This window comes from Petromyzon marinus, unplaced genomic scaffold (assembly GCF_048934315.1).
Source record: "Petromyzon marinus isolate PM22_M1 ecotype Great Lakes invasive population unplaced genomic scaffold, UKy_Petmar_22M1.pri1.0 PM_G_Scaffold_27, whole genome shotgun sequence".
Classification (NCBI taxonomy): domain Eukaryota; kingdom Metazoa; phylum Chordata; class Hyperoartia; order Petromyzontiformes; family Petromyzontidae; genus Petromyzon; species Petromyzon marinus.
Window position 1 is genome coordinate 1,137,382 of NW_027422839.1, and position 144,179 is coordinate 1,281,560.

The 144,179-nt window shown below is 50.2% G+C and overlaps 4 protein-coding genes and 1 pseudogene across 12 annotated transcripts; 3 read left to right on the top strand and 2 right to left on the bottom strand.

The window, feature by feature from the left end:
* Nucleotides 1–12,052: 12,052 nt before the first annotated feature.
* Nucleotides 12,053–26,993, bottom strand: LOC142913922 (heterogeneous nuclear ribonucleoprotein L-like). 3 transcript variants are annotated; one of them, XM_076061026.1, is made up of 12 exons: nucleotides 26,820–26,993; nucleotides 22,420–22,635; nucleotides 21,953–22,038; nucleotides 21,725–21,821; nucleotides 20,222–20,291; nucleotides 16,949–17,035; nucleotides 16,205–16,461; nucleotides 15,728–15,849; nucleotides 14,848–15,049; nucleotides 14,183–14,240; nucleotides 13,257–13,352; nucleotides 12,053–12,798 (listed from the first exon to the last, which is right to left on the bottom strand). In XM_076061026.1, the coding sequence occupies exons 1-12, from the start codon at nucleotides 26,940–26,942 to the stop codon at nucleotides 12,743–12,745; spliced, it is 1,470 nt and encodes a 489-aa protein (XP_075917141.1). In that variant the 5' UTR covers nucleotides 26,943–26,993; the 3' UTR covers nucleotides 12,053–12,742. The 3 variants fall into 3 exon arrangements, with proteins under 3 accessions (XP_075917141.1, XP_075917143.1, XP_075917144.1); XM_076061028.1 differs by having other exon boundaries at nucleotides 26,850–26,991; XM_076061029.1 differs by lacking the exons at nucleotides 12,053–12,798; nucleotides 15,728–15,849 and having other exon boundaries at nucleotides 13,265–13,352; nucleotides 26,820–26,991.
* Nucleotides 26,994–48,283: 21,290 nt separating this feature from the next.
* LOC142913923 (putative RNA-binding protein 46 pseudogene) lies at nucleotides 48,284–56,953 on the bottom strand (annotated as a pseudogene).
* A 2,092-nt stretch (nucleotides 56,954–59,045) lies between these two features.
* Nucleotides 59,046–74,760, top strand: LOC142913924 (MAD2L1-binding protein-like). 7 transcript variants are annotated; one of them, XM_076061034.1, is made up of 4 exons: nucleotides 62,675–62,722; nucleotides 66,540–66,672; nucleotides 68,086–68,373; nucleotides 72,328–74,760. In XM_076061034.1, the coding sequence occupies exons 3-4, from the start codon at nucleotides 68,221–68,223 to the stop codon at nucleotides 72,841–72,843; spliced, it is 669 nt and encodes a 222-aa protein (XP_075917149.1). In that variant the 5' UTR covers nucleotides 62,675–62,722; nucleotides 66,540–66,672; nucleotides 68,086–68,220; the 3' UTR covers nucleotides 72,844–74,760. The 7 variants fall into 7 exon arrangements, with proteins under 7 accessions (XP_075917150.1, XP_075917151.1, XP_075917145.1 ...); XM_076061032.1 differs by lacking the exon at nucleotides 66,540–66,672 and adding an exon at nucleotides 64,109–64,197 and having other exon boundaries at nucleotides 62,680–62,722; XM_076061033.1 differs by lacking the exon at nucleotides 66,540–66,672 and adding an exon at nucleotides 64,104–64,201 and having other exon boundaries at nucleotides 62,682–62,722.
* An 18,888-nt stretch (nucleotides 74,761–93,648) lies between these two features.
* On the top strand, nucleotides 93,649–127,118 carry LOC142905342 (activin receptor type-2B-like). The gene is made up of 11 exons (XM_076061100.1): nucleotides 93,649–93,926; nucleotides 100,342–100,738; nucleotides 100,953–101,053; nucleotides 109,482–109,639; nucleotides 113,153–113,287; nucleotides 114,254–114,400; nucleotides 120,050–120,183; nucleotides 120,420–120,531; nucleotides 120,655–120,793; nucleotides 123,506–123,636; nucleotides 125,486–127,118. Exons 1-11 carry the CDS (start codon nucleotides 93,836–93,838, stop codon nucleotides 126,068–126,070), a joined length of 2,130 nt encoding a protein of 709 aa, XP_075917215.1. The 5' UTR covers nucleotides 93,649–93,835; the 3' UTR covers nucleotides 126,071–127,118.
* Nucleotides 127,119–130,966: 3,848 nt separating this feature from the next.
* Nucleotides 130,967–136,532, top strand: LOC142913978 (protein jagged-2-like). The gene is made up of 5 exons (XM_076061101.1): nucleotides 130,967–131,074; nucleotides 131,496–131,615; nucleotides 133,051–133,105; nucleotides 133,750–134,013; nucleotides 136,468–136,532. Exons 1-5 carry the CDS (start codon nucleotides 130,967–130,969, stop codon nucleotides 136,530–136,532), a joined length of 612 nt encoding a protein of 203 aa, XP_075917216.1.
* The last annotated feature ends 7,647 nt before the right edge of the window (nucleotides 136,533–144,179 follow it).

The following is a 144,179-nucleotide window of genomic DNA, read 5'->3' on the forward strand; positions in this document are numbered from 1 at the left end:
CAGTCACTCACCTAGCCACACACACAGTCACTCACCTAGCCACCCACACACTCAGTCACTCACTCACCTAGCCACACACACAGTCACTCACTCACCTAGCCACCCACAGTCACTCACTCACCTAGCCACCCACACACTCAGTCACTCATTCACTCACTCACCTAGCCACCCACACACTCAGTCACTCACTCACCTAGCCACCCACACACACAGTCACTCACCTAGCCACACACTCACTCACCTAGCCACCCACACACTCACTCATTCACTCACTCACCTAGCTACCCACACAGTCACTCACTCACCTAGCCACCCACACAGTCACCTAGCCACGCACACAGTCACTCACTCACCTAGCCACCCACACACTCACTCACTCACCTAGCCACCCACACAGTCACTCACCTAGCCACCCACACACTCAGTCACCCACTCACCTAGCCACCCACACACTCAGTCACTCACTCACCTAGCCACCCACACAGACACAGTCACTCACCTAGCCACCCACACACTCAGTCACTCACTCACCTAGCCACCCACACACTCAGTCACTCACTCACCTAGCCACCCACACAGACACAGACACTCACCTAGCCACCCACACAGACACTCAAGTCACTCATTCACTCACTCACCTAGCCACCCACACATTCAGTCACTCACTCACCTAGCCATCCACACAGACACACACTCACCTACGCACCCACACAGACACTGTCACTCATTCACTTACCTAGCCACCCACACAGTCACTCACTCACCTAGCCACCCACAGTCACTCATTCACTCACCTAGCCACCCACACACTCAGTCACTCACCTAGCCACCCACACACTCAGTCACTCATTCATCTAGCCACCCACACACTCATTCACACACTCACCTACCCACCCACACACTCAGTCACTCATTCACTCAGTCACTCACTTAGCCACCCACAAAGACACTCATTCACTCAGTCACTCACCTAGCCACCTACAGACACAGTCACTTATTCACTCAGTGACTCACCTAGCCACCCACACAGTCACTCACCTAGCCACCCACACACTCACTCACCTAGCCACGCACACACTCACTCATTCACTCAGTCACTCACTTAGCCACCCACACAGACACTTAGTCACTCATTCAGTCACTCACCTAGCCACCCACAGTCACTCACCTAGCCACCCACACAGTCACTCATTCACGCACTCACCTAGCCACCCACACAGTCACTCATTCACTCAGTCACTCACCTAGCCACCCACACACTCAGTCACGCATTCACTCAGTCACTCATCTAGACACTCACACAGTCACTCATTCACTCAGTCACTCACCTAGCCACCCACACACTCAGTCACTCATTCACTCAGTCACTCACCTAGCCACCCACACACTCAGTCACTCATTCACTCAGTCACTCACCTAGCCACCCACACAGTCACTCATTCACTCAGTCCCTCACCTAGCCACCCACACACTCAGTCACTCACTCACCTAGCCACACACACAGTCACTCATCTAGCCACCCACACACTCAGTCACTCACCTAGCCACCCACACAGTCACTCATTCACTCAGTCACTCACCTAGCCACCCACACACTCAGTCACCTAGCCACCCACACAGTCACTCTTTCACTCAGTCACTCACCTAGCCAACCATACAGACACTTAGTCATTCAGTCACTCATCTAGCCACCCAGACACTCACCTAGCCACCCACACACTCATTCACGCAGTCACTCACCTAGCCACCCACATAGACAGTCACTCATTCACTCACCTAGCCACACAGTCACTCACCTAGCCACCCACACACTCAGTCACTCACCTAGCCACACACACAGTCACTCACCTAGCCACCCACACACTCAGTCACTCACTCACCTAGCCACACACACAGTCACTCATCTAGCCACCCACACACTCAGTCACTCACCTAGCCACCCACACAGTCACTCATTCACTCAGTCACTCACCTAGCCACCCACACACTCAGTCACCTAGCCACCCACACAGTCACTCTTTCACTCAGTCACTCACCTAGCCAACCATACAGACACTTAGTCATTCAGTCACTCATCTAGCCACCCAGACACTCACCTAGCCACCCACACACTCATTCACGCAGTCACTCACCTAGCCACCCACATAGACAGTCACTCATTCACTCACCTAGCCACACAGTCACTCACCTAGCCACCCACACACTCAGTCACTCACCTAGCCACACACACAGTCACTCACCTAGCCACCCACACACTCAGTCACTCACTCACCTAGCCACACACACAGTCACTCATCTAGCCACCCACACACTCAGTCACTCATCTAGCCACCCAGAAACTCACCTAGCCACCCACACACTCATTCACGCAGTCACTCACCTAGCCACCCACATAGACAGTCACTCATTCACTCACCTAGCCACCTACAGACACAGTCACTTATTCACTCAGTGACTCACCTAGCCACCCACACAGTCACTCACCTAGCCACCCACACACTCACTCACCTAGCCACCCACACACTCACTCATTCACTCAGTCACTCACTTAGCCACCCACACAGACACTTAGTCACTCATTCAGTCACTCACCTAGCCACCCACAGTCACTCACCTAGCCACCCACACAGTCACTCATTCACTCAGTCACTCACCTAGCCACCCACACAGTCACTCATTCACTCACTCACCTAGCCACCCACACACTCAGTCACTCAGTCACTCACCTAGCCACCCACACAGTCACTCATTCACTCACCTAGCCACCCACACACTCAGTCACCTAGCCACCCACACACTCAGTCACTCATTCACTCAGTCACTCACCTAGCTAACCATACAGACACTTAGTCATTCAGTCACTCATCTAGCCACCCAGACACTCACCTAGCCACCCACACAGTCACTCATTCACGCAGTCACTCACCTAGCCACCCACATAGACAGTCACTCATTCACTCACCTAGCCACACAGTCACTCACCTAGCCACCCACACACTCAGTCACTCACCTAGCCACACACACAGTCACTCACCTAGCCACCCACACACTCAGTCACTCACTCACCTAGCCACACACACAGTCACTCACTCACCTAGCCACCCACAGTCACTCACTCACCTAGCCACCCACACACTCAGTCACTCATTCACTCACTCACCTAGCCACCCACACACTCAGTCACTCACTCACCTAGCCACCCACACACACAGTCACTCACCTAGCCACACACTCACTCACCTAGCCACCCACACACTCACTCATTCACTCACTCACCTAGCTACCCACACAGTCACTCACTCACCTAGCCACCCACACAGTCACCTAGCCACGCACACAGTCACTCACTCACCTAGCCACCCACACACTCACTCACTCACCTAGCCACCCACACAGTCACTCACCTAGCCACCCACACACTCAGTCACTCACTCACCTAGCCACCCACACACTCAGTCACTCACTCACCTAGCCACCCACACAGACACAGTCACTCACCTAGCCACCCACACAGACACTCAAGTCACTCATTCACTCACTCACCTAGCCACCCACACATTCAGTCACTCACTCACCTAGCCACCCACACAGATGTAGAGGTGTTAACTACGCGCTGTTGCGTAACCTGCGTTGCCACCAGGGCGGTGCAGCATTACCCCTGGGTACAACGGTTGGGGTCAGTCGAGGTGAAACGGATCGTGGCCAGGGTTTGGTGCGAACCAATCAGACGGTTCCACGTGGGAATGTATGATTGGTTCTACCTGGCCACGAAGGGGTATAAGACGGGTGACCCAACGGACCTGGAGGAGTTCGCTCCCTGCACGAAGACAGAAGACTGGGCTGAAGCCTAGCTAGGACCCTGGACCAGCCTTTCAGCCCTTCTAAGGGCTAAGGCTCGGCATACCCAGTGGTCAGGACCCACCGGGCCAGCGGTGGGTCAGATAGCCTCCCCTAGGTCCTAGCCGGAGGACTAGGATAGCGGTAGACGTGTGAGTCCCGCCAAGTCCGGAGGTTGTACCTCCTTAGGTATCAAGGAGGTTAGCGGTAGACGTGTGAGTCCCGCCAAGTCCGGAGGCTGTACCTCCCTAGGGTATCGGGTGAGGGGACCGAATATCCCTCTGTGTGTGTTAAGCGATGTATAAGGAAATAATACAATAAACAGAGTGTGCCTCCTAAAGAAGTCTGCTCGTCCTTACAACACTACAACTGGAGTCAGAAGTGGTTGGAAATGGAAACCAGAAGTTCAGCCCACGCGCGGAGCCAGAACGAAGATGACGCTGTCTCACCTCCAAGCACCGCCAGCTCCGCTGAAAACGCTGCCGCGTTGACGGCCGCCCAGCCACCGGTTGAGCAGCCGGTTGCTCCCCCTGCCATGGGGGACGGACTCAGGGCAGCACACGGCCGTCTCGCTCAACTCCTACACGCCGCGGCCTCAATTCTCGAAGAGATCAACTTGGAGGTTGCGGGCAGGCCGAGTCAACCGCCGGCAGACGTTCCCGCCACCGGCCAGGGCAGACATTTTGATTTTCCCGCCGGGGAACCACGTGATTCCGCCGGAAGCGGAAGCCAGGGGCATCCTGGGAACGCGGGGGGCCCATCACAACCCGCAACGTCATCAGCACGCGACGCTGCGAATTCAACTTTCTCAGCGGACGCCGCGTCATCACTGTACCGACACGGTACAGTAGGCTCTATCGGCCGGGAAATCGCCGATCTCCGGCTCGAGACGGTACAAGCTGAGGGGGAGACGACGTCCGCCCTCCAACAACGCCTGCCCATCTTCCGAGAATTCACATCTGAAGGGGGCGACTGGGCGGCATTCCAGCGTCGCTTCCTGAGCCACCAAGAGATGGTGGGCTGGTCGGACGCACAGGCGCTCCGAGCACTACCGGCCACTTTGGATGACGACGCTCTCGCCTCGCTCCTCACCATCCCCAGGCAACAAAGGGCGACTCTTCAATCGGCCCTCCGACGGATGTCCGACGTGTACGGGCCTCCATCCGACGTCCGCAGCCGATTTTACGACAGGCGACGCCGCCCTAAAGAGTCTCCGTTGGCATTCTGGACCGCTCTACTGGCGATGGCAAGAGCGGGTTACCCTCGCATGGACGACGAGGCCATCGATGCCATCGTTCTCCAGAAGATGCTGGAGCTGGCGCGCGAGCTGCGCATCGTCATCCAAGCGGTGGACGACGACAGTATGTGCTCGCTACGAGCCGCTCGGTGCATCCACGCACATCTGCTGCTCCACACGGAATCGACCATCGCCGCCTCGGCTTCGACGTCGGAGCCTTCCAGCAGGGATGCCGAGTTCTCCCCCGACCGGGCCTTCATGGCGACCAGGTCAACGGGCCGGCGATCGTCCGACCACGCTGGTCGCCGCAATGACCAGCAGCGGGGACGGCCTGCTCCACGCGGCGACGTGACGTGCTTCAACTGTGGCCGACGAGGCCACATCTCCTCTGACTGCCGTGTGCCTCGACGACGCCCCTCCGCATCCCGGGGCCAGGACTACAGGACGTCCACGGCATCGCGGCAAAACCAGGCAAGTCGCGACGCCTCTCACGCTCGGCCCTCATTCACACCATACACACTGCAGCGCACCATAAGAAGGGCTCGCGATTCGGCGTGTGATGGGGGGTATTCTGGCGTTTGTTCGCGGCCACTCGGACCTGGGCAGTGGTCTGAGTTGGCCCATAGGGTAGTCGCGGCGACGGCAGGTTCATCCGTGGTTGTCGGATCAATCGAGGGTGTGGAATTTCGCGTGTTGGTCGATACTGGTGCGTCGGCTACGATCATTTCGGATCTGATTTACAATATACTGCCCGTACGATGCCGCCCCTTGGAACGGGTTTCTATCCCGTGTTTCGCCGCTAATGGCAGTTCACTTGGCATTATTGGGCAAATTCGGGCGCAAATTTCGATTGGAGACATTAAATTGGCAGGGTCTATTTTGGTCTCTTCTTCCCTCGCCGTGCCGTGTTTGTTAGGCACTGATTTTCTCGCGAAAATGCCTATTAAGATCCTTGTAGATCAAGGCTGCATCGAACTCCCGTCGGGTCGACGGATGGCGTTCTTGCCCACACCCTCACATCCGCGCATGGCTAGTGCCTCGGTGCAGGCGTTTGTTGCGAGCACAGTTCGCATTCCACCAGGGACACAAATGCTCGTGCCCTTGCAACTTAAAAAACCGCTAGCCCCGGAGGCCTCGGCACATGGCATTTTGCTGGGGCCTTCAAACGCAGCTGCTAAGGGGTTAGATTTGGTGGCTGCACAGACCCTCGTAGCAGCCGACAGGGAGCCGTTCTTGCAGGTTTTGAATGTCGGATTGTCCACAACCGTCATTCCGCAAGGAACTGTGCTCGCTCACGCGACCCCGGTGCCGTTGGGGACCGGAGTCGCGGGACACGTGCGTGACACGCCGCAGGTCCCACCTCCTTCCGAATCGGATGAGAGATGGTTGGACGCGCTCTGCACAGACACGGGTGATCTGTCTCATTCGCAGCGAATTAAATTGCGCGCTCTTCTGCGAGAATTTTCCGATGTCTTTAGTAAATCTAAATTTGATATTGGCTGCACCAAGCTGCTGCGTCACCACATTGATACTGGTGACGCTGCCCCGATTCGACAAAACCCGTTTCGGCTTAGCCCGGTGGAGAAACAGCATGTTAAATCGGCTGTGGATGACATGCTGAAGGCCGATATAATTTCTCCCTCCACTAGTCCCTGGGGTGCTCCAATAGTGCTGGTCAAAAAGCACGATGGCAGTCTCCGTTTTTGCGTTGATTTTCGGCGCCTAAATAAAATCTCGGTAGCGGACGCCTACCCTCTCCCTCGTATGGACGAGTCATTGGATGCCCTGGCAGGGGCGCACTATTTCTCCACCTTGGACCTTCTGTCGGGGTTTTGGCAACTCCCCCTCGACGAATCGTCAAAACCTAAGACTGCTTTTCGGACACCACAGGGCCTTTTCGAGTTTAATAGATTGCCCATGGGTCTCCACTCGGCCCCAGCGACGTTCCAGAGGCTCATGGAGCTGGTCCTCGCTGGGCTCCAGTGGGACTCATGTCTCATTTATCTTGACGACGTCATCGTCTTTAGCCGCACGTTCGGCGAACACATCGAACGGTTGCGTGCTGTCTTCTTGAAAATGCGGGCCGCTAACTTGAAATTCAAGCCGCAGAAGTGTCACCTTCTGCGTGAGTCTGTGCGCTATCTGGGCCACATAGTTAGCCGCTCGGGCATTTCTACCGACCCTGAAAAAACCAAATGTGTTCAACATTGGCCGACCCCTACATCTGCGGGCGATGTTCGTAGTTTTATTGGTTTTGCGTCGTACTACCGCCGGTTTGTTGCTGGCTTCGCGACGATTGCCAAGCCGCTCCACGCCCTTACGTCAAAAGGGGTGGCGTTTCATTGGGGGGACGCAGAACAGGCTGCGTTCGACTCCTTGCGGAACGCGCTCGTGACGGCACCGTCCCTTGCGTACCCCGATTTTTCCGTGCCATTCGTGTTGGACACCGACGCTAGCAATACGGGGATTGGGGGTGTTCTGTCACAAAAAGTTGATGGCATTGAAAGGGTTGTTGCCTATGGTAGCAGAGTCTTGTCTCTTGCTGAACAAAGATACTGTGTGACCAGACGTGAGCTGCTGGCCATTGTTTTTTTTATTCAGCAATACAGGCCGTACCTGTATGGTCAGCATTTTACCGTGCGATCTGATCATTCGGCTTTACAGTACGCTCTGCGGGTTGACCAACCGTCCGGGCAGCTTTCTCGGTGGCTCGAAGTCCTTCAGGACTACGATTTCAATGTCACTTACTGTAGGGGTGCACAACACACGAATGCCGATGCGTTGTCTCGCCTTCCACCGGCTCAAAAATGTGCGTGTTTTTTGGGCTCGGGCCGTTGTAAGCCGCCACTGCCTGCGCAGGTCGCGCCTCTCACAACGGTGTCAGCCGCACTTCCCGCCGCCTCAGCGCCGATGTTGGATCATGCAGATCCAATGGCCAGTGACGATTTGCTGGGGCTAACTTTGGCCGAATGGGGTCGGCACCAGGGCGAGGACATGTCATTATTGAGGTTGCGTCGCCACGCGAATAATGCGGTTCCAAGACAGGGCAAATTTAATTCATTTGTCATGAAGCGTGGCTTGTTGATGCATTGGGATGCTGACTCGTGTCAACATAAAATCGTCGTGCCATCCGCCTTGCGATGCAAGGCCGTATGGGCGGCGCATGAGCGTTTATTGCACCTGGGTGTTCATAAGACCATTGGGTTGTTGCGGTTGCAATTTTTCTGGCCGGGCATGCTGCGCGACGTCACTGACATTTTGCTGGGATGCACCCATTGTGCGCAACGTAAACCGCCGGCTAAACCGGCATGTCCACCCCTGCAACCCATTTCGGTCTCTCGTATAAATGAGTTGGTGGCTCTCGATATTTTGGGCCCTTTTCCTACTACGCCACGGGGTAATAAGTACCTTCTGGTTGGGGTAGAGTATTTTACACGGTGGCCTATGGCCTGGGCCCTCCCCAACCAGTCGGCGGCGGCCGTTGTGGACGCCTTTGTTCAAGGCTACGTCCTGGACAAGGGCGCACCAGAACGGTTGCTGACCGATCAGGGAAGAAATTTTTCAGGAGCCTTGCTGACTGATGTGTGCCGCCTGTTGGGCACTAAGAAAGTGCGCACTTCGCCCTACCATCCCCAGACCGACGGCATGGTGGAGCGCCTTCATAGAACTCTCACCGCTATGTTATGCCATCAGGTCGATGAATCCCACCTCGATTGGGACTTGCAGGTTCCGGGGGTCCTCGCCGCATACCGTATGGCACCTCACGCGGCGACGGGATTTTCCCCGTTCTTTCTAATGTACGGCAGGGATGCCTTTCCTCCCGCCGACGTTCGGCTGGAAATCGAACAGCCACCGCAAAAGTCAAAGCTCGTTGACCACTTGCGATTCAACCTCCGTAAGTTGGCCGAGGCACGGGAGGCCGCCATTGAAAATTCGGCTTCCCGCCAAAGGGCGAATTTGCGACTGCGGGACCCTCGGTCGTACACGCATCGGTGGGCACCGGGAGACAGGGCATGGCTCCACTGCCCCCAGGTGCCGGTGTCCACGTCGGCCAAACTCCTCAGACCATGGCGAGGCCCGGTTGAGGTAGTGGAAGTCCTGCGTCCCCAATGTGTTAAAATTAGCTGGGGACGGCGTCGCTGGTGCGTTCACCCCTCTCGGTTAAAACCCTTCGTCACGCCACGCGTCCCTCCACAACACACACGACATGGGGGCCGAGTGTGCGACGCGTCCGACGAGCCAGATGTTGCCCCGTTGGTGCCTAACCCGCAGCGCAGGCGTGTCATTCCTCCTGCAGATGACGCGGGAGTGACGGCTCCATGCAGGCCACGTTCGGCCTCAATGGACCGTGGAGCAGCAGGTGTCCCCGTGGAGATGCATAAAGGCCCACCGGATGCTCTGGCTCATCCTCCTCCTTCCCTTGTGCCGCCGACAAAGCCTGCCATCCCCTACGATGGTCCCGCGAAACGCACGCGCGCGAAATCTCGCCGGTTGTTATAATGTTTTTTTGGCATGTCTAGTGCCTTGTACATACGTTATGTTGTTAAGGGGGGTATTTATAGGGGTTTAATTGTTCTTGTTGTTCGTGAGGCACACTCACAATTCTTCTACCATTGGTAATTTCGGAGTTTCCCATTGTTGCAGCCGGGACGGCTGGAGCTTCCGAAGGAGGGGGTGATGTAGAGGTGTTAACTACGCGCTGTTGCGTAACCTGCGTTGCCACCAGGGCGGTGCAGCATTACCCCTGGGTACAACGGTTGGGGTCAGTCGAGGTGAAACGGATCGTGGCCAGGGTTTGGTGCGAACCAATCAGACGGTTCCACGTGGGAATGTATGATTGGTTCTACCTGGCCACGAAGGGGTATAAGACGGGTGACCCAACGGACCTGGAGGAGTTCGCTCCCTGCACGAAGACAGAAGACTGGGCTGAAGCCTAGCTAGGACCCTGGACCAGCCTTTCAGCCCTTCTAAGGGCTAAGGCTCGGCATACCCAGTGGTCAGGACCCACCGGGCCAGCGGTGGGTCAGATAGCCTCCCCTAGGTCCTAGCCGGAGGACTAGGATAGCGGTAGACGTGTGAGTCCCGCCAAGTCCGGAGGTTGTACCTCCTTAGGTATCAAGGAGGTTAGCGGTAGACGTGTGAGTCCCGCCAAGTCCGGAGGCTGTACCTCCCTAGGGTATCGGGTGAGGGGACCGAATATCCCTCTGTGTGTGTTAAGCGATGTATAAGGAAATAATACAATAAACAGAGTGTGCCTCCTAAAGAAGTCTGCTCGTCCTTACAACACTACACAGACACACACTCACCTACGCACCCACACAGACACTGTCACTCATTCACTCACCTAGCCACCCACACAGTCACTCACTCACCTAGCCACCCACAGTCACTCATTCACTCACCTAGCCACCCACACACTCAGTCACTCACCTAGCCACCCACACACTCAGTCACTCATTCATCTAGCCACCCACACACTCATTCACACACTCACCTACCCACCCACACACTCAGTCACTCATTCACTCAGTCACTCACTTAGCCACCCACAAAGACACTCATTCACTCAGTCACTCACCTAGCCACCTACAGACACAGTCACTTATTCACTCAGTGACTCACCTAGCCACCCACACAGTCACTCACCTAGCCACCCACACACTCACTCACCTAGCCACCCACACACTCACTCATTCACTCAGTCACTCACTTGGCCACCCACACAGACACTTAGTCACTCATTCAGTCACTCACCTAGCCACCCACAGTCACTCACCTAGCCACCCACACAGTCACTCATTCACGCACTCACCTAGCCACCCACACAGTCACTCATTCACTCAGTCACTCACCTAGCCACCCACACACTCAGTCACTCATTCACTCAGTCACTCATCTAGACACTCACACAGTCACTCATTCACTCAGTCACTCACCTAGCCACCCACACACTCAGTCACTCATTCACTCAGTCACTCACCTAGCCACCCACACAGTCACTCTTTCACTCAGTCACTCACCTAGCCAACCATACAGACACTTAGTCATTCAGTCACTCATCTAGCCACCCAGACACTCACCTAGCCACCCACACACTCATTCACGCAGTCACTCACCTAGCCACCCACATAGACAGTCACTAATTCACTCACCTAGCCACCTACAGACACAGTCACTTATTCACTCAGTGACTCACCTAGCCACCCACACAGTCACTCACCTAGCCACCCACACACTCACTCACCTAGCCACCCACACACTCACTCATTCACTCACTTAGCCACCCACACAGACACTTAGTCACTCATTCAGTCACTCACCTAGCCACCCACAGTCACTCACCTAGCCACCCACACAGTCACTCACTCACCTAGCCACCCACACAGTCACTCATTCACTCACTCACCTAGCCACCCACACACTCAGTCACTCACCTAGCCACCCACACAGTCACTCATTCACTCACCTAGCCACCCACACACTCAGTCACCTAGCCACCCACACACTCAGTCACTCATTCGCTCACCTAGCCAACCATACAGACACTTAGTCATTCAGTCACTCATCTAGCCACCCAGACACTCACCTAGCCACCCACACAGTCACTCATTCACGCAGTCACTCACCTAGCCACCCACATAGACAGTCACTTATTCACTCACCTAGCCACACAGTCACTCACCTAGCCACCCACACACTCAGTCACTCACCTAGCCACACACACAGTCACTCACCTAGCCACCCACACACTCAGTCACTCACCTAGCCACCCACACACTCAGTCACTCCCTAGCCACACACACAGTCACTCACCTAGCCACCCACACACTCAGTCACTCACCTAGCCACACACACAGTCACTCACCTAGCCACCCACACACTCAGTCACTCATTCACTCAGTCACTCACCTACCCTATGCCCAACTTCCTTCATGTCTCCACGCTCATGTTCAATCGATTCCAGTTCGATGTCAAACATGCATCTCTCCATGCTTTTATTTTCAAACACGGTTCTATTTTCTCTTGGGGTTTATATTTGCAAGCGTATTAACCTGCTAAATACACGCACTGTACAGAATGCCAACCCATGTTTTTCAATGGGATTTTCAATGAGTCGGGGTATATTTTTACCAGCCCCCCCCCAAAAGGGTCTCTTTGGCATTTATTTCAGAGCTCTCCGTTATGAAATTAAATGGGCAATATTAGTGCCATGGGCTACAGCAAGAAAGGAGCATCACTCGTGGTGGGAGCAAAAACTTTGGCTATGAGCAAGTTGAGAACCCCCCCAAATTGTAAATTAATTGGAGCCGCTAAAGTTACGGCACCCGAGGACTGCCAAGTGAAATCTGGTTTGGGGCTCATGGACAAAATAGCAATGCACACGGCAGACAAACTCGGCAGGTTAAGGAGACTAATCATAATTATTTTAATTTCAACATTCTTCATTTCCACTGCGACCTTTAAAATCTTTCGGTGCAGTCAATATAGAAATCTAAATTAATCCTCCAAAAAATGACAACTAAAATGTAAACGCGTCAAATTGCACTTTCGACCTATACCTACGGTTAACTTTCAACAAGAGTGATGGGACATTCACAAATAATACACAAAGTGACAATGATGTTGACACCGACGTTCAATACGGCATGAAACATGTTGAGTTGTCTTCTATGAAGGCTGGGCAGTGGAGAAGCACAGTTTGAGGGTGTAGAAGTATGGAACATCTGAGAAAATAAAAACAGGGGAGCCACATGACGTCTTCACTGGAGCACACAAAAACTTAAAACAATGAAGCGATTCTTAGGAGGGTCTTTGTTGATGTTAACAAACTCGTTCAGGGAGCTAAGATAACGTTGAGTTGTGATAAGTGAAAGTGCTTGGCTATGTCAACTTTCAATTCCATTCTGTATATGCAAACAACAACAACGAAATCCAAATCGCCCATAAATAACAACCTGTTAATATATAATACAACAATCTACAACTGCTTTCGCTTCCTGCAATTTCACCCAAGGCTGCTAGGCAGCCAGTGTACACAGATGGTGCTATGGTAATAACAAGCGCCCCCCCCAAATCTGAACATTAGGTGCTCAACAGAGCGTACGACCAAAGATTTGCCGATAATGCAGCACCGCTTCAATGTCATCGCACCAACACAAATGGCCAACACCCCACAACTTACTTGCGTTCTTCAGGGGGTGATGGTTAATGCACGCCAGAGCCTCCATGGCATCGTTCTTGGTCTCCCACTCCATCAGGCCGGACACGCTCCTATCGGCTGGACACGTGGACGGACCGTCGCTCATAGAGTAATTTGGGTCGTGTAAAACGCAACACCCTTCGCCATTTTGATTTAAAGCTTTCGTGACTGCAGGGATTCATATTCTTGGTTCTTTCGGTAAAGTCACCACCACGTAGAAGGGAAACAATAAAATAATAAAAATATAAAACAATAAAATTCTCACGACGTTTCGACTGCAACACAAGCAATCATCATCAGGTGTGAAAACCACAGCAAGAACATTTTAAAAAAGTGGCGGTTATTTTTAACGTTAGCACCACGGAGAGCGATTTGGCAGTTGTTCAGATGGACGAGTCCATCTATGTTCTGAAAAGAGGAGGGGGGAGACGAAAATAATGGATGCGGTCTGAAAGCCACCGTAAGCGTGAACAATCAATTAAGACCCGAAATGGTTTATCAAATCCTTCCAATGGTTGCTAAGCCAGAATCCATCTTCTCGGTTGAAATTGTCTGTGTTTGTATATATTTATTATTTTGTTGTTTCCCTTCTACGTGACTTTACCTAAAGAAGCCGTGTTTAAAGGGTGGTGTCAGTCGTCGGTGAATTTCTGCAGCAGGAAGGCTTCAGTCCGATGCCTTGGCTACGCTAACACGCTTCAGTCAGCTTGGGCGCGAGTGAATAGCAAGGACTGCTCTCGGGAGAGAATTTCTCACAGGGTTTCTTGAGCATGGCCTCATAGCACACGTTGCAGATCATCTGGTGTCGTGCTGTAAATCAAGCGACGATTGCATGGAGAATACAGTACACGATTTATTCTGTGCCATGACACGTAAGATAAATAATAAACATACTTTGCGGGACTTACTTTTTCCAGAAAACACTTTGAAAGAGCGGGGCCTCGCAATCGACATTTCGTCGCACAGCTGCGGGGACAGAACGGGCGGCGTTCACGTTATAGTTGGTAACAGTTAACGTGCACCGGTAAAGCATTCGGGAGATGTCATTTTAATTGCAGGCACAAATCCCGTTGTCCATTTTTTAATTTACATTCGCCAGCTTTGGAGCAGTCTTTCAAAGTGCTCAGATTATTGTGAACACCAAGCATAGACTCAGGGGGAATGCAACCATTTGCAGAAACAATGTCCAAAGACTGAAATGTAAACCTTTCGAATACGAATATGAATCGTAATGTATTAAACAGGACAAATTAACGCGAGGTGTTGTCTAGTCTGTAACAAAAAAGTCCCTTTGGAACATCGACTGCATTATTTATACATCTTATGTTTTAAGCGCTGAAAGGAAACTACATTACACCATTTTACATTTGTCCCGTCACAGGAAACGTGTCATTGGCCACCACAAACTCCACAACATCAATAGGCTCATCTTAAAAACCCACGATTGTTTCATGTGCAAAATTTGGACTTGAATATTTATAAAAGCTTCACCTGGGAAAACTTTTAAAGAAACCGAACGCGCTCCCCTTCTGCGCTGCTGGCAGCAGGCTGAAGGGGCGGCGGGGGCACGAACCTGCGCGAACATCTCGGCCGTGATGTCCGTGGGCGCGTTGAAGAAGTGCAGCACCGCGGTGGGACGCTGGTTGCGGTTCTTCGCCGCCTTCTCGCTGTCGGCGTAGCGGTGGTTGTGAGAACCTGCGTAGTCCCTGTAGCTGTCGGTGCCGTCCGGCAGCTCGAACGCCTGGCCCGGCACAATCGACCGCTGCCTCGACACGCTGCCGAGACGAGGGCGGAAGGGAGGGAATAGCGCGAAGAAACTGTTTTTAGTTTTTATTTTATCACGTTCCAAATTTCACGTGCTCTTTGGTTCGATTCGGTAAAGTCACGTGGGTAAAAAATAAAATAACAAAAAATCACGACGTTTCGGCCACAACACAAGTGGCCTTCATCAGGTGAAGGGACCGGACTGTCCAGAGGACAGCGTTGGAGTGAAGACAGCAAGCCCAGGTCGCGTCCTTTAAGCTTGTGATCGCGGCATCTTTTGAGGAAGGTCAGCGTCTCGATGAGCTTTGACTTCTTGTCCCGTTGTCTGTTGAAAGCTCTAACAGATAGGTGAAAGCCCTCCCCGTAGAGCTTCAAATCTAGAATCCAAATTTCACGTTCGCTATTTCAATAAAGGCCCTCCCCGTAAAGCTTCAAATCTAGAATCTAAATTTCATGTTCGCCACTTCAATAAAGGCTCTGGACAGCAAGTCACCGGGGTCCTCGTGAGCTGTGACGAGTGTTTCGTTCACGGTATTCATCAGCTCTCTTTTTCACCGTCCTAAAATTTAGTCACTTGCACTAAATATTTACTAAAGTTGTCTTCTCTAAATGGAAAGCAGTATCCAATTACATTAACAGGATATGACGAGTTACATTTACCAATTTAACACGGGAACAAAAAGGCTCACCAGAGGTTGATTTTATTTCCAAAGATCTGAGACATATTGAGGTGAAAAACCACCCTGTGCACGGCGTACTGATCTCCCATCTCGACCATGGCGGCTCCCGGCTTGCTCTTCAGGAACTTAACCTACAAAAATAACAACCCGTAAGACGGTTCAGCATCGCGCAATCTTGCACGAAAATATCTACAAGTTTCGTTGTAACGCATTGTTGAAATGTGAAGTGTTGGCCGAGGGGCCATTAGAAAACATGCACAAAGAACACTTCGCATTGGGTACATTTTTGTAAAGAAAATGACCAAATGTGTATGTTGTCAATCGGTGAACAAATTTGGTCGTGTGAATCTCCCACTTTATATAACACGATCAGCGCACGACGTGCACCACACGCGTGCGTACGCATTGCACCGCGGTTGAACCTTTGGAAGAAAAAAAACAGGGACTCATTTCAAAGCAGGTGCGCGCAACACCCAGCGAAGGCACCTTCTCCACGTCGCCGAAGAGGCAGAGGATGTTAAACACGCGGTCGCAGTTGAAGCGTTCGGCGTCCAAGTCGTACACAATGAGGACCTTGTTGTCGGCCTGCTGGTTCATCATGGCTTGCACGTGCTGGCCCTGGGTACCACCCTGGGGCCCAACCTGGTTGCCCATGCCTACTCCCATGCCCATTCCTCCCCCACCGCCCATGCCGTCGCGGCCAGATCCGTAGTCGACGCCCGGTGGTGGTGGCTGCTGGTGGCCTGTGACGCAAACACACAAGAGGGGGTAACGCATAGTGAACTAGCTGAAACTCTCTAAACTTCTCTGAAAAACAGATTTATGACAACCATCATCTTACACACGTGTGCCCTTTCCTATAAGGTCAGGTAACCCAGGAATCACCACTCTACTCCTTGGAGACACTGGAAAACATTGGTCCAGAAGACTCAGTTGCCTAGGGAATAGACTAAACTAGTTTTTATTTTAGGTTGAGGGCCACCAAGCTAGAGCTCTTATTCAGCATAGCTTGTTTTAAATACCCAATACATCTGATAGCTATTGGAAATATCGTCTCTTAAAACACAAAGCAACTCATACGTTGCAATTGTTAATCGCAAAAAAAGGTTTTTAGGATGCACCTTAACACTAATTCCAAATAAGAAATGTTCTCAACAGGCAGCAGGTTCTTTCAATCTGACAGCAAGCTGAAGGAAACCGAAATTATAGCATTCGCAACAAGGGGATTACCTCCACAGTCGCCACCACCGCAAGCGTGTGCTTTGGGATGGTCGCCAAGGAGAGACGTTTGCTTCGCTGGCATCATTGCATTGTCCTCTGAAAACAAAAAAAAAAACGATCACCAAATTCACCCACGGGAAACATAAGCGCTCATTGCTGCACAAAATAAGGACAATCCAAAAAATGCATTCTGCACCCAGAACATTCACATGACCAACACATTAAGAAATTCCGGGCACACTCCACACGGGGGTGCGCTGCGTCTGTCGATAAAAACAATTGGCGGTATTTTTAAAATGCAGATTTCACATGGCGCAACATAAATAACGAGCACCATACAAAATACAGCGCGTAAAGAAACGCTCATCGCAAGAAGAAGAAAAAACAAAATTTATTGGAGGTGTACAGATGCACGCGACAAATTGTTCCGAGGTGCGGCGTCAGCGAGTGTCCGTGGTTGCCGCCTGCGATGCCCGCTCGTTTCTTACCCAGTCTACGCTTCGACGGGAACACAAAGTTGCCCAGAGTCGGGCGGCGGCTGACGACCCATCGCGAGGAGGATGCAACAGAAAGGCCGGCGCCTTCTTTCCTGCGCCAACAGCAGTCACGCTCGGCACAAATGGACCCCCCCGCGTTGTCCATGCCACCGCACCTCTCGCTCTCCGGCGACCCTTTTTGGTTTGGGGCTTAAAATTGGGACGCTTGAAGTGGGCGACGGGGCCTTACGAACCTTTAAAATGAAAAAGATCGCCGCTTATAAACCGATGCGAAATGCGTTGTCTGGCATCAGCAATGTCAAAAGCCTCGTTTGCAAACAAAACTTTAGCAAGGCAGTCTAAACGTACGAGCGTGGAGGTAAATTCTCACCAACGGAGCGATTTTAAGCCCCAAACGCATCGGCACGCGTTCCGTTTGGCTTATTTCCAAGTCCCGTTCGCGGTGAATGCGGGCTTTCGTCGCTCCCGGCTTCTTCGCGGCGGTTCTGGTGCTTTGCCGGTCTGTCAGCGCCGTGTCCCCCGGTGCCTGCGGCTGGACGTGGGTTATCCGATGGCCTCTGCCAAGCGGCACGTGGCGGTTGCGGTGCAGCGGACGCGGCGTGCTGCGCTGCAGGCGTGGGGGGCGCGGGTCGGCCGTGCGTGTCACAGCGGCGGCGGCGTGTTGGTTGCTTGGTCCCCGGTGCCTCCCAAGTGCCGACGAGGATGTCGCCAATGTCGCCGTTCGTGTCGTCGCCGTTCACGTCGGTGGCTGTTGGCTGCCGGGCGCTTTATTGCTCGTGTGTTGCTTGCAAATTGCCTCCGTGTGCTTCTGTGTGCGGCAATGCTCGCAGATGCTCCTTGTAGCGTTGATGTTGGGAGTGAGGAAAATACTCTTCGAAGCGTTTACGGAAATTTGGTGATAAAATCAAACCGCACCGTGTCCCTAAAGCTCCCTTGATAAAGTGGCGAGACTTACCTCTTCGGAAACTAATATCTGTGCGTACACACAATGTATTCGGGACAAAGATACCATTTTCCTGTTCAGGTTCAATCGTACCAAATTAAAAGGGTTACTTTATAATAAGTGATATTTTCAATCGTAAATATCGGCTTTTCTGACATCCTCTAAGCTTCTCCGCTTAGTATCCAGACACCACATAATGCAGTCAAGGTTTCTCAACCCTACAAAATATAAAAACGCAACGTGCAATGTCCACCTCAAATATGCCAGTGAAAGTTGCCACCTACTTCTGATCCAACAGACACACACCCTGGTAAATCTAAATATAAAAGTAAAACCTTGGATTGCGAGTAACTTGGTCTGCAAGTGTTTTGCAAGACGAGCTAAAATTGTAAATAAATATTAACTTGATAAACGAGCGAGGTCTTGCAATACGAGCAGTGTACGTGTAGACACACTTTGTACTGCCGTGAGTCACGTGATCACACAACTGATAGACGAGTGCTTTGATGTACGAGCGCTTTGGATTACAAACACGTTCCCGGAACGAATTATGCTCGCAATGCAAGGTTTTACACTGTAGTGTAAAAATGCCCAGCCTTGATACACCCCGAACAACCGAGTACCCGCCTATGGGCCACATGCACTTGACGTTGGGAAAATCTTCAAAGCTGATCAAAATCTAAAACGCCACCAACTTAATGGCAATGTCTATCGCATCTCCAGTACCAGGGCAACAGCTTTAATGGTAACAAAAAAATTAATCCAATGGATTATTGAACACTCCAGCAGCCACATGCCTCCTTGTGAATCCTGTTCTTCACAACATTCACTTAAACTGCCACATTGTTGTGAAGGGTTAACTAGAAAAACAAAGTACACGGGCAGGAGTTTAAAACCAATCTGCCCAGAGTAAACTACGCAAGCTTAGCATGGGCTAAAAAAACACAAAGATTATTTAGTTATATGTTGCGCTAGCTGTTACTACCCGGCCGCCTTTGTCTCCCCACTGGCGATGTTCACACACCACAGCAGTTACTCGTTTGAGGCTGAGTCGACCTAGGGGAGGCCCAGGACCGGTTAAAATAATCGTCACCGGTGGTGGCGGTGAGCGGGAATCGAACTTGGGTCGCCGGGTTCGTAGCGCAGCGTAGCGCTAACCGCTACACTACGGGTCACGTGACAGATTTGACGTCACAGCTCACTTGCCGTGCAAAAAATAAATGCATTATCGAGCTCCCCCCCCCCCAAAAAACAAAAGTGTATTTGTGTAATGTTTGCACGGTGTACAGTCTGGAAAGTACCCACATGGCAAATTTCCAGTTTGTTGCATGTCGGGAAGTACGCTAAACATTTTGAACAGACACACATATTCACAACTTTGCCTTTTATATATGGAGAAGATAGGTATAAACGAAAATAACCTTGACCAGCTCTACACAATTGCAGTGATTGCATGATTGATACAAAAGAGGGGAATGGCGTTTCAAATAACTTCCTGTGACAACGACCAAGTTCTGTAGATTGTAAACAGTACACCAATGTGCTTCAAGACAACCAAGTGTCTGCAGGTGTGACATTTTTCTGCAACCAAAATCTCAAGTGCAGAAGCTGCATTATCCTCTTGAGAACACTCCAAACTTCCCCCTCTACTTGGCCACTGATCTTCAAGTATAACACGGCAAAGCCGGCCACGTACAGAAATAGTCAATGCCTGTTTCATCACGCCGTGCACACCCCCCACCCCTTGCGTTAAAAACGTCACCCCCCCCCCCACACACCGAGGGCTCACCACCACCAGCTGTCGAGAGAGTGCGGCTCTGATATGCTCGATATTGGTCTTACCTTGCTTGAGGCCAGGGTTGGTGAAGTCCCAGGTCTCAGAGTCATTTTTAAACACATTCAGACGCATCGCCTGTAAAGAGGACACAGCAGGGGGAAAAGATAAACATTATTCGTGGCCAGCATATAGGGCATAGATGCTGGGAAAAAAATTATATAACTTTAGAACCTTCTTTGGTTCTTTCGGTAAAGTCTCCACGTAGAATGATAAAAAAATAAAATAAAACAATGAAATTCTCACGACGTTTCGGCCACAACACAAGTGGCCTTCTTCAGGTGAAAGGAACAAACCTGTCGTCCCGACCTTGTGTTGTGGCCGAAACGTCGTGATAATTTTATTGTTTTATTTTATTATTTTATTCTCATTCTACGTGGTGACTTTACCGAAAGAACCAAAGAAGATTAATCCTTGCAGTCACGAAAGCTTTAAATCGAAACTTTAGAACCATTTAAAATTTACAAGCATAATTATTAAGCGGTCATTACCCCCGAGACAATTACGGCATGCAACTTGCGGTGAAGCCGAGGTACTTAACGCAACCCTTAACCTCCTGGGAGATGAATGAATAAGAGCTGCCACACGTAGGAAGTCAACGGGAAGCTAAACTTTCGCGCCGTACGTAGCAAAAGCGTGCTTATCGGAGTTGTGGGAAAACAGTGGCCTTCTGCCACCGGTTTTTTGTTTAAGATCAAGTGTTGATTATCCCTCTTCGTTAGAACAAGCTCCCTTCGTGTTTGCAGATAAAATCGCTATCCCTCGGTGACCTATTTAAATTCCAAACTTGTTTAATCGCACATAAGTTTGGCATGCTCTGCCTAACTCGGTATTATTTATTCGCGGTGTTCCTCGTGTACTGTAAAGCGTTAGCCTTGATCGTATACCTCAAAAATGTTGAAGTGCCATAACCCCGTTATGAAAATGATGCATTCGTTATTACTGTTCAGTAATTTTATTTCCTGCTAACAATGTAACATCTCCCCTCAGGTACTCTGCAGGTCTCGCAAAGCAGCCTATGGCTGAATGCTAATCACCCGTCACCAAATAAAATTGAATTAAAAACCAACTCTACCCTTCCCACTGGATGCGAATTTTCCACTAACTGGCTCAGGGCACTGGCTCAGATGAGAACCACGCTCACACGGTAATATCAATTGGGAAAAGTTTGACTTTAGACAACGGCAAGGATGCCCGTCATGCACAATGGGTTGTTGTAGGTTGTGGGGCTGTGTGGTGGGCAGCTGTAAAATCCATTGGGTGCATTGTATTTCTATGCTGCCACAATATATGCTACACTCCTTTACCCCGCACACAAGTCAAATAACCCCCACAACAGGCATCGAGTGCGGAAGCCCTCATCTAGCAATGAATTGCCGTGTGTATTCAGCATTATTTGCTCACCAAAGTGGTCAATTCAGAATATTAAATGAAATCTTTGGTCTGCGGGTGAAAAAACCCAGGTTGTGGTGAACACACTTGTGAATGTACAAAGTATCGGTTGTACTTGCCCTCGCATACTCCACTATAAGAGTACAGCAGCCCGAATAGATGTCCGCTCCATTCAGAGATGAGTTCGCTCTCTCGGCGCTCTCAACCGAAACAAACGTGGCCAAAAATTAAGGAAAACACGACCATTTCATTTTAAAAACAATACATTTAGCATCTCCAAAATAACACGTAAAATTACGTGAATGGCGGACATATCGTTACGGTTATGCATCTCGTTGAAAGGATATTCCACAAAGGCCTGCAGGCCATTCTTCCTGAAGATCACAATGCGTTGCAGAGGCCCAAATGGTTTGCAAATGTTGTAAAGCACATCCTGCAGGACCACATGGAGCACACAAACGCAGCGAGGTGATTTTGCACGCATTACCAAGTAAATTTGAAAAGCTTTTTTTCCAGTGAATTTTTAAGATCGAGCCATACAGGACATCAACGCTTTCCAAAATCAACATTAGGTCTATATATTGTTTTTTATTCAATGCCATTGGTAGACTTCAAAGCACAAACAAAAAACACGACTTCAATTGCCTCAAATGAACCAAAGGATCAATGTAATTTCCTTAGCAAAGCCATTCACTGTAATCCAAAACGGACATAATTTCACTCGTATAAATGAAACACGCGCGTGTGTGCATGGCACACCCGACAAACTATTCACACATTAATGTCCAGCTGCTGTAAGTGTAACAATGCCCACCGTGGTGATGGGGTAGATGGGGTTGAGAATGGTGAAGAGCAGGATGTGGTTGCTGTTGCCGTTGTCCCCCGGGACGCCAGGGCGCCAAAGCTTCTGGCTGGTAGAGAAGTTAAAGTAGGCCGGCTGCCCGCACACGTAGACGGAGCCCTTGGACGAGTAGTCGACGCAGCTGCGGGAGCTCTCCGGGTCTTCAAACTCCACCAGCGCCTGCCGCGTCTTGGGTATCATCACCACGTACAAACGAGTGCCGTTATTCAAAGATGTGGCCGACTTTAAAACGCGTGCCTGTTGTTGTTAATTTTAACCACGAGGTTGGTCTGCTCCAAGTCACCTCATTTGATCTCAAGAAATGTTTCAATGCATGCAACGGAGTGGAGACTGGTTGGATGCAGGTTAGATGCCACGTCCCATTTCAGTTTGGCAGTGTAGTACGTTGGAATTGAATGTACTGTAAGAATATAATTATATTTAAAATACATCTTGAGGGTAATGTAGTCTTCTTCTGTCGATGTATCACCTGACAAACGAAGCCTCTTCAAACGTACATAAACAAGGTACGTGTGTGCACCATTTCAATACGAGATATTAATTTTTAACACGGTTACTAATCACAGTTGAACGTGTGCTGCTTTTGTCAGACGGCACAACAAAAGCAGCAGTGGCACTTTAATTCGGAGGGAATTCGTGACTTGGGGAAATTGAAGAACAAACGGTTTTTGTTTCCATTTAAAGCTTTCGTGACTGCAAGGATTCATCTTCTTTGGTTCTTTCGGTATAGTCGCGTAGAATGAGAATAAAATAATAAATTAATTTAAAAACACAATAAAATTCTCATGACGTTTCGGCCACAACACAAGTCGCCTTCATCAGGTGAAGGGACGAGACTGTCCCATTTCAGTTTGGCAGTCTCGTCCCTTCACCTGATGAAGGCCACTTGTGTTGTGGCCCGAAACGTCGTGAGAATTTTATCGTGTTATTTTAATTTGTATTAATTTATTATTTTATTCTCATTCTACGCGGTGGTGACTTTACCGAAAGAACCCCAAAGAAGATGAAGTGGTTTTTGGTTGGTCACTTCAGGCTGGCAAGGCCCCGAGTAAGCCACGCACGGCGTCGCCGATCACGCCGTGACGTGGGCAACGCCGCACCCTCTCGTCCGCCGCATAACGGGGCCACGACTTTTTATTTACGGAAGTGGTTCTTGAGCTTTAACCTGCAGCCTTGCCACCCACCCTTTGGTTCTCAATATATATATTTTTAAAACGTACAATATTTATTAATTTAGAGGTTTGATGGAACAAAGTAGCGGTGCGTACGTGCCCGTGCTCAATGTGTTTCGATGGATTTACCTTGTTAAAAAATAATCTGGCACGTCTTGCACCCCCAGAAAGGGCATCTCCCACCCCGTGCTTAAGAACCATCGAGTATTTTCGTGTTATGCAATTTCTTGAGTTATTGAACCGAAAACCGGTAATACTCGAATTTCCAAGGTCTACGTTCACTCCACGTCCGCAAACACCACCACCACAACAATAATAACAATAATAATAACACCAATAACAATAATAACAACTATAATAACAACAATAATCTTTGCTTTTTTTCGGTAAAGTCACGTATAAATAAGAAATAATAAAATTACATAATAGCGCACGACGTTTCGGTTGCAACACAAGCAGCCATCATCAGGTACAGAAGAGCTAAATTTAAGAGAGAGGGGAAACACATAACCCCAGATGTATATACAGACACCCAAGTAGGGGGGAACTAACACCGACACAATAGGGGACACAGAGAGAGAAGCATACCAAACAGACAAGAGTTTAGCAGAATTTGGAAACCAAATAAAGCAACACAGACGGTCGGTCAAAACACAATTAACGCAAAGCCTGGTTGATTACGTTATTTCAAAGATTGCTAAATTGCAAGTTAAGTATGAAATTTAAGATACAGACGGCACACACACATAGACATTCAAGTAGAGCGGACCAGCACAGGTACAAGCACACAGTGAAGTCGCCTTAAATAGGCAGAGAAGGCAAGGCTGAGAGGCAATGGGACATATTAGCATGAGAAGGCAAGGCTGAGAGACAATGGGACATTTTAGCATGAGGTATGCATAGAGCAAAGTGGAGCACGGCAGCAAACATTCGGAAGCACCAAGACCGACACACAGGCAGAGACAGCACAGAGAAACAAATCCAAGCACAGACACAAAGGCAGATACACAAGCAGAGACAACACACAGACAACACAAGACAACACAAAGACAGACACAAAGATACAGACCTTATACCTCCCCGTAGAGGCGGTTTAAACTTGGTTCAAAGCTTTCGTGACTGCAGGAATTAATCTTTGGTGTTTTCGGTAAACAACAATAATAATAATACAGCTTCCTTCCCCATGCGGGCAACGGTCACCACCGACTGGTCACCTGACTAGGCCAAAGTACCGCACGGCCTCCACGAGGTCCGACTCGAGGGCTGTGTCTGAGAGTCCCCGCACGTGAACCACAGCCGACGGTGGGGGCTTGTGTGGGTCCTCAAACGTGTCCTGTGCACGTCGGCAAGGAAGCAAACTCAACACGACTATTGTGCAAAGCTGTTGTTTCCTCCTATACCGAGAAGACAGTTTTCAGTTTCATTTATTTGGTATAGCCCTGTGAGCCATTTGGCTCTTGAATCGGGTGCAACCGCAACAAACAAAAACATGAACAGGAAAAACATCTTAAAGTGACTTTGTGTGACTGTGCAAACAAAAAATCCAGGAAAAAACAGCAAAATAATCCTTGAAATAGCACCGTACACCAACGCTGTGTGCAAAAATCCCAGTGGGATGCAAGTCAAACAACAACAACCACAAGACAACTAAGATTAAAGCCATCAGTCTAACTCCGTACTACAACAAAACAATCATGGCCAAACCATAAAACTTTTTCAAAATCACCAAAATAAAGCCACGGCTAACATCGCCGGCAAGTGATATCGGAGCAGATGCAGACACTTGCATTAAAGGGCTTTTTAAATCTGCATCCGTTTGGCAAAAAATGGCCATAGCTCAGTGCCATCATTTCAGTAATCGCTAAGAACGTTCGCGAGTTTAACTTTCAATCTAAACGGCCCTCGAGTTACAAACTCTGGAACTCGCATCCCCCACCGCCAGGTGCGCTTTTGTAGACGCTGTAAAGTTTTATTCCGCAAAGTTTTTAATCACATTGGGGAGGGTCGAAGAGCTTCCCCACGACGCTATCGCGTGGGACATTTAACATATCGGTATTTTAACTTAATTAGTATTTTAACTTTTGATTTAAAGCTTTCGTGACTGCAGGGATTAATATTCTTGGTTCTTCCGGTAAAGTCACCACGTAGAAGGGAAACAATAAAATAATAAAAATATAAAACAATACAATTCTCACGACGTTTTGACTGCAACACAAGAAGCAATCATCATCAGGTGTGAAAACCACAGCAAGAAAATTTGAACAAAAGTGGCATTTTTTTTAACGTCAGCACCACGGAGAGCGATTTGAGAGTTTGTTCAGATGGACCAGTCCATCTATGTTCTGAAAAGAGGAGGGGGGAGACGAAAATAATGGATGCGGTCTGAAAGCCACCGTAAGCGTGAACAATTAAGACCCGAAATGGTTTATCAAATCCTTCCAATGATTGTTAAGCCAGAATCTATCTTCTCGGTTGAAATTGTCTCTGTGCTTGTATATGTGGATAGCCTCATGAACGAATTTCTCCTGGTAGGCAATGTTTTTATTCGTGGTCCGCCAGGAAGTGTCTGTGTTGTTGGCCTGACTGGATGTGCTTCACATAATGTTGTTTCAGGTTTGTTGAATTCTCGTCTCTCATCTTTTGCTGTATTTACCTCCGTGATTTGTTCTTGACACCTGATGAAGATCGCTTGCGTTGTGATCGAAACGTCGTGATTGTTTTTTGTTTTAATAATTTTATTGTATTTCTACATACGTGACTTTACCGAAAAAAACAATGAGTAATGTTTTTATTGTTTCATATTTTTTTATTATTTTAGTTCAGTGCAAAGAGAATACCCACCCTTAGAAGAGAAAACGCCGTATAAAAAAATTACACTGGAAATAGCCCAAAGTGTTAACGAACACGAAATCCACGTTTACCAAAACGCGTTTTACTGAACGTAAGCAGAGCCTAGCGATGCTGTGGTCCGCGTGGTCCATCCCCAACACCAACAACGAGAAGCTCTTCGCAACGGCACTGGAATCTGCGAGTTACAAAGCTAAACAATCACGTTAAATAATATAAACACGGCTGGTGGTGGTGGTGGCACGTCGCCTGAGTGAAGCCTCTGGCCCAGGCCTCACAACGAGGCTCTGGGCGAGGAGGAGTAAAAGAAACATCTTCTCGTTATAAAAACACCTCGTCAAGTCGCTCGTCACTGACGCTCACCATCGCGCCCGCCTGGACGCGGTCGTTGCCTTCGCCATTGACTCCCAGGCGCTTGGCCGCGTGCCGGGCGGCGGAGGCGGCGGTGGTCAACATCGTCGTGATGGCGTGGAGCGCCGGAGGGAATCGATTCGCGATCCTGTCGCAAAAAAATCGACGCCTGCGCGGATCGCCGAGCGTCAGCGGCAGCAGCGGGCGGCGGCGGCGGGGCGATTCCAACGCGTGACATCGATTCTCGGATCGATGTGTCCTCTGGCGATGTTCGCGCGGCTTGGTGTGACCCCACAGCCACTCGTCACGTGACGCCTCTCTCGGCCGACTGGGGCCGGCGACGGAGATCTGAAGCAGTCGTGGGCCTCCCCCTAGGTCGGACTCGGACTACATAATTAAATTTGATTAATTTTTTATAATATTAAATAAATAATAATAAATGATAAAAATAATCAAATTAGATTATTGTAAAATCATAATAAATAAATAAAACGAAATTTTTCATAATCAAATTTGATTGCTTTTAAATAAGAATAAGTACATAAAAAACAAATTTGATTATTTTTAAAATAAGATTAAATAAATAAAAATGTATAAATTAAAATAATAAAATTTGATTATTTTAAAATAATAAATAAATATACATTATAAGTTAAAATAACAATTGGATTATTTTAAAATAATAATGAATAAATAATAAAATAATTGACCAATTTCTATTACTTTTACATAATAAATCAAGGCAGGAATATTTAATTAATAATTTAGCCTTTCTTTATAACAAAATTTTAATATTTTAAAATAATAAAAAATAAAACTTACAAATAATCACATTTGAGTATTTTAAATAATAAATATATAAAATTTCCTTTCAAATTTTACTAATCAAATTTGATTATTTTTAAATAAAAATAAATAAATATAAATATTCAAATCTGATTATTATAGAAATTAAAAAAGAGGGATGGCATTGTCATCCTCTCAGCCGACAAGGTCAATGCCACTGTCATCATGGATAAAATACAATATAACAACAAAATTCAAGAATTACTCATCAATGGTAGCTATACAAAAATAAAAAGAGATCCCACCAACAGCCTCGTCATACAAACCAACAAAATCATTTCTGATTCAACCGCATTAATTGATCAAACCAAACAGTTCTCGTTGAAACCTTCTACTGCCAGGCCACCAAGATTATGCGGCTTACCAAAAATACATAAAGTAGATTCACCCCTTCGTCCCATCGTCTCTACTACAGTGAGGGAAAAAAAAATTTGATCCCCTGCTGATTTTGTACGTTTGCCCACTGACAAAGAAATGATAAGTCTATTATTTTAATGGTAGGTTTATTTGAACAGTGAGAGACAGAATAACAACAACAAAATCCAGAAAAAACGCATGTCAAAAATGTTATAAATTGATTTGCATTTTAACGAGGGAAATCAATATTTGACCCCTCTGCAAAACATGACTTAGTACTTGGTGGAAAAACCCTTGTTGGCAATCACAGAGGTCAGACGTTTCTTGTAGTTGGCCACCAGGTTTGCACACATCTCAGGAGGGATTTTGTCCCACTCCTCTTTGCAGATCTTCTCCAAGTCGTTAAGGTTTCGAGGCTGACGTTTGGCAACTCGAACCTTCAGCTCCCTCCACAGATTTTTGATGGGATTAAGGTCTGAAGACTGGCTAGGCCACTCCAGGACCTTAATGTGCTTCTTCTTGAGCCACTCCTTTGTTGCCTTGGCCGTGTGTTTTGGGTCATTGTCATGCTAGAATACCCATCCACGACCCATTTTCAATGCCCTGACTGAGGGAAGGAGGTTCTCGCCCAATATTTGACGGTACATGGCCCCGTCCATCGTCCCTTTGATACGGTGAAGTTGTCCTGTCCCCTTAGCAGAAAAACACCCCCAAAGCATAATGTTTCCACCTCCATGTTTGACGGTGGGGATGGTGTTCTTGGGGTCATAGGCAGCATTCCTCCTCCTCCAAACACGGCGAGTTGAGTTGATGCCAAAGAGCTCCATTTTGGTCTCATCTGACCACAACACTTTCACCCAGTTGTCCTCTGAATCATTCAGATGTTCATTGGCAAACTTCAGACGAGCATGTATATGTGCTTTCTTGAGCAGGGGAACCTTGCGGGCGCTGCAGGATTTCAGTCCTTCACGGCGTAGTGTGTTACCAATTGTTTTCTTGGTGACTATGGTTCCAGCTGCCTTGAGATCATTGACAATATTCTCCCGTGTAGTTCTGGGCTGATTCCTCACCGTTCTCATGATCATTGCAACTCCACGAGGTGAGATCTTGCATGGAGCCCCAGGCTGAGGGAGATTGACAATTCTTTTGTGTTTCTTCCATTTGCGAATAATCATACCAACTGTTGTCACCTTCTGACCAAGCTGCTTGGCAATGGTCTTGTAGCCCATTCCAGCCTTGTGTAGGTCTACAATCTTGTCCCTGACATCCTTGGAGAGCTCTTTGGTCTTGGCCATGGTGGAGAGTTTGGAATCTGATTGATTGGTTCTGTGGACAGGTGTCTTTTATACAGGTAACAAGCTGAGTTTAGGAGCACTCTTTTTAAGAGTGTGCTCCTAATCTCAGCTCGTTACCTGTATAAGGCACCTGGGAGCCAGAAATATTTCTGAGAGGGGGTCAAATACTTATTTCCCTCATTAAAATTCAAATCAATTTATAACATTTTTGACATGCGTTTTCCTGGATTTTTTTGTTATTCTGTCTCTCACTGTTCAAATAAACCTACCATTAAAATTATAGACTGATCATTTCTTCGTCAGTGGGCAAATGTACAAAATCAGCAGTGGATCAAATACTTTTTTCCCTCACTGTATCAACTTCCCCACCTACAAACTGGCTCGTTTTCTGTCTGAAATCATGTGGTCTTTCACTGGAAAAACCACCTCTGCGGTACAAAATTCTACTCACCTGGTATCTACAATCGCGAGTATTTCCATGTCCCCAGACGACCTGCTTGTCAGTTTTGATGTATTCTTAGTTCTTTCGGTAAAGTCACGTTGAAGGGAAACAATAAAATAATAAAATATAAATAAAACAAAAACAAAAATTCTCACGACGTTTCGACCATAACACAAACGGTCGTCGAATTTTTTTTTATTGTTTTATATATTTTTTATTATTTTATTGTTTCCCTTCAAGGTGACTTTACCGAAAGAACTAAGAATATGAATTACTGCAGTCACGAAAGCTTTAAATCAAAATTTAGTTTTGATGTAGTTTCCTTATTCACCAAAGTTCCTGTACCTGACACCATCGCAATCATTGAAGACTTGGTTCATCAAGGAATAAACACTGAGGTACCCCCCCTGGTGAGACACTGCTTAACCAATACATACTTCACTTGGAATGGAACTTTCTACAAACTGAGGGCACCCCAATGAACTCCCCCCTATCTCTGGTTGTAGCCAACATTTTCATGGAGAAATTTGAGACTGACGCCATCCAGACTGCCACTCTGCGCCCAACCTTATGGAAGAGGTACGTGGATGACACTTTTATCATCTGGCCACATGGCCGGCCTGCTCTAGACCAATTCCTCGACCACATTAATTCCATACACCCAGCCATCAGATTTACCATGGAAGTCGAAAAAGATGGCAAGCTACCTTTTTTTTGGATTTCCTAATAAAAAAGAGACCTGATGGTTCAATGAGCCACTCTGACTACAGGAAACTATCCATACGGATGCTTACCTGAAACCGGATTCCCACCACCATCCATTCCAGAAGAATTCCCTGATCAAGACTCTGCACCATAGAGCCCAATGCATATCCGACCAGGAACACATAGCCAGTGAACTCAAGCACGTACACCAAGCTCTTAAGGCTAATGGTTACTCCGACTACACAATCCGCAAAGCTATCACTCCAACCATGAAGAAGGACCCTCTTGAGGAGCCTTTCAAAACCATCACTTTACCCTACATTGCGGGGATCACAAAAAAGATCTCCAAAATCTTGAATAAACACAAGATCCAGGCCTGATTCAACACATTACATAAAGCCGTGATCTGGTTCCATCTGTTAAAGATGTGATTTCGAAAATACAGTACACTGGCGTCTACAAACTAAGTTGCCTCTGTGGTAGTAGTTATATTGGAGAAATCAAACGACATGTCTCGGTCCGCATTCGTGAACACAAAGCAGACCTGAAACATGGTAGGACCAACACCTCGGCCGTGGCAGATCATTGTTATAATTCAGTAGGCTCACATGACATTGACTTCTCCAAGACAGAGGTTCTTTGTAAGCCATCTGGCTACCATGAGAGATTCGTTCATGAGGCTATCCACATATACAAGCACAGAGACAATTTCAACCGGGAAGATGGATTCTGGCTTAGCAATCATTGGAAAGATTTGATGAACCATTTCGGGTCTTAATTGATTGTTCACGCTTATGGTGGCTTTCAAACCGCATTCCATTATTTTCGTCTCCCCCCTCCTCTATTCCTAACATAGATGGACTCGTCCTTCTAAATAAACTGCCAAATCGCTCTCCGTGGTGCTAACGTTAAAAAAACCCGCCACTTTTTTCAAAATTTCTTGCTGTGGTTTTCACACCTGACGACGATTGCTCGTGTTGCAGTCGAAACGTCGTGAGAATTTTATTGTTTTATATTTTTATTATTTTATCGTTTCCCTTCTACGTGGTGACTTAACCGAAAGAACCAAGAACATGAATTCCTTGCAGTCACGAAAGCTTTAAATGAACATTTATTTTTACTTCGTTAACACCTTTCACTTTCGCACGCCGCTAATTTTTTGCGACGAGAGGTTTTATTACCATAGGTGACACGTGCAGTGGGCCCAAGACGAGGCGAGACGCTTCACTAGAGGCAACACGTTTATTCAACAAGGGAACCACAGCACAGAGGGGTTACGACCCCTCACAGCCGATAACCTCAGGAGGCAGTCCCTCCACACTACGGTGCCCTTACTCTGGTTCTAGCGCTAACCCTACACTGGTTATGTCTGAACCCGACCCTAGCCAGGGTCACTGGGCTCTTCGCTTCAGGGTCTTCAGGGTCTTCAGGGTAGCGCTCAGAGTCTTCTTCAGAGCTTCAGGTGGACGAGGACCACCAAACCCGTTCAGGGGTCCGGCTTTTATTCCCGTTCCAGGGTCTCTCCGCCCCTGGCCAAGCCTTATGGAACTCTCTAGGGGGCCCTGGAACATCCCCCAGCTGGGGTCTGGGGGCCCAGTTCGTCCCACCTGGTCTGTACACCACCCCCTGTTGACGCATGTCCGCTATTACAGGTCAGCTCCCGTGGTAATACGCATACAGCCCAACAATGGCGCTACATCCCCCCCCCCCCCCCCCTTGTAGCATCCAGGCGTCTGCTACGTTCGCAGGAAGCCCTAGACGCATGCACGAATATGCTCAAGGTGCCATGTCGTACGTTCGAGCGTATGGATGTCCCCGACTTATTTATTACCTTTACATGTAATCCAACTTGGCCTGAGATAAAACAAAAAAATTATAAAAACTTTCATTCGGCCAGACACCCAGCCGTCGATACAACTTCACAGCCAGGGTGTTCAGACAAAAGCAAGTTAAATTCATCGAGAGCATTCACTGAGAGTCGTGTTTTTTGGAGAAACAAGATGCTGGATGTACTCAACTGAGTGGCAGAAGCGAGGACTTCCACATCATAGGGGTTTCCCCTTTTTTTCTGGCAACAAAACTGAAACCTTTTGGCGTCCTCTGCTCGAGCACCAATTGGGTCGAGGCTCTCAAGAAAGCCGTCCCTTGGTGTGGACCAATCGGTTTCAAGGACAATGCCAATATATTATCATAGTGCGTGTGTTTTGTTTGCATTTTGACTGCAGGTATTGTGGTTAATGCTGTAACATGAATCCTTGTAAAAAGGTTTCAGTTTTGTTACCAGAAAAAAGGGGAAAACCCCTACTATTATTATATTTTGGTACTGCCAAAGGAGGTCTAATGATGTAGATGACTTCCCCACGCTCATATTTTAATCTGGCTGAAAGAAAAAAATTCATCCAAACCAAATCGATGTTATATCTGCCAAGTTTACAAATCCAGAGGAAGACCCAAAATCTGTTTGCAGTAGTGACCGCAAATATGATTCATGGACCATGCGGAAACCTTAATGTCAATGCAGCAGCATGTATGAAGGACATAGAGAGCAGCAAGAAATATCCGAGACAATTTATTAAAGACACACAAACTGGAGATGATGGATATCCTCGCTATAGAAGGCGAGCTCCATCAAACGGTGGATACACAGCAAGACTGAAGATTAGAGGCAACGCGGAAATCGAAATGGACAACAGGTGGGTTGTTCCGTATTCTCCGCTTCTTTCTAAAATGTTTCAGGCATAGATGTGTTGACCACGCTCCACATCCTCCAGTCAGTGTGTGTATCATGGTGTGTGTGTCAGTGTGCTGAGGGAGGGTGGCGTTTGTGCACAGACTGCCCTATTTGACATCATAACAGTCTGGACCACTGGACGGGTTCCGCAGGATTGGAAGGATGCCCTGGTGGTCCCCCTTTTTAAGAAGGGGGACCGCACAGACTGTAACTGCAGGGGCATCTCACTCCTCAGTGTGCCGGGAAAGGTCCTGGCAAGGATTATTCAGCATCGCCTTGCCAGGCACGCTGAGGAGAGGCTTGCGGAGCCCCAACGCGGTTTCAGGAAAGGGCGGTCCTGCACAGATGCCATATTTTCTGTCCGTCTGCTACAGCAGAGGTGTAGGGAATTCCAACAAGACCTACATCTCTGCTTTATTGACCTGGTCAAGGCCTATGATACCATCAGTAGGCCTGGGCTCTGGGTCGTTCTTCGTGCTTTTGGAGTACCTGACCCTCTGCTCACGATCATTAAGGACCTTCATGATGGTGAGCGGGCCCGGGTAAAACTACGTGGCCGGGAGTCAGAGCCATTCCCTGTACACCTTGGGGTGCAACAGGGATGTCCTCTGGCTCCCACATTATTTAACATCTATTTTGACCACGTAGTTCGTGAAGCCTTCAATAGCTGTACCGGGGGAATCTCCATATGGTACAGATATAATGGGAGGCTAATCGATGCCCGGGTGCGGTCAAGGGATGGCTCCCTATTGCTCAACCACGTTATGTATGCTGATGATTTGGTAATAGCTGCTCAGTCAGAGGAGGAGTTGGAGACGCTGCTGCTGAGACTGGAGCGTGCCACTAAGAGGTGGGGCCTTACCATCAGCCCCACCAAAACTAAGCACCTGCCTGGGTATTTTGTACCATCGGACACTCCACCCCCACAACTCCCAATCGGTTATGGGGCAGTTGTGGAGAGAGTGGAGAGTTTCCCATACCTGGGCAGTGTGCTTATGACTGGCTCCAGTTTAACAGCAGAGGTCTCACTCCGAATCAGTCGAGCGGCAATATCTTTTCATCGGTTGCGTAACGCTGTGTGGAAGCTACCTGGTCTGTCGCTCCGCACTAAGCTTCAGGTCTTCTCGGCCACGGTCATTCCCTCCCTTCTCTACGCTTGCGAAACGTGGACCCCCCTAATGGAACATCTTCGCCGGTTAGAAACATTTAGGCTGGCCTGCCTACGATCCATCCTGGGTTTAACCAGACTGGATTGTGTGAGGAGCTCACAAATCCTTGAAAGATCTGGGCAGGGTCCCATCGGTGAGCTCCTCTGGCAGGCAAGGCTGCGATGGCTGGGTCATGTAGCCCGCATGCCCAGCCACCGCATGCCGAAACAGCTTTTGTTTGGCCGGATTGAGGGGGCTAAGCGGGCGCGGCACGGGCTAGAGAAGAGATGGAGTGATGTGGTACAGGAGGACGTGGAGCTGAGTGGACTTGCCGATGACTGGTACCAGCGGTGTCAAGATCGGCCTCTGTGGAGGAGGCTCGTGAAGGATGCTACTGGGCAGTTGGAGGCAGTCGCCCTCCAACAACAACGGAGGGCGGAGGAACGATGCTCAGAACAACGAGCGGAGCGCCGGGTGGCTAAAGCACAGCAGGTTGACACAGTAGGGGGCACAGGTGGTGCATCAGCCAGTCATCTCAGTCAGTCGACCCGTGGCACCTGGGTCTGTCCCGTGACCTCCTGCCAGCGGGCGTTCGACACTTCACGTGGCCTCAGGGTGCACATAGCCTGGCACAAGCGTCGTGGTGACGTCACCGCCACTTAGTGGCGAATGGCGGTTGTTGTTGTTGTTGTTGTCTGAGTGTGTGTGTGTGTCAGTTTGTGTGTCAGTGTGTGTGTGTCAGTGTGTCAGTGTGTGTCTGAGTGACTGAGTGTCTGAGTGAGTGACTGAGTGACTGTCTGAGTGAGTGACTGAGTGTCTGAGTACGTGTCTGAGTGACTGAGTGTCTAAGTGAGTGACTGAGTGACTGAGTGAGTGACTGAGTGTCTGAGTACGTGTCTGAGTGACTGAGTGTCTGAGTGACTGAGTGTCTGAGTGAGTGTCTGAGTGAGTGACTGAGTGAGTGACTGTCTGAGTGAGTGTCTGAGTAAGTGTCTGAGTGAGTGACTGAGTGAGTGACTGAGTGTCTGAGTGAGTTTCTGAGTGAGTGGCTGAGTGACTGAGTGAGTGACTGAGTGTCTGAGTGAGTGACTGAGTGTCTGACTGAGTGTCTGAGTGAGTGACTGAGTGAGTGACTGAGTGAGTGACTGAGTGTCCGAGCGAGTGAGCCACTCCCAACGCCCTCACCCGCTGCCCTGGAGTCTCCTCACCCTCCTCCTCACCACCCTACACCTCACCACCCAGCCCCTCCTCACCACCCTACACCTCACAACCCAGCCCCTCCTCACCACCCTACACCTCACCACCCAGCCCCTCCTCACCACCCTACACCTCACCACCCAGCCCCTCCTCACCACCCTACACCTCATCTCCTCCTCCTCCTCACCCTGCATCTCCCCTCCAGCTGGGGTATCTCAGCCATGATGTCGTCTATCTGCTTGAGAATCCGGCACTCCTCCATCCTCTTGAGACTCGCCACCCTCTCCTCCTCCTCCATCTCGTCGCCCGACTTGCAGTCGCCATCATCGGCTGCACTGCGTGATCTCCGTAGTCCCCTCCTCCTCCTCCTCCTCCTCGTCCTCTTCTTCTTCCTCCTCCTCCTCCTCGTCTTCCTCTCCTCCTCCTCGTTCTCCTCCTCGTTGTCCGCCACCTCCCCATCGTCTTGTGCTCTGTCAATGCTCGGCTGCAGGCGACTGACGCAAAACTTCAGCAACAGCCTGCGGACGCCCCCCGTAGACTCCACCACCTCCTCCTCCTCCTCCTCCTCGTCCCTCCGCTCCTTCACCTCGTTACCCTCCACCACCTCCTCCTCGTCCCTCCGCTCCTTCACCTCGTCACCCTCCACCACCTCCTCCGGCGATGAAGACGACGACGACGACGATGCGTCCGAGAACGACCAACAGCTGGACGACGATGACGACGCTCTCTGCTGCCGGTATTGTTGCTGAATTTGTTTCCGTCGCTGCCGCTGCTTCTCCAACGCGCGACCCCGGCGCCTCCCGGTGGGCGGTGGCGGCGGCTCAGCCAGCGGCTGCGGCATCAGCGACAAGAAGTGGAACGTCGCCCCACGCGGGGCCGAGCGCCGCTTGCCCGCGACCGCCGCCGCCGCCAGCGGCGGCGGAGGAGAAGGAGGCGGAGGAGGCTTAGGAGGCGGAGGAGCGCGGCAGGTAGAGGAGCCCGGGCAGGGATCGGGATTCGGTCCCGCCGGGCAATCCGCCGCCGCCGCCGCCGCCTCCCGCCGCTTGCTTAGCGGCGACTGCCCGGTCAAAACCTCCTCCGCCTCGGCCTCCTCTTCCCCTCCTTCTCCTCTCGCTCCGCCTCCTCCTCCTCCTCCGCCCCTCCTGCTGCTCGCCCTCCTGCCCACGCCCTGCCACCAAAAGTCGAAGTGTCTCTTCCACGCCGCACGCGGTCCAAACGCGGCCTCCCTGCGTCTCTCCGCCTCCTCCTCCTCCGCCTCCTCCTCGCCCGCTGCCTCGTCAGCGCCAAGCGCCGGCCCCGACTCTCCGCCGCCGTCTCCGCGCTCCGGGGCGACCCTCGGGCCGATTCCCGGCGTCGGCGTCGTCCGGGCGCCGCCACTGCCGCCGCCGCCGCCACGGAAGCTCTCCTGGGGGGGCGCCGCCGCCGCCGGAGTCTCCCGGCAGCGGCGCCCCCCCTCGAGAGCCCGGAATGTCACGGGGCGACGAAGATGACGGTCGCGGCGGGGAGGCCCCGGCGCAGGCCCCGGCCCCCCGGCATCGTCGTCGTGGAGCGGGCGAGCGACCTTGAAGGGCGCCGCGTGGGACTCGGCTCCTCCTCCTCCTCCGGCGTCATCCGCGGAGCGCTTGGGCACCCGGATGGGCCAGGAGGAGCGAGCCCTCGCGGAGGGGGCGGCCGTGGCCGTGGCCGGGGCCGGGGCCCGGGCCGGGGGAGGCCGTCTGGGAGGCTGCTGGTGAAGGGGGAGGGCCGGAGGAGAGGGAGGAGACGCGGGATCAGATTCCAGCATTCAGCACGCAAACGTCCTGGTAGTGGTGGTGGTATTGGTGGTAGCGGTGGTGGTCAGTGATTGTAGTGATGTTGGTAATGGTGGTGGTAGTGATGGTAGTGTACAGTAGTAGTGGTGGTGGTGGTATTGGTGGTGGTAGTGATGGTAGTGTATGGTAGTAGTGGTGGTGGTGGTGGTGGTAATGGTGGAAGTGGCAGTAGAAGTGGTGGTGGTGATGGTGCTAGTGGTGGTGGTAGTAGTGGTGGTGTAATGGTAGTGGTAGCGTTGCTGGTAGTAGTGGTGGTAATGGTGGTGGTGGTAGTGATGGTAGTGTATGGTAGTAGTGGTGGTAATGGTGGAAGTGGTGGAAGTGGTGGTGGTGATGGTGCTAGTGGTGGTGGTAGTAGTGGTGGTGTAATGGTGGTGGTAGTGTTGGTGGTAGTAGTGGTGGTAATGGTGGTGGTGTCCGGCAAAACAACCCCCTACCTCCTTGTGGTGCCGGACGGGCAACGCTGCCGTGGGCAGTGCCGGGGGGGAGGGTCAATTTGGATTGGCCTTTCCCCTCATGGCGTTTGTAACCACCACAGTGGCTAAGTGGGGGCTCTGGACAGGTGTGAGGGGCTGGTAACCCCTCCACCTCCGATTAATTACCACTAAACCACGACCACAATATTTTATAAATAAGCTTGTGCCGGAGGCCCCGGGGGGACAGGCGTCTATGACGTCTCCTGACCAAACCCAATTTGGCGGAGCCAGGAGACTGAATCCTTCCCCTCGGGGCTCCTCCAAAAACAACAAAAAGCCACTACGTGTGGCCACGTGGAATGTTCGAATGCTCACTGCGGAGGAGAGGCTGCCACTCCTCTGTCAAGAGCTGGACCAGTACTGCCTGGATCTCTGTGGTAATAAGGAGGTCCTGTGGACTGGCTCTGGCTCCTGCCACCATGAGGGGTGGACAGTCCTCTACTCGGGGCAGGAGACTGCCAAACAACAGGGTGTGGCTCTTTTTCTGAATAAAAGAATGAAGGGCTGTGGGAGCGTGGTGATGAGGTGTGGGAAGCTGTAAGCTCCAGGCTACTTTGGGCTCGCCTTCCCATCAACCACAGGCGAGGAGTGGTGGTCATGGTAACTTATGCCCCCACCAAAGACGAACATCCGTGGAGGGATGCAAGCAAGGCCAATGAGTCAAATGCCTTCTATGACCTCCTGTCACAGGTGCTGGCTAAAGTGGTCCCTGGGGATAGAGTCATCTTGTTGGGTGACTTCAATGCCCGAGTTGGTCATGATGCTGGCACCTGGTCTGGAGTAATTGGAAGGCATCGGGCAGATCAGCTCAATAACAACGGCAGGAGGCTGCTAAATTTTTGTGCAGCCCATGGGCTTGTAATTACCAACACACTGTTCCGGCATTGGCGCATCCACACCACATCATGGATGCATGCCGGGTCCAAGCAAGAACATCTGCTGGACTACATAGTGACGGAACAGCGAATGCGAGCCCATGTCCTTGACACCAGGACCGACCGTGGAGCTGATCTGCCCACTGACCATCGACTTGTCATCTGTAAGATGCACCTGCAATTCTTCTACTCCGGTGGTGGGTGTACACCCAGGACCCCATTCAAACCCTTAGTGGCATGGTCTCAGCTAGCTGATGAAAGTTACAAACGAGAATTTCATCATCGCTTGCGGCTGGGATTGGCATTGTCTCCCACTCCTCTTGATGTCGAGGGGAAATGGGCGAGGTTTGGGACTGTAGCTCATGTAGTTGCAATGGCTGCTTTGGGTACACGGTCTAGACCTCCCCAGAGACCCTGGCTGACAAGAGGTGTTCAAGCTGGCTGAGAAAAATCGACAGGCCCACTCTCATCGGCTACAGCGTCCCACGTCGGAGAATGAGGAGGCTTACCGCAGCCTTCGCTCGGAGGTTCGGGGAGCCGTGAGGCGCTGCAAGGATGGGTGGTGGTCACGGGTTGCTGAGGAGATGGAGTCTGCCTCAGTGGCCCGCGATCACAAATCTCTATTTAACTCCATCAAAAAAGTAACCTGCAGCGCCACACCTATTACCGTCATTAGGGGAAAGAACGGTGATCCAATATCCGACCCCCAGGAACAGGTTTGCAGATTTTCTGAGCATTCCTGATGTCCTGGGGAAGTGGAAATCCCTCAGCCAGGAAAACAACGTGGGACAAAGTGGGGATGACCCTACTGAGGCTGCGGTGCCTCAAATATTGGAGGAAGTCACCCCCTGTGAGTGGCTGGCTGAGGTGCCATCCATTGAGGACAGCAAGTTGGCCCAGTAGGGGGCACAGGTGGTGCATCAGCCAGTCGTCTCAGTCAGTCGACCCGTCGCATCTGGGTCTGCCCCGTGACCTCCTGCCAGCGGGCGTTCGACACTTCACGTGGCCTCAAGGTGCACATGGCCTGGCACAAGCGTCGTGGTGACGTCACCACCACTGAGTGGCGAATGGCGCTTGTTGTTGTTGATAGTGGAGCTGCTGGTAGTATATTTGGAGTGTGTGTGTCTCTCGCCTCGTGGTCACGTGGATTTGTTTCTGGTTCCTCCGGTTTCCCCCCCTCCAGATTTAGAATTAACATCACGCATTTAAAATATTTCACTGCGATACATTTCCACACGATGAAGTCACGTTGTGTTGAGCTTTCATTCGTGATGGCCAGGTCGCTTGTGAAAAAACGCCACATAGCTCAGTGGGCCTTACCTTGTACAATAAAATAGAAAAACTAGTTTATAGTTGAAGAAGAGAGATGAGTTGGATCTGTCACGTGGGTTATTTAAATAAAAAAGGTTATTCGTTTCATCAGGTCATGTGCACAGATTACAATAACATTTGGAGGGAAAAAAAACATGCTGGCCGTTATGTGACTTCACCGAAAAAGCCAAAAAGTAAGTTATGGTCAAGTTTTATTTTAAATTTATTTAGGATATTTGCTCTTAATGTGCTTACTTTCCCCCAGCACATTCACTGCATTGTCTTGGTGAATGCATGGCATCGCGTGGTCATAACCCACCGGGATATTTTTCCCTTACGCGTCAAGAGATTGACATTCTCAATGGAAATCATTTCAGGTATTCACTGAAAGTGTCAGAGATGAATTTTCAGGATAAAACTGAACATTCGTGCTAAAGATTGGTGCCATATTGTACGATTATAATTGTGCAAAATGCAACCAGAACACAATTAGCACGGTTAGCTACGTACCGCTACAGTCTACATTATAGACTCTCAGTACACTCACTCAGCTTAATAACCAGGCTACAGTCTACATTATAGACTGCTAGTACACTCACTCAGCTTAATAACCATTACTACAGTCTACATTATAGACTGCCAGTACACTCACCATACTTAATAACCATTTCTACAGTCTACATTAAAGACTGTCAGTAAACTCACTCAGCTTAATAACCATTACTACAGTCTACATTATAGACTGTCAGTACACTCACCCAGAATTAATAACCATTACTACAGTCTACATTATAGACTCTCAGTACACTCACCATACTTAATAACCAGGCTACAGTTTACATTATAGACTGTCAGTACACTCACCATACTTAATAACCAGGCTACAGTCTACATTATAGACTCTCAGTACACTCACCATACTTAATAACCATTACTACAGTCTACATTATAGACTGTCAGTACACTCACTCAGCTTAATAACCATTACTACAGTCTACATTATAGACTGTCAGTACACTCACCATACTTAATAACCAGGCTACAGTCTACATTATAGACTGTCAGTACACTCACCATACTTAATAACCATTACTACAGTCTACCTTATAGACTATCAGTACACTCACCATACTTAATAACCAGGCTACAGACTACATTATAGACTGTCAGTACACTCACCATACTTAATAACCATTACTACAGTCTACATTATAGACTGTCAGTACACTCTGGTTAATAACCATTACTACAGTCAACATTATAGACTGTCAGTACACTCACCATACTTAATAACCATTACTACAGTCAACATTATAGACTGTCAGTACACTCACCATGCTTAATAACCATTACTACAGTCTACATTATAGACTGTAGTACACTCACCATACTTAATAACCATTACTACAGTCTACATTATAGACTGTCAGTAAACTCACCATACTTAACAACCAGGCTACAGTCTACATTATAGACTGTCAGTACACTCACCATACTTAATAACCATTACTACAGTCTACATTATAGACTGTCATTACACTCACCATACTTAATAACCATTACTACAGTCTACATTATAGACTGTCAGTAGACTCACCATACTTAATAACCAGGCTACAGTCTACATTATAGACTGTCATTACACTCACCATACTTAATAACCATTACTACAGTCTACATTATAGACTGTCAGTAGACTCACCATACTTAATAACCATTACTACAGTCTACATTATAGACTGTCAGTAGACTCACCATACTTAATAACCAGGCTACAGTCTACATTATAGACTGTCAGTACACTCACTCAGCTTAATAACCATTACTACAGTCTACATTATAGACTGTCAGTACACTCACCAAGTTTAAGAACCAGGCTACAGTCTACATTATAGACTGTCAGTACACTCACCATACTTAATAACCATTACTACAGTCTACATTATAGACTGTCAGTACACTCACCAAGGTTAAGAACCAGGCTACAGTCTACATTATAGACTGTCAGTACACTCACCATACTTAATAACCATTACTACAGTCAACATTATAGACTGTCAGTAAACTCACCATACTTAATAACCATTACTACAGTCAACATTATAGACTGTCAGTACACTCACCATACTTAATAACCAGGCTACAGTCTACATTATAGACTGTCAGTACACTCACCATACTTAATAACCATTGCTACAGTCTACATTATAGACTGTCAGTACACTCACCATACTTAATAACCAGGCTACATTATTATTCACAAATTAAATCGTTTGTATTTTGTCAATGGCCATAGCCTCAGCACTGCCCCATAGACTCAGCACTGTCCCATAGACTCAGCACTGCCCATAAATTCAACAGTGCATATTTAAACTATCTGCGAATCACGGGCTGGACATTTGAGGCCACTTTTTACCTCACGTTTTCCCTCACGAGAGGCGATCTCGCACCCCTGGGGGGTCGTCATCGTCGTCTATTTCTGCTCCAAAATAAATAAAAATTCAAAACCGCACCTCACGACTCTCAAAACGTCGCCTGGCCGAGGGAAAGGAGTCACAAAACATTTGGCGGGAAAAAAAATATCGCGTCAAGTGGGTAGGGAGGACTCAAACCTGATTGGCTCCAAGGCGTAGCGAGGAGGGCGAGACGCCAAAATAATTTAGCGGGAAATTTTTTATCGTGTCACGTGGGTAGGAGGGAACCAAACCTGATTGGCTCCAAGGCGGGGGTGGGGAGGAGCCAAAACAAATTTGGCGGGAAAAAAACTCCCGCGTCACGTGGGTAGGTTTAGTTACTTGTAGGAACAACCACAAAGCACACAGATGTAGTTTTATATCACTCCCATTGTTTCCCTCCACGATGTCTCCTTTAAGCAATAAATGACTCGCAGGGTGAAAAGAAAACAGTCATCTCGACGAATACTGGCACATCTTATGCCCCTCACGAGCCAAACTATTCACAAATTAAATCGTTTTTATTTTGTCAATGACCATAGCCTCAGCACTGCCCCATAGACTCAGCAGTGTCCCATAGACTCAGCACTGTCCCATAGACTCAGCACTGTCCCATAGACTCAGCACTGCCCCATAGACTCAACACTGCCCCATAGACTCAGCACTGTCCCATAGACTCAGCACTGCCCCATAGACTCAGCACTGCCCATAGATTCAACACTGTCCCATAAACCCAACACTGCACATAGATTCAACAGTGCATATTTAAACTATCTGCGAATCACGGGCTGGACATTTGAGGCCACTTTTTACCTCACGTTTTCCCTCACGAGAGGCGATCTCGCACCCCTGGGGGGTCGTCATCGTCGTTAATTTCTGCTACGAAATAAAAAAAAATTCAAATCCGCACCTCACGACTCTCAAAATGGCGCCTGGCCGACGAGGAGTCTCAAAAATTTGGCGGGAAAAAAAATCCCGGGTCACGTGGCTAGGGAGGAATCAAATCTGATTGGCTCCAAGTCGCCGCTTGGACCAATCAGAGAGCTCCAAGCGCCTCGCCTCACAGCAGCTCCGCTCCTGCACTGATAGATCACTGCAGAAGGTCTCTCGTCTATAGTTGAATAGTGTAATAGTGTGTGTGTGTATCTGTGTGTATGTGTGTGTATGTGTGTGTATGTGTATTTATCTGTGTGTGTGTATCTGTGTGTATGTGTGTGTATGTATCTGTGTGTGATGTGTGTGTGTATATGTGTGTGTATCTGTATTATGTGGGGAGCGATAGTGTAGCGGTTAGCGCGCTGCGCTATGAACCTGGCGACCCGGGTTCGATTCCCGCTCACGGCCAACACCAGTGACGATTATCTGAACCGGTCCCGGGCCTCCCCTAGGTCGACTCAGCCTCAAATGAGTACCTGGTGCGGTGTGTAAACATTGCCACTAGGGAGACAAAGGCGGTCGGGCGTGGTGCTGGCCACCCACCCCCTCGTGTACCGTTCCGGCCTTCATAGGTGCTCGCTAACAGCACTTGCCCCTACAGTCTGTTAAGGCTATATGGGGGATCTTTGTCTTTGTATCTGTATTATGTGTGTATCTGTGTGTATGTGTGTATCTCATGTGTGTCTTGTGTGTGTGTGATGTCTGTGTGTGTCTTGTGTGTGATGTCTGTGTGTGTGTCTTGTGTGTGTGTGTGTCTTGTGTGTGTGATGTCTGTGTGTGATGTCTGTGTGTGTGTCTTGTGTGTGTGTGTGATGTCTGTGTGTGATGTCTGTGTGTGATGTCTGTGTGTGTGTCTTGTGTGTGTGTCTTGTGTGTGTGTCTTGTGTGTGTGTGTGATGTCTGTGTGTGATGGCTGTGTGTGATGTCTGTGTGTGATGTCTGTGTGTGGTGTCTGTGTGTCTTGTGTGTGTGATGTCTGTGTGTGATGTCTGTGTGTGTGTGATGTCTGTGTGTGTGTGTGTGTGATGTCTGTGTGTGTGTGTGATGTCTGTGTGTGTCTTGTGTGTGTGATGTCTGTGTGTGTCTTGTGTGTGTCTTGTGTGTGTGATGTCTGTGTGTGTGATGTCTGTGTGTGATGTCTGTGTGTGTGTCTTGTGTGTGTGATGTCTGTGTGTGTGTCTTGTGTGTGTGTGATGTCTTGTGTGTGTGTGATGTCTGTGTGTGTGTGATGTCTGTGTGTGTGTGATGTCTGTGTGTGTGATGTCTGTGTGAGTGTCTTGTGTGTGTGATGTCTGTGTGTGATGTCTGTGTGTGTCTTGTGTGTGTGTGATGTCTGTGTGTGTGTGATGTCTGTGTGTGTGATGTCTGTGTGTGTGTCTTGTGTGTGTGTGATGTCTGTGTGATGTCTGTGTGTGTCTTGTGTGTGTGTGATGTCTGTGTGTGTGTCTCTGTGTGTGTGTATCTCTGTTTGATGTGTGTGATGTGTGTGTGTCTCTGTGTGTCTCGTGTGTGTGTCTGTGTGTGTGTGATGTGTGTGTCTTTGTGTGTGTCTCTGTGTGTGTGTCTCTGGGTGTGTGTCTCTGTTTGGTTGATGTGTGTGTGTCTCTGTGTGTAATGTGTGTGTCTTTGTGTGTCTCTGTGTGTGTCTCTGTGTGTGTCTCTGTGTGTGTCTCTGTGTGTGTCTCTGTGTGTGATGTGTGTCTCTGTGTGTGGTGTGTGTGTCTCTGTGTGTGTCTCCGTGTGTGTACGTGTGTGCCTCCGTGTGAGTCTCTGTGTGTGCGTCTCTGTGTGTGATGTGTGTGTTGTGTGTGTATGTGGGGAGCGGTAGTGTAGTGGTTAGCGCTACGCCGCGCTACGAACCGGGCGGCCTGAGTTCTATACCCCTTCCACAGCCACCGCCGGCGACGATTATCTGAATCGGTCCTGGGCCTCCCCTAGGTCGATTCAGCCTCAAATGAGTACCTGGTGTAGTGGTGTGTAGTAAACATCACCACTGGGGGAGACAAAGGCGGTCGGGCGTGGTGTTGGCCACCCACCCCCTCGTGTGCCGTGCCGGCCCTTATAGGTGCTGCTACTCGCTTACAGCACTTGCCCCTACAGTCTGTACGGGGGGTCTTTGTGTGTGTGTGATGTCTGTGTGTGTGTCATGTGTGTGTGTCTTGTGTGTGTGTGTGATGTCTGTGTGTGTGTGATGTCTGTGTGTGATGTCTGTGTGTGTGTCATGTGTGTGTGTGATGTCTGTGTGTGTCATGTGTGTGATGTCTGTGTGTGTGTCTTGTGTGTGTGATGTCTGTGTGTGATGTCTGTGTGTGTGTCATGTGTGTGTGTGTGATGTCTGTGTGTGTCTTGTGTGTGTGTGTGATGTCTGTGTGTGATGTCTGTGTGTGTGATGTCTGTGTGTGTGTCAAGTGTGTGTGTCTTGTGTGTGTGATGTCTGTGTGTGTGATGTCTGTGTGTGTGTGTGTGATGTCTGTGTGTGTGTCTTGTGTGTGTGATGTCTGTGTGTGTCTTGTGTGTGGTGTCTTGTGTGTGTGTGTGATGTCTGTGTGTGTGTGTGATGTGTGTGTGTATGATGTCTGTGTGTGTGTCTTGTGTGTGTGTGATGTCTGTGTGTGTCTTGTGTGTGGTGTCTTGTGTGTGTGTGATGTCTGTGTGTGTGTGTGATGTCTGTGTGTCTTCTGTGTGGTGTTTTGTGTGTGTGTGATGTCTGTGTGTATCTTGTGTGTGTGTGATGTCTGTGTGTGTGTCTTGTGTGATTTCTGTGTGTCTTGTGTGGTGTGTGTGTGATGTCTGTGTGTGATATCTGTGTGTCTTGTGTGTGTGTGATGTCTCTGTGTATCTTGTGTGTGTGTGTGATGTCTGCGTGTGTCTTGTGTGTGTGTGATGTCTGTGTGTGTGTCTTGTGTGTGATGTGTGTGTGTGTGATGTCTGTGTGTGATGCCTGTGTGTCTTGTGTGTGTGTGATGTCTGTGTGTATCTTGTGTGTGTGTGTGATGTCTGCGTGTGTCTTGTGTGTGTGTGTGTGATGTCTGTCTGTGTGTGATGTCTGTGTGTGTCTTGTGTGTGTGTGTGATGTCTGCGTGTGTCTTGTGTGTGTGTGTGTGTGATGTCTGCGTGTGTCTTGTGTGTGTGATGTCTGTGTGTGTGTTGTGTGTGTGTGTTGTCTGTGTGTGTGTGATGTCTCTGTGTGTCTTGTGTGTGTGTCTTGTGTGTGTGTGTTGTCTGTGTGTGTGTCTTGTGTGTGTGTGTGATGTCTGTGTGTGATGTCTGTGTGTGTAATGTGTGTGTGTGATGTCTGTGTGTGTGTCTTGTGTGTGTGTGATGTCTGTGTGTGTGTCTAGGCCACTACTCAACAACGAGTGGAGCACCGGGTGGCTAAAGCACAGCAGGTTGGCACAGTAGGGGGCACAGGTGGTGCATCAGCCAGTCATCTCAGTCATCTCAGTCAGTCGACCTGTGGCACCTGGGTCTGCCCCGTGACCTCCTGCCAGCGGGCGTTCGACACTTCACGTGGCCTCAGGGTGTACATAGCCTGGCACAAGCGTCGTGGTGACGTCACCGCCACTTAGTGGCGAATGGCGGTTGTTGTCTGTCTCGGCGTGTGTGTGTCTGTATCGGTGTGTCTGTGTCTCTGCATGTGTGTCTGTCTCTGCGTGTGTGTATGTCTCTGCGTGTGTGTCTGTCTCTGCGTGTGTGTCTATGTGTCTCTGTGTGTGTCTGTGTGTCTGTCTCTGCGTGTGTGTCTGTGGTTGCGTGTGTGTCTATGTCTCTACGTGTGTCTATGTGTCTCTGTGTCTATGTGTCTCTGTGTGTGTGTCTATGTGTCTCTGCGTGTGCGTCTGTGTGTCTGTCTCTGCGTGTGTGTCTATGTCTCTGCGTGTGTGTCTGTGTCTCTGCATGTGTGTGTCTGTCTCTGCGTGTGTGTGTCACTGTGTTTGTGTGACTGCCAAGTTGTCCTTATTTTCGTTGCCTTCTGATACGCCCAGCAGAGACACTCGCCGCACACACTCACCGTGCCGCGCACAGACAAAGATCCCCCATATAGCCTTAACAGACTGTAGTGGCAAGTGCTGTTAGCGAGCTCCTATAAGGCCAGCACGGTACACGAGGGGGTGGGTGGCCAGCGCCACGCCCGGCCGCCTTTGTCTCCCTAGTGGCGATGTTTACTACACACCGCACCAGGTACTCATTTGAGGCGGAGTCGACCTAGGGGAGGCCCTGGACCGGTACAGAGAATCGTCACCGGTGTTGGATGTGAGTGGGAATCGAACTTGGGTCGCCAGGATCGTGGTGCAGCGTAGCGCTAACCGCTACCCTTCAGCTCTCCACACACGTCGTCGGTCACACACAGAACCGCAGAGGAGGGCAAGAAGGATCCCAAGCGTGCGACACTCAGAACCACAAGTGGCAGAGACTCGGCCGAGAGAGTGGAGAGAGAGAGAGAGAGTGGAGAGAGAGTGGAGAGAGAGAGAGAGAGTGGAGAGTGGAGAGAGTGAGAGTGGAGAGAGTAGAGAGAGAGTGGAGAGAGTGGAGAGTGAGAGTGGAGAGAGAGTGGAGAGAGAGTGGAGAGAGAGAGTGGAGAGAGTGGAGAGAGAGAGTGGAGAGAGAGTGGAGAGAGAGAGTGGAGAGAGAGAGTGGAGAGAGAGAGTGGAGAGAGAGTGGAGAGAGAGTGGAGAGAGAGAGTGGAGAGAGAGAGTGGAGAAAGTGAGAGTGGAGAGAGAGAGTAGAGAGAGAGAGTGGAGAGAGAGTGGAGAGAGAGTGGAGAGAGAGTGGAGAGTGAGAGTGGAGAGAGAGAGAGTGGAGAGTGGAGAGAGAGTGGAGAGAGAGAGTGGAGAGAGAGAGAGTGGAGAGAGAGTGGAGAGAGACTTTTCGGGACTTTATTTCCACTAAAACATTAACAACAGAAACATTACCGGAAAAAAACACCTAAACTGAAAATCAATAAAACATCAAACTCTTAACAGCTGTATGTGTACTCTTTGGTTCTATTCGGTAAAGTCACCACGTAGGTAAAAAAATAAAACAACAAAAATCACGACGTTTCGGCCACAACACAAGTAGCCTTCTTCAGGTGAAGGAACAGAACTAAAATACAAATGGCACCGGGATAGAGGCCGTGGAAACGAGGCGGTGCACGGACATCTCCGTGTGCAGCAAAGTTGTTCAAGGGTTTTTCTATTTGATAAACAATCAAATGTTCTGACATCAGAATGCGACGTGAACAAAATATATTTTTCTCCCGTGCATTTTCATAAACGAAATGGCGTCGACATGTCAAAAAACCTGAATTAGTTTTTTTTTCTTCAAGGATTCTGTTGTCGGTTTTCATTGAAGTGTAATGACAGGGTGACACCTGCTGACATGACAGGGTGACACCTGCTGACATCACAGGGTGACACCTGCTGACATCACACGGTGACACCTGCTGACATCACAGGGTGACACCTGCTGACTTGACAGGGTGACACCTGCTGGCTTGGCAAGGGCTTCAGGGGTACGGCCACAGAGGTAACAACCAATCAGGGAAGGAGGCACATCTGGGGCAAGGGCAACAGGTGGGGCTAGCCGAGTTACTCCGGTAACCTGCTCGAAGGGTTCCACGAGAGGGCGTGGCTGGAGGCGGGGCCTAGCCACGCCTCTGGCCACGCCCTCTCGTGAAACCTGCTCCAAGGTTCCACGAGAGGGCGTGGCCGGAGGCGGGCCTAGCCACGCCTCTGGCCACGCCCTCTCAGGTAACCTGCTCGAAGGTTCCACGAGAGGGCGTGGCCGGAGGTGGGGAATTCGCATTGCTGAGGATGTTGTAGGCGAGCTGACACGCCACCTCCCGTGCTCCCTCCTCGCTGGAGCTCAGAAATTCGGGGAAGATGCCGGCGCCTTCTCCCACCCTGGGAATCGACATCTTATAGAGGAGGCCCACGGGTATCCCGGGCTCCGAGTAAGCGTGCAGCTCGAAGATTGGGTAGCTGACGCCGGCGGTCCGGCACAGCATCCGCAGCCGCACCTCCCACGACAGCATGGCCGCCTCCGGCAGCGCCTCGAGAGCAATGGACATGGGCCGCAGGTGGAGAGGTACCCACCACAGCTGCATGCGTGCCCCCCAGCCCCCAAATTGGCTTTGTGCGGCTTTGCCGGTGCCCGTGCACTCCGGCTGCAGCAGGTCTGGCACCGCCGCCTCCATCTCCACCGCCGCGGCCGCAGCCACCCGTTCCGGGATGGCCCAGTCCACCTTGATGGTCCGGCCCCATAGCTGCAAGTTGATTCGAAGGAGCTTCCGCCGGGCCATGGCGGCCGCGCGATGGCTCCCGTACTCGATGAACGCGTAGCCTCGGTTGAGGGTTTTGTCCCAGCGACAGACGCTCATCTTGACGTCCACCACGCCCTCCGTGGCACCGCTCATCGCCATCATCACCTCCGCTCGCTTCTTGTCCTTTGGCAGCCCCCCAATTAAGAGGCAGCGATTGTCCACGCTGAAGTGGACTCCAATGCGGCATCCTGGACGGATCTCGAATTTATCGAGTTTCTTGACGGCATCCGTGGCTTGGGCGCGCGTGGCGTAGGTAGCGAACGCGTAGCCGCGGTTCTCTCCGCTAAACTCCATCATGAGGCAGAGCTGGTAGAGATTCCCCACCATCTCCAGCACGGGCACCAGCTCATCCTCGTAGAGGTCGCGCGGGATCCTCCCCAGAAACACCTCACAGCCACGGGCGGGATGGGGCCCCTGCCAGTCGGGCGGTGGTCCGATCTTCCTCTGTCCGTTCTCCTGGACGATGTTGTACCCTGTGCGCAACATGAGGTCCGGCAGGACCTTCATACAGGCCATGCCGAGCACCGGTGGTTTGGCTGCTACGGTGGTGCTGGGGCAGCGGCTTGGGGCCCGGTGGAGCCCTTGACACTCCGCGCGGTCGCCTCATGCCGACAAAGCCACGGGGGGAATCAGCTCCTGAAGAGCCAAATCCCCGGCAGGAACTCGCTCGGCCCAAACCTACAGGCCAGCAGTGAAGAGAGGAAGAGAGAGAGTGGAGACGGATGGAGAAAGAGAGACGCGTTTGTTCGGTCCATGGGCCTAAATGTGACGTTAGCGTAGCCTGTGCAGTATGCATACAGCGCTTTTGTCAATCCACTGCTGGATGAAGCCCTCCCCCACATTGCGCAGAGGAAACAAGAAACACAAACTCACACGGTTCCCGGCATGCGTTTGTTTGTCCTCGGAAATGTTCACCGAGCGATGATTTTGCGTTTCGAGCGGCGCTCATGAGGCGGCGTTTGACTTCGCGCGGTGAACTTCGCCCGTGATGACGTCACTGGGCACGACAGGAGAGGTCGCCACTGACTTTTAGCGCCAGTTTTTTCCCCCCCATCCAATAGTCCATGAGACGCTTCAAAATGAGACCGTTTTGCCGGTATCAAAGTATGACAAAATAAGAATAGATTTGATCCTTTTTTGGCAATAAAACGGGTGTTTAGATGTTCAAACACCAAACAGAAACCTTCTTCAATGAATCCTAAGATCTGTTTTATTGCCAGAAAGGATACAACCTATTCTTATTTTTTCATAGCCCATGAGATGTCTCCTTTGTCGGTACCACGTGAGGTGGCCTAAATTGAGCAGTTTCAATTTCTCTACGTGGCCAGTGATAAACAAATGCAATGAGTGAGACTATCAAGTAATTTACTTTCATTTTCCATCCAAATAAATGGGTACGACTGAAGTCTTGCTACCTTAGGTGATACCGAGTTCTGCTCTGGACCATGCGTGGGCCGTGTAATCAATTGTGGCCAGTTTTCAAAATTGTTAGGTCCCTAACAGCAACAGAGCTGTTGTGCTACAATTGTGTTCATATTGGATCATCTTTACAACACAGCAGACATGCAGACAGATCTAATGCTTAATGCTTTCAACCCTCATTGTTGAAATGTGAGTTTACTTGCAAATGGAATCACAGTCCCAAATCATGACCGCAGAATGGTTGGAGTGAGTTGTTGGGGAGGGTGGTGGGTCGGGGGTTGAATTGCCATCATCAAAGCAGCACACGCCCCTCACCTTATGAACCACACAGAGTAATCATGCGAGCCAGACGTTGTATAGAAATGAGTATTGTTGTTAGTGTAGCGTTCACCAAAACGATCCGGCATATGTTTTATTTGGTCACGCCATTCATATCTAGATATTCATTTTGCATGTGTTTCAGAGTGGGCCGATTCATCTTTGATCGGTAGCTTTGCAACTGTTGTGACATTGCCTACACAATTAACTCTGCGGTGGCGAATAGCGCGAGTGGTGTGTGTGTGATTATTATACATGACGACAGTGGTGTAGCTTGTACAGAATAAGTTAACACGATTTTTAATTTAGAGAGCATCTGCATGCAACCAAATCTCACGACGCTATACCACAACAGACGCGTGCACCTAACCGGTAACAACGAGGCGTGATATTTGTCCGGTATTTTAAGAGAGAGACGGCCATAGGCAGAGAAGAGGAGGAAATGTATTTAGCTTGGACTTGGACAGATGGTTGAGGGAAGTAAGTTCCAGATCTTGGAGGCAGCAAGAGGAGAAGGCGAGGCAAATGACGAATCGAGGGTTGACCTCTACACAAGGAGAAGGTCAACTCGCCGCTTCGATCAGAAAGCTTCGGCTCCTGCAGCGCAGAGCGCACGGAGGCGGTGCCTGGTGTAAGAGGGGAGATGAGGCTTGCACGTTGGAACCGGCGACAGTTGAATCCACATTCAGAGACATTCAATTTGTGTACAGGATGCATTACGCGAGAGCCCGGAGTGCAGCGGAGGGGGGCGAGGCTGATTCATTCGGCCTCAGAGGAACGCCGTGAGCCTCAACCGGTCCGTCATCAGCCTCAGCCGTGGTCTATCTGCTGCGGGGTGAAGGGCACCCCCCTCGTGAGTCGCTCACGGTACTGCAAGGGCCACGTTACACTTCGCTCCTGCGTCATGAAGCGATCCCGTAGCTCCGTCTCTACACGAGTTGGGCCAGACGTGGGCAAAGGACGGCCCGTTGGGCTTCTTAATTTGGCCTGCCGAACTTGTCCATATATTATTATTGTTGTTGTTGTTAAATTAAATTTGACCTTTCTCCTGTAATGCCCCCGTTTCCCAGATTAGATGGCGCACTTTGACCGGGAGTGCGGTAATTGTTTTGGGCGCAGGCCTCAGACGTTTTCGTGATGTCTGATCAGTCACGTTATGACACGTTTTTGAATGGTTCATGTTCGTGCAATTTGTTAAAATTGCCTTGCAAATAAACGCTTTGCTACCTTTTAAAGGCCAATTCCTTTCAAGTAAAGATTTTTGACACCGTCATTTATATTAGTTCACACAAACGCTCCATCCACCACCATCACCACCAACATCACCACCACCACCACCAGCATCACCACCACCATCACCACCACCAGCATCACCACCACCACCACCATCACCACCACCAACAGCACCATCACCACCACCAACATCACCACCACCACCACCAACATCACCACCACAAACATCACCATCACCAACATCACTACCACCACCAACAGCACCATCACCACCACCAACATCACCATCACCACCACCAACATCACCACCACCAACATCACCACCACCAACATCACCACCACCAACATCACCACCACCACCAACATCACCACCACTAACATCCCCACCACCAACATCACCACCACCACCAACATCACCACCAACATCACCACCACCATCACCACCACCAATATCACCACCAACATCCCCACCACCACCAACATCACCACCACCATCACCACCACCAATATCACCACCACCAACATCACCACCAACATCCCCACCACCACCAACATCACCACCAACATCACCACCACCAACATCACCACCACCAACACCACCACCACCAACATCCCCACCACCACCAACATCACCACCAACATCACCACCACCATCACCACCACCAACATCACCACCAACATCCCCACCACCACCAACATCACCACCAACATCACCACCACCAACATCACCACCAACATCACCACCACCACCAACATCACCACCACCACCAACACCACCACCACCAACATCACCACCACCATCACCACCACCAACATCACCGCCAACATCCCCACCACCACCAACATCACCACCACCAACATCACCACCAACATCACCACCACCACCACCAACATCACCACCACCACCAACACCACCACCAACATCACCACCACCATCACCACCACCAACATCACCACCAACATCACCACCAACATCACCACCACCAACATCACCACCAACATCACCACCACCACCAACATCACCACCACCAACAGCACCATCACCACCACCAACATCACCACCACTAACATCCCCACCACCACCAACATCACCACCACCACCACCAACATCACCACCACCATCACCACCACCAACATCACCACCACCATCACCAATATCACCACCACCAACATCACCACCAACATCCCCACCACCACCAACATCACCACCAACATCACCACCACCAACATCACCACCGTCACCACCACCACCAACATCACCACCACCACCAACACCACCACCACCAACATCACCACAAACATCACCATCACCAACATCACCACCACCACCAACAGCGCCATCACCACCACCAACATCACCATCACCACCACCAACATCACCACCACCAACAGCACCATCACCACCACCAACATCACCACCAACATCACCACCACCAACATCACCACCACCACCAACATCACCACCACAAACATCACCATCACCAACATCACCACCACCACCAACAGCACCATCACCACCACCAACATCACCATCACCACCACCAACATCACCACCACCACCAACATCACCACCACTAACATCCCCACCACCACCATCACCACCAACATCACCACCACCACCAACATCACCACCACAAACATCACCATCACCAACATCACCACCACCACCAACAGCACCATCACCACCACCAACATCCCCACCACCACCAACATCACCACCAACATCACCACCACCAACATCACCACCACCACCAACATCACCACCACCACCAACACCACCACCACCAACATCACCACCACCATCACCACCACCAACATCACCGCCAACATCCCCACCACCACCAACATCACCACCACCAACATCACCACCAACATCACCACCACCACCACCAACATCACCACCACCACCAACACCACCACCAACATCACCACCACCATCACCACCACCAACATCACCACCAACATCACCATCACCACCAACATCACCACCACCAACATCACCACCAACATCACCACCACCACCACCAACATCACCACCACCAACAGCACCATCACCACCACCAACATCACCACCACTAACATCCCCACCCCCACCAACATCACCACCACCACCAACATCACCACCAACATCACCACCACCATCACCACCACCAACATCCCCACCACCACCAACATCACCACCACCATCACCAATATCACCACCACCAACATCACCACCAACATCCCCACCACCACCAACATCCCCACCACCACCAACATCACCACCAACATCACCACCGTCACCACCACCACCAACATCACCACCACCACCAACACCACCACCACCAACATCACCACAAACATCACCATCACCAACATCACCACCACCACCACCAACAGCGCCATCACCACCACCAACATCACCATCACCACCACCAACATCACCACCACCAACAGCACCATCACCACCACCAACATCACCACCACCAACATCACCACCACCACCAACATCACCACCACAAACATCACCATCACCAACATCACCACCACCACCAACAGCACCATCACCACCACCAACATCACCATCACCACCACCAACATCACCACCACCACCAACATCACCACCACTAACATCCCCACCACCACCATCACCACCAACATCACCACCACCACCAACATCACCACCACAAACATCACCATCACCAACATCACCACCACCAACAGCACCATCACCACCACCAACATCACCATCACCACCACCACCATCACCACCACCACCACCAACATCACCACCACTAACATCCCCACCACCACCATCACCACCACCACCAACATCACCACCACCAACAGCACCATCACCACCACCATCACCACCACCAACATCACCACCACCAACAGCACCATCACCACCACCAACATCACCACCACCAACATCACCACCACCACCACCAACATCACCACCAACATCCCCACCACCACCAACATTACCACCACCATCACCACCACCAACATCACCACCAACATCCCCACCACCACCAACATCACCACCACCATCACCACCACCAACATCACCCCCACCAACATCACCACCAACATCCCCACCACCACCAACATCACCACCAACATCACCACCAACATCACCACCAACATCACCACCACCACCACCAACATCACCACCACCACCACCACCAACATCACCACCAACATCACCACCAACATCACCACCACCATCACCACCACCAACATCACCACCAACATCATCACCATCACCACCACCAACATCACCACCAACATCACCACCATCACCACCACCATCATCACCACCACCAACATCACCACCATCACCACCACCACCAACATCACCACCACCACCACCAACATCACCACCACAAACATCACCACCACCATCACCACCACCAACATCACCACCATCACCACCACCAACATCACCACCACCACCACCATCATCACCACAAACATCACCACCACCAACATCACCACCACCACCATCATCACCACCAACATCATCACCACCACCATCACCACCACCAACATCACCACCAACACCACCAACATCACCACCACCAACATCATCACCACCACCAACATCACCACCACCATCACCACCAACATCACCACCATCACCACCACCATCACCACCACCACCATCATCACCACCAACATCATCACCACCACCATCACCACCATCAAAGACAAACTAGAGAGATGCCCCCCCCCCACCGTACGAGCCCTGGAACGAGACCCTTGGGGGGCGAGCCGCTGTTCAGTCTCCAGCAGCAGCAGCAGCAGCCGCCGCGTGGCGCACGATGGGGTGACCAAGCGCCTGAGCGCGCGGCCGCCTTTGTCTCCCCAGCGAGCCCCAGGCGGCCCACATCGCCACCCTGGGCCGGGTGAGCAATCTAGCCGAGACCGGCGACACTCCCGGGGACCAGGCCTCACTACGGCACTTACCGGCGCAAAGCTCCGTAGGTGTCTGGGGGAGGGGTCTTGATGAGGTTACACATGAAACTATTTCCTAGTGCGGTGGTGGAAGAGGAGGTCGCTTATGTCTGACGTTCCGTGTCGCTGCCACGGACGGGTGACTTGCGCGCGTGCCTGTGATCACGTCAGAGGCCTTATCTTGACGCTTTCAGAAAACGTAGCGCGGATAGGCGATCACGTGGGGGCGAGCGAGGCTCAGATTCCGTAGATCTGATAAGCACTGCCCGTAGACTCAGCACTGCCCATCGACTCATCACTGCCCATTCACTAGGAGAAAACCCCAATAAGCTGAAATAGAAACAGAATAAACTTAGAGAGAAACCCGCGAAACGTAAAAAGCTATTGAATGCATGGCTGTGTGTGCTGCTTTGCATTGTCGTAGCTACGTATGCAGTCTGCAAGTTTTTTTAATGTGGGCACGTGCAAATATTGTCTGGGTACATGAAAATATTTCTTTGAAAATGTGTCCTAGACAATAAATGTGTCCTAGACACTATATTTGTAAGTGTGTGAGTTAATAAAAGTAGAATTGAAACATAAGCACAATGTAGATTTGTATATTGTAGGGTAGAAATGTATTTATGATCTAATATAGGTTTAATACAATGTATATTCATCATAAAGGTTTTTGGGTTAGATCGCGTTATTTATAAATGTGTCGTAACCCTCCACCACCCGACACGGCCAATCAGCAAAAAAAAGTGTCACTATGACAAAAGACAAATAGTTCACTATTTTAGCCCACCGGTGTGTTGAAGAGTGAATCCACAACATTTACAGTTTGAGTACGACGTTTCGCTGGTAATTACATCCGCATCAACGGGCAATTCGCCAGAATGGTAAAGCCCTCACTTGCTCCCGGTTTTATATAGAGCAGCAGGGTGACGTCATCACTTAACTCATATCAGGGGCAGTGATTAGAGGCGGAGGGGGGGGGGTATTGTAATTATATAATCGATTGGTAATCAGTCAATGGTTTTGATTAGTAATGAGTTGTAGATTAGTAATTAGTTGTAATGTGTGATATTGTGATTATATGCTACGTTAGTAATCCGTTAATTAGTATGTGTTTCCCCAATAAGGAATTGTAATATGTATGATTTAATAATACGCTTCCAAGCCGCACTAAGCCTGTAGCTGTCAGAGCGATTAAAATTATTTCTATTCCTCTCAATTTCAATGGATTTTCTAATTAGTCTTTGCCAGTAATAATTCGTTTTACACAACACTTCAACGTTATCAAAATCAATTGAGTGTCCTTGTTGACAAGCATGTTCTGCCACTGCCGACAGTTGTGTTTGAGATAATTTAATATTTCTTTGATGTTCTTTTAGTCTTATGCTGATGTTACGTCCCGTCTGTCTAATATAGCATCTGCCACATAAACAATTAATCCGATATACACCTTCTGTTGATAATTTAGGTAATGCGTCTTTAGTGCAAGATACTAGTTTTTGAATTTTGTGTACTGTACCAAATCTTACTGTAATGTTTTGCTTTTGCAAAACACGGGCTAATTTGTCAGCTACTCCTAAGATATATGGAATTTTTTATTGTTTTAACAATCTGGTCGCTTTCAGCAGTATTGCTTTGCGATCGTGATTTGGCATTCAGTGCTGTTAATTTGAGCATTATTGTAGTCATTCTGTCGTAGTGCGTCTTTAACGTGTTTAATCTCTCTCACTAGACTCTCACCATCAGACACTGTTTTAGCCCGATGTATGAGCGTCTTGATAAGAGAGGATTTCTGAGCTGGATGATGATGATGCGATTCTGCATTCAGATAGGCATCAGTGTGCGTTTGCTTTCTGTAAACGCTGTGTTATTTTACCGTTTAGGCCATGTCCAAGCGTCTTATCACGAGATCAAACCGGTCCGAGATTACGCCAACCTTGCTAATCGAAGGTGCGATATCTCAACACGTGTATGTGTGTGCATACATCAAGGCCGTAGCCATGGAGAAAAAAAATAATCTAAATTTTAAAACGAATTTCCTGCTTAAAAATATTTTTTAAAAATTCACTAACACGAGTGTGGATCTAAACGCGATTCCGTAGTTTCGATTCATTCCCCGACTCGTTCCATCAGAATCGATATTCACCTTCACCGTAAAAAAATTAGATTCTCTCCAATCTAAGAACGCATTGACAAACGATTCATAGAATCGATCATCGATGCCTACCGCCCTCTTTGTTGAACAGCGGCTAAATCGTATTGAGCTATAATTAGGAATCGAATCGGCTATGATGCGATCTGCGCGGCTTAGCCAATAGGAGCGCACGTTGCTCAGAGGCACCGTCCAATCGGAGGAGGCGATGGTTTGGGGTGGCTGGGTGCCACTTGGACCAATCAGGAGGGCTTCAGGTTGTTCCTTCCACCCGCAACACGACGTGCACCTAGCCTGGCACCGGCTTCACTGCTACACGGATACATCACTACAGCAGGTGTACCTAGCCTGGCACCGGCTTCACTGCTTCACTGCTACATCACTAAAGCAGGTGCACCTAGCCTGGCACCGGCTTCACTGCTACACGGATACATCACTACAGCAGGTGCACCTAGCCTGGCACCGGCTTCACTGCTACACGTATACATCACTAGTGTATAGTAATGTGTAGTGTATAGTAATGTATAGTGTGTAGTGTATAGTAATGTGTAGTGTAGTGTGTAGTGTATAGTAATGTGTAGTGTAGTGTGTAGTGTATAGTAATGGATAGTGTATAGTAATGTATAGTGTAGTGTGTAGTGTATAGTAATGTATAGTGTAGTGTATGGTAATGTGTAGTGTATAGTAATGTATAGTGTGTAGTGTATAGTAATGTATAGTGTAGTGTATAGTGTATGGTAATGTGTAGTGTATAGTAATGTATAGTGTAGTGTGTAGTGTATAGTCATGTATAGTGTATAGTAAGGTATAGTGTAGTGTGTAGTATATGGTAATATATAGTGTAGTGTATATTAATGTATAGTGTAGTGTATAGTGTAGTGTGTAGTGTATAGTGTAGTGTATAGTAATGTGTAGTGTATAGTAATGTATAGTGTAGTGTGTTGCGTAGTGTATAGTAATGTATAGTGTGTAGTGTATATTAATGTATAGTGTAGTGTGTAGTGTATAGTAATGTGTAGTGTATAGTAATGTATAGTAATGGATAGTGTATAGTAATGTATAGTGTGTAGTGTATATTAATGTATAGTGTAGTGTGTAGTGTACAGTAATGTGTAGTGTATAGTAATGTATAGTGTACTGTGTAGTGTATAGTAATGTATAGTGTAGTGTGTAGTGTATAGTAATGTATAGTGTAGTGTGTAGTGTATAGTAATGTGTAGTGTATAGTAATGTATAGTGTAGTGTGTAATGTATGGTAATGTGTAGTGTATAGTAATGTATAGTGTAGTGTGTAGTGTATATTAATGTATAGTGTAGTGTGTAGTGTATAGTAATGTGTAGTGTATAGTAATGTATAGTAATGGATAGTGTATAGTAATGTATAGTGTGTAGTGTATATTAATGTATAGTGTAGTGTGTAGTGTACAGTAATGTGTAGTGTATAGTAATGTATAGTGTACTGTGTAGTGTATAGTAATGTATAGTGTAGTGTGTAGTGTATAGTAATGTGTAGTGTATAGTAATGTATAGTGTAGTGTATATTAATGTATAGTGTAGTGTGTAGTGTATAGTAATGTATAGTGTAGTGTGTAGGGTATAGTAATGTATAGTGTAGTGTATAGTGTAGTGTGCCTGCCACTGTATATTTGGAGTTTGCGTGTCTCTCTCATCACCATGGTGGCTAGGAGATGTTGACTACCTCGCCTGGTCTACAGGACGTCGTGGGTTCGACCCCGACGCCTGCTGCTGCTGTATATTTGTGTCTCTCTCCCCATGGTCGGGTGGATTTTTCTAATCCACATTTAGAATCAACATCGATGACCCGTTTAGAGTATTTGACTGCCGCTATAAATGTCCACGTGATGATGATGATGACGACGCTTCGCCACTCAGTTGAGCTGTCGTCTGTGATGGTCGGGTCGCTTCTGAAAAAGTGGTACACAGCAGCTCAGTTGGCTGTACACAGGCGGCACCCTGGTACCACCCGGTGTGCCACCCGGTGTGCCACCAGTGTGCCACCAGTGTGCCACCCGGGTGCCATCAGTGTGCCACCCGGGTGCCACCAGTGTGCCACCAGTGTGCCACACTGGTACCACCCAGTGTGCCACCAGTGTGCCACCAGTGTGCCACCAGTGTACCACACTGGTACCACCCTGTGTGCCACCAGTGTGCCACCCGGGTGCTGCCCAGTGTGCCACCCGGGTGCTGCCCAGTGTGCCACCCGGGTACTGCTGCAGCACTGGACGGTGCGCTCCGCGATTGGTTTGTTATTTTCGCTGTTCAATGGTGGTGGGTTTTTTACATTTTATTTTTAACAACCTTGGACCTTATTGCTTTTTTTATATATTTGTAGTCACCAAATCATGGGGGTTTTGATAACAAAAAGGGATATGCACCGGGGGGCGTCCCATGCCTATCCCCAGAGTCACACGAGGATACGCTGCACAGCAATAACAAACAACCCCTCTAATGCCCGATGATGCTGGATGTAATTTCCAGTGAAACGTCGTATTAAAAAAAATGTGTAAATGTTGTGGATTCACTCTTCAACACACCGGTGGGCTAAAGTAGTGAGCTATTTTGTCTTTTGTCAACGTGACACTTTTTTTGCTGATTGGCCGTGTCGGGTGGTGGAGGGTTATGACACCCACCCATCATCCACTCACCCACTCACCCACTTACACACCCACTCACTCACTCACCCACTCACTCAGCCACTCACCCACTCACTCACTCACCCACTCACTCAGCCACCCATCCACCCATTCACTCAGCCACCCCACCCACTCACTCACCCACCCACCCACTCACTTACCCACTCACTCACTCACCCACTCACTCAACCACTCACTCACTCAACCACTCACTCATTCACCCACTCACTCACCCACTCATTCACCCACTCACTCACTCACGCTCACTCACCCACTCACTCACCCGTTCACTCACTCACCCACTCACGCTCACTCACCCACTCACTCATCCGTTCACTCACTCACCCACTCACTCACCCACTCATTCATTCACCCACTCACTCACGCTCACTCGCTCACTCACTCACGCTCACTCACTCACCCACTCACTCGCCCACTCACCGACCTCCACTCAGGAGCAGGCCGCGTGTGTCGGGGTAGAGTGTGGACACTCACAACCTCTCCCAAGGCACCTGGCCCGTGTGGAGAAGTAGGCTAAGTTTACCCACTAAGAGGGCCTCTCTTAAGAGTTCCTTCTGCTTGAGCAAATAACGTGGTGATGCTGCGCTGTCAGTGGTGCACAAATAGCAAAACGACTCACCACCGCACGAGTCAATAATAGTGATTTCTCATGGTAAAAACAATGCACGTGACAGGTGGTTACGCCAATGGTCTCTCTTCATAGCACTTCGTTGTGATTGAAGCTTCCGGTCAAAGTCTCCTCCGCCAGCCATGAGTGGTCTGAGCAAGCAATTGCAGGGGCTGCGCCTCTACACACACACACAGATCCCCCGTGTAGCCCTGACAGACTACCGGGGGTATTGTTAGCGAGCGCCTATTAAGGCCGACACGGCACACCGTGGCCAACGCCACGCGCCCGTCCGCCTTTGTCTCCCCAATCGCGACGTTTACTACGCACAGGCACCCAGGGTGCTCATTTGAGGCCGAGTCGACCTAGGGGAGTCCCAGGACCGGTTCAGAATAATCGTCACTGATGGTGTTGTCCGTGAGCGGGAATCGAACTCGGGTGGACCGGGGTCGTGGGGTGACTCGCTGACCACCGCTCCTCCCCCCCACCCACCCACTCACGCGCACGCGCGCGCATTCTGCACGAGGCGGCCACTGATTGGTCCCCCCAAGAGGGGGCCGTCCTCAAGGCCACTCCCCCACCCACCCACGTGGTCCTGTAGACCACGTGACACGCCCGAGGGCCTTCACTCCGTCAGTAGCACTCGGCAACGCTGGTAAGCGCCGCAACACTTTTATACATTTATTATTAACTTATATTTATTATTAACTTTTATTTATTAACTTATATTTCTTATTAACTTATATTTATTAACTTATATACATTTATTATTAACTTGTATACATTTAAAATGAACTCTACATCACTGACATCGATTAAACAACACTCGGTGATTGGTGACTGCGGCTGCCTTAGAGAGCCCGAGGTGTTATCGTCGATTGTTTAATGATATAAACAAAAACTTTGTAATAATTAAGGTCTAAAATGTTAAAAGTTACAAGTGTAGGGGACTGTGTCCAATGAACGTCTTGCGAGCTTTTAGACGTTAACTTTGCCGTTGGGGGTTTTCCCGCCTTTTTTTGCGCGGGAAAATCAAATGGGCGTAACAAGATGTGGTTATTAACAATAATTATTACAGTACTACTAATACTGTATTCATCGCTTCTTTTATCGATCCAAATCGGAATGACATCGACGCGACCGAGTTGGAAGGTGGCTTTAGAGCGTTTTGGTGAGAAAAGTGCGATGTTATGTAATAGTCGATAACGCCTTGTTAATAATAACAACAACAACGTACAGTGGTACCTCGGTACGCGTCGTTAAATCGTTCCAGAAGGTAGGAGGACTTATACCCAAAATGATGAACACCAAACGCAATTTTTCCCCATAAGAAATAAAGTGAAAGGAAATAATCCGTTCCAGAGTGTAAGAAATTATATTTTATATGGCATATTATACATTAGTGGAGTTGTATAATATAATGTAGACTCTACTTTTGATTTAAAGCTTTCGTGACTGCAGTAATTCATATTCTTAGCTCTTTCGGTAAAGTCACGTTGAAGGGAAACAATATATATAAAACAATATAGTTTTATATATTTTATTGTTTCCCTTCAACGTGACTTTACCGAAAGAGCTAAGAATATAGACTCTACTTATTACTAAAATGCATACATACATTAAAATAAATGTATAAATTGAAATAAAAATAAAATTTAACATCACTTTACCTCGCTGAGAGGAGTTGATAGCCTACGAGGATGGTGGTGAGGGGGAGGAGCAGGAGGAGATGTTATTCTTTGGAAGGAGATTCCCCTTCCATTAAAACTTCAGCAAGCTGAAATTCTGAGGGTTTTTTTCTCTTTTCTGTCTTTTTTCTTGACTTGGACCTGGTTGAAGCTCACCAGGTTTGAGTTGTACTAAAAACCTGTCCATTGACGTTTGTTTTTGCCTTCTTCTAAGAACGTTCCTGAAGTGTGACATTGTCTGGTCATTCCACACAATACTCTTACGGCCTTGTTAGAGCTTTATTGGGGTGGTATTTTTCTTGCAAAACTTTGGACTGCCATGCATTTTGCACACATTTGTTTAATAAGTGAAGTAGGGGCTTCCTCTATCTCCTCCTCGCCTGAAGAGAGTGCATCCATCTTCACCTGGTGTTCCTCCCTCTCAAGCTGCCGCAGCTCCTCAGTGGGTACAGCTCTTCCTTGTGCCCCTCCACTAACTCTTCCAAATCATCATCACCATTCACCTCCAGGCCCATGGACCTGCCCAGAGAGACAATATCCTCCACAATAGGCACAGCCTCAAAGCCCTCAAAGTCACTTTCAGTTATGGCTTCTGGCCACAAATTCCTCCAGGCAGAGTTTTTTTACTTGCTTCCTGCCAGGTTTTTGTGTATAAGAGTTATATATATTCTTAGCTCTTTCAGTAAAGTCACGTTGAAGGGAAACAATAAAATATATATAAAACAATACAAATTCTCACGACGTTTCGACCATAATACAAACGGTCGTCATCAGGTGCGTCGGTTTGCATTAATGTATTTATTTTTAACGGTTTATTTATTTATAAAAAACGTCAGCGCCACACGCAGCGATTTGGCAGTTTATTTAGTGGAGCCACAGCTTGGCTCTGTTCTGAAAAGAGGAGGGGGGAGACGAAAAATTAATGTATGCTGTCTGAAAGCCACTGTAAGCGTGAACAATCAATTAAGACCTGAAATGGCTTAGCAATCATTGGAAAGATTTGATTAACTATTTCAGGTCTTAATTGATTGTTCACGCTTACAGTGGCTTTCAGACAGCATACATACATTTTTCGTTTCCCCCCTCCTCTTTTCAGAACATAGATGGACTAGTCCTTCTAAATAAACTGCCAAATCACTGCGCGTGGCGCTGACGGTTTTTTATAAGTAAATAAATACACCGTTTTAAAATAAATAAATTAATGCAAACCGACGCACCTGATGACGGCCGTTTGTATTATGGTCGAAACGTCGTGAGAATTTTTATTGTTTTATATATTTTTTATTGTTTCCCTTCAACGTGACTTTACCGAAAGAGCTAAGAATATGTTTGAAACTTGTTTGGGCTTTGGTGTAAGCAGATGTGGTTTTTGTACCACTGCCTCTACTAAACGTAATGGCAGTGTTTTCATTACAGCAGGATATATTTTTAATCGATCACCACGCTCTATGACTGCGTGTCGTCCTCTGTTTTGTTCAGTAAAGCTCAAGTGCCAGGAATGCAGAAATAAATCACTTGAGAAATTGCGACGAGTCCTTCGTACCTCAAATGCCAGACCCACGTCAATCTAACCTCCCCTCAACGCTTCACCGCAATTGTCTTTCCCCCAGCACCTCCGATTAGCACGCTTGGCGACGTACGGTGCGAAAGATATTCTGCGTAATAAAATGACCTCGCCACAATCATCCCTAAACTCGGTCTGACCTCACAACAATCACCCCTGTCCTCTTTTCACCACAAGCCTAACCTCCTGTAAAGGCATGCCCTAACTCCAGCCCATCGGTCAACGCCTTCCACAACGCATATATTTATTACTATGATTGTTTACCGACTCGAGACCTTTAATACCACAGTCATTTCAACTTGTAAGGCGCCGCTGAGCAGTATTCACTCTTGTCGAGAGAGGGCGGGAGGAGGAACCACGTGTTTTGTGTTTTTATGTTGTGGTTGCACCCGATTCAAGAGCCAGATGGCTCACAGGGCTATACCAAAAAATAAACTGGACTGAAACTGAACCACAGACGAGAGGCTGAGCCGGTGAAGGCGTTATCGGCCAATTCATGAGCGTTTACATCTGGGAGGGAACGAGCATACGGGGGGAGAAGCCCTTCCAGGCAGGTGGGGCCCGTGGAGCCCACAGCTTGGCTCTGCTGTAGCGCCTCCTTGCGAGCCAGGGCACGGGCTCACTGCCGACACCCACGGGAAGGGAGTTGCGCAACGTTCGCGTGCGATGATTCACCAACCCTGGCTGGGTGGGAGGAGTTGATTAGGTGGGGCGAGGGGTGGAGGGTTGGAGGGGTGGAGGGCTTGAGGGGAGGGGTAAGGGGGTTTGAGGGGTTGGGAGAGTTTCATAGTTTTCATTTATTTTGTATAGCCCTGTGAGCCATTCGGCTCTTGAATCGGGTGCAACCGCAACAAACAAAAAAACATGAACAAGAAAACATCTTAAAGTGACTTTGTGCATGTGCAAACAGAAAATACAGGGAAAAAAAATCAAAATATTGAAGGGAGTGAAGGGGAGGTGAAGGGAGGAGTTTGGTAATGAGTAAAACTTAGCAGGACCCTCTGGCTATGCACAAACCCCTCCCCTCGACTCCCCCTTACCTCATCATTGGAAACCTCAATTGCCAGTAACAAAACATGATCATTGTTTTTTTTTACCCTTTTATCTGGCAACAAAACTGACACCTTTTTTTTACAAGGAGTCATGTTTACATTGACCACAATACCTGCGGTCGGAACGCAAACAACAAAACAACAACTCTGATAATGTATGTGGCACAGTCCTTGAAATTGATTGGTCCACACCCGAGACAGCTTTCTTCAGAGCCTCGTCTCACATGGTGTTGGACCAGAAGACGCCAAAAGGCGTCACACAACTCAAAGACAATGCACCATCAGAGTATGAGAGCTCGGGGTAAGCATTTACACCATTGGAAACCTCATTTGCCAGTAACAAAATATGATAATTGTTTTTTTTACCCTTTTATCTGGCAACAAAACTGACACATTTTTTTTACAAGGAGTCATGTTTACATTGACGACCCCCCTCAACCCCCCCAACCAACCCCTCCCCTCAACTCCCGCTAACCTATTCTCAGCTCTTTCAGACAGCAAACATTAATTTTTCGTCTCCCCCCTCCTCTTTTCAGAACATAGATGGACTTGTCCTTCTAAATAAACTGCCAAATCGCTGCCCGTGATGCTAACGGTTTTTTGGGTTTTTTTAAGAAATAAAACACCGTTTATAAATAAATACCGACACTTCTTTCAAATGTTTCTTGCCGTTGCTTTTCACACCTGATGATAACCGTTTGTGTTATGGTCGAAACGTCGTGAGAATTTTTATTGTTTTGTATATATTTTATTATTTTATTGTTTCCCTTCAACGTGACTTTACCGAAAGAGCTAAGAATATGAATTACTGCAGTCACGAAAGCTTTAAATAAAAATTCCCCCTTACCTCTCCACGCAACGCCTCTCACCACCCCCCTCAAACCCCCCCAACCAACCCCTCCCCTCACCACCCCCCTAAAACCCCCCCAACCAACCCCTCCCCTCACCAAACCCCTCCCCTCACCAAACCCCTCACCTAACCCCTCCCCTCACCAAACCCCTCACCTAACCCCTCCCCTCACCAAACCCCTCCCTCACCAAACCCCTCACCCAACCCCCAACCAAACCCCTCCCCTCACCACCCCCCTAAAACCCCCCCAACCAACCCCTCCCCTCACCAAACCCCTCCCCTCACCAAACCCCTCACCTAACCCCTCCCCTCACCAAACCCCTCACCCAACCCCCAACCAAACCCCTCCCCTCACCACCCCCCTCAAACCCCCCCAACCAACCCCTCCCCTCACCAAACCCCTCACCCAACCCCCAACCAAACCCCTCCCCTCACCCAACCCCTCCCCTCACCAAACCCCTCCCCTCACCCAACCCCCAACCAAACCCCTCACCAAACCCCTCCCCTCACCCAACCCCTCACCAAACCCCTCCCCTCACCAAACCCTTCAAACATCCCTAACCAACCCCTCCCCTCACCAAACCCCTCACCAAACCCCTCCCCTCACCAAACCCCCCTAACCAACCCCTCCCCTCACCAAACCCCTCACCAAACCCCTCCCTCACCAAACCCCTCCCTCACCAAACCCCTCAAACCCCCCTAACCAACCCCTCACCAAACCCCTCCCCTCACCAAACCCCTCACCAAAACCCTCCCCTCACCAAACCCCTCCCCTCACCAAACCCCTCACCAAACCCCTCCCTCACCAAACCCCTCACCTAAGCCGCGCCCCTTCTTCCCGTCGTGCCCTTTTCCGGTGGGTAGGCCACGTGACGCCGTTTTGAACTGTTCAGTTTATTAACTGGGAGACGACTAACGGGCCAGCGGAGCCGGGCGAGCGAGGGGAGTGAGAAGAAGAGGAAGGAGAGGAGGAGGAAGGAGAGGAGAGTGGCGGCGGCGATGTCGGCGCGGCGCTGCGAGGTGACGGTACGCGGCGCCGTGAGCCAGCGGAGCCTTGGCGCCCTGGTCTGGGAGATCTTCGCTCACGCCCTGTACCAGCGCGGCCAGCTGCCGCTTCCCTACCCGCAGCTGCTGCACTTCCACAGCCACCTGGTGAGGGGAGTGGTGAGGTGGGGGTGGAGTGTTCAGGGGTGGAGTGTTCAGGGGTGGAGTGTGCAGGGTGGAGTGTTCAGGGGTGGAGTGTTCAGGGGTGGAGTGTTCAGGGTGGAGTGTTCAGGGGTGGAGTGTGCAGGGTGGAGTGTTCAGGGGTGGAGTCTGCAGGGGTGGAGTGTTCAGGGGTGGAGTGTTCAGGGGTGGAGTGTTCAGGGGTGGAGTGTTCAGGGGTGGAGTGTGCAGGGTGGAGTGTGCAGGGTGGAGTGTTCAGGGGTGGAGTGTTCAGGGTGGAGTGTTCAGGGGTGGAGTGTGCAGGGTGGAGTCTGCAGGGGTGGAGTGTTCAGGGGTGGAGTGTTCAGGGGTGGAGTCTGCAGAGGTGGAGTGTTCAGGGGTGGAGTGTGCAGGGGTGGGGTGTTCAGGGGTGGAGTGTTCAGGGGTGGAGTGTGCAGGGTGGAGTGTTCAGGGGTGGAGTTTTCAGGAGTGGAGTGTTCAGGGGTGGAGTGTTCAGGGGTGGAATGTGCAGGGTGGAGTGTTCAGGGGTGGAGTGTTCAGGGGTGGAGTGTGCAGGGGTAGAGTGTTCAGGGGTGGAGTGCAGGGGTGGAGTGTTCAGGGGTGGAGTGTGCAGGGGTGGAGTGTTCAGGGGTGGAATGTTCAGGGGTGGAGTGTGCAGGGTGGAGTGTTCAGGGGTGGAGTGTGCAGGGTGGAGTGTTCAGGGGTGGAGTCTGCAGGGTGGAGTGTTCAGGGGTGGAGTGTGCAGGGTGGAGTGTTCAGGGGTGGAGTCTGCAGGGGTGGAGTGTTCATGGGTGGAGTGTTCAGGGGTGGAGTGTGCAGGGTGGAGTGTTCAGGGGTGGAGTGTTCAGGGGTGGAGTCTGCAGAGGTGGAGTGTGCAGGGTGGAGTGTTCAGGGGTGGAGTGTGCAGGGGTGGGGTGTTCAGGGGTGGAGTGTTCAGGGGTGGAGTGTGCAGGGTGGAGTGTTCAGGGGTGGAGTTTTCAGGAGTGGAGTGTTCAGGGGTGGAGTGTTCAGGGGTGGAATGTGCAGGGTGGAGTGTTCAGGGGTGGAGTGTTCAGGGGTGGAGTGTGCAGGGGTGGAGTGTTCAGGGGTGGAGTGTTCAGGGGTGAAGTCTGCAGGGGTGGAGTCTGCAGAGGTGGAGTGTGCAGGGTGGAGTGTTCAGGGGTGGAGTGTGCAGGGGTGGGGTGTTCAGGGGTGGAGTGTTCAGGGGTGGAGTGTGCAGGGTGGAGTGTTCAGGGGTGGAGTTTTCAGGAGTGGAGTGTTCAGGGGTGGAGTGTTCAGGGGTGGAATGTGCAGGGTGGAGTGTTCAGGGGTGGAGTGTTCAGGGGTGGAGTGTGCAGGGGTGGAGTGTTCAGGGGTGGAGTGTGCAGGGGTGGAGTGTTCAGGGGTGGAGTGTGCAGGGGTGGAGTGTTCAGGGGTGGAGTGTGCAGGGGTGGAATGTTCAGGGGTGGAGTGTGCAGGGTGGAGTGTTCAGGGGTGGAGTGTGCAGGGTGGAGTGTTCAGGGGTCGAGTCTGCAGGGGTGGAGTGTTCAGGGGTGGAGTGTGCAGGGTGGAGTGTTCAGGGGTGGAGTCTGCAGGGTGGTGTGTTCAGGGTGGGAGTCTGCAGGGGTGGCATGTTCAGAGGTGGAGTGTTCAGGGGTGGAGTGTGCAGGGGTGGAGTGTGCAGGGGTGGAGTGTTCAGGGGTGGAGTCTGCAGGGGTGGAGTGTTCTGGGTGGAGTGTTCAGGGGTGGAGAGTGCAGGGGTGGAGTGTTCAGGGGTGGAGTGTGCAGGTTGGAGTGTTCAGGGGTGGAGTGTGCAGGGGTGGAGTGTGCAGGGTGGAGTGTTCAGGGGTGGAGTCTGCAGGGTTGGCGTGTTCAGGGGTGGAGTGTTCAGGGGTGGAGTGTGCAGGGGTGGAATGTTCAGGGGTGGAGTGTGCAGGGTGGAGTGTTCAGGGGTGGAGTGTGCAGGGTGGAGTGTTCAGGGGTCGAGTCTGCAGGGGTGGAGTGTTCAGGGGTGGAGTGTGCAGGGTGGAGTGTTCAGGGGTGGAGTCTGCAGGGTGGTGTGTTCAGGGTGGGAGTCTGCAGGGGTGGCATGTTCAGAGGTGGAGTGTTCAGGGGTGGAGTGTGCAGGGGTGGAGTGTGCAGGGGTGGAGTGTTCAGGGGTGGAGTCTGCAGGGGTGGAGTGTTCTGGGTGGAGTGTTCAGGGGTGGAGAGTGCAGGGGTGGAGTGTTCAGGGGTGGAGTGTGCAGGTTGGAGTGTTCAGGGGTGGAGTGTGCAGGGGTGGAGTGTGCAGGGTGGAGTGTTCAGGGGTGGAGTCTGCAGGGTTGGCGTGTTCAGGGGTGGAGTGTTCAGGGGTGGAGTGTTCAGGGGTGGAGTGTTCAGGGTTAGAGTGTGCAGGGTGGAGTGTTCAGGGGTGGAGTGTGCAGGGGTGGAGTGTGCAGGGGTGGAATGTTCAGGGGTGGAGTGTTCAGAGGTGGAGTGTTCAGGGGTGGAGTGTTCAGGGGTGGAGTGTGCAGGGGTGGCGTGTTCAGGGGTGGAGTGTGCAGGGGTGGAGTGTTCAGGGGTGGAGTGTGCAGGGGTGGAGTGTTCAGGGGTTGAGTGTTCAGGGTGGAGTGTTCAGGGGTGGAGTGTGCAGGGGTGGAGTGTTCAGGGGTGGAGTGTGCAGGGGTGGCGTGTTCAGGGGTGGAGTGTGCAGGGGTGGAGTGTGCAGGGGTGGAGTGTGCAGGGGTGTAGGCTTTGAGGGTTCAGCAATTTGGGTTTCGGTGTGTGGGCGCAAGGTCACCGATTGGTTTAGACCTGACCACGGGTCGTGTGTGGAGGCGGAGCGGCTGTGGACGCGAAGGGTGGACACGAGCGGGCGACATTCGACATGAAATTAAGGTTTTAATAATTTCGGTGATGTTTATACAGTAATAGAAATCTCCATATATATAAAAGGCAAAGTTGTGATTGTGTGTCTGTTCGAAATGTTTAGCGTACTTCCCGACATGCAACAAACTGGAAATTTGCCATGTGGGTACTTTCCAGACTGTACACCATGCAAAAATTATAAAAATACACTTTTTTATTTTTGGGAGGGGGGTTGGGGAGCTCAATAATGCATTTATTTTTTGCACGGCAAGTGAGCTGTGATTTCAGTTCTGTCACGTGACCCGCGCATGAGGAAGCGTAACGCATTGTAGTGTAGTGGTTAGCGCGCCGCGCTACAAACCCGGCGACCCGAGTTCGATTCCCGCTCACGGCCACCACGATTATTTGAACCGGTCCTGGGCCTCCCCTAGGTCGACTCAAACGAGTAACTGGTGTGGTGTGTGAACATCGCCACTGGGGAGACAAAGACGGCCGGGCATCCCGGGCGAAGCCAGGTAGTCAAGCTAGTGAGATTATAAAAAGTAAAGATACATTTTATCATTATGGCCGGTGTCCTTCACGTGTTAGATGACGCTGTACCCATGGAGTACAGTCGCTGAACTACAGCATCTCTTAAGGACTCGTAAATGTGGCGATGGTGGCGAGGTGGCAGTTAAATGTTGGATGTGGTGATAGTCGATGTTGCTGCTGATGTTAAATGTGATGGTGGAGGTGAATGTGATGATGGATAATATGTGCCGGATATAGTGGTGGTGATAGTATGGTGTGACAGGTGACTGTTGCGATGTTTGTGGTAGAGGCCGACCGAAAACGAAACCAGACCGAAAGTTAAAAATTTACTTTCGGCCGAAACCAAAACTATGCCGAAAGAGGCCATTTGCCAACTTTCGGCGCCCAAACCGAATTTCGGTCGGCCTCTAGTTTGTGGTGATGGTGATGGTAGAGGTGGATATATTGACGTGGGACACAACGTAATAATGCTGGACGTGATGTTTATAATATCCGCAATTGCATCTCAGGGCAGCAGTTCTGTTGGTGGCTGAAGACCGTGGCTTTCGTCCTGGTGTGAACGCCTTCCTCCCCTCTTCCCTGCAGGCAGAGGTGCCCCCCAGGTTAAGGCAAGAAGCACGCATGCTGACGGCCCTGCACGAGCTGAGCGGCCACCTGGAGACGCTCTTCTCCCTGTCGCACGTGCCCCGGGTCCTCATCCTGCTAGGGCCGAGCCCCATGTCGCCGCTTGAGCTCTACGAGCTGGACTTCCACGAGCTGGCGCTGGGAGGCAGCGACGATTCACTGTGCCACGCTCGCAACAGCCGCCACGTGTTTCACTCACTCTTCGTGCAGAATGTGTTTGGCGAGCCGCGCGCTCTGCCTGTCACCTCGGCCACACTGCTTCTGTGGGCGCACAGGGACTGCGGCGTCGACTGGTTCAAGCCCAAGCTCAACTACAAGCCGCCCAACCGCGGGAGGAGGGTCGTCGTCGCGTTTAGCAACAGCCTGGAGGAGCTGCTGGGCACGGCCCTCGGCCAGCCATGCGAGGACGAATGCGTGTGGTTCCAGGCCCCTGTGGCCATCAAGGGCGTCCTGGACAGTGGGTCAGGCCAGGGTTAGAGGGGCTGATGGATGGGACCAGCTAGGCCAAAATTCTAGGGATGCTGCAAATTTTAATATTACTTATTTCAATATTATATCTGAATCTCCTTCCTTATGGTCAATCAAGGCCAACTATTAAAGATTCTGCCGTAAACGTATTCATCCATTAAATTGCCTAGTCTCACGTTTATATTTGGGGCAGTGTGAATTCACGCGCTACGTGGTTTTAATTTCGGAGCCGCAGTTGCACCCAGGAGAGTCTCTGATTCGCAACTTGTGCATCGGGCGTTTGCAACTCGCGTGCTTCGTGTGGGTCCGGGTATGTGCTGCCCCGTTGTTCCCATGGCAGTTGGAAGCCAGGGAAGTCGAGCTGGAATATAGTGCTTGCAAGGGTGTCCAGGGTATGGGGACACTTTAGTACATCGTACGATTCAAGGTCTGCAATAACACAATTTTTTTTGTTCCTGGGTAGTGAGTGTTATTTCCTAATTGCTTATGCCTCAAAAGTACAGAAAATGGCTATTATTCCCCACAAACTTTGCTTTTGTGACCAGGAGAGTGATATTTAGAAATTATCCTATTTTCCAGAACATTCCAGATAGATTCAGTGCTGAGTAAACTTGTAGTAACTTCTAGAACATTCTGGAACTTTCCAGTAATATAAATAGTAGTATAAATACAGGGGCCTTAAGCCCACCAGTTCAGTTTAGTTCCAGCTGCCTAAGTGGATACATATCTGCATTTTTCTGAGATGGCATCAAGAGGCTGCAAGCATCCGGCAGACGCATTTTGCCATGTCTGCGGCCAATTTATCAAGACAAGAGCGAAAAAGTACTCTGTGGAAGCATTACATATACATACACAGATACTCAGCTATTGTGAAAGCCTGGTGGGCCGTTTGCCCATTTCTCCACTAACAAAATTATAAGAGGCTTGCAGAAGTCTAAAGAGTTAAGAAATTGGGGAGTAAATATTTGATATAAAAGGTTCCCGAAAATTGTCGACCCCCCCCCCCTCAAAAGCAAAGTATGTGCTTTGGTAACAAAGTTTGTGGGGAATAATAGCCATTTTCTCTATTTTATAGGCATAAGCAATTACGAAATAACACTATCCATTTCCAAAATAACATCACATTGTGATAATCTATACTGATTATGGTTTTTATAAATGTTATTTCCTGATTATTTTGTGAGATAAACTTTGTCATAAAAGTTGTCAATTTGTAGCCGTTACCCACAACATTGGTGCTTTGCAAAATGTCATGCAGAGTAATTGAACAGTGCTGGTTTTCATGATAATGTTAATAGTTCATTTATTTAATAGTTTTTGTTTTCATTTTACCGAAAGCATATACATGGTGAATGTTATATGTTGAAAAGTTTTAATGTTTGCAAGACTCATAGGCTCATGCTGGATGAACTGCAGTGGAAAGAGTTTACCGGTCTTTATTGGCACTGGAAGCCATCAAGGGTATAAAGACTGTCAAGGCAGCAGGCATTTGGACATCTGCACTGAACAGTTAAAGAATGTTGCACTAAAAACAAGGGATTGGCTCTTGAGAATGTTAAATTTCTATGCTCATACCCAAGACACGGAAGACTTGTCACGTTTCCAAAGCCAGGAAAAGACCCATCTGACCCTAAGAGCGTCTGACCAATGTCCTTGTTCTGCTACCTCTTCAAACTTTTTGAGAGACTTATCTTGAAGCAGCAATCACCTATACTGGAGGAACAACTCTTTCCAGAACAATCTGATTTCCAGCCGCGCAAGTCCTGCACTGGCCAAGTGCTAAACCTCACCCAGTACATAGGAGACGGTTTCAAGAACAACCAAATTACTGGTGTCGCCTTGGTCAACCTATCAGCAGCATATGCCACTTGTTAACCAGATGTGTGTTAAATTTTAGTATTTGGGTGCTATAAATTTCCACATACACGCTTCGTTGAGCTATCAGTTATGTCCAGATGGCTTTCGAAAAAGAGCTATATAACTCAGCAGGCCTTACCTGGTAGAATAAAACATAGTTTTAAATCGTGTTATTACAGTCGCTGCTAAACCCAAAGCATATTACATCTACAGACCATACCCACCCTACAGCCTGTGTTCAAACCACAGACCATGCTCAACCCATGAAGTGTGTTCAATCCACAGACCATGGTTAACCCATGCAGTGTGTTCAATCCACAGACCATGCACAACCCTTAGCGTGTGTTAAATCCACAGACCATGTCCAATCCATTGCGTGTGTTAAATCCACAGACCTGTGTTCAATCCACCGACCATGATCAACCCATAGCGTGTGTTAAATCCACAGATCATGTCCAATCCATAACGTGTGTTAAATCTACAGACCTGTGTTCAATCCACAGACCATGCCCAACCCATAGCGTGTGTTAAATCCACAGACCATGTCCAATCCATAGCGTGTGTTAAATCCACAGACCATACCCAAACCATAGCGTGTGTTAAATTTATAGACCATGTCCAATCCATAGCGTGTTAAATCTACAGACCTGTGTTCAATCCACAGACCATGCCCAACCCATAGCATGTGTTAAATCCACAGACCATACCCAAACCATAGCGTTTGTTAAATCCACAGACCATGCCCAACCCATAGCGTGTGTTAAATCAACAGACCATACCCAAACCATAGCGTTTGTTAAATCCACAGACCATGCCCAACCCATAGCGTTTGTTAAATCCACAGACCATGCCCAACCCACAGCGTGTGTTAAATCCACAGACCATACCCAACCCATAGCGTGTGTAAAAATCCACAGACCATACCCAACCCATAGCGTGTGTTAAATCCACAGACCATACCCAACCCATAGCGTGTGTTCAATCCACAGATCATACCCAACCCATAGCGTGTGTTAAATCCACAGACCATGTCCAACCCATAATGTGTGTTAAATCCACAGACCATACCCAACCCATAGCGTGTGTTAAATCCACAGACCATACCCAACCCATAGCGTGTGTAAAAATCCACAGACCATACCCAACCCATAGCGTGTGTTAAATCCACAGACCATACTCAACCCATAGCGTGTGTTAAATCCACATACCATACCCAACCCATAGCGTGTGTAAAAATCCACAGACCACACCCAACCCATAGCGTGTGTTCAATCCACAGATCATACCCAACCCATAGCGTGTGTTAAATCCACCGACCATGCCCAACCCATAGCGTGTGTTAAATCCACAGACCATACTCAATCCCTGGTGTGTGTTAAATCCACAGACCATGCCCAACCCATAGCGTGTGTTAAATCCACAGACCATGCCCAACCCATAGCGTGTGTTAAATCCACAGACCATACCCAACCCATAGCGTGTGTTAAATCCACAGACCATGCCCAACCCATAGCGTGTGTTAAATCCACAGACCATACCCAACCCATAGCGTGTGTTAAATCCACAGACCATGTCCAACCCATAATGTGTGTTAAATCCACAGACCATACCCAACCCATAGCGTGTGTTAAATCCACAGACCATACCCAACCCATAGCGTGTGTAAAAATCCACAGACCATACCCAACCCATAGCGTGTGTTAAATCCACAGACCATACTCAACCCATAGCGTGTGTTAAATCCACATACCATACCCAACCCATAGCGTGTGTAAAAATCCACAGACCACACCCAACCCATAGCGTGTGTTCAATCCACAGATCATACCCAACCCATAGCGTGTGTTAAATCCACCGACCATGCCCAACCCATAGCGTGTGTTAAATCCACAGACCATACTCAATCCCTGGTGTGTGTTAAATCCACAGACCATGCCCAACCCATAGCGTGTGTTAAATCCACAGACCATGCCCAACCCATAGCGTGTGTTAAATCCACAGACCATACCCAACCCATAGCGTGTGTTAAATCCACAGACCATGCCCAACCCATAGCGTGTGTTAAATCCACAGACCATACCCAACCCATAGCGTGTGTAAAAATCCACAGACCATACCCAACCCATAGCGTGTGTTAAATCCACAGACCATGTCCAATCCATAGCGTGTTAAATCCACAGACCATACTCAATCCCTGGTGTGTGTTAAATCCACATACCATGGCCAATCAATAGCGTGTGTTAAATCCACAGACCATGCCCAACCCATAGCGTGTGTTAAATCCACAGACCATACCCAACCCATAGCGTGTGTAAAAATCCACAGACCATACCAAACCCACAGCGTGTGTTAAATCCACAGACCATGTCCAACCCACAGCGTGTGTTAAACCCACAGAGCATACCCAACCCATAGCGTGTGTTAAATCCACAGACCATGTCCAACCCATAGCGTGTGTTAAATCCACAGAGCATACCAACCCATAGCGTGTGTTAAATCCACAGACCATACTCAATCCCTGGTGTGTGTTAAAATCCACAGAGCATACTGGCCTTAGAGAACACCGCTCGAGCACGTGTGTGCCACTGTTGTCGAGTGCCCGCCACAACAATCCATCTCCCCAGCCCGCCGCGGGCTGCCTGCCACACGGCACAATGGAGCCGAACTGCGGCGAACAGAGCGCCCAGTGAGGCCCGGCGAGCCCGTGTCCCCGTACTGCTCGCAGCCCGGTGAACAGCACAAAGACCCCGCTAGCTGGAGCCACGGGCCACGATGACCGCCGGGCGTGTGGCTCCGCTTCACGTGAGCCCGTGTTGCGGCTACTTCTAGAAGCGTCCTCGGTCGGGGTTCTTAGGGTTCGCCGTAGCGGAGTGATTCACGCCGACACGCAAAGGGCTGCGCAATGTGGAGTGGGATGCCGACGCGTTCCGACTCAACGCGTGCCAAGACCGAACTCAGCAGTGGATTCAAACGAAGGTCACAAAGTAGAATGCCCGTAAAATAAAATAGTTGTTTTCTGTTACACGTTTAGTAGTCTATGGGTAATGTTTTTACGATTAGATTCCATCGGCATTGCTGGTACCACGATAGTCTATGGGCATTACTGACACACCACGGTAGTCTATGGGCATTACTGTGATACACGACGATAGTCTATGGGCATTACTGTGATACACCACGATAGTCTATGGGCATTACTGTGATACACCACGATAGTCTATGGGCATTACTGTGATACACCACGGTAGTCTATGGGCATTACTGTGATACACCACGGTAGTCTATGGGCATTACTGTGATACACCACAATAGTCTATGGGCATTACTGTGACACACCACGGTAGTCTATGGGCATTACTGTGATACACCACGATAGTCTATGGGCATTGCTGTGATACACCACGATAGTCTATGGGCACGTGGAAGCGAAAGCGCTTTGAGAATTCTCGAGAGCGAGGGGGCGGGGCTTTGAGAATTCTCGAGAGCGAGGGGGCGGGGCGGGGGGGTACGAAGAGAGGGAGAGATGGTGGGCGTGCCGACCCCCGCGGCACGACGGGGGGCAGGAGGGCGGCAGCGCCGGCGGTCACCGCCGGCGCCTCGCGGCCGGAGAAGGGGGCCTGGGGTCAATTCCAGAACTCGGGCGACTCTCCGCGTGGAGTTTTGCGCGGCAACGTAGGTGACGCACGCATGAAGCCGTCCCGGGCCTCCCTGGTGCGGTCGCGTGTAAAGCGTCGGTGCCACGCGCGGTTACCGGTCGTCCACCCCGCCTCGTGCGCCGTGGCCGTGCACCACGGGGGGTGGGGGGGGGCGCTCGCTCGCTTACGGCGCTTGCCCGCGGTACTTGCCCCGTGCGAAGGACGAGCTGGGGAACGTCGTCCCGCGTTCCCCAGGGTGACACGGGCGGCCTGAAGAAGCTGGAGAGGAAGTGGACGACGTTCCTCAAGTCGCGGCTCGACTGCTCACTGGGAGGGACGGCGTTCGCCGGACTCCGGCACGTCGCGTCGACCCGCGGCCTCCATGGCCGGCCCGGCACCGTGTTCTACGCCCTCTACACGGACCGCTGGTGCGCGACTCGCCCTCCGCCCCACGCCCCGCGGGTACCGACGCGCGGTCGCCGCGGGCTCTGACGCGCGGTCGCCGCGTCCGTCCTTGCAGGGGCGCAGGCGCTGTCTCGGCCGTCTGCTCGTACCGCGTGGACGAGGTGCGGCGCGTCTTCTCCGGACGCTTCAAGCACCGGGGAGGGGCCGACCGGCGGTGGGCCCCCTACGCGGGGGCCCTGCCCGCACAACGGCCTGGAGACGTGAGTACCGGCAGTGCGCGCCACGGTAGACTCCACGGTATACGTCACTGTACACGTCACTGTACACGTCACGGTAGACTCCACGGTACACGTCACTGTACACGTCACTGTACACGTCACGGCACACGTCACTGTACACGTCACTGTACACGTCACTGTACTCGTGACTGTACACGTGACTATACGTCACTGCACACGTCACGGCACACGTCACTGTACACGTCACTGTACACGTCACGGCACACGTCACTGTACACGTCACGGCACACGTCACGGTACACGTCACGGCACACGTCACTGTACACGTCACTGTACACGTCACGGTACACGTCACTGTACACGTCACTGTACACGTCACGGTACATGTCACTGTACACGTCACTGTACTCGTGACTGTACACGTCACTGTACACGTCACGGTACACGTCACGGCACACGTCACGGTGTTGTATATGTGGGTGTGTGAAAATTGATGAAAAATAATTAAAATTAAATGAAATTCGAAATTTGCATAATTAATCCGAAATTATGCTAATTTGTGTAATTATGCGTGTAACTATGCTAATTAGAGAGGTAATCGGATTAATTTATACGAGTGGGTGTGGTTGTGTTAATGATAGCCTTTATGATAATCAGGCCCCGCCTTGTTGACGAGGTGGGGTTATCAATCAGGATAACGCAATCAATCGTGTGCAGTTACGCTAGTGTCAATTCGGCCTCGTCTAACTTCGTATTATTGATCAGCATAATACAATGATTCTCGCTTTAACACTCCCCGAGTGTTCATATTTTAGGTCCCAAGTTCATATCATTCGCTTTAAAGTTTAATGAGTGTGGATTGGTGTGTTTATAGTTTAGGTTCCCGAGTTCCTATCTCGTCGCAGGATACAGATCTTATGCAAAAATTTCAGGAAAGAATCACACGACCACTTCTGTATTAATCAATTTATTTTCTAATTAAACCTTAACTATAATATGTATGTGAACACTCAATCTCGGAACTTCAACACGGTATCCACACGGTATCAAGACAGTATCATCAACGACTGTACAATTTCACTTTGATAACACATGGACCCCACATAAAGCGATTGCTGTTAGTGAGAGAGAGAGTCAGGACATGCAAATGCTATGCTACACAAAAGCTTATACATTATAATATGAACGATCATTATGCTTGAAATGGTCAGCACATTATCACAGGCGATTGATTAACATGCAACGGTATTCATATAAAAAGACAATCAAGACAATCAAGTGTAGTGTATAGTAGTGTATAGTGTAGTATATAGTGTAGTGTATAGCAGTATAGTGTAGTGTATAGTGTATAGTGTAGTTTATAGTGTAGTGTATAGTGTAGTGTATAGTAGTGTAGTGTATAGTAGTGTATAGTGTAGTATATAGTGTGTTGTATAGTGTAGTGCATAGTAGTGTATAGTAGTGTATATTGTATGGTATAGTGTAGTGTATAGTGTAGTGTATAGTAGTGCATATTGTAGTGTATATTGTAGTGTATAAGTGCATAGTGTAGTGTATAATAGTGTAGTGTATAATAGTGTATTGTATAGTGTATAGTAGTGTAGTGTATAGTAGTGTATAGTAGTGCATATTGCAGTGTATAGTAGTGTATAGTAGTGTAGTGTATAGTAGTGTATAGTAGAAAACATTGCCTCGTTACGCGGTAAATGATGCGGCACAACAGGAGGGAACTGCAGGGATGAGGCTCTCCAGTCTTTGTGCTGAGAATTAAAACAGCGCCAGGGTGGAGTGTCCCGTCCCTAAAGGCTCGTAGCTGTGACGGAGAGTGATCAGCGGACAGCCACCATGGTTGCCAGGTAAGGGGAGACTTCACCCGGAACTCTCCCCCACACGTGTTCCCCTTGAACATTGTCGCAATAAACGTACGATCAGGAATCTTTAAAATATCCGACCTTTGTTGTTCCGCAAGAATATTAACGCTCAAACTCGTATCGAACTCTTCATGAATTCACTTGGTCAAACAGTTCAGGTACTCGGCAAAGCATTTCACCACCCGGTATGCAACAGTTAAACAATCTACTCCAAATCAACACCGAAATGTCAAATCATCATCCACAGTTGACTTCCACATCGATGGAAGCCATTTGCTATGACGTCCAAGCCATTAAACACCGGAACAACGAACGTGCCATTCAAGTACATCTTGAAACCCATTATCTGAAGCAGTTTGTATTAAACAATAACTAAATAATAGAAACACGTTTACAATATTGAGCGAAGTTATAGTCACGGACATTTTCCAACTTTAGCTCAACAGGACCACAAAAGCTCAGATATGTGGTTCATAATAAATGAATCAATCTGATTGAAATCATCAACTGGCTAAACACTTTTCGATTTCAACATCACCTTATAAAATAACATTTTAAATATAAGCGCACAACTTTATCTATGTGATGAGCGCTGCACTTTCCGTTGTTTTCATGCAGGGGGCGCTGCAAACCTACGCACCCCCTGCATGGACGACGGAGGCGCAGGGACAGACGTTCGATTACGTTGTAATCGATCTGCAGACGGCGGTCTTCTCGCACGGCCAGCTCCGTGTCGCCTTATCTCGATCCCGCGGTCCCAAACAGTTGAAAGTCCGCATCAAACCGAACCCCCGGCAAGGCCATCTACTTAACGACGAGAGAAAATTAACACGAAATGCCCTTTTCAATGAAGTCTTCCACATGTAAATTGATACAAGCTTTTAATGAAGAAATAAAATCATCTAATTCAAAACATAACACAATTCGAAGATGTTTCATTTTAAAACTTCAAAACGGAGCATGGGGTACTTGAGTGAATGCGTCCTTCGTGTGCAAATGTTGTTACTTTCCTGGCCTGAAGGCCGTCAATGTGTTGGACCCTTATTGGTGCCCAGCATCTCAACAACAGCAGTGGGGTTTGCTTCAACCGATAGGTAACGAACATCCAGACGTGAATCAGCAAGGTGCATTTCTAGTCCCAGTTAGACAAAATCTACGTCAACACGTAAGACAAAACTACAATTTGTGTTGTAGAGAATGTACCTCCTCCTATACGTGTAGCTTTTAAGTGGTATGCCTTGTAACTGATGAATGATCCGAGCATGCTTCCTATTTCAAAGAAAATGAGTTGCTCCAGAGGCAGACGCTTCGTGAAACACAAAAGTACCCTTTGACCTGTATCACAAGAACAACGGGTCTCACCTGAGTTCTCTGTACAGGTTACTTCCAAAACACACACACACACTTTGTCCTAACATCACTTATTCAATGTTTGTTCCTCATACAAAATGTTACACGTACGCACACAATCAGACAAGTATTCATTCTAAATCATTGACGGGCATATTAACATTGGATTACTGCAGCGAAATTGACTGTATCACGTTACATCGTATTAACAAGAAGTTATTTAACAAATACGCACCGTCTGCTTAACAGTGTATGTACAACGTACTATTGTTGCGTCATTCAAAACGAGTAGGCCGTTGCATGCTGGCGTCTGGGTCAAAATGTAGCAAATTTAAAACATTACGCTACAAATAATAGATGACGGCGTTTCGATGGCAACACAAGCAATCGTCATCAAGTGGGACAAGCACAGCAGCAATAAGAGGAAACTACTGGAGTAGGCGCCTACTACTTCAGCAGTTTCTCTTGCTGTGGTTGTCCCACCTGATGACGATTGCTTGTGTTGTGATCTAAACGCCGTGATCTGTTATGTTTCTACCCACGTGGTGACTTTACCGAAAGAACTCAAGAGTGTGGATTCCTGCAGTCACGAAAGCTTCGAATCAAGATTACCTACAAACTACACAACTGAGATGACGCATCAATCATCGCCCCCTACTGACAGGCTCTTGTCCACATGCAGGCCGGTGCAGGGCCACCACCTTGTGCCACACAGGGGCAGCTGCTACTTGGGGATGCTCTTCGAATGTTTCAGACGAGGTACGACACAAAACTCTGAGTTGCTGATGCGATTAAGCAAGCACCGTGTAAATGCAATTATTATTATAACATAGCGAATGCTTGGGGGCTTATTGTCTTTCGCTTCTGGTTAAAGATCTACCCAACCCACAGGTCCACAAAGATTGGCCGCCCTTACTCTGCAGGTTGCACCTAGGAACTGAGTGTCCAACTTCACGTTCTTGTCATTAAAGGCCTGTGACAAAGGTGCTTCTATTGGAGCGACATCGTCTCTGGCTTACACATCTACCGGGTCACCACTTGACTTTGTATTGTCTAGGAGGAAGTCCACCCACACCTCCACTTCCACAAACTGCTGGGAGTTGCCTCGCTCTGCCTCACAGTCAGAATTCTCCTCCTGCTTTACGTTGCCTCCATCGATGTGAAGGTCCCATTTTGGAGTTGAATCTTCATCTTCACATTTTACCTTCACTTCTTCGCTCTTCACCATCACTTCTTCCCTCTTCACCATCACCTCTTCCCTCTTCACCATCACTTCTTCCCTCTTCACCATCACCTCTTCACCATCACCTCTTCACATTTCACCATCACCTCTTCACATTTCACCTCGATAACTTTAAAAGTGTCCAAGCTGGGATTTTCTTCCGGTTCGTGTTTCATGACGGGTGGGCTAATTGCGGCACTTTGACTTTCACAAGCTGATTTCAGACTGCACTCCTTGTGGATCTTCTGATGCTTCTGTGTTCTCTGGTGTACTTGAAGATTTGATGAATGTGCAAATGCCTTCCCGTACACACTGCACTTAAAGGGTTTCTCTCCCGTGTGTGTACTCTGGTGTGTTTTAAGAGCAGATGAATCTGAAAATGTCTTCCCACACACAGTGCACTTGAAGGGTTTCTCTCCCGTGTGTGTTCTCTGGTGTCTTTGAAGATTAGATGAATCTGGAAATGCCTTCCCACACACAGTGCACTTGAATGGTTTCTCTCTCATGTGTGTTCTCTGGTGTTTTTTAAGAGTAGATAAATCTGAAAATGTCTTCCCACACACAGTGCACCTGAAGGGTTTCTCTCCCGTGTGTGTTCTCTGGTGTAATACGAGATCATATGAATGTGCAAACGCCATCCCGCACATCGTGCACGTGAAGGGTTTCTCTCCTGTGTGTGTTCTCTGGTGTTTTACAAGAGTAGATGAATGTGCAAATGCCTTCACGCACACAGTGCACTTGAAGGGTTTCTCTCCCGTGTGTGTTCTCTGGTGTGTTACAAGATGACATGAATCTGAAAACGCCTTGCCGCACAAAGTACACTTTAAGGGTTTCTCTCCTGTGTGTGTTCTCTGGTGTTTTTTAAGAGCAGATGAATGTGCAAATGCCTTCCCACACACACTGCACTTGAAGGGTTTCTCTCCCGTGTGTGTTCTCTGGTGTATTACAAGATTACATGACTGTGCAAACGCCATCCCGCACATCGTGCACCTGAAGGGTTTCTCTCCCGTGTGTGTTCTCTGGTGGTTCTGAAAAACTGATGGCCATGCAAATGCCTTGTTACACACAGTACATTTGAAGGGTTTCTCTCCCGTGTGAGTTCTCTGGTGCCGTGTCAAATTTCCAGTCCGGTCCGTGCTGTATGCACGCTGGTCGCATGGTTGACTTGTCATACCGAGCTGCGCTGAGGGCCTTTGCTCCATCAGACCAATTCTGCAGAGGAAGCGTCAGCTGCAGACATAAAAAAAGAATATCCACACCATCTACACGTCAGGCACAGAGGAATGCACATGTGACTTACACGTCTATACTTATTAATATATTCATGATGTAGTGAAAAAGTTTCTCAAATTCATCAGATTTGATGAACGTGCAAACGTCTTCACGCACACACTGCACCTGAAGGGTTTCTCTCCACGGGCTGTTATGGCACACAATGAGAGGGCAAATGTCATTAAAATGCCTGGAAGCCTTCATATCTTCAAGATGAATGTTAACCCAAAACTCTAAGCACACAATATCGGCTGTCTGACTACAAAAGGAATATTTATGAACGCTAAATTCAGCTGACATAGCAAAGGGTGTTGAAAACAATACTATTTGTGATATGCAGAAATGCATAAATTAACGTTCAATCGCAACTTAGAGGTGTGAATCCAGGCTCAGATGTCCTTTAATGCTGGGATGAACAGTTCCGACTTCAGCTGAATGTGTGTGCTGTGTTCACCTCCTGTTTCCATTCTTATGAAGAGTTCCAGAGGAAAACAAAAATAAACTATTGTTTTGATATAACCTCCGTGTTCAACAGAGTTAATAGACTTTACTGCAAACACAAACTTGACACTGTCACACACTGCCATGAGTAAACAGGTGGTGGTGTGACCAGAACCATGCCTGGCCACCTTCATCTGCTCAGCATTAATTCTTCCTCACTGCACCAAGTAATGAATCGAGGATCAATCAACATAGCCGAGGCTATCCGTGTGTCTGTCTCTCTCTCCCCGTGGTGAAGGTGTTCCCCTCCACACATTCAGAGTCAACAGCGGCACGCGCTTAGCGTCTTTGACCGATAGATACATTGACACACGTATTGTTGGTTCTTTCAGTAAAGTCACGTAGATAGAAAATAAGAATAACAGATTAAATTTAATAAGATAAAGACCACTTGTGTTGGGATCGAAACGTCGTGGGTTTTTTGCTTCATTTTCAATTTTTTTAAATTTATTATCTGTTATTTTTATTTTATTTTCTATCTACGTGACTTTACCGAAAGAACCAAGAATATTAATTCCTGCAGTCACCAAAGTTTTAAGTCAAAACATTCACACACGTTGACAAAGCCTCACCTTGTGTTGTTGTGGGCAGGTCGCTTCTGATAACAAGAGCGGTATAGCAGCTCAAGCGGGCTTGGCCTGCAAACAAAAGAACGAAAATAAAACTGCGTGAATATTGACAATAAAACAAAGTTACAAAGTGGCGAGCCGGGTGAAGACAAATTAAACTTAAGCGAGATAATTAAAGTGAATGCAATCAGGCGAGGGCAGGAGGCAAGGCCCCGCGTGGCTAGGCCCCGCGCTGTAAAGTTCCAACCTGGACATCGATTCCCATGCTCGCTGCTACTCAACTGACATCCCTACGAGAGAGAGGCTCTACCTTGGTAAACAACAACAACAACGACCACCACCACAACGATGAGAATGTCTCACCTCGGATTTCAGTGCAAGCGCGCACACGGCAGCTTCCTGTTACCTCGCGACAGCAGGAAGTAGTATGACGTCAATTCCCTCCCACGAGCGGCTCTGTAACTGCATAAATTATGTTAATGAGGCCGGCCCATATGTCGACGGATGGGGGCGTGGGCGCTGAACCCGTCGCAATAAACTCGTGACGGCTTTAACGGACACATTATGTTAATGAGCCACCAGTCACTGGGCGTGATGAGTACTAGGTGCCTCGGTGAATGTATATGCTCTGACTTTAACATAGCTATTTCTGTGACCAGTTACAAGCTAATCACTCAGCTATTTCAATGCTAAATTCTATGCTAATTCCTTTGTCAAGGGGTACCTCTGCGGATGTGTATACTTTAACTTAGCTATTTCAATGAGCCATTTCAATGCTAAATTATATGCTAATTCCTTTGTCAAGGCGCTTGGTCTTTTTCTTCTCACACAGCTTATAGGTCGTGATCTAAGCGTGGCTTCTTCCACTCCAGCGCTGTCCTCCAGACAGTCTCGTCCCTTCACCTGATGAAGGCCGCTTGTGTTGTGGCCGAAACGTCGTGATTTTTTGTTAATTTTTTTATTTTATTTTCACCTACGTGACTTTACCCAATAGAACCAAAGAGTATTGGGCGTAGCTTTGCCCAAATAAGGATTGCCACTGGAACGATATCGGCAGTGACCCAAGCGGAGGTGACGTCACACTCAAGAGCGCAGTGGACGGGGTTTGGGGTGAATACCTTGGTGACATGACGTCACTAGCGAGGTACACCTCCCCCTGGCGTTTCACGCCAATGAGGTATGCAGAGTGGTGACGTCACAGAGTTGGAGTTTAAGTTGATTTATATTCATTTTCCATTGCTCCCTCCCTTGGGTGCGTGGGCTCAGCAACGTGGACATTATTGTGTATACACTGTGTGTACACTATGTGTGTACACTGTGTGTGTGTGTACACTGTGTGTGTGTGTACACTATGTGTGTGTACACTGTCACTGTGTGTCACTGTGTGTGTACACTGTGTGTGTACAGTGTGTGTATGTACACTGTGTACGTATATACATTGTGTGTGTACACTGTGTGTGTACACTGTGTCACTGTTTATACACTGCGTGTGTATACACTGTGTGTACACTGTGTGTGTATACACTGTGTGTATACACTGTGTGTCGCTGTGTGTGTCACTGTGTCAGTGTGTGTGTCACTGTGCCTGGCACAAGCGTCGTGGTGACGTCACCGCCACTTAGTGGCGAATGGCGGTTATGTCACTGTGTCACTATGTGTATGTCACTGTGTCACTGTGTGTACACTGTGTGTGTCACTGTGTCACTGTGTGTGCACACTATGTGTGTCACTGTGTCACTGTCACTGTGTGTGTACACTGTGTGTGTGTACACTGTGTGTGTGTGTGTGTACACTGTGTATACACTGTGTGTGTACACTGTGTGTGTACACTATGTGTATACACTGTGTGTCACTGTGTGTCGCTGTGTGTGTCACTGTGTCACTGTGTGTGTCACTGTGCCTGGCACAAGCGTCGTGGTGACGTCACCGCCACTTAGTGGCGAATGGCGGTTGTTGTTGTGTCACTGTGTCACTGTGTGTCACTGAGTGTGTACACTGTGTGTGTGTACACTGTGACACAGTGTGTACACTGCGTGTGCACACTGTGTCACTGTGTGCCACTGTGTGTGTGTACACTGTGTGTGTCACTGTGTGTGTGTACACTGTGTACACTGTGTGTGTATACACTGTGTGTGTACACTGTTTGTGTCCACATTGAACCAAACCCCCGGCAAGGCCATCTACTTAATGACGAGAGAAAATTCACACGAAATGTCCTTTTCAATGAAGTCTTCCAGATGTATAGATTGACAGGTCTGGGTGTAGGCACTGATTAGAGATTTACAGGTCTGCGTGTAGGCATTGATAAGGGGTTGACAGGTCTGGGCGTAGGCACTGATAAGGGGTTGTCAGGTCTGAGTGTAGGCACTGATAAGGGGTTGACAGGTCTGAGTGTAGTCACTGATAAGGGGTTGACAGGTCTGAGTGTAGTCACTGATAAGGGGTTGACAGGTCTGAGTGTAGTCACTGATAAGGGGTTGACAGGTCTGAGTGTAGTCACTGATAAGAGATCTAACACCAAAATAAATAAATAAAAACCTGTATTAGGGGAAGCCACCGTTGGCCAATTTGGACCCCCGTTTTTTTTGTTTTTCTCCGTTGGCTCCAAGCGCTTGATCATAGCCCCCAGGTTTTAAGGGCGGTCCGTGAATCGCTTCTTCTCGCCCCTTCCGCCAGGATGCTCGAGAGCGTGAATGCAAACATTAAAACGTTTCCCCGTCTTGACCGGGCTGTCTTTGTTTGTTACGTCCTGTTGATTTCGTTGCCTTGGGTGTTCTGATTGTCCCTGCGAGGCCATGCCGCCAGGACCCTTCTTGAAGAGACGCGCGGCCAAAGGAGATGCTGATACACATGGACCCAGAGCTGGAAACCCAGCATCTCGATGTCTCCGTCTTAACCATTGCGAATCCCCAGAGAGACACAGCCATTATGAATCCACTGAGAAAGAGAGAGAGAGCGCTATTATGAATCCCCTGAGAGAGAGAGAGAGCTATTATGAATCCCCTGAGAGAGAGACAACCATTATGAATCCTCTTTGTGTGTCAGTGTGTGTCAGTTTGTGTGTGTGTGATTTAATACCATTTGTAAAGGATGTGATTCCCAATCTCACTGCGGCAGCAGTGACATTGGGGAAACGAAACGACATGTCTCGGACCGCGTTCGTGAACACAAGGTAAATCTGAAACACCAATACCTCTGCCGTTGCCGATCATTGTTTTAACGCTGTGGGCTCACACGAAATTGATTTTTCCAAGACGAAGGTACTCTGCAAACCTACCGGCTACCTTCAGAGATTTGCTCATGAAGCCATCCAGATATATAAACACAGACAACTTCAACCGAGAAGATGGGTACAAACTGAGCAATCATTGGAAGGACTTTATTAACCAAGTAAATTATTAACTGACTGTGATGTTTCCCTCCTACCAGCCTATGTCAGCTGTTCTTTCCGACTCTCTGTGTGTCTCTCATCATGTGTACCTCTTGCTCTTAGGGGTTTTTGTTCCTGTTGCCCGGCTCTCTGACATTGGGCCGTCTCACGTTGACATGCTAATCTCCCACATTTACATTTATGTACAAATTCCTTCTCTAGCTCCACCCACTTATCAGTGGGTTGGGCCCACCAATATCCTATATAACCTCTTGTTGCAGCGGCTCTTTCTCCTACGGCAGCAGTCCTCCTGCTCTGTTTGTTTCACACCTGAAGATGGTTGCTTGTGTTGCGATGGAAACGTCGTGATTTATTATATTTTTTCTACCTACGTGACTTTACCGAAAGAACCAAAGAATATGAATTCCTGCAGTCACGAAAGTTTTAAGTCAAAATTTGAGTCTAAGGGTCGCAGTGTGGTGAATCTATGGATCCTTGCGTGATGCGTCTATGGATCTTCGTGTGATGCGTCTATGTGTCTATGTGTGGTGTACATGGATCTTTTCGTAGTTTATGGATCTTTGCGTGATGAGTTTATGTGTCTATGTGTGGTGTATATGGATCTTTTCGTAGTTTATGGATATTTGTGTGATGCGTCTATGGGTCTCTGTGTGGATTCGGGATCTTTGTGTGGTTAGTCTCCACTGTAATTGTAAATGTGGATTTACTCTCCAACATTCTCTGTACCAACGTTCAACGTGATAACACTTAGAACGTGAGAATTTACACCAGCCATGGTGAAAGTAGTTCGTATTAAAGTAATCTATATGTATTCGATACTAAACACAAAAGTTTACGGTTTAAAAACTACGGGTGGATTATGGCATGGCAAACAGTCATTGCAAGATGTTTTTGACGGGCTGAATTTCATAAACGTGTCAAGAATGTCCAGAATGCCATTCACATTTTTCTGAGCTTTACATCAGCGGAGGCCAATGTGGGTTGTGATCCATGATCCACATGGGTTGATCGCAAGAGATTTTATTGTGCATCTCAGGACAAACCAAGATATTATTTTTAACAATCTGACTTGCGAAATTTAGGTCGGACTTACGAACCAAACGGCGGATCTCTTTTGTTCAGCGGAGCAGTCCTCCGCGAGATGTAACGAGTCCCAAAATTCTGCACGATGCGCAACGAGTCAAGGTCAGTGAAATTGAATGCTTTTTTCTTTTCGTGTTACGTTATTTTATGTTTTATTTACTGCACGGTATTTATCGTATTACGTGCAAATATACAATATTTAATTTCATTTGTTCGTTTAACAATGCTTCCCTTTTTGTGATAACGCTGCCCATGTGTACAATTAAATATGAAGTTCCGAGATACGAACAAATGGACTTAAGAACGAGTCTCAGGAACGTACCCCGTTCGTAAGTCGAGGCCTGCCTCTATAATGTAACAAAAGTGGGATTTTAAAAATATAATATATTTTATGTTTTTTACACCCATGTCTGATTTAACGCTAGGTAAAAGTGATGTAACGTAAGCGAGCAACAGGTCCTTGTAAATAAATGCGTAGTGACCAACTCGGAGACGATAAGACGTGAAGGCAACTTCTTTATTAACGAGCACCATATTGGGTTAACATGCTTCACGTTCAGTCCGTCTACTCAGCCGGGACAGCTGGCGGGCTGCATGACCGTCAGCGCCCCCCCCCCCCTCCCGAGATGGTGGAGACGGAGAGGACGACGAGAAGAATGGCGAAGGATGGACTTGAGCAGCACGACGGGGATCCCACTCCAACAGCAGCCACGAGGTGCCCCACAGGGCCCCACCCACTTACACTGCCGGCTCCGCCCACGGCCACGCCCCCTTTCTGGAACCTACCGGCGGGTTCCTGGTGGGCCCCTTCTGTGACCTTTCCCCGAGATCCCCCTTCTCGTGTCTATCACGTGGCCTGCTGACGTCAGGACTGCCGTTACGCCGCAGATTCCCTTTCCTGCCAGCAGCCGGCGCTGTGCCACTTCGCGTGTGTGCGTGATGACTCTTGGACAACACAAACTGTAGCAGGTCTGTAGGGGCAAGTGCTGCTCGTAGCGAGTAGCGGCACTTACGAAGACAGAGATCCCGCGTGTCGCCTCTGCAGACTGTAAAGGACAAAGCGCCCTTAGCCCTTTTGAAGGACAGCACTGTGGCACGCGGGGGTGGGGTGTGGCTAGAACCACGCCCGGCCGCCTTTGTCTCTCCCACTGGTGATGGTTCCTGTACACTACCACTACACCAGATACTCATTTGAGTGCGTGGGTTGAGAAGCGGGTGAATGAGCGGTTGAATGATTGAGCGTGCAGTTGAGCGAGCGGATGAGCGGGTGAGCGTGCGGGTGAGTGAGCGGGTGAGGAGTGGGTGAGGAGTGGGTGAGCGTGCGGGTGAGCGTGCGGGTGAGCGGGTGAGTGAGCGGGTGAGGAGTGGGTGAGCGTGCGGGTGAGTGAGCGGATGAGCGGGTGAGGAGTGGGTGAGTGTGCGGGTGAGCGGGTGAGGAGTGGGTGAGCGTGCGGGTGAGCGGGTGAGTGAGCGGGTGAGGAGTGCGTGAGTGTGCGGGTGAGTGAGTGGGTGAGTGAGCGGGTGAGGAGTGGGTGAGCGTGCTGAGCATGGGGTGAGCGTGGTGAGAGGGGTGAGCGAGGGGAGGATGGGGTGAGCGAGTGGTGAGCGTGGCTGAGTGGTGAGCGTGGTGAGCAGGTGGAGTGGTTCCGGTGGCGCCCTTCACGGCCATCACCGCTGCTGCTGTTCTCATATCTTGAGAACTGCTGCTGCTGCTGTTGTTGTGCTGTTGTTTAGTGGCGTTCACCTTCCCCCGCACCTCCAATTGTCTACGTATGGTGAGAAAGAAGTTCAACATATGTACATTTACCCAGCCAAATAGGGGCCGTCCATAAATGACGTCACGCGATTTTGGACGATTTCTGACCCCCCCCCCCTACCATCGTCACACAGCGTCACAAATGTCTGACCCCCCCCCCCCTAGGTGCGTGACGTCATTTATGGACGGCCCCTTACCCACCCGCTCACTCACCCCACACCCACCCACCTAGTCACCTCGTCTTTAATTTGCACCCCCTGTGGTGGAGGCGTCTATGCACTGCGTTTGTCTGTGACCCAAAAGAGCTTTGTAGCCCTTCCGATTGCTCCTCCCTGCAGTCAAAGTAAAAGATTGAGACGCAGACAGACGGACGAAGCCCGCACGGCGTGAGTTGAGAATTCATTCGGTGGGGTCGGGAGGGGGGGGTCACTTACTGGAGGTGTAGCAGCTGCTGAGACTCGCTCTGAGACTCACTCAGAGAGTCGCTCAGAAACTCACTCTGAGACTCAGAGGCTCACTCAGAGACACTCAGAGGCTCACTCAGACTCACTCAGAGGCTCACTCAGACTCACTCTGCGACTCAGAGGCTCACTGAGAGACACTCAGAGGCTCACTCAGACTCACTCAGAAACTCACTAAGAAACACTCAGAGACACTGAGACTCACTCTGAGACTCAGCGGCTCACTCATAGACACTCAGAGACTCACTGAGAAACACTCAGAGACTCACTCAGAGACTCACTCAGAGGCTCACTCAGAGGCTCACTCTGAGACTCAGAGGCTCACTCAGAGACACTCAGAGACTCACTGAGAAACACTCAGAGGCTCATTCAGACTCACTCAGACACTCAGAGACTCACTCAGAGACTCACTGAGAAACACTCAGAGGCTCACTCAAAGGCTCACTCAGAGACACTCAGAGGCTCACTCAAAGACACTCAGAGACTCATTCAGAGGCTCACTCTGAGACTCACTCTGAGACTCAGAGGCTCACTCAGAGACTCACTCTGAGACTCACTCAGAGGCTCACTCTGAGACTCAGGCTCACTCAGAGGCTCACTCTGAGACTCAGACTCACTCAGAGACTCACTCAGAGGCTCACTCAGAGACTCAGAGGCTCACTCTGAAGCTCACTCTGAGACTCACTCTGAGAATCACTCTGAGACTGAGGCTCACTCAGAGACTCACTCAGAGGCTCACTCTGAAGCTCACTCTGCGACTCACTCTGAGACTCACTCAGACTCACTAAGAAACACTCAGAGACTCACTCAGAGGCTCACTCTGAGACTCACTCAGAGGTTCACTCAGAGACACTCAGAGACTCACTGAGAAACACTGAGACTCACTCTGAGACTCAGAATCACTCAGAGACTCACTCAGACTCACTCAGAGACTCACTCTGAGACTCTGAGACTCACGCAGAGACTCTCTCTGAGACTCACTCTGACTCAATCAGATTCACTCCGAGACTCACTCTGAGACGCATCCAAAGACCCACAGACTCACAACATAGAGACCCTTAACAAAGCTTTCTCAATGGGAATCGATTCACACATCTCTCGGTCGACCACTATCGATTCTCATGTTATCCCAATGGGATTCGATTCCATCCACTCGAATCACTAGCAAGATGGATTACCATGTTATCCGAATGTGAATCGATTTCATCAGAACAAATCACCATGGCAGATTCCCATGTTCTCGAAAAGGCATCCGATGCCATTATACTACTGTACTCGCTACTACTGTGGATTCCAATGCAGTTCCAATAGGAATTGATTCACTTCGTCCAATACTCTGCAATAATTAATTCCCAACGTCCCAATCGATTTTCTCTCCGTGTGGGGTTCATGGCGATGCGCAAACTCTGCACATTTGGCCTACTCTTCCACTTGATCCTGCCTCTCCTCCTCCACCACCACCTCGTCACGTGTAACTACGGTGAGCCGAGTCGGTCGATAAATCGGGTACCAAGTTGCGGTGGACGTTGTGAGTGGTGGTGCAGTGGTTAGTGTGGGGAGTGATGGTGCAGTGGTTAGTGTGGGGAGTGGTGGTGCAGTGGTTAGGTCACTGTGTGTAGTAGTGTGGGGAGTGGTGGTGCAGTGGTTTCGTCACTGTGTGTAGTAGTGTGGGCAATGGTGGTGCAGTGGTTAGGTCACTGTGTGTAGTAGTGTGGGGAATGGTGGTGCAGTGGTTAGGTCACTGTGTAGTAGTGTGGGGAGTGGTGGTGCAGTGGTTAGGTCACTGTGTGTAGTAGTGTGGGGAGTGGTGGTGCAGTGGTTTCGTCACTGTGTGTAGTAGTGTGGGCAATGGTGGTGCAGTGGTTAGGTCACTGTGTAGTAGTGTGGGGAGTGGTGGTGCAGTGGTTAGGTCACTGTGTGTAGTAGTGTGGGGAGTGGTGGTGCAGTGGTTAGGTCACTGTGTGTAGTAGTGTGGGGAGTGGTGGTGCAGTGGTTAAGTCACTGTGTGTAGTAGTGTGGGGAGTGGTGGTGCAGTGGTTAGGTCACTGTGTCTAGTAGTGTGGGGAGTGGTGGTGCAGTGGTTAAGTCACTGTGTGTAGTAGTGTGGGGAGTGGTGGTGCAGTGGTTAGGTCACTGTGTAGTAGTGTGGGGAGTGGTGGTGCAGTGGTTAGGTCACTGTGTGTAGTAGTGTGGGGAGTGGTGGTGCAGTGGTTAGGTCACTGTGTGTAGTAGTGTGGGGAGTGGTGGTGCAGTGGTTAGGTCACTGTGTAGTAGTGTGGGGAGTGGTGGTGCAGTGGTTAGGTCACTGTGTAGTAGTGTGGGGAGTGGTGGTGCAGTGGTTAGGTCACTGTGTAGTAGTGTGGGGAGTGGTGGTGTAGTGGTTAGTGTTGGGAGTGGTGGTGCAGTGGTTAGGTCACTGTGTGGGGAGTGGTGGTGCAGTGGTTAGTGTGGGGAGTGGTGGTGCAGTGGTTAGGTCACTGTGTGTAGTAGTGTGGGGAGTTGTTGTATATATAGGTGTTATGAAAATTGATGAAAATAATGAAAATTAAATGAAATTTAAAATTTGCATAATTTATCCGAAATTATGTTAATTAGTGTAATTATGCACATAAATTATGCTGATTCGAGAGATAATCGTATTAATTTCTGCGAGTGGGCGTGGTTATGATAATGCAGGTCGTTATGGATTATCAGGTCGAGCCTCGGTGACGAGGATTGTGTTATGAATTGGAATAACGCAATTAATCGTATGCAGTGACGCAGGCGTTGTGAGCGTGAATGAGAGAGAGTCGATTCGAATCTGCTCTTTAATTCCGTATTATCGATAAGGATACGATTACTCTCGATTGAACATTACGAATTATGTGTGTTATGGATTATGTGTGGTGATAGTGTGCTTATGATAGGTCCCCAGGATTCAGATCTCATACGCAGAACAATATTATGCAGAATTTCAGGAAGAATCACACACAAACCTTCTGCTTTAATCAATTTTATTTCTAGCTAACTTTAATTTTTGGATAATATAAAAAACTCAATCTCGGGATTTTGGAATTTCAACACAGCGTTAACATGATACCATCACGATTGCGTTGTTTCACCTCGATAGCGGCACCTGTGGTTAATTCCCGACGCGTAACGCAATCGATCGGTTGTTGAGAGAGAGATTAAAAACATGCTAACTATTCTATCAAACCTTAACTTTATAATATGCAAACTCGTATGCTTGAATTGTTACACAACACGGCACTTGGTCTTTGATTCGTATCCAATCCTTAATACATTCTGATATGCGAAGTTATTATGCTTGAAATCGTCAGCACAGTACCACGTTGATGTTCGTTCATTGATTCATAACGATTATGAATTTAAAGCGTTCGACTGAAATACTTCTAATTGCCTTATCAACACCACTCGATGGCCGCAATGCTTCGTTACTTGAATTGTCACACAACACAGCATTCGGTCATTGATCATGCGCGATTATTGTCACGTTGTTAACAATAGGATGACTGATTATTATGCAACGCTACTCGTTGACAGGGCACTCCAACCAGTATTATTCTTGGAGGCACAAATATGCGTTTGAATTCGTTATTTCATTCGTGGATACCAGCAAGATTATGCAGAAAGACAAATATTAACGAACGACTCAAGTATTTCTAATCAACTTCTCAACGCGATTCAATGGGTGCCGATGTTTCCTTTTGAGATCCTTATCTCGGGCCAATCTTTTAATTAATTGTGGCCAGACCCCTGACAGGGAACCGGTTGAACACGCTCTCTATCCCCGCGAGCGGCGCTCCGTGGTGAGGTGTCAAGAATTAATCCTTGTTAATGGGTCAGTTGGTAATTTATGCGGTTAGAAGTACAGCCCCAGCACAATATTACAGAGAAAAATTATGAACACTCTTAAAAACGATGGATTATTCACTCGGTCGTTGCGATGTTTCCACAATCACGGATGGTTCAATGGCTTGAGGTTTTTAGGCTTTGTTAATGACCCGTGTGTGTGTGTGTGTTGAATGGTATGAGTGGTGAAAGAGTAGGCCAATGTTCGGAATCGATTCTTTGCGTCAAGCAGACGTCTGGTTTGTCGTGTAGTGGGGGGCAGTGTATCATACGTATCAGTTGATTCTTCTTTCAGTAGTTGGTTCGGACTCGACGGACGTTGGTGAACGAGTAGATGCGTTGTTGTAGCTGAGATGGCCGTCTGGTAGACGGCGTTAGAAGCACGCCCGCAGCGGCGCGGTTGTACGCGGACTCGGTAGGTAATGCGCGCAGTACGTCTGCGAGCAGCTGGCACGCTGGTGCTCCGTCGTCGGCGGTTGTAGATTGCAGGCTCACGATTCGCTCGTGGTGGCGCTGGCCGCTAACAGCGGCAGCGGGTCGCCAATCGGCGACACTCGCCAATTCGGCGAGTTGTAGAGACGTCTCCGGCGTCGGTGATGGTTGGTCTTCTGCTGAGATGAGTTGAGCGGGTCTTCTGCTGAGATGAGTAGAGATGAGTCTTCTTCTGTTGAGCTGAGATGAGTCTTCTTCTGTTGAGCTGCCCCCGAGGGCTGATGAGTTGGCACCGAGGGCTGATGAGCTGATTTCAATGCTGGAACGGCTCCTTTTTATGCCAAAAATCTCTCTCCTTCTCGGCTCCCCCTCACGAGGCGGAGCTATCTTTGATCTGATCGTATGTCGGTGGGGGGGGGTTCGTGTGTCGGTGGTGGGGGGGGGGGTTCGTGTGTCAGTGTGTATGTTTGTGTGTCAGTGTGTATGTTTGTGTGTGTGTCATTTATGACACGGTCCTGTTCGGGTCTTTCCTCAAGCCATAAACATCAAGACAACAGACACCTCGATTCATCTTGGTGGCGTCTGGTTGTCTAATCCCTCCACCCAGAGAGAGGGGCGGGTTCCCCCCCCCCTTTTCCGTACGCGTTCCGACACACAAAGAAATGGTTAAGATTTTTTTTAAGTTTAACATTTCACATCACAGTTGGTATCTTATCATACGCAGTTATGATCCTGCTTGTGATTCATAGTATTTGATTTATTTCCAAGTGAAGATGCTCTTCTGAGCGTATGCATTTTATCACGTGCTGCAGGGAAAGACAAAGGTGGCCGGGATCTTCCCATCTTTCTATACTTTGCAAATATAATTTCGACTCCACATTCTACCAGCCTAATCCACCCCGTTACCTTGGCTCTTACTTAGTTTATTAATTTTCGTCACTTTGTGCGTTTATAAATGTGTGACAGTTTAACTTAAAGCTCGCTCGCTCTTTTGCTGCCCGTGTGCAGGGTGGGGTGGGGGCTACTACTAAGTTCCGTGTGTGGCAGATGGTCCCCGCGATAACGATCTGGTTGCCCTGGCGTGAAATTCCTCTCTCGCGCTCTTCGGGAGAGACAAAGGTGGTCGGGAGCACCTCTTTATACTTTCGACTTATATTTCTCAAATACCATTTGGTCCCATGTTCGCCACGACTCGTGTTTGTAACTACGTCCTCCCGACACCTCTCGGTTTACCGAGGTTCGAAATGTTATGATGGAATTATTAAAAATAAAAATAATTTTCATCCTGAGTTTAAGAGGTCCGTTTCCAGATTGTTGGAATCCATATCCCTTGGTTCTGTAAGGTTCTATAATGGAATATCGTTTAAGGTTAACACGTTGTTATTATTAATGTTATATTGCAATTTCTTTAAAACTTGTTTGTCTGGTTGCCGTGTGTGGGGTGGGGTGTGTCTCCTCATCAAACCCGGCTGGCTTTTCCAGATGGCCCCTTGTGATAAGGTGTAATTCCTGCTTCTCCGCGCTGTGAGAGAGACAAAGGTGGTCGGGGTTGCTTGGGATATTGTTTAAACTCTTTCGTAAGTTTGCCCGTTCGCCTCATTCCTTCTCGATAACCTTTGATGTGACTCGGTATTTTGTTTCCAAGCTTTGTTTTAACAGTAAAAGTATTAAAGGTGAAAATCATTTGATAGCGAATTAATTATTGGATAATAATTCACTGATGTATCTGGTGGCCTGGTCTTGATTGGAGTGAGCGCGAGGACCGCTAACTTTAGCTTATTCTTGTTATTGCATTTTAAATTTGAACCGTTGTTTTAAAAAAATATAGTTTAACCCGTGGGCGTCCTCATTTCTGGCTTGCGGAGGGCTTCCCTCTGCGTGACCTCCCTTAGGGCACATCAAACTCTTGTTCATCTGGAGATCTTCGCAGATAGCTGCTAACATCCTTGCCTCGAGAGTTTTATTATTTCTTTATTTATTAATGGCCTGTTTATGACCGACACCTGGTTTTTCGTGTGCCTGGCTTACGGGTTTTATTAATTATTTTTTTCGTTTGTAAAAAAAATATGATATATAACGGCAAATATTATTGTTAATATCAATTTTGGAAAAGGCTCATATACAACAGAGTGGTGGTGCAGTGGTTAGGTCACTGTGTGTAGTAGTGTGGGGAGTGGTGGTGCAGTGGTTAGGTCACTGTGTGTAGTAGTGTGGGGAGTGGTGGTGCAGTGGTTAGGTCACTGTGTGTAGTAGTGTGGGGAGTGGTGGTGCAGTGGTTAGGTCACTGTGTAGTAGTGTGTGGAGTGGTGGTGCAGTGGTTAGGTCACTGTGGGGAGTGGTGGTGCAGTGGTTAGGTCACTGTGTGTAGAAGTGTGGAGAGTGGTGGTGCAGTGGTTAGGTCACTGTGTAGTAGTGTGGGGAGTGGTGGTGCAGTGGTTAGATCACTGTGTGGGGAGTGGTGGTGCAGTGGTTAGGTCACTGTGTGTAGTAGTGTGGGGAGTGGTGGTGCAGTGGTTAGATCACTGTGTGGGGAGTGGTGGTGCAGTGGTTAGGTCACTGTGTGTAGTAGTGTGGGGAGTGGTGGTGCAGTGGTTAGGTCCCTGTGGGGTGGTGTGGGGAGTGGTGGTGCAGTGGTTAGGTCACTGTGTGTAGTAGTGTGGGGAGTGGTGGTGCAGTGGTTAGTTCACTGTGTGGGGAGTGGTGGTGCAGTGGTTAGGTCACTGTGTGTAGTAGTGTGGGGAGTGGTGGTGCAGTGGTTAGGTCACTGTGTGGGGAGTGGTGGTGCAGTGGTTAGGTCACTGTGTCTAGTAGTGTGGGGAGTGGTGGTGCAGTGGTTAGGTCACTGTGTAGTGGTGTGGGGAGTGGTGGTGCAGTGGTTAGCTCACTGTGTGTAGTAGTGTGGGGAGTAGTGGTGCAGTGGTTAGGTCACTGTGGGGAGTGGTGGTGCAGTGGTTAGGTCACTGTGTGTAGTAGTGTGGGGAGTGGTGGTGCAGTGGTTAGGTCACTGTGTGTAGTGGTGTGGGGAGTGGTGGCGCAGTGGTTAGGTCACTGTGTGTAGTAGTGTAGGGAGTGGTGGTGCAGTGGTTAGGTCACTGTGTGTAGTAGTGTGGGGAGTGGTGGTGCAGTGGTTAGGTCACTGTGTGTAGTAGTGTGGGGAGTGGTGGTGCAGTGGTTTGGTCACTGTGTAGTAGTGTGGGGAGTGGTGGTGCAGTGGTTAGGTCACTGTGTAGTAGTGTGGGGAGTGGTGGTGCAGTGGTTAGGTCACTGTGTAGTAGTGTGGGGAGTGGTGGTGCAGTGGTTTGGTCACTGTGTAGTAGTGTGGGGAGTGGTGGTCCAGTGGTTAGGTCACTGTGTGTAGTAGTGTGGGGAGTGGTGGTGCAGTGGTTAGGTCACTGTGTGTAGTAGTATGGGGAGTGGTGGTGCAGTGGTTAGGTCACTGTGGGGAGTGGTGGTGCAGTGGTTAGGTCACTGTGTGTAGTAGTGTGGGGAGTGGTGGTGCAGTGGTTAGGTCACTGTGTGTAGTAGTGTGGGGAGTGGTGGTGGTGGTACAAGGCAACACCCGCGGGGTTGACGGATCACGGCTCGACCCCCGTCTGGACGACCCCTTCTAGGCGCGCCCTCGTCGCTGGCGCTCGCCTGGCCGCCCGCGGCTGTGGAGACGCCGCAGCAGCAGCAGCAGCAGCGCCGCCACCGTCGCTGCTTCTCCTTCAGCCGCTACGGCGACGCGGAGGAGGAGGAGGAGGCGGTGGGGGGGCTGTCGGCGGCCGGAGGCACCGTGGTTTGTGACGGTGTCGGCAGCGGTGGCGGCGAGGAGGAGGAGGTGGAGGAGGAGGAGGGGGAGGAGGAGGGGGAGGAGGAGGGGGAGGAGGAGGAGGGGGAGGAGGGGGAGGAGGGGGAGGAGGAGGAGGGGGAGAGTCGTCGCGGGTTCTGCTACGCGGCGTGGCGCAACGTGTCGGGCGACATCCTGCTGGAGCGTCAGGGCTGCTGGGTCCACGACTGCCGTGGAAGGTGAGGAGGCAGACCGGTCAGACCAGCACACAGCAGCCCCCTCCTCCTCCCCACCATCTCCTCCCCCCCACCTCCTCCCCACCATCTCCCCTTCTCCTCCTCCTCCTCCTCCCCACCATCTCCTCACCTTCATCTCCTCCTCCCACCCATCACCTCCTCCTCCCCCCCCACCTCCTGCTCCCTCGTCCCCCTCACGGTTTCCCACTGTGACCAGGAGCAAGTGCGTGGAGTCCAGTAGCAACCCGTTCGTCTACTTCTGCTGCTGTGACAGGGACCTCTGTAACATCGACTTCGCCCTACGGCCCAGGGCCCACGGTCAGTTTCGAGCCGGGAGAGACGCTGGAGATGGTTCGTGAGGCCGGGAGAGTTGATGCCATTCAAGCTCTCTCTCTCTCTCTCTCGCTCTCTCTCTCTCGCTCTCTCTCTCGCTCTCTCTCTCTCGCTCTCTCTCGCTCTCTCTCTCTCTTTTTACGATCAGAGGAAACAAGAAGATGCTCGGTGTAGTCGGCACTTTGCTCCGTTCATCATTTCGTTTTTTTTTGTTTTGTTTTAATGCTTTGCTTTATGTAAACCCCCCCCCCCCTTTTAAATGAAAGACCCAACAATATATATTTTTTTCTTCCCTCCTTTCCCCTTCCCTCTCTCTCTACCCCCCTCTCTGCCCCCCCTCTCTCTCTACCCCCCTCTCTGCCCCCCTTTCTCTCTACCCCCCTCTCTGCCCCCCCTCTCTCTCTGCCCTCTCTCGTCCTACTCCATTTGGCTTTCTCTCGCGCTCTCTCTCTTTTCTTTATAACTATGACAAGTGCTGCATCTGCACGCAGCCCTTCCCACAGTCAAATGGCCTCCGACGGGTAGCTTAGATCTGCATGCAGAGCTCTCCGTCATCTGCCACCGAGCACACGGCCTCCTCCAGCGCCCACTGCTCCTTGAAGGCCGGCGCGGCGTGGGTCAGCCGCGCGTGGCGGAACTCCAGCCACACCCTGGCTCCGACCAGAGTGCGGAAGATGCCCAGGCTGCTGGCTGGACGTTGCCCCTCCAGGGCCACCTTCCTCGCCCTGTATATGGCGAGCTTGGCGTAGCCGAAGAGCACGTTGACCAGCCCCTGAAGATGTTGGGGTCCGTCGCCCTTCGGGTATCCAAAGATGAGGACCGTCGGGGAGAAGTGGAGGCTGAACCTTAGGAGGATGTTTCTCAGGACCTTGAACAGCGAGTCCAGGCTCTTGCACTCCATGTATTGGTGCACCACCATCTCCACTTTACCGCAGAACCGGCACTCCGGGGACGTGTCGGTGAAGCGCGCCAGGGAGACGTTGGTGGTGACGGTGCCATGGGCGATGCTCCAGCTGAGGTCGCCGATGCGGTTGTACGTCGGGCTGGAGTAGAGTTGCCTCTAGCGAGGCCTCTCCGGAGAGACGCAGGGCAGGGCTTTCCTCCAGGCATGGTCCTTGTGGCTCCTCAGGGTGTCCTGTTGGTGGAACCGGACCATGTAGGAGTAGAGCACCTTCCTCTTTACATTTGCGAAGGCCACCTCCGGTAGGTCTTCTAGCTGGCACAGGTTGTGATCCGCCTTCGTTTGTCGGCATTGATGATGCAGTGGCACGACTGAGAGCTCCGGTGGAGGGGGATCGAGAGGGGCCTCGTCATCCCCAACGCCGATGGGGGGCGTTCTCCCCGCTGCCGCTGAGAAGGCCCCCTTGGCTTCGGCCAGGATCCGGGCAGCCACCCGGAGCGGCTGCAGCCCTGTCTTTGCGGCCATGTCTGCTGGTCCGAGCCACCGGCCCCGTGTTTCAGGCTCCACCAGATCCCCCATCCTGGTGAGCCGTGCGTTGGCGAGGTGCCTCTCCATGCCAGGGGTGGTGGTGGTGGATGGCAGCTTTGTCTGTGGGTTCCTGAGGATCGGTTCGAAGACCAAATCCACGGCGGATTGCGGTTGGTTCAGCCTCCTGACGGCAAGGGAGCTCCATGTCTGCAGGACGCTTCTGTAGAAGGGTGGCAGCTGTCCCAGTGGGAGGCCCTGCAGGTCCATGTAGAATAGTTGTTTTGAGCACTGCAGACCCCCAGCTGTTACAGGAGGAAGGAGGCCGTGATGCTCCAGGCCGGTGCAGGGGCGGCGTGCAGGAACTTTTGCGCCGCCTGCAGTCGGAAGGTGGCCAGCTGACTCCGCACGCACACCAGCCCGTGACCGCCCTCGTCCAGTGTCAGGGCCAGGACCCCAGCCGCGACCCGGTGTCCTCCACCCGACCAGAAGAAGTCGAGGACTCGCTTCTGAAGTGCGTTAACGAGGCTCATGGGGGGGTGCAGGGAGAAGAGTCGGTGCCACAGCATGGATGTCACCAGCTGGATCACCACCAACGTCTTTGTCCTGAAGGTGAGGAACTTGCACAAGCGACCCCAGGTGCCCAGCCGCTCCTTCACCTTCTCCTCCAGCTCGACCCAGTTCCTCTGCGGTGGTTCCTCCTCTGGTCCGAGGAACACTCCCAGGTGGTGCAGCGATGTTGTGCTCCAATTGATGGCTTTTGCCTTCTCGGGACACTCGGTCATGTCCCACGCTCCAACCAGCAGGCCGCTGCACTTTTGCCAGTTCATTTTTGATGAGGAGGCCTTCGAAAAGACCTCCTGGCACTCATGCAGCAGGGCGACATCAGCCAGGGAGCGCAGGATGAGGAGGACGTCGTCGGCGTATGCCGTCAGGACCAACTTGACGCTTGGTTCCCTCAGCACCAGGCCGCTGAGTCTCCGCCTTATGAGACTCAGGAAAGGCTCTAATGCCAGGGCATAAAGTTGGCCCGACAATGGGCATCCCTGTCTCACTCCTCGCTCGAATTTGACCGGGGCAGTGAGGGCACCGTTGATCTTGATCATGCACTCCGCCTTGGTGTAGAGTAGGCAGATCGTTCGGACAAAGGCATCCCCAAAACCCAAGGTCTTGAGGGTTCCCAGCAGGTACTTGTGGTCCACTCTGTCAAAAGCCTTTTCCTGGTCAAGAGCCAGAAACGCGACTGGGATGCCCAACCTCTGGGACACCGCGATGAGGTCCCTGACCAGGAAGATGCCGTCGTGGATGGTTCGTCCGGGGATGGTGTAGGACTGGTCCCCGTTTACGACTTGTGCAATCACCCCTTTCAGTCGCAGGGAGAGAGCCTTCGTCAATATTTTGTAGTCTGTGTTCAGGAGGGACACCGGACGCCAGTTTTGTAGGTGCCTCAGGTCTCCGTTCTTGGGAAGCAGAGTGAGCACCGCCCTCCTCCAAGACTGAGGCATCACCCCGGCGACTGAGGCTTCCTCCAGCACCTCTCTGTAGTCCTCCTGCAGGTATGGCCAAAAAGCGGCGTAAAACTCCCCTTTTAGCCTGTCTAACCCTGGGGATTTATTCGGGGCCAGTCCTCTTACAGCTGCGTCAAGGTCAGTCCTGGTGAGCTTTTGCTCTAGCAGCTCTTTCCCGTCTTCCCCCAGGGTGGGTAGACCACTCCATGCCTCCGCCTGGGCCGGTTCCGATGTTTCTTCAGGGGAGAACAGGTTGCCGTAGAAGTCTCTGATGATGGTCGACTTCTGCTGGAGTTCGTGCACCAGGACACCGTCACCATCAAAGAGGCACTCCATGGATTTGTGTCTCCCATTCTGCCTCCCGAGGGAGTAGAAAAGCAGGGATCCCGTGTCGAGGTCCGTGATGAGCTTCACCCGGGATCGCACAAACGCTCCCCTCGTCTGCTCCTCATGTAGCCCTTTGAGACGCTCCCTATTCTCCTCGTATTCTTGGAGAAGAGCAGGGTCGCTGTCTTCGGCGAGGCGACCCTCCAAATTGAGGACTCGGGCTTCCATGTCGGTGATGTCCACGTTCTTCAGTCTGGTGCTCCCCCAGGTGTATTGTTGGCACAACAGCCTGGTGTGCACTTTGCCCATATCTCACCACTGGGCCAGAGAGTCGGACTGCGTTTTGCTTTTTCGCCACTCTTCCCAGAAGTCCTCGAACATTTCTAAGAAGGTGCCATCCTCCAGCAGTGAGTTGTTAAAATGCCAGTGGGACGCGCCCTCACGGGCCCTCTCCAGCCTGACACGGAGCACGATGAGGTTGTGGTCCGTGAAGGGTGCCGCCCTGATGCCAGTCGTTATGGCGCACATCACAAAGCTCTTAGAGATGTAAAATCTGTCGAGCCTGGACTGCGTCACCGAGCCATCGCGCCTCGTCCTCGTGTACGTGAACTGGCGTTGGCCCGGGTGATGTATGCGCCACACATCCACCAAGGCGGCGTCCTCCAGGAGTCCCTGCATTTCCCTCTTAGGCCCTACTCCCCCCAGCTGCCCCCCCGAATGATCCAGGGCGCCAAGTGTGCAGTTGTGGTCGCCACCCACAATCACGCACTCGTCGTCCGGAATCCCGGCCAGGTGCCTCCTCAGGAGGTGCAGAAACGGGATCTTCTCCTTGTTGGTCACAGGCGCGTACATGTTCAGTAGGTGGGTGGTGACATCGCCCACCCTGACCGTTACCGCGAGCAGCCTTCCCTTCACCACTTGGGTGTGGATGATGAGCTCGGGATGAAACCCTTTAGCGAACAGGGTCGCGACTCCACAGGAGGTGTTGTCAAGGTGGCTGTAGAAGGAGTCCCCTCCCCACTCCTTCCTCCAGTCATCCTCGTCCTCGACCGTGAGATGCGTCTCCTGAATGAAGAAGACAGAGGCAGCCTGTTTCCTCGCAAGAGACATTGCGGAAAACCTCCGCACTGCCTCCCTGCACCCGTTCACGTTCAGGGAGCCGATGTACATAGGCATTGCTTATTCCTTTCCCCCGTGGCCTCCCACCTTATAATTTGTTTGCGGAAAAATGTCAGCTTTGCCCTCTCCTTGCCCTGGGACTCGAGTCTCTGCTTGGCAAGGAGTCTCTCTGCTTGAGTCACAGAGGCCTTTATTGCCTTGCTGTCCTTCCATCGAGCCAAGGCAATGTCTGCTCTGTCTTTCCTCATGTTGGTCTCGTCGAGGAATTTCCAGAGATCTTCCGAGGAGATCAGGGGAGTCTGAGGGTCAAGGAGTGTAGACCCCTGGTTGCTCTCGCTCCCCATGCTGAAGCAGTCGTCCCGATCTGAATCGATTTCCTCGGCGTCCGGCTCCGCTAGAAGGGCTGCAGCGGCTGAGCTGGCGCATGGCCCAGCAGCGTCCTCTCCCCCAGTGTCAGGGATGGCCTGGGATGGCTCCTGCTCAGGCTCTTCGGGTGGATGGCCCGGTGTCTCTTCCGCTGGTTTTGGATCAGCAGTGGGACGGGGACCTTCCTCCTCATTCCCATCCATTTCGTCCTTGCCCTTGGTGAGTGTCTCTCTGCCAACTTCTACCTCTTGGTCAAGGACTTCCTGTATAGCTGGTGGGGAGTGAGTCTCTATGACAACAGTAGGCGGGTCGATTTCCGTGGTGATGTCGCCTTCATCGTCGACGGTCTCCTGCTGTAGAAACCCTTCCCCAGACGCACGCTGCTTCTTCCTCTTGGCGGGTTTCTTCCTCGCCGCCCACGCGTCACTCGGCGTGGCATCCGGGAAGGCAAAAACCGCGTCTTCGGCGTCTGGCAGCTGTTCTGCTTCCTCCCCTGGTGTGGGGTGTTTCACCGCTTCTTCCTGTTCGAGGTCTGGGAGGGGTTCCTCCTCTGAATTTGACCCTTGAGATCCGGGTCCTTCTGTATTCTTCCTCTTGCGATTTGTTCCTTGAGGCGGCGAAGTTGGGGCCACGACTTCAGGTGTAGGAGGATTCGTGGCTCGCGGGCCCGGTGTGGGCTGTTGGGGGGCTTGTTGCAATAGGGGCTCTTGCTGCTTTGCCCCCCTTGCTCTGCCTCCCTCCTCCCCGCTCTTTTCTCCGACCCTCGCCGTCGTTGGTTTAGGGCAATCCCTTCGTAAGTGCCCCTCTTCTTTGCAAAGATTGCATCTGATGCAATCTTTGGCATAAAACAGTCTATGGGCAATGCCTGCATTGACAATGACAAACGAGCCCTCTTCCTGCTGTCCGGTAGTCAGCAGGACGTGCACCTGCCTCTTGAAAGATAAAATGTGATTGAGAGCAGGATTTCTGCACCCCAGTGCCAGTGCACGTACTGGCACCACGATGGTGCCCAGCTTGGACACGTGTTCCAACACGGCCTTGTCGGGGATGTAGGGCGGCACGTTCCAAACGACTATTCGCGCCGCCACCGAAGCGATGGGTTCCAGCTGGACGTGGAGTCCCCCCACGGTCATCCCCTTCTCGACGGCCGCATCTGCCACCTTTTTCGTCGTCAGGAAGAAGACGGCTTTCCCGCTGACCTTCGAGGCGTGGGTGATGGTGGCTGGCGGGACGATGGCGGCCAGGGCCTCGACGTACGCCTCGATCGTGACGGAGCTCGAGGTGTAGCAGCGGATGCCGTTCTCGCGCAGCGGCAGTGGTCGCTGCGCGCTTGGGGGGGTTCGCTTTGGAGGAGAGGCCCTAGTGGGGGGCCTCGTGACTCCAGGCAGATTGGCAGCTGCGACCTTTGCGTAGGTGGCCATTTTATTCCTGCTGCCTTCAATTTCTACCTGACTGTGGTGCTGCGCTTCTGTACAGAGCTCCCCTTGAGAGAATGTAAACTGAGGATGAATAAAGAATCCTCGTTTAAGAAAATAATGAAAGGAAAAAAGAAAGGAAAGAGATATATTTATTCAATAAACTATTTTTATTGAATAAATTATGAAGCAGTAAATGAAAAAATAATTTGATAGTGATATCTAATTATAAATTTGCGTGTTAAATAAATTAATGTATTTTGCAAACAAATCTACTTTTTAGAAAAATGTGTTTATTAAATACATTCACTCATCGTTAAATAAATATAACTTAGAGTCCTTGCACACTCGTGGAGGCAAACAAAAAGCAGTGTTAAGGAATCATTAACTAATAGGTTGCTTTAGCCTCAAAGTAAACAATTGCTTGTGTGGCCTTAAATTGTGAGGCACCTTTGTCAAGGTTTGAAAGGGTCAAGGTGCCTCACTTCTGTAAACCAGCTTAAAAGACGCTACGAATCTTAACAACGTTCATTGAAGCTCTGTCGTCCCGACAGGTCTGTTCCTTTCACCTGAAGAAGGCCACTTGTGTTGTGGCCGAAACGTCGTGAGAATTTTATTGTGTTGTTTTATTAATTTATTATTTTATTCTCATTCTACGTGACTTTACCGAAAGAACCAAAGAAGATGAACCCTTGCAGTCACAAAAGCTTTAAATCGAAATTTAAGATAGGAGAGTGGCCTCCTCGACGAGGGCATGGAAGTGGCGATGTTAATGTGAGAGATTAGCGTGATGTTATTGTAAAATCGAAGAGTGGTGCAATCCAAAGGCATGCGTGCAAACCCAACGGGTGCAATCCAAAGGGCATGTGAGTATGTTAGTGCAATCCAAAGGCATGATAGTGCAATGCAAAGGACACGTGAGCATGAGAGTGCAATCTAAAGGACATGTGAGCATGAGAGTGCAATCAAAAGGACATGTGAGCATGAGATATCTAAGAGAGATGCATAGAGAGATACACACAGAGAGTCGGAAATAACAGCTGACATAGGCAGGTAGGATGGAAACATCACAGTCAGTTAAGACTGTACCTGGTTAATAACGTCCTTCCAATGATTGCTCAGTGTGTACCCATCTTCTTGGTTGGAGTTGTGTCTGTGTTTATGTATCTGGATGGCTTCATGAACAAATCTCTGAAGGTAGCCGGTAGGTTTGCAGAGTACCTCCGTCTTGGAAAAATCAATTTCGTGTGAACCCACAGCGTTAAAACAATGATCGGCAACGGCAGAGGTATTAGTCCTACCGTGTTTCAGATCTACCTTGTGTTCACGAACACAGTCCGAGACATGTCGTTTCGTTTCCCCAATGTCACTGTTGCCTCAACCATAACTCAGTTTGTAGACACCAGGGTATTGCATGTCAGGAATCACATCCCTTTCAGATGGGATTAAATCACTGATTTTGTGTACTGTGTTGAAATGAACCTGGATATTGTGCTTGTTTAAGATTTTGGAAATCTATTTGGTAACCCCTGCTATGTACAGTAAAGTGATGGTCTTGGTTGGATCCTCAGAAGGTTGTCTCCGCATGGCTGGGGAGACAGCTTTGCAGATGTACGGTCCGAGTATCCATTCATCCTGAGGGCTTGGTGTACGTGCTCCAACTCACTGGCTAGGTGGTGCTGGTCGGAGATGCAACGGGCCCTATGGTGTAGTGTTTTGACGAGGGAATTCTTCTGGGCTGGATGGTGGTGGGAGTCAGGCTTTAGATAGGCATCCGTGTGGGTGGCTTTCCTGTAGACCGAATGTCCCAACAAGCCATCAGGTCTCTTCTCGATCAAAACATCCAGGAATGGTAGCTGATGACGTCGTGATTTATTTTATTTTATACCTACGTGACTTTGCCGAAAGAACCAAAGAGTATGGATTCCTGCAGTCACGAAAGCTTCAAATTCGATGGGAGCCTTTAACAATGGAGTCTATTGGAGCCTTTAACATTGAAGTCTATGGGAGCCTTTAACATTGAAGTCTATGGGAGCCTTTAACATTGAAGTCTATGGGAGCCTTTAACATTGAAGTTAATGGGAAACTTTAACATTGAAGTCTATGGGAGACTTTAACATTGAAGTCTATGGCAGCCTTTAACATTTAAGTATATGGGAGGATTTAACATTGAAGTCTATGGCAGCCTTTAACATTGCAGTCTATGGGAGCAGCCCCTGTGAGTGGCTTCACAGCTGAGCCTCCTGTTGCAGAGGGCACTCAGCAGCCTACGCCGGTGGCCAGGCCGGTGCCCACGCCGGTGGCCCTGCTGGCCGTCACGACGCTGCTGCTGCTCCTGCTGCTGCTGCTGCTCTCCGTGTGGATGTACCGGCGATGCCGCAAGCTGACGCACGCCACAACGCCTCCGCAGGTGGTGGTGGTACTATGTGTGCGTCTGTGTGTCTGTGTGTGTGTCTGTGTGTGTGTGTCTGTGTCTGGCAGAACAACCCCCTCCCTCCTCGTGGTGCCGGACGGGCAACGTCATGGGCAGTGCCGTGGGGGGAGGGCCAATTCCGATTGGCCTTTCCCCTCATTGCGTCTGTGGCCACCACAGCAGCTAAATGGGGGCTCTGGACGGGTGCGAGGGGCTGGTAACCCCTCCACCTTCAATAAATTACCACTAAACCATGTCTAAAATATCTAATGAATAAGCTTGTGCCGGAGGCCCCGGGGGGACAGGCGTCTTTGACGTCTCCTGGCCAAACCCCATTTGGCGGAGCCAGGAGATTGATTCTTTACCCTCGGGGCTCCTCCATAAACAACAAAAAGCCACTACGGATGGCCACGTGGAATGTTCGAACGCTCACTGCGGAGGAGAGGCTGCCACTCCTCTGTCGGGAGCTGGGCCGGTACCGTCTGGATCTCTGTGCCAATCAGGAGGTCCGGTGGACCAGCTATGGCTCCTGCCACTATGAGGAGTGGACAGTCCTCTACTCGGGGAGGAGACTACTAAACAACAGGGAGTGGCTCTTCTTCTGAACAAAAGAATGAAGGGGGCGTGGGAGCGTGGCGGTGATTTGTGGGAAGCTGTAAGCCCCAGGCTACTTTGGGCTCGCCTTCCCATCAACCGGAGGCGAGGAGTGGTGGTCAGGGTTACTTATGCCCCCACCGAAGACGAACATCCGTGGAGGGATGCTGGCAAGGTCGATGAGTCAGATGCCTTCTATGACCTCCTGTCATAGGTGCTGGCTAAAGTGGCCCCTCGGGATAGAGTCATCTTGTTGGGTCACTTTAATGCCCGAGTTGGTCATGATGCTGGCACCTGGTCTGGAGTGATTGGAAAGCATGGGCCAGATCAGCTCAATAACAACGGTAGGAGGCTGCTAGATTTTTGTGCAGCCCATGGGCTTTAAATTACCAACACGCTGTTCAGGCATCGGCGCATCCACACAACATCATGGACGCATGCCGGGTCCAAGCAAGAACATCTGCTGGACTACATAGTGACGGATCAGCGGATGTGGGTCCATGTCCTTGACACCAGGACCTACCGTGGAGCTGATCTGCCCTCTGACCATCGACTTGTCATCTGTAAGATGCGCCTGCCATTCTTCCACTCGGGTGGTGGGTATACACCCAGGACCCCATTCCAACCTAAGGTGGCCTGGTCTCAGCTAGCTGATGAAAGTTGCAAGCAAGAATTTAATCATCACTTGCGGCTGGGGTTAGCATCGTCCCCCACTCCTCCAGATGTCTAGGGTACATGGGTGAGGTTTAGGATTGTGACTGCGGTCCAGACCTCCCAGAAACCCTGGCTGACAGAGGAGGTGTTCAGGATAGTTGAGATAAAGCGACAGGCCCACTCGAATTGTCTACAGCATCCCACGTCAGAGAATGAGGAGGCTTACCGTAGCCTTCGCTCAGAGGTTCGGAGAGCCGTGAGGCGCTAAAAGGATGGGTGGTGGTCGCGGGTTGCTGTGGAGATGGAGTCTGCCTCAATGGCCCGCGATCACAAATCCCTATTTAACTCCATCAAAAAAGTAACCTGCAGCGCCATACCTATTACCATCATTAGGGGGAAAAACGGGGATCCAATCTCCGACCCCCACGAACAGGTTTGCAGATTTGCTGAGCATTTCTGTGAAGTCCTGGGGGAAGGGAAATCCCTCGACATGGGGATGAGCCTGCAGAGGCTGCGGTGCCCCAAATATTTTAAGAAGTCACCCCTTGTGAGTGGTTGGCTGAGGTGCCATCTGTTGAGGAAGTACTAAAAGTGATCCAGAGTCTGAGACCAGGAAAGGCACCGGGCAGAGATGATCTCCCAATCCACAGTCATTCCCTCCCTTCTCTACGCTTTAGAAACGTGACCCCCCCAAATGGAACATCTTCGCCAGTTAGAAACATTTTGGCTGGCCTTCCTACGATCCATCCTGGGTTTAACCAGGCTGGATTGTGTGAGGAGCTCACAAATCCTTGAAAGATTTGGACAAAGTCCCATCGGTGAGCTCCTACGGCAGGCAAGGCTGCGTTGGCTGTGCCATGTAGCCCGAATGCCCAGCCACTGCATGCCTAAACACCTTTTGTTCAGCCGGATCGAGAGGGATAAATGGGCGCGGCACGGGCTAGAGAAGAGATGGAGTGATGTGGTACAAGAGGATGTGGAGCTGAGTGGATTTGCCGATGACTGGTACCAGCGGTGTCAAGATCGGCCTCTGTGGAGGAGGCTCGTGAAGGACGCTGCTGGGCAGTTGGAGGCAGTCGCCCTCCAACAACAACGGAGGGCGGAGGAGTGACGCTCACAACAATGAGCGGAGCGCTGTGTGGCTAAGGCACAGCAGGTTGGCACAGTAAGGGGCACAGGTGGTGCATCAGCCAGTCATCTCAGTCATCTCAGTCAGTCGACCCGTGGCACCTGCTGGGTCTGCCCCGTGACCTCCTGCCAGCGGGCGTTCGACACTTCTAGTGGCCTCAAGGTGCACATAACCTGGCACAAGCATCGTGGTGATGTCACCGCCACTTAGTGGCGAATGGCGGTTGTTTTTGTGTCTGTGTGTGTGTGTGTCTGTGGGGAGCGGCAGTGTAGTGGTTAGCGCGCTGCGCTATGAACCTGGCGACCCGAGTTCGATTCCCGCTCACGGCCAACACCGCGTGGATTATCTGAACCGGTCCTGGGCCTCCCCTAGATCGACTAAGCCTGAAATGAGTACCCGGTGCGATGTGTGAGCATTGCCATCGGGGTGACAACGGCGGCCGGGCATGGTGCTGGGCAACTCCCCCTCCAGAAAAGAGAATTGTTTTGAGTCAAATAAAAACGTTGTTTCGTTAAAACAACCACCACCCGACACGGCCAATCAGTAAGGTTAGTGTCACGTAAACAAGACGTGGCCAATTCATTACTAGTATATAGTGTAGTGCAGAGTGTCATGTATAGTAGTGTATAGTGTAGTGTATAATAGTGTAGTGTATAATAGTGTATAGTGTAGCGTATAGTTGTGTAGTGGACAGTGTAGTGCATAGTAGTGTATAGTGTAGTGGTGTATAGTGAAGTGGTGGATAGTGTAGTGTATAGTGTAGTCTGGAATATAGTGCAGTGTATCGTGTAAACTTGAGTGTATAGTGCAGTGTATAGTATGGTAGTGTATAGTGTTGTATATCTTGTGTATAGTGTAGTGTATGGTGTAGTGTATGGTGTAGTGTATAGTGTAGTGCATAGTGTAGTGTATAGTAGTGTATGGTGTAGTGTATAGTAGTGTAGTGTATAGTAGTGTAGTGAATGGTGTAGTGTATAGTGTAGTGTATAGTGTAGTGTATAATGTAGTGTAAAGTGTAGTGTATAGTAGTGTATAGTGTAGTCACTTGCCCTGCCGGTCTGTCGAGGCTACGCGACGGGGGGTCTCTGCCGTTAACGGCAGCAAGGGTGGCTGACGGTCCACTTCGCCAACAGGAGGCGGTGAGCCTGACGGCGCTGCTGCTGCGGCCGGTGCGCCTGCTGGAGTTTAGGGGCGGCGGTCGCTTCGGCTGCGTCTGGCGCGCTCAGCTCCTGTCTGAAATCGTTGCGGTGAAGATTGTCCAGCCCGTGGTGAGACCCCACACACACACACACAGACCCTACACGACACGTGTTTCTACAGACTGGCGGAGGCCCACAGAGACCTACAGTGACCCATAGAGACCCAAAGAGACCCACACTCAGAGAGACCCACAGGGACCCACAGAGACCCACAGCAACCCACAGAAACCCACAGTGACCCATAGAGACCTACAATGACCCATAGAGACCCATAGAGACCCATACTCAGAGAGACCCACAGCGACCCACAGCAACCCACAGAGACCCACAGCAACCCACAGAGACCTACAGTGACCCATAGAGACCCAAAGAGACCCATACTCAGAGAGACCCACAGCGACCCACAGAGACCCACAGCAACCCACAGAGACCCACAGTGACCCATAGAGACCCATAGAGACTCACAGCAACCCACAGAGACCCACAGAGACCCACAGTGGACCCATAGAGACCCATACTCAGAGAGACCCATAAATACCCACAGAGACCCATACTCATAGAGACTTAACAGCAACCAACAGAGACCCATCGAGACCCATAGAGACCCACAGCAACCCACAGAGACCCACAGCAACCCACAGAAACCCACAGTGACCCATAGAGACCCATAGAGACTCACAGCAACCCACAGAGACGACCCTTAGAGACCCACAGTGACCCATAGAGACCCACAGAGACCCATACTCAGAGATTCACAGAAACCCAGAGACCCACAGAAACGCACTGCGTGTGTCTGCGTGTGTTTCCATGCGTCTCCATATGTCTCCATTTCTCCGCGTGTCTCCCGTGTGTCTGCGTGTGTCTGCGGATCTCGCCACGTGTGTCACCCCACGTCTCCGCGTGCATTTCTGCTTCCCCCCGCGAGACTTCTGCGCCTCTGGACGTGACCTCGGACTGGGTAACTTCACGCGTTTGCTCCCTCCTCCTCTTCTCCCCGCCGTCGTCATCGGCATTGTCTTCGTCCGAGACGCTCAGCAGAACCAACGGCTGTGGCAGAACGAGGTGGATATTTTCGGCACGCCCGGCCTGAGTCACCGCAACCTGCTGGAGTTCATCGGCGCGGAGAGGCGGGAAGGGAACGCCGAAGCCGAGCTGTGGATCATCACCGCCTTCCACGAGCGGGTTCATAGACTCACTCACCATGCAGAGACTCATAGACTACTCACGTAGAGACTCATAGACTACTCACACAAACACACACGCACAAAAACACACATGTAGTGCGTTTAACCGAGGTGCACACTTGATCTTGGAGGCAACATGTTTATTACCACAGGTTAACATTCACAGGATAATGACTTAGGATGGTGACCACCACAGATGACTATATACTTAGGATGGTGACCACCACAGCTGACTATATACTTAGGGTGGTGACCACCACAGCTGACTATATACTTAGGATGGTGACCACCACAGCTGACTATATACTTAGGATGGTGACCACCACAGATGACTATATACTTAGGATGGTGACCACCACATATGACTATATACTTAGGGTGGTGACCACCACGGATGACTATATACTTAGGATGGTGACCACCACAGATGACTATATACTTAGGGTGGTGATCACCACAGATGACTATATACTTAGGATGGTGACCACCACAGATGACTATATACTTAGGATGGTGATCACCACAGATGACTATATACTTAGGATGGTGATCACCACAGATGACTATATACTTAGGATGGTGACCACCACAGCTGACTATATACTTAGGATGGTGACCACCACAGCTGACTATATACTTAGGATGGTGATCACCACAGATGACTATATACTTAGGGTGGTGGCCACCATGGCTGAATATATACTTAGGGTGGTGACCACCACGGCTGACTATCTACACCAGGGGTCGAGAACCTATGGCTCGCGAGCCAGATGTGGCTCTTTTGATGATTGCATATGGCTCGCAGATAAAACAAAATATTCTCACTTGTTTTAATCCATCCATCGATTTTTCACTGCGCATGTCCTGTTCAGGGCTGCAGGAGCAATTGTCCATTATTTTAATTGGATGATACTGGCCTACGTTTGCCGTTGCTGGGTAAAACAGGTAAACGCCCCCTTTTGAATCAGTCTGAGACTGCGTCTGCTCGGTCATTAGTTCAAAGCTAACCCTTCGACGAAGAAGATGGCGAAAAGAAAAAAAGACGACGAGTATCGTACATTTCAGGACGAATGGACCGAAGAATTCGCCTTTGTGGAGAGAGCGGGTTCTGCGGTGTGTCTAATTTGCAATGACAAAATTACATCGTTGAAACGGTCGAATGTAAAGCGGCACTTCGACACGCGCCACGCTACCTTTGCATCAAAATACCCTGCGGGAGACAGCAGAAAGAAAGCGTGCCAAGAGCTTCTGAGCAGGGTGCAAGCTAGCCAGCAGCAACTCCGCGTATGGACCCGGCAAGGTGACTATAATTCGGCTAGCTTTGCTGGTTCTTTAGCAATAGTGAGGAACGGAAAACCATTCACAGATGGCGAGTATGCTAAAACGTTCATGCTGGATGTAGCCAATGAACTTTTTGATGATCTTCCGAACAAAGACAAGATAATCAAACGGATACAAGACATGCCTCTGTCGGCAAGAACTGTTCATGATCGTACCATCGTGATGGCAAACAAAGTGGAGGAAACGCAAGTGAAGGACATAAATGCAGCGCCGTTCTTTTCTCTGGCTTTGGATGAGTCAACAGACGTGAGCCATTTGTCGCAGTTCAGCGTGATTGCAAGATATGCTGTTGGTGACACACTGCGCGAAGAAAGTCTTGCTGTTCTGCCATTAAAAGGGTCCACAAGAGGTGAGGATTTATTCAAGTCTTTCATGGAGTTTGCTCAAGAAAAAAGTCTACCTATGGATAAACTTCTCTCAGTGTGTACTGATGGTTCTCCGTGTATGGTGGGGAAAAACAAAGGATTTGTGGCGCTTCTCCGTGAACATGAAAATAGACCCATCCTAAGTTTCCATTGCATTATACACCAGGAGGCACTTTGTGCTCAGATGTGTGACAGGCAGTTTGGCGAAGTGATGTCGCTGGTCATTCGTGTGATCAACTTTATTGTTGCCCGAGCCTTAAATGATCGCCAGTTTAAAACACTGCTGGATGAAGTTGTAAATAACTATCCTGGTCTGCTTTTGCACAGCAATGTGCGTTGGTTGTCAAGAGGGAAGGTGCTTAGCCGTTTTGCGGCTTGCCTGAACGAAATCCGGACTTTCCTTGAAATGAAAGGCGTCGGGCATCCTGAGCTAGCCGACACCGAGTGGCTCCTCAAGTTTTACTATCTCGTAGATCTGACTGAACATCTGAACCAGCTCAACGTGAAAATGCAAGGCATTGGAAATACAGTGTTATCCCTTCAACAAGCTGTATTTGCTTTTGAAAACAAGCTGGAGCTTTTCATCACGGATCTTGAAACAGGTCGTTTACTACATTTTGAAAAACTGAGCCAATTTAAAGATGCATGCACAGCAAGTGAGCCCATTCAAAACCTTGATCTCCACCAGCTAGCTGGCTGCACATCCAGTCTCCTACAGTCCTTCAAAGCACGCTTTGGAGAATTTCGTGAGCACACTCGTCTTTTTAAGTTCATCACCCATCCAAACGAGTGTTCACTGAACACAGCCGACCTGAATTACATCCCTGGTGTCTCCGTCAGAGATTTTGAAGCAGAAGTGGCTGACCTGAAGGCCTCAGACATGTGGGTGAATAAGTTCAAGTCACTGAATGAAGATTTGGAAAGAATCACACGACAGAAAGCGGAGTTGGCGAGCAAGCACATGTGGACAGAAATGAAAAAACTCCAACCCGAAGACCAGCTGATTCTCAAAACTTGGAACGCGCTTCCTGTCACATACCACACACTGCAGCGTGTGAGTATTGCTGTATTGACCATGTTTGGATCTACGTATGCATGTGAGCAGTCATTCTCACATCTTAAAAACATCAAGTCCAACCTACGATCACGTTTAACGGATGAAAGCCTCAACGCTTGCATGAAGCTTAACCTCACCAAGTACCAACCCGACTACAAAGACATCAGCAAATCCATGCAGCACCAGAAGTCGCATTAATGGTGAGTGTTATAACAACATTATTTAAAAGAATAAATTCAGAGGCTTATTATACTGACATTTAGTTGAATTCACTTTTAAAATATATTATGTGGCTCTCACTGAAATAAATTTCCAAATTTTTTGCTTTCATGGCTCTCTTAGTCAAAAAGGTTCCCGACCCCTGATCTACACGCTGGACGGGATAATTACTGAGTCGGACCAGGACAGCGAACACGCTGCCTGGTCCACGCGCGCGAAGACCGGAGACCGAGGACCCAGGCTTGAAGATGGCGGATTGATTCCCAGAGACCGCCCAAATTTCAAAATTTCACTTTCCTCCGTCGAGACCGACCATAACAGCATTCAATTTGAAGAAATTAAAATCCCAATGCCTCCTTCCGATATCACCACAGAAGTCTTAAGCGTCCGTATCAAATCCCATCTCGGCCCACTCACTGTGATCAACGTCTACACCCCAACCGACCAGTTCTTGCCCTCGTAACTATCAGTTCAAGATAAATCGACTTTTACCAAACAACGACTCAATTTACACCATTGGAACCTCCTTTGCCAGTAGCAAAATATGATAATTGGTTTTTACCCTTATATCTGGCAACAAACTGACACCTTTTTTTTACAAGGAGTCATGTTTGCATTGACCACAATACCTGCGGTCCAACACCCATGTTAGACGAGGGCTCTAAGGAAAACTGTCTCGGGTGTGGACCAATCAATTTCAAGTACAGTGCCAATACATTATCAGAGTTCTGTGTTTTTTGTTTGCATTCTGACCGCAGGTATTGTGGTCAAAGCAAACGTGACTCCTTGTCAAAAATGTGTCAGGTTTGTTGCCAGATAAAAGGGTAAAATATCTTGAACGGCTCCCCCTATGGGGTACTCGGTGAAAATCAAACCAGAGTTCCATTATCTGGCCCTTCATCCTCACCAGATATCTCAATAGCATCAGGAAACCTCCTGTCGTCAACCGGCTGGTAAGTCTTTAGGGCCCTTGGATCCTTCTACCTACCAATTGTGTTGACCCTCAATGCCGCCAAGCCTTCACAAACTCCTGAACATCGCTTGTATTACAACTTTTAAAAAAACCAACTGGCCACTTTTTACTTCAGAATCAGAAGCATTATTCGCCGACAACATCAACCATATCCACACATCCGCACATAACTCTGAAAATATTTTCATAAGCATCATCGCAACCACCACCAAGCACACCACCCCGGCGGGTTGCTACAACCAACGCCTCCCACTAGCAAAAACCCCCAAAATTCTAGGTGTAACCTTTGACACTATGTTTAGCTTCGCTCAACACGGCAGAAACGTCCATGCAAAGGTTAACAAACGAAATAACATCTTACGAGCCTTAGCCGGCACATCTTGGGGTCAACAAAAGGAGACTTTACTCCTAACCCACAAAGCCATTGGACGTCCCATCATCAATTACGCCAGTCCCATTTGGTGCCCAAACCACTCCTCTACAGGTTACCAAAAGCTCCAAACCTCAAAAAACCAGGCACTTCGCCTAGCTACAGGATGCCACCTCGTGGCGCCCATTGACCATCTCCACCAAGAAACCAAAGTTCTTCCGATTCAAGAACACTGCAAGCTTCTCACCGATCAATATCCGGCATCATGCCACTCGACAACGCATCCTTGCACAAAGCTACTCAGAGCCCCCCCCTGCACCTGCTAGGGAAATGAAATCCACCTTCCTTTACTTCAGCTCCACCAACGTGCAATAAATTTTAAACGCTCTTCCACCAAATAGCACCACCAAATCAATGTAGAACCACTTGTGCACCGCCACCACCGTGCACCGCCTGAACGCCTACAAGCCCCCAATGTCGTGCTAGGGGGTTGGCCCCCACCCATAGCAGACGATGAATAATCCCCAGACCCGGGCAACTCGCACAAGACCGGCTCGACTCCGTTCAGGTGACTGCTGCTCCGTGCTAGCCGAATACCAACATCGAATCGACCCAAACGTCCCAAACTGCTGCTGCCCTTTGTGCCAAGCAACGCCAGAAGACGTCTCCCATTTTCTCAGTTGCCCAAAACGCGGACCAAAAATTAGATCGATTGATCTCTGGCTAGACCCTTCCAAAGTGGCGATACAACGCCACCTATAAACAGAAAGTGCGAGGAAAAGAGCAACACACAGAGACTCATAGACTACTCACATAGAGACCCATAGACTACTCATCCAAAGACTTACACTACTACTACCACTGCAACCACCACTACTATAACCACTACCACTACTACCACCACTACTATAACCACTACTACTACTACCACCACCACTACCACCACCATCACCACCACTACTACCACTACTACCACCACCATCACCACTACCACCATTACCACTACTATCACCACTACAACCACTACTATCACCACCACCACCACTACCACCACCACTACTACCACCACCACTACCACCACCACCACTATCACCGCCATCACCACTATCACCACTACTGCCGCCACCACTACCACTACTATCACCACTACCACTACTATCACCACCACCACCACTATCACCACCATCAACACCATCACCACTACCACCACTGCCACCACCACTACCACTGCCATCACCACTACCACCACTGCCACCACCATTACCACTACTATCACCACCACTACCACCACCACTGCTGCTGCTCCCCTCTCATCACCCCAGGGCTCCCTGTCCGATCACCTCAAGTGCTCCACGTTGTCGTGGGCCGAGCTGTGCCACATTGGCGAGACGTTGGCATGCGGCCTCGCCCATCTGCACCACCACGTTCATGGAGGCAAGCCGGCCATCGCCCATCGGTATGTCAGTAGCAGGCCGCCCACGGATCACCGTGGGTGGCGGAGTGGGTGGGGGGGGGGGCCCTGCCAACCTTGGGTTCAGACTCCGCTTGCTGCTCACGCTGCTCTCTCTGACCCTTCGACCGCTCGAACGCGATGAGAGAAAACTAAAAACTAATCTAATCTTTAAACTCTTTTTGTTATTATATCACCCCAATACCCCCACCCCCCCCCCCCCCGTTTATCTCTACCCACAGCGACTTGAAGAGCAACAACGTGCTGCTGAGGAGCGATCTGTCGGCCGTCATCGCCGACTTCGGCCTGGCGCTCAAACTCCAGCCGGGCCGCCCGCTCGGCGACATCCCGCGGGTAAACGCCGTCGCCGCTTGCTCGTCGGAGACGCCGAGCGTCGGACGCCGCCGCCGTTCGTTACCCGCCAAGAGACCGGAGAGCGTCGCGCCGAACGTGAAACCCGAGCGTCGCGCCCTGCAGGTCGGCACTCTCTGCTACATGGCCCCCGAGCTGCTGGAGGGCGCCGTCTGCTTGCGGCGCGACGCCTTCCTTCGCATCGACGTCTACGCCCTGGGGCTGGTTCTGTGGGAGATCGCCACACGCTGCACGGCCGGTGGCGGTGAGTGGCGGTGGCGGAGGCAGCGTGGCCCCGGGGGAGACAAAGGCCGCCGGGGCGTGGTGCTGGCCGACCCCGCCCACCCCGATACCACGGTGCCGACACCACGTGATGTGTGTGGGGGGGATCTATGTGTGGGTGTGTCTGTGCGTGTGTCTGTGTGTGGGTCTGTGCGTGTGTCTGTGTGTCGGTCTGTGCGTGTGTCTGTGCGTGTGTCTGTGCGTGTGTCTGTGCGTGTGTCTGTGTGTGGGTCTGTGCGTGTGTCTGTGTGTGTGGTGTGTGTGTATCTTTTTCTGTGTCTGTGTGTGTATGTGTCTGTGCGTGTGTCTGTGCGTGTGTCTGTGTGTGGGTCTGTGTGTGTGTGTTTCTGTGTGTGTCTGTGTGTGTGTGTCTGTGCGTGTGTCTGTGTGTGTGTGGTGTGTGCGTGTGTCTGTGTGTGTGTGGTGTGTGCGTGTGTCTGTGTGTGTGTCTGTGCGTGTGTCTGTGCGTGTGTCTTTGTGTGTGTGTGTTTCTGTGTGTCTGTGTGTGTGTGTAATACCATCATTAAGGGAAAGAACGGTGATCCAATCTCTGACCCCCAGGAACAGGTTTGCAGATTTGTTGAGCATTTCTGTGAGGTCCTAGGGGAGGGGAAATCCCTCACCCAGGAAAAGAACATGGGACAAAGTGGGGATGACCCTGGCGAGGCTGCGGTGCCTCAAATATTGGAGGAAGAAGTCACCCCCTGTGAGTGGCTGGCTGAGGTGCCATCTGTTGCAGAAGTACTGAAGGCGATCCAGAGTCTGAGACCAGGAAAGGAACCGGGCAGAGATGATCTCCCAAGCGAAATGCTGAGGGAGGGTGGCGTTTGTGCACAAACTGCCCTACATGACATCATAACAACAGTCTGGACCACTGGATGGGTTCCGCAGGATTGGAAGGATGCTCTGGTGGTCCCCCTCTTTAAGAAGGCGGACCACACAGACTGGAACAACTACAGGGGCATCTCACTCCTCAGTGTGCCGGGAAAGGTCCTGGCAAGGATTATTCGACATCGCCTTGCCAGGCACGCTGAGGAGAGGCTTGCGGAGCCCCAATGCGGTTTCAGGAAAGGGCGGTCCTGCACTGATGCCATATTTTACGTCTGTCTGCTACAGCAGAGGTGTAGGGAATTCCAACAAGACCTACATCTCTGCTTTATTGACCTGGTCAAGGCCTATGATACCATCAGTAGGCCTGGGCTCTGGGTTGTTCTTCGTGCTTTTGGAGTACCTGACCCTCTGCTCACAATCATTAAGGACCTTCATGATGATGAGCGGGCCCGGGTAAAACTACGTGGCTGGGAGTCGGAGCCATTCGCTGTACACCTTGGGGTGCGACAGGGATGTCCTCTGGCTCCCACATAATTTAACATCTATTTTGACCACGTAGTTCATGAGCCCTTCAATAGCTGTACCGGTGGAATTTCCATCGGGTACAGATATAATGGGAGGCTGATCGATGCCCGGGTGCGGTCAAGGGATGGCTCCCTATTGCTCAACAATGTTACGTATGCCGACGATCTGGTGATAGTTGCTCACTCAGAGGAGGAGTTGGAGGCGCTGCTGCTGAACCTGGAGCTTGCCATTAAGAGGTAGGACCTTACCATCAGCCCCACCAAAACTAAGCACCTGCCTGGGTATTTTGTACCATCGGTCAATCCACCCCCACAACTCCCAATTGGTGACGGGGCAGTTGTGGAGAGAGTGGAGAGTTTCTCAAACCTGGGCAGTGTGCTCATGACCGGCTCCGGTTTAACAGCAGAGGTCTCACTCCGAATCAGTCGAGCGGCAATATCTTTTCATCGGTTGCGTAACGCTGTATGGAGCTACCTGGTCTCTCACTCCGCATCTCCAGGTCTTCTCGGCCACGGTCATTCCCTCCCTTCTCTACGCTTGCGAAACGTGGACCCCCCGGTTATAAACTTTTAGGGTGGCCTGCCTACGATCCATCCTGGGTTTAACCAGGCTGGATTGTGTGAGGAGCTCACAAATCCTCGAAAGATCTGGACAAAATCCCATCGGTGAGCTCCTACGGCAGGCAAGGCTGCGTTGGCTGGGCCATGTAGCCCGCATGCCCAGCCACCACATGCCGAAACAGTTTTTGTTCGGCCGGATCAAGGGGGCTAAACGGGCGCGGCATGGGCTACAGAAGAGATGGAGTGATGTGGTACAGGAGTACGTGGAGCTGAGTGGACTTGCCGATGACTGGTACCAGCGGTGTCAAGATCGGCCTCTGTGGAGGAGGCTCGTGAAGGACACTACTGGGCAGTTGGAGGTAGTCGCCCTCCAACAACAACGGAGGGCGGAGGAGCGACGCTCACAACAACGAGCGGAGCGCCGGGTGGCTAAAGCACAGCAGGTTGGCACAGTAGGGGGCACAGGTGGTGCATCAGCCAGTCATCTCAGTCATCTCAGTCAGTCGACCCGTGGCACCTGGGTCTGCCCCGTGACCTCCTGCTGGCGGGCATTCGATACTTCACGTGGCCTCAAGGTGCACATGGCCTGGCACAAGCGTCGTGGTGACGTCACCGCCACTTAGTGGCGAATGGCGGTTGTTGTTGTCTGTGTGTGTGTCTGTGTGTGTCTGTGTGTGTGTGTCTGTGTGTGTGTGTCTGTGTGTTGTGTCTGTGTTGTGTGTCTGTGTGTGTTGTGTTTGTGTGTGTGTCTGTGTGTGTGTCTGTGTGTGTTGTGCCAGGCGTGCTGGGTGAGCACCGCGCTCCCTTTGAGGACGAGGTGGGTGAGTGCCCCACGCTGGATGAGCTCCAGCACATCGTGGTGCACGGCAATGGCCGCCCAGCGATCCAGGAGCCCTGGCTCAAGCACCCGGTCGACATCTCACTCAGTCACTCACTCAGTCTCTCACTCACTCACTCACTAGCTCACTCACTCAGTCACTCACTCAGTCACTCAGTCACTCACTCACTCAGTCACTCAGTCACTCAATCACTCAGTCACTCACTCAGTCACTCAGTCAGTCACTCACTCAGTCACTCAGTCACTCAATCACTCAGTCACTCACTCACTCACTAGCTCACTCACTCAGTCACTCACTCAGTCACTCAGTCTCTCACTCACTCACTAGCTCACTCACTCACCTGCTTACTCACCTACTCGCTCACTCACTCACTCAGTTACTCAGTCACTCCCTCACTCACTCACCCACTCAGTCATTCACTCACTCGCTCACTCACTCGCTCACTCACTCAGTCACTCACTCACTCACTCACCCACTCACTCAGTCACTCACTCACTGGCTCACTCACACACTCCCTCACTCACTCACTAACTCGCTCACTCAGTCACTCACTCACCCACTCACTCAGTCACTCACTCACTCTCTCATTCACTCCCTCACTCTCTCTCCTACTCACTCACTGGCTCACTCACACACTCCCTCACTCACTCATTCACTGACTGGCTCACTCACTCACTAACTCGCTCACTCACTCACTAACTCGCTCACTCACTCACTCACTAAATCGCTCGCTAACTCGCTCACAATACTCACTTACTCTGTCATTCACTCCCTCACTCACTCTCTTACTCAGTCACTCACTCACTGACTGGCTCACTCATTCACTCCCTCACCCACTCACTCCCTCACTCACCCACTCACTCACTCAGTCACTCACTTGCTTACTCACTCACTCACTCAGTCACTCACTCACCCACTCACTCACTCAGTCACTCACTCACTCACCCTCCTACTCACTCGTTCACTCACTCAGTCACTCACTCACTAGTCACTCACTCGCTCACTCAGTCACTCACTTGCTTACTCACTCGCTCACTCACTCAGTCACTCACTCGCTCACTCACTTCCTCACTCACTCAGTCACTCGCTCGCTCACCCACTCACTCACTGAGTCACTCACTTGCTTACTCACTCACTCACTCAGTCACTCACTCACCCACTCACTCACTCAGTCACTCACTCACTCACCCTCCTACTCACTCGTTCACTCACTCAGTCACTCACTCACTAGTCACTCACTCGCTCACTCAGTCACTCACTTGCTTACTCACTCGCTCACTCACTCAGTCACTCACTCGCTCACTCACTTCCTCACTCACTCAGTCACTCGCTCGCTCACCCACTCACTCACTGAGTCACTCGCTCACTCACTCTTTCCCTCCCCTCCTCCCTCCCTCTATGTCGTCTCCCTTCTCTCTTAGCCTCCTCTGTCGCGCCTCCTGGTCAATGTTCCTAGGGTGCAGCGGTGGCTATGAGATGTTGACTACCTCACCTGGTCTACAGGAGGCCGTGGGTTCGATCCAGACCCTGACGATGTCTGCTGCTGTATTTGGAGTTGCGTTTTAACCTCTGATGATGGTCACTCATCCAGCAGTGGATTGACCACGACTGATGTCACATTTACCATCGTCTCTCCCGGTCTGTCAATCGGTGATTGATTTTGATCTTTCGCTATCGGCGGTGGTGGCGTGGTGGTGGTAGCGGTGGTGGTGGCAGTGGTGGTGGCTTGGTGGTGGTGGCTTGGTGGTGGCAGTGGTGGTGGTGGTGGCAGTGGTGGTGGCTTGGTGGTGGTGGCTTGGTGGTGGTGGTGGCTTGGTGGTGGTGGTGGCTTGGTGGTGGTGGTGGCTTGGTGGTGGTGGTGGCTTGGTGGGGATGGTGGTGGTAGCGGTGGTGGTGACGATGTTGGTGCGTGACTCCCAGGGACTGTCCCAGCTGTGTGTCACCATGGAGGAGTGCTGGGACAAGGACGCGGAGGCTCGCCTCTCGGCGCACTGCGTGGAGGAGCGTCTGGCGCAGCTGCGGACTGACCCGGGGCTGCCTGGTGGCAGCGGTGGCACCACAGCCGCCCCTCCACCCACCACCACCACCACTATCATCACCGCCCCTCCACCCACCACCACCACCACTATCGTCACTGCCCCTCCACCCACCGCCACCGTCACCACCGTCACCGCCCCTCCACCCACCGCCACCACCACCACTATTGTCACCGCCCCTCCACCCACCACCACCACCACTGCCCCTCCACCCACCACCGCCACCGTCACCGCCCCTCCACCCACCGCCACCACCACCACTATCGTCACCACCCCTCCACCCACCACCACCGCCACCGTCACCGCCCCTCCACCCACCACCACCACCGCCACCGTCACCGCCCCTCCACCCACCACCGGCACCGCCAGGCCCTTCTGCTCCGACCCCGGCGTCGTTGTCCGTCTCTCCACCCCGACACCCCCTTCACTCCTCCTCCTTGTCGCCCCCATCGAGGAGTCGAGCCTCTAGGCCGGGGCGGGCGCGGTGGGTAGGGGTGGGGGGGGTACCCCATGAGTTGGACGAATGACCATCAGCTTTGCTAGGCCTGGCTGGACAGGCTTCACTAGGCCTGACTGGACAGGCTTTTCACTAGGCCTGACTGGACAGGCTTCACTAGGCCTGACTGGACAGGCTTTACTACGCCTGACTGGACAGGCTGTTTTCACTAGGCCTGACTGGACAGGCTTTGCTAGGCCTGACTGGACAGGCTTTTCACTAGGCCTGACTGGACAGGCTTCACTAGGCCTGACTGGACAGACTTCACTAGGCCTGACTGGACAGGCTTTTTCACTAGGCCTGACTGGACAGGCTTCACTTGGCCTGACTGGACAGGCTTCACTAGGCCTGACTGGACAGGCTTCACTAGGCCTGACTGGACAGGCTTTGCTAGGCCTGGTTGGACAGGCTTCACTAGGCCTGACTGGACAGGCTTTTCACTAGGCCTGACTGGACAGGCTTCACTAGGCCTGACTGGACAGGCTTTTCACTAGGCCTGACTGGACAGGCTTCACTAGGCCTGACTGGGCAGGCTTTTATACTAGGCCTGACTGGACAGGCTTCACTAGGCCTGACTGGACAGGCTTTTTCACTAGGTCTGACTGGACAGGCTTCACTTGGCCTGACTGGACAGGCTTTTTCACTAGGCCTGACTGGACAGGCTTCACTTGGCCTGACTGGACAGGCTTCACTAGGCCTGACTGGACAGGCTTTACTACGCCTGACTGGACAGGCTTCACTAGGCCTTACTAAACAGGCTTTACTAGCCATAATAGAGGTGTTTGGGTCTTTACTAGGCCTGACTGAACAGACTCCACTAGGCCTCACTGGTCAATCCACAGCTGGATGAGTGACCATCAACCTTTCCTATACTGTTAAAGTCCTATCGTGTTTGTGTCTTGTGTTGTTTTTGTTGTAACGTTCTGACACCGTGCCCCCTACTGGACATCTGTGACACACCAAGAGCTTTACAGCTCTTCAGATTCCTCCGGTGTTAATAAAGACTGGCATCACTCTCAAATGTTTGTCGTTTGTAAAGCTTCCGCCCCATTACGCTCCCAATGACTATGACGCATTAGCAAATCGTAGCCCGTTTAGGATCAGCAAGATCACACACCCACAACAGGGGTTGTGTATGGGTTAGTGTATAGGGTAGTGCATAGGAGTGTAGTGCAGTGGCGTCACTAGGGGGGTGCGGGGGGTGCGGACCGCACAGGGTGACACCATCAGAGGAGGTGACACCAAAATGACTGTACAATTTCTGTGCAGTGTTTCAGTATAAATTTATTATTTTAATAAATAAATATATTCCTGCAGTTCTATAGCTAAGTCCAGCTTACACGCGCAGCGGGTTTTATGGAAGTCAGAGACAAATCTTGGAGGCGACACTTTTATGCAACATAAACACCCGGCAGTACAGTCCCAGTCTCACACAGGGCGATGGGCCCTTCCAACCACTGCCTGGGGAGTTACTGCCTCTGGGCAAGCGTTGCCCTGTCACGGGGCTACAACTCTGGGTCCTCCGGCTACGGGTGCCCTAGAGGAGGCTGCACCGACCCGACCCAGCCAAGGTGCGGGTTCCGACCACTGGCCCACTCGGACCCGGCCCTCACAAAGACATCGGGCCGGGGGTATCCCAGGGTCTCACAACTGAGCCACACAGAGTCCCGGTCCTTACAAGGGCAGCGGGGCTAGGGGGTCCCAGGGCACTAGCCAGCCGGTCTTCTGGCTTCTGTCTTGGACTGGCCCCGGACCCTTCCCGTGGTCCGGCTTTTATACCCAGCACCGGTGCGTCAGCCCCTGACTCCGCCCACCTTCCAGAGAGTTCCAGAGGGGGCTCTGGGGGATCCCAGGACACCCCATAGCCCCCTCCTGCTTTGGGGCTGGGGATATAGCGACTGCCCCTGCTGGACCCTGCCTGCCCCTGCAGGTAAGTGTACACAGCCCATTGACATCGCCACACGTGTGTTGTGTTGTATAATGACGAGTAAACTTCTTACGAGGCACACTCTGTTTATTGTCTTCTCTTACACAGTCCTTAACACACACAGAGGGGTATACGGTCCTCTCAACCGATACCCTAAGAAGGTACAGCGTCCGGACTTAGCGGGACCTACACACAAGTCTCTTGCTAACCTAAGGAGGTACAGCATCCTGTCTTGGCGGGACTTACACGTCTACCGCTATCCTACAGTCCTCCGGCTTGGACCTAGGGAGGCTATCTGACCCACCGCTGGCCTGGCGGGTCTTGACCACTGGATACGCCGAGCCTTAGCCCTCAGAAGGGCCGGGAAGCCGGGTCCAGGGTCCTGGCTATCTTCAGCCCGGGCTTCGGTCTTCGTGTAGGGAGAGAACTCACCCTTATACCCGTTTGTGGCCAGGTGTAACCAATCCCACATTCACACGTGGAACTGTCTGATTGGTTCTTACCAAACCGTGGCTACGACCCACTTCACCTCGTCTGACCCTAACCGTTATCTACACCGAGGTAACGCTGCACTGCCCCTTTGATACCTAGTGGCCATGCAGGTTACCGAACAGTGAGTAGTTAGCACCTCTACACGTGTACAATACACCTACAAAGGCTAAAACTCTATGCTAATTTACTTTTTAACCTAATGCGCCCCGGTCAGAGCTGTCGTTACTACCCAATCACAGTGACGCTTCGAAGTCACGTGGTTTCGTCTGCACGCGCTGCCGGTTTCGGTCACTGCTGGTGTTTCTATAGTCGCTGAATTTTGTCAGATTTTCTGGTGTTTTAGCTACAATATTGCGCCATTTAGTTTTTGTGAACCTATATCGATAACGTTTTTGAGAATGAAGTAGTAATTAAAAGCGATATTGTCATTTAAAGGTGTAATTTTAATGTTGCTCGTTGTTTACGTCACTAATATTGCCATTGCATTCAGTGATATATGGGAATTACGATGTACGAGTAACGGTACAAAAATCTCAGGAGTCTGTATGGTCTGGTGCGGGCAGAGGTCCATGAGGGGTGACAACATGGGTCACCGCACTGGGTGACACCAATCCTAGCGACGCCACTGGTGTAGTGTATCGCGTAGTGTACACTATACACTACACGATACGCTGTTTTATGTGTACACCACACCATGCACGCGTAAAAATACACTATACACTACCACGAAAACTCCATATGTACAGCAGCAGATATCGTCAAGGTCGAGATGGAACCCACGACCTCCTGTAATACCAGACAAGATAGTTAATCTCCAAGTCACCGTGGTGATGATGATGATGAGAGAGAGAAATAACTCCAAATGTACAGCAGCAGACATTCTCATGGTCTGTATTGACCCACGACCTCCCGTATACCAGGCGAGAGAGATAATCTCCTAGCCACCGTGGTGGTGGTGATGATGGTGATGAGAGAGAAATAACTCCAAATGTACAGCAGCAGACATCCTCAGGGTCTGTATTGAACCCACGACCCCCCGTGTACCAGGCGAGAGAGGTAATCTCCTAGCCACCGCAGTGGTGATGATGATGATGAGAGAGAGAAATAACTCAAAATGTACAGCAGCAGACATCCTCAGGGTCTGTATTGACCCACGACCGCCCGTATACCAAGCGAGAGAGTTAATCTCCTAGCCACCGTGGTGGTGGTGATGAGTGATGAGAGAGAGAGAAATAACTCCAAACGTACAGCAGCAAACATCCTCATGGTCTGTATTGACCCACGACCTCCCGTATACCAGGCGAGAGAGTTAACCTCCTAGCCACCGTAGTGGTGATGTGGATGATGAGAGAGAGAAATAACTCCAAATGTACATCAGCAGACATCCTCAGGGTCTGTATTGACCCACGACCTCCCCTATACCAGGCGAGAGAGTTAACCTCCTAGCCACTGTAGTGGTGATGATGATGATGAGAGAGAGAGAAATAACTCCAAATGTACAGGAGCAGACATCCTCATGGTCTGTATTGACCCACGACCCCCCGTGTACCAGGCGAGAGAGTTAACCTCCTAGCCACCGTAGTGATGATGAGTGATGAGAGAGAGAGAGAAATAACTCCAAATGTACAGCAGCAGACATCCTCAGGGTCTGTATTGACCCACGACCTCCATATACCAAGCGAGAGAGTTAATCTCCTAGCCACCGTAGTGATGATGAGTGATGAGAGAGAGAGAGAGAAATAACTCCAAATGTACAGCAGCAGACATCCTCATGGTCTGTATTGAACCCACAACCCCCCGTGTACCAGGCGAGAGAGTTAACCTCCTAGCCACCGTAGTGATGATGATGGTGATGATGAGAGAGAGACAGACACTTTGCACCAATCCAAGCGGTCAATGCGTTGCCACAGAATCTCAAACAATGAGTCGACAACAACGCCGCCCCCCTCCCCCCACCCCCCCTCCCCCCACCTGGTTCGCAGCTGTTGAAGCGGCACGCGGTTTGACGGCCGCACCTGGCCGAAGCAATTAACCACTCAGTGAATTAAGGTGATGGGTTGGGGGGTTGGGCACCTGTAGCACAACGCGTGGCTGGGATAATGCAAATTAACACCACCACCACCACAATCATCTCGCGTCCAATGCTGATGTCATATCCCTGCACCACCATCACCACCACCGCCATCACCATCACCACCATCACCACCACCATCATCACGTGTGGAGAGGCAGAAGAGGGGAGGCGGTGGCGGTGGTGCAGAGAGGAGCTTACTCGAAAGACGGAGGAGGTGTGGAGGAAGGTGAAGTGAGGAGGAGAAAGGTGAGAAGGAGGAAGAGGAAGAGAAGGAAGAGGAGGGAGAGGAGGAGGGAGAGGAGCAGGAAGAGGAAGAGGAGAGAGGAAGAAGAGCAGGAAGAGGAGGAGGGAGAGGAGGAGGAAGAGGAGGAAGAGGATGAGGGAGAGGAGGAGGATGGGTGAACTGCATCTGCAGCGGCCCCACGCAGCAGGGAACTTTGTCCGCTACCTCCTCCTGCCCCTGCTGCTGCTGCCGCTGTGCGGGGTTCGTACTGCACCGGCCTCCTGCTGCCCCTGCTGCTGCTGCCCCTGCTGCTGCTGCCACTGCTGCCCCTGCTGCTGCTCCTGTTGCTGCCCCTGCTGCTGCTGCCCCTGCCACTGCTGCCCCTGCTGCTGCTCCTGTTGCTGCCCCTGCTGCTGCTGCCCCTGCCCCTGCTGCCCCTGCCGCTGCTGCCCCTGCTGCTGCTTCTGCCCCTGCTGTTGCTCCTTACAATGTCCCCCCCTCACCTCCCTCACCTCCCCCCTCACCTCCTCCTCTCCTCTCCCTCCCCCCTCCCCCCCAGCAGTGCGACGCCTCTGGCGACTTCTCCCTGCAGGTGACTTCTCTCCAGGCCCTGCCCAGCGGGGGCGACGCTCTGCGTGGCTCCTTCCCCTCCTCCTTCGTGGTCCGCGTCTGCCTCGGGTAGGCGTCCCACGGGCGGAGGCCCTCGCCGGGCCTCCGCCCTTGCCCCTTGGGCTCGGCCATCGCTCGCGGCGAAGGCGGTGCGGGGCTCCTCCTGTCAGTGGCCTTCGACTTCGCGTGGCCGGTGAGGGTGAGACGCTCACCTGGTGAGGGTGAGACGCTCACCTGGTGAGACGCTCACCTGGTGAGGGTGAGACGCTCACCTGGTGAGACGCTCACCTGGTGAGGGTGAGACGCTCACCTGGTGAGACGCTCACCTGGTGAGGGTGAGACGCTCACCTGGTGAGGGTGAGACGCTCACCTGGTGAGACGCTCACCTGGTGAGGGTGAGACGCTCACCTGGTGAGACGCTCACCTGGTGAGGGTGAGACGCTCACCTGGTGAGGGTGAGACGCTCACCTGGTGAGACGCTCACCTAGTGAGGGTGAGACGCTCGCCTGGTGAGGGTGAGATGCTCACCTGGTGAGACGCTCACCTGGTGAGATGCTCACCTGGTGGGGGTGAGACGCTCACCTGGTGGGGGTGAGATGCTCACCTGGTGGGGGTGAGACGCTCACCTGGTGGGGGTGAGATGCTCACCTGGTTAAGGGTGAGACGCTTACCTGGTGAGGGTGAGACGCTCACCTGGTGGGGGTGAGACGCTCACCTGGTGGGGGTGAGACGCTAGCCTGGTGAGGGTGAGATGCTCACCTGGTGAGACGCTCACCTGGTGGGGGTGAGACGCTCGCCTGGTGAGGGTGAGACGCTCACCTGGTGAGGGTGAGACGCTCACCTGGTGAGGGTGAGACGCTCACCTGGTGAGACGCTCGTCTGGTGAGGGTGAGACGCTCACCTGGTGAGGGTGAGACGCTCACCTGGTGAGACGCTCACCTGGTGGGGGTGAGACGCTCGCCTGGTGGGGGTGAGATGCTCACCCGGTTGGGGTGAGACGCTCACCTGGTGATGGTGAGACGCTCACCTGGTGAGGGTGAGACTCTCACCTGGTGGGGGTCAGACACTGACCTGGTAAGACGCTCACCTGGTGAGGGTGAGACGCTCACCTGACGCTCACCTGGTGAGACGCTCACTTGGTGGGGGTGAGACGCTCGCCTGGTGAGACGCTCACCTGGTGAGACGCTCGCCTGGTGGGGGTGAGACGCTCACCTGGTGAGACGCTCACCTGGTGAGGGTGAGACGCTCACCTGGTGAGGGTGAGACGCTCACCAGGTGAGGGTGAGACGCTCACCTGGTGGGGGTGGGACGCTCACCTGGTGAGACGCTCACCTGGTGAGGGTGAGACGCTCACCTGGTGAGACGCTCACCTGGTGGGGGTGAGACGCTCACCTGGTGAGGGTGAGACGCTCACCTGGTGAGGGTGAGATGCTCACCTGGTAGGGGTGAGACGCTCACCTGGTGAGGGTGAGACGCTCACCTGGTGAGACGCTCACCTGGTGAGAGGCAGGGAGGGAGGGAAGGGAGGCAGGGAGGGAGGGAAGTGAGAGAGGGGAGGGAGTGCCGTGACCTCGCCGTGACCTCGCCATCAATGAGTGACTCATTGACGGTGACCTTGAACTTTGCAGCTGTGGTGCTCGCTGGCTGTGGATGTGTGGGAACAGCACAACGGCACCGCGCCAGGTACGTGCGTGTGTGTACGTGTGTGTGTGTGTACTTGTGTGTGTGTACGTGTGTGTGTACGTGTGTGTGTACGTGTGTGTGTACGTGTGTGTGTACGTGTGTGTGTACGTGTGTGCGTGTGTACGTGTGTGTGTGTGTACGTGTGTGCGTGTGTGCGTGCACGCGTGTGTGTGTACGTGTGTGTACGCGTGTGTGTACGTGCATATTGCTCACGTATGATGAGCGGTGGTGCAGTGGTTAGCTCACTGCGCTATTAAAATTCGCAGCCAATATTGAAATATTTTTTAAAAAATAAATATAGTTGAAATATTTACGACCATATTTATTTAAATCTTCATATAACACGTATTTATTGTTCATATATTTATCCAGCTATGTATTTACATAGTTACATAATACAGCAAAAAAATGTTACGTAAATATTCATGTAAATATTTCTATAAATAGTCATGTAAATATTTCTATACTCTTTGGTTCTTTTCGGTAAAGTCACGTAAAAAAACAACAAACAAAAAAATATTCATGTAAATATTTCAATAAATATTCGCATGCTTTTATTTTGCACATTTTTATTTCGCTATTTATTTGAATCGTCACGCGACATCCTCCTCCTCCTCTTCCTCCACCCCCCCCCCCCCCCACAGGAGGAGATCTCCGGCAGGTGACGCGAGCCGTCCACGTCATTGGCGACCGCCCCGGCGAGCCGTGGCGGACGCTGCACCACGCGGCCGCCGCCAACGCCACCGCCCTGGAGTACCGCGTCCGCGTGCGATGCCACGCCGACTACTACGGCGCCGACTGCAAGCGGTGGTGCCGTCGCCGTGACGACCACTTCGGCCACAGCGAGTGCGACGCCCACGGACGCAAGGAGTGCATGCCGGGCTGGGCGGGGGAATATTGTGACAGAGGTGCGCTGGTGGCGGTGGTGGTGGTGGTGTTGGTGTTGGTGGTAGTGGTGGTGGTGGCGGTGGTGGTGGTGGTGGTGGAAGCGGTGGTGATAGCAGTGGTGGTAGCGGTGGTAGCGGTGGTGGTAGCGGTGGTAGCGGTGGTGGTGGCGGTGGCGGTGGTGGTGATGGTTGTGGCGGTGGTGGTGGCGGTGGTGGTGGTGGTGGCGGTGGTGGTAGTTTTGGTGGTGGTAGCGGTGGTGGTAGCGGTGGTGGTAGCGGTGGTAGTGGTGGTAGCGGTGGTGGCGGTGTTGGTGGTGGTGGTAGTGGTGGTGGTAGCGGTGGTGGTAGCAGTGGTGACGTGAGGCCCTGATGAAGCACACACACACAACACAATCCTTGACACAAATAAACCCCCGACACCTCCCTCGCTGCTGCTGAGCTCGTCAAGGAGCAGGAACCACCACCACCACCACGCGAACTACGCTCATTCTCGCAGCAGCAGCGGCCTTCTGGAGCGTTCTTTCCTGCCGATATCTTGGGGAGCCGCTGGGAGGCCGTGCACTCTGAAACCGCCGCCCCGAATTGACGACCTCGTTGCTTTGGAAGCGAATACTTTCTCAAGCTTGACGCGTAGGGAGCCTTTCACGACCGATATTTGTCGTAACAAAGGTTTGTTGGTATCAGATTGCATAAGTATCGATGTTGTGTCGTAACCCTCCACCACCCGACACAACCAATCAGTAAGGGATTTGTAACGTCAACAAAATGCCAATTTGTTACTATTATAATTTAAAGTAATGTATAGTGTAGTGTATAGTGTCGTGTATAGTGTACAGTATAGTGTATAGTAGTATAGGGTATAGTAGTGTATAGTGTAGTAGTGTGGTGTATAGTAGTGTTTAGTGTAGTGTATAGTGTAGTGTAGTGTATAGTGTAGTAGTGTATAGTAGTGTATAGTAGTGTAGTGTATCGTGTAGTGTATAGTGTAGTGTATAGTAGTGTATAGTGTAGTGTATAGTTGTGTATTGTATAGTGTAGTGTATAGTGTAGTATATAGTGTGGTGTATAGTGGGGTATAGTAGTGTATAGTAGTGTGTGGTGTATAGTATAGTGTATAGTGTAGTGTATAGTAGTGTATAGTGTAGTGCATAGTATAGTGTAGTGTATAGTGTAGTGTATAGTATAGTGTAGTGTAAAGTGTACTGTATAGTGTAGTGTATAGTAGTGTATGGTGTAGTGTATAGTGTAGTGTATAGTGTAGTAGTGTAGTGTATAGTTGTGTATAGTATAGTGTAGTGTATAGTTGTGCATAGTATAGTAGTGTAGTGTACAGTATAGTGTATAGTAGTGCAGTGTCTAGTGGTGCATAGTGTGTGTATAGTCGTGTTTAATGTAATATATAGTGCAGTATATAGTGTAATGTATAGTAGTGTATAGTCGTGTAGTGTATATTAGTGTAGTGTATCGTGTAAAGTATTGTGTAAAGTATAGTGTAGTTTATAGTGTATAGTAGTGTGGTGTACAGTAGTGTATAGTATAGTGAAGTGCACAGTAGTGTATAGTAGTGTAGTATATTGTAGTTTAAAGTATAGTGCAGTGTATAGTAGTGTGGTGTATAGTGTACAGTAGTGTAGTGTATAGTGTAGTGTATAGTAGTGTAGTGTATAGTAGTGTAGTGTATAGTAGTGTAGTGTATAGTGTAGTGTGTAGTGTATAGTATAGTGTATAGTGTAGTGTATAGTAGTGTAGTGTATAGTAGTGTAGTGTATAGTATAGTGTATAGTAGTGTAGTATATTATAGTGTAGTGTATAGTAGTGTAGTGTATAGTAGTGTAGTGTATAGTGTAGTGTTAGTGTATAGTAGTGTAGTGTATAGTGTAGTGTATAGTAGTGTAGTGTATAGTGTAGTGTATGGTAATGTCGTATAGTATATAGTAGTATATAGTAGTGTAGTGTATAGTGTAGTGTATAGTGTAGTGTATAGTAGTGTATATTATAGTGTAGTGTATAGTGTAGTGTATAGTAGTGTATTGTAGTGTAGTATATTATAGTGTAGTGTATAGTGTAGTGTATAGTGTATAGTAGTGTAGTGTATAGTAGTGTATAGTGCAGTGTATAGTAGTGTAGTATATTGTAGTGAAGTGTATAATGTAGTGTATAGTAGTGTAATATATTGTAGTGTAGTGTATAGTGTAGTGTATAATAGTGTAGTGTATAGTAGTGTAGTATATTGTAGTGTAGTGTATAGTAGTGTAGTATATTGTAGTGTAGTTTATATTGTAGTGTATAGTAGTGTAGTGTATAGTGTAGTATACGACATGAGCCCACCGGTGTGTTTGCAGAGTAAATCCACGACATTGACAATGTGTGTGAGCACCGTGACGTTTCGCCGTTACATCAACCAGCGGAATCGTTGCCGTGATCGGGCGATTTGCCAGAATGGCGAAAAATTTTCTCTTCGGCTTCCTGCCTCAGCAATTTGCAGGCCGGGCTGCGATTCGCTGCATGGAGGTTGCGACGTCCCCGGACAATGCCGGTGAGCGAAACGTTGACGCCAACAACGCCGCAATGCACTCCCAGCGAGGCGTTGGACGACCTGCCGCTGAGCGCACCGACATCGTGTGTCGAGTAGTGGAGTGTGTAGTGTAAAGTAAAGTGTAGTGTATAGTGTAGTGTATAGTGTAGTGTATAGTGTAGTGTATAGTGTAGTGTATAGTAGTGTAGTGTATAGTGTAGTGTATAGTGTAGTGTGTAGTGTAGTGTGTAGTGTAGTGTATAGTGTAGTGTAATGTATAGTGTAGTGTATAGTAGTGTAGTGTATAGTGTAGTGTAAAGTGTAATATATAGTGTAGTGTATAGTGTAGTGTAGTGTGTAGTGTATAGTGTAGTGTAGTGTGTAGTGTATAGTGTAGTGTAATGTATAGTAGTGTAGTGTATAGTGTAGTGTATAGTGTAGTGTATAGTGTAGTGTATAGTGTAGTGTATAGTGTAGTGTGTAGTGTATAGTGTAGTGTATAGTGTAATGTATAGTAGTGTATAGTGTAGTGTATAGTGTAGTGTATACTAGTGTATAGTGTAGTGTATAGTAGTGTATAGTGTAGTGTATGGTGTAGTGTGTAGTGTATAGTGTAGTGTAGTGTCTAGTGTAGTGTAGTGTGTAGTGTATAGTGTAGTGTAGTGGATAGTAGTGTAGTGTTTAGTGTAGTGTATAGTAGTGTAGTGTATAGTAGTGTAGTGTATAATAGTGTAGTGTGTAGTGTATAGCGTAGTGTATAGTAGTGTAGTGTATAGTGTAGTGTATAGTAGTGTAGTGTATAGTGTAGTGTGTAGTGTAGTGTATAGTGTAGTGTAGTGTATAGTGTAGTGTATAGTGAAGGAATGAACAGGATTTGCATTTTTAAACCATTTGCAACCGTTCCCTGACGACGTCAGCGCTGCATCGTCTCGCAGCCATACCTGGCGATGTCCACGTGGGGTCTCGTCAGGGCCGTGGTGTCCAACAGGCTACAATAGGCACCGTGGATGGGGGGAGGGAGGGAGTTGGGGATGATGGAGGTACTAACACTGCCCACAGACTCAACACTACCCACAGACACAACACTGCCCACAGACTCAACACTGCCCATAGACTCAACACTGCACCATAGACTCAACACTACACATAGACTCAACACTGCACCATAGACTCAACACTGCACCATAGACTTAACACTGCCCATAGACTCAACACTGCCCATAGACTCAACACTGCCCATAGACTCAACACTGCACCATAGACTCAACACTGCACACAGACACAACACTGCCCACAGACTCAACACTGCCCATAGACTCAACACTGCACCATAGACTCAACACTGCACAGAGACTCAACACTGCACCATAGACTCAACACTGCACCATAGACTTAACACTGCCCATAGACTCAACACTGCCCATAGACTCAACACTGCCCATAGACTCAACACTGCCCATAGACTCAACACTGCACCATTGACTCAACACTGCACCATAGACTCAACACTGCCCATAGACTCAACACTGCACCATAGACTCAACATTGCACCATAGACTCAACACTGCACCATAGACTCAACACTGCACCATAGACTCAGCACTGCCCATAGACTCAACACTGCACCATAGACTCAACCATAGACTCAGCACTGCCCATAGACTCAACATTGCACCATAGACTCAACACTGCCCATAGACTCAACACTGCACCATAGACTCAACACTGCACCATAGACTCAACACTGCACCATAGACTCAACACTGCACCATAGACTCAACACTGCACCATAGACTCAACACTACACCATAGACTCAACACTACCCATAGACTCAACACTGCCCATAGACTCAGCACTGCACCATAGACTCAGCACTGCACCATAGACTCAGCACTGCACCATAGACTTAGCACTGCCCATAGACTCAATACCACACCATAGACTCAACACTGCACCATAGACTGAGCATTGCCCATAGACTCAACACTGCACCATAGACTCAACACTGCACCATAGACTTAGCACTGCCCATAGACTCAACACTGCACCATAGACTCAACACTGCCCATAGACTCAACACTGAACCATAGACTCAACACTACCCATAGACTCAACACTGCACCAGTGACTCAACACCGCACCATAGACTCAACACCGCACCATAGACTCAACACTGAACCATAGACTCAACACTGCACCATAGACTCAACACTGCCCATAGACTCAACACTGCCCATAGACTGAACACTGCCCATAGACTCAACACTGCACCATAGACTCAACACTGCCCATAGACTCAACACTGCACATAGATTCAACACTGCACCATAGACTCAACACTGCCCATACACTCAACACTGCACCATAGACTCAACATTGCACCATAGACTCAACACTGCACCATAGACTCAACACTGCACCATAGACTCAGCACTGCCCATAGACTCAACACTGCACCATAGACTCAACCATAGACTCAGCACTGCCCATAGACTCAACATTGCACCATAGACTCAACACTGCCCATAGACTCAACACTGCACCATAGACTCAACACTGCACCATAGATTCAACACTGCACCATAGACTCAACACTGCACCATAGACTCAACACTGCACCATAGACTCAACACTACACCATAGACTCAACACTACCCATAGACTCAACACTGCCCATAGACTCAGCACTGCACCATAGACTCAGCACTGCACCATAGACTCAGCACTGCACCATAGACTTAGCACTGCCCATAGACTCAACACTGCACCATAGACTCAACACTGCCCATAGACTCAACACTGAACCATAGACTCAACACTACCCATAGACTCAACACTGCACCAGTGACTCAACACCGCACCATAGACTCAACACCGCACCATAGACTCAACACTGAACCATAGACTCAACACTGCACCATAGACTCAACACTGCCCATAGACTCAACACTGCCCATAGACTGAACACTGCCCATAGACTCAACACTGCACCATAGACTCAACACTGCCCATAGACTCAACACTGCACATAGATTCAACACTGCACCATAGACTCAACGCTGCCCATACACTCAACACTGCACCATAGACTCAACACTGCCCACAGACTCAACACTGCCCATAGACTCAATACTGCCCATAGACTCAACACTGCCCATAGACTCAACACTGCACCATTGACTCAACACCGCACCATAGACTCAACACTGCACCATAGACTCAACACTGCTCATAGACTCAACACTGCACCATAGACTCAGCACTGCACCATAGACTCAGCACTGCACCATAGACTTAGCACTGCCCATAGACTCAACACCACACCATAGACTCAACACTGCACCATAGACTGAGCATTGCCCATAGACTCAACACTGCACCATAGACTCAACACTGCACCATAGACTTAGCACTGCCCATAGACTCAACACTGCACCATAGACTCAACACTGCCCATAGACTCAACACTGAACCATAGACTCAACACTACCCATAGACTCAACACTGCACCAGTGACTCAACACCGCACCATAGACTCAACACCGCACCATAGACTCAACACTGAACCATAGACTCAACACTGCACCATAGACTCAACACTGCCCATAGACTCAACACTGCCCATAGACTGAACACTGCCCATAGACACAACACTGCACCATAGACTCAACACTGCCCATAGACTCAACACTGCACATAGATTCAACACTGCACCATAGACTCAACACTGCCCATACACTCAACACTGCACCATAGACTCAACATTGCACCATAGACTCAACACTGCACCATAGACTCAACACTGCACCATAGACTCAGCACTGCCCATAGACTCAACACTGCACCATAGACTCAACCATAGACTCAGCACTGCCCATAGACTCAACATTGCACCATAGACTCAACACTGCCCATAGACTCAACACTGCACCATAGACTCAACACTGCACCATAGACTCAACACTGCACCATAGACTCAACACTGCACCATAGACTCAACACTGCACCATAGACTCAACACTACACCATAGACTCAACACTACCCATAGACTCAACACTGCCCATAGTCTCAGCACTGCACCATAGACTCAGCACTGCACCATAGACTCAGCACTGCACCATAGACTTAGCACTGCCCATAGACTCAACACCACACCATAGACTCAACACTGCACCATAGACTGAGCATTGCCCATAGACTCAACACTGCACCATAGACTCAACACTGCACCATAGACTTAGCACTGCCCATAGACTCAACACTGCACCATAGACTCAACACTGCCCATAGACTCAACACTGAACCATAGACTCAACACTACCCATAGACTCAACACTGCACCAGTGACTCAACACCGCACCATAGACTCAACACCGCACCATAGACTCAACACTGAACCATAGACTCAACACTGCACCATAGACTCAACACTGCCCATAGACTCAACACTGCCCATAGACTGAACACTGCCCATAGACTCAACACTGCACCATAGACTCAACACTGCCCATAGACTCAACACTGCACATAGATTCAACACTGCACCATAGACTCAACGCTGCCCATACACTCAACACTGCACCATAGACTCAACACTGCCCACAGACTCAACACTGCCCATAGACTCAACACTGCCCATAGACTCAACACTGCCCATAGACTCAACACTGCACCATTGACTCAACACCGCACCATAGACTCAACACTGCACCATAGACTCAACACTGCTCATAGACTCAGCACTGCACCATAGACTCAGCACTGCACCATAGACTCAGCACTGCACCATAGACTTAGCACTGCCCATAGACTCAACACCACACCATAGACTCAACACTGCACCATAGACTGAGCATTGCCCATAGACTCAACACTGCACCATAGACTCAACACTGCACCATAGACTTAGCACTGCCCATAGACTCAACACTGCACCATAGACTCAACACTGCCCATAGACTCAACACTGAACCATAGACTCAACACTACCCATAGACTCAACACTGCACCAGTGACTCAACACCGCACCATAGACTCAACACCGCACCATAGACTCAACACTGAACCATAGACTCAACACTGCACCATAGACTCAACACTGCCCATAGACTCAACACTGCCCATAGACTGAACACTGCCCATAGACTCAACACTGCACCATAGACTCAACACTGCCCATAGACTCAACACTGCACATAGATTCAACATTGCACCATAGACTCAACACTGCCCATACACTCAAAACTGCACCATAGACTCAACATTGCACCATAGACTCAACACTGCACCATAGACTCAACACTGCACCATAGACTCAGCACTGCCCATAGACTCAACACTGCACCATAGACTCAACCATAGACTCAGCACTGCCCATAGACTCAACATTGCACCATAGACTCAACACTGCCCATAGACTCAACACTGCACCATAGACTCAACACTGCACCATAGACTCAACACTGCACCATAGACTCAACACTGCACCATAGACTCAACACTGCACCATAGACTCAACACTACACCATAGACTCAACACTACCCATAGACTCAACACTGCCCATAGTCTCAGCACTGCACCATAGACTCAGCACTGCACCATAGACTCAGCACTGCACCATAGACTTAGCACTGCCCATAGACTCAACACCACACCATAGACTCAACACTGCACCATAGACTGAGCATTGCCCATAGACTCAACACTGCACCATAGACTCAACACTGCACCATAGACTTAGCACTGCCCATAGACTCAACACTGCACCATAGACTCAACACTGCCCATAGACTCAACACTGAACCATAGACTCAACACTACCCATAGACTCAACACTGCACCAGTGACTCAACACCGCACCATAGACTCAACACCGCACCATAGACTCAACACTGAACCATAGACTCAACACTGCACCATAGACTCAACACTGCCCATAGACTCAACACTGCCCATAGACTGAACACTGCCCATAGACTCAACACTGCACCATAGACTCAACACTGCCCATAGACTCAACACTGCACATAGATTCAACACTGCACCATAGACTCAACACTGCCCATACACTCAACACTGCACCATAGACTCAACACTGCCCACAGACTCAACACTGCCCATAGACTCAACACTGCCCATAGACTCAACACTGCCCATAGACTCAACACTGCCCATAGACTCAACACTGCACCATTGACTCAACACCGCACCATAGACTCAACACTGCACCATAGACTCAACACTGCTCATAGACTCAACACTGCACCATAGACTCAACACTGCACCATAGACTCAACACTGCCCATAGACTCAACACTGCCCATAGACTCAACACTGCCCATAGACTCAACACTGCACCAGTGACTCAACATCGCACCATAGACTCAACACCGCACCATAGACTCAACACTGAACCATAGACTCAACACTGCACCATAGACTCAACACTGCCCATAGACTCAACACTGCACACAGACACAACACTGCCCACAGACTCAACACTGCCCATAGACTCAACACTGCACCATAGACTCAACACTGCACAGAGACTCAACACTGCACCATAGACTCAACACTGCACCATAGACTTAACACTGCCCATAGACTCAACACTGCCCATAGACTCAACACTGCCCATAGACTCAACACTGCCCATAGACTCAACACTGCACCATTGACTCAACACTGCACCATAGACTCAACACTGCACCATAGACTCAACACTGCACCATAGACTCAACACTGCACCATAGACTCAACACTGCACCATAGACTCAACACTGCACCATAGACTCAACACTACACCATAGACTCAACACTACCCATAGACTCAACACTGCCCATAGACTCAGCACTGCACCATAGACTCAGCACTGCACCATAGACTCAGCACTGCACCATAGACTTAGCACTGCCCATAGACTCAATACCACACCATAGACTCAACACTGCACCATAGACTGAGCATTGCCCATAGACTCAACACTGCACCATAGACTCAACACTGCACCATAGACTTAGCACTGCCCATAGACTCAACACTGCACCATAGACTCAACACTGCCCATAGACTCAACACTGAACCATAGACTCAACACTACCCATAGACTCAACACTGCACCAGTGACTCAACACCGCACCATAGACTCAACACCGCACCATAGACTCAACACTGAACCATAGACTCAACACTGCACCATAGACTCAACACTGCCCATAGACTCAACACTGCCCATAGACTGAACACTGCCCATAGACTCAACACTGCACCATAGACTCAACACTGCCCATAGACTCAACACTGCACATAGATTCAACACTGCACCATAGACTCAACACTGCCCATACACTCAACACTGCACCATAGACTCAACATTGCACCATAGACTCAACACTGCACCATAGACTCAACACTGCACCATAGACTCAGCACTGCCCATAGACTCAACACTGCACCATAGACTCAACCATAGACTCAGCACTGCCCATAGACTCAACATTGCACCATAGACTCAACACTGCCCATAGACTCAACACTGCACCATAGACTCAACACTGCACCATAGATTCAACACTGCACCATAGACTCAACACTGCACCATAGACTCAACACTGCACCATAGACTCAACACTACACCATAGACTCAACACTACCCATAGACTCAACACT

Coding starts and splice junctions, on each gene's coding strand:
- LOC142913922 (XM_076061026.1), bottom strand. CDS start 26,942: ATGTTGACCACCGCCGCCTCCGCCGCCCGGCACGCGGCCAAGCGCCTG. Junction 22,039..22,419: donor CCATCTACCCCATCACCACG/GTGGGCATTGTT, acceptor GTGGTCCTGCAG/GATGTGCTTTACAACATTTG. Junction 14,241..14,847: donor CGGCCGAGATGTTCGCGCAG/GTTCGTGCCCCC, acceptor CTGTCCCCGCAG/CTGTGCGACGAAATGTCGAT.
- LOC142913924 (XM_076061035.1), top strand. CDS start 68,221: ATGTCGGCGCGGCGCTGCGAGGTGACGGTACGCGGCGCCGTGAGCCAG. Junction 68,374..72,327: donor TGCACTTCCACAGCCACCTG/GTGAGGGGAGTG, acceptor TCTTCCCTGCAG/GCAGAGGTGCCCCCCAGGTT.
- LOC142905342 (XM_076061100.1), top strand. CDS start 93,836: ATGGCGATGCGCAAACTCTGCACATTTGGCCTACTCTTCCACTTGATC. Junction 109,640..113,152: donor ACGCCACAACGCCTCCGCAG/GTGGTGGTGGTA, acceptor CTTCGCCAACAG/GAGGCGGTGAGCCTGACGGC. Junction 123,637..125,485: donor AGCCCTGGCTCAAGCACCCG/GTCGACATCTCA, acceptor CGTGACTCCCAG/GGACTGTCCCAGCTGTGTGT.
- LOC142913978 (XM_076061101.1), top strand. CDS start 130,967: ATGAGGGAGAGGAGGAGGATGGGTGAACTGCATCTGCAGCGGCCCCAC. Junction 131,075..131,495: donor TGCTGCTGCCGCTGTGCGGG/GTTCGTACTGCA, acceptor TGCCTCGGGTAG/GCGTCCCACGGGCGGAGGCC. Junction 133,106..133,749: donor GCACAACGGCACCGCGCCAG/GTACGTGCGTGT, acceptor CCCCCCCCACAG/GAGGAGATCTCCGGCAGGTG.